This window comes from Chiloscyllium punctatum, chromosome 33 (assembly GCF_047496795.1).
Source record: "Chiloscyllium punctatum isolate Juve2018m chromosome 33, sChiPun1.3, whole genome shotgun sequence".
Taxonomy (NCBI): Eukaryota; Metazoa; Chordata; class Chondrichthyes; order Orectolobiformes; family Hemiscylliidae; genus Chiloscyllium; species Chiloscyllium punctatum.
This window is the reverse complement of record NC_092771.1, coordinates 15,890,163-16,034,341: the sequence shown is the minus strand read 5'-3', so window position 1 is coordinate 16,034,341 and position 144,179 is coordinate 15,890,163. Positions and strand designations below refer to the sequence as shown.

The 144,179-nt window shown below is 42.7% G+C and overlaps 1 protein-coding gene and 1 non-coding gene across 5 annotated transcripts; one reads left to right on the top strand and one right to left on the bottom strand.

Moving 5' to 3' along the window:
- The first annotated feature begins 47,741 nt into the window (after positions 1-47,741).
- On the top strand, positions 47,742-47,838 carry trnai-uau (transfer RNA isoleucine (anticodon UAU)). Its single transcript has 2 exons — positions 47,742-47,779; positions 47,803-47,838. It is a non-coding gene; the product is annotated as a tRNA-Ile (tRNA).
- Positions 47,839-66,138: 18,300 nt separating this feature from the next.
- Positions 66,139-121,153, bottom strand: pkma (pyruvate kinase M1/2a). 4 transcript variants are annotated; one of them, XM_072553057.1, is made up of 11 exons: positions 121,110-121,153; positions 88,176-88,354; positions 87,509-87,600; positions 80,733-80,864; positions 79,604-79,790; positions 78,089-78,359; positions 76,455-76,605; positions 75,334-75,486; positions 70,127-70,293; positions 66,905-67,086; positions 66,139-66,764 (listed from the first exon to the last, which is right to left on the bottom strand). In XM_072553057.1, the coding sequence occupies exons 1-11, from the start codon at positions 121,136-121,138 to the stop codon at positions 66,658-66,660; spliced, it is 1,650 nt and encodes a 549-aa protein (XP_072409158.1). In that variant the 5' UTR covers positions 121,139-121,153; the 3' UTR covers positions 66,139-66,657. The 4 variants fall into 4 exon arrangements, with proteins under 4 accessions (XP_072409158.1, XP_072409156.1, XP_072409160.1 ...); XM_072553055.1 differs by lacking the exon at positions 70,127-70,293 and adding an exon at positions 69,554-69,720; XM_072553059.1 differs by lacking the exons at positions 70,127-70,293; positions 121,110-121,153 and adding exons at positions 69,554-69,720; positions 95,460-95,622.
- Positions 121,154-144,179: the final 23,026 nt, after the last annotated feature.

Genomic DNA, 144,179 nt, shown 5'->3' with positions numbered 1-144,179 from the left:
ATGGAATATTATTGATTTTCTATCTCCGTTGTCTTTTAGGGTTGATTGGTTTTCAAATGATCAGATTTATTCGAACATATCAGCTAAGTAAGCTGTTAAGGGAGTCCAAAGAAACTAGCGCTAAGATGTGAAACATTCCTTTTTCTCTGCAAACATTGCCGGATTTATTGAATGGCTTCAGCGTTCCCTCACTTTTTTAATGGAAGAGTAAACATTTCAGTCTCAATTGTTCACTTCAGTATGCTAACACAAGCTGGAAAAATTCACTTCCCAAGCCACAGAAAATCCCCAGGAGTGAGGGATTTTCCTCATAGTGTCTGTTCTGGATCAGGCCAGACCCCCTCAAAATATTTTCAGAAGGTAGCCTAGGCCTGAAATTTTTCATTATTTCAAAGGCAAATGTAAACAGTCGGTCCCAGATGCAATGTGACTGGTCAATTTACTTGACATTAAGCAAAACACAATTTACTTAAGCACTGTAGTTAAACTACAACCAAAGAAAGAGGAATTTATAATAACTTAACTCTATTGGAAAACAATAATACAGTAACTATTACTAATTAACTGTCCTAGTATAGCAACATCCCTTGGCATAAAAGCAAAATTCAGACACAGATTCTCACATGCAGCTTTTAGATTAGATTCCTACAGTATGGAAACAGGCCATTTGGCCCAACAAGTTTACACCGACCCTCTGAAGAGTAACCCACCCAGACCCATTTCCCTACGTTTACCCCTGACTAATGTACCTAACACTATTTAGCATGGCCGATTCACCTGACCTGCACATCTTTGGACTGTGGGAGGAATCCAGAGCACCTGGAGGAAACCCCCACCGACACTGGGAGAATGTGCAAACTCCACACAGACAGTCGTCCAAGGCAGGAATCAAACCCGGCTCGCTAGCACTGTGAGGCAGCAGTGCTAATCACTGAGCCACTGTGCCCCTCCCTGAACCACTGTGCCACCCCTATTTCTCAGATCCAGGAGGACAAAAAGATAGCGAAAATTTAGAGAAAGTAACAGCGAGGAAACATTCACTGAAGCTTCTGACTCTTTTGCATTAAGAGAAAATTCAGAGTATAGAAGCCACAAGATATTCACTTAAGCTTTGGACTCTGTCTCATAAGTCAGACAGATGAGTGATTTTTATTTGAAAATTTGAGGAGAAGCCCAATCTCACAAATGATCACACAGCATTTAACGCTGTCAATTTATATAGTTACAGCTGCCTTGTTTAATTAGATTTTTCATCAGACTCTCAGCCTTACAAGATATTATATAAAGGCAAGCTTTCTGGAACTATTACCAGCTTTAGTTTTACACCATGATTTTCAACAGCATCTCCTTATAGTCAGCAAGTGAACTCTCAGTGTTAGAAGTGATGGAGAATGTACAGGTTGATGATGACTGATAGGTAACTGCCAAATTTGACAAAGTTTAAACCAGATGAGGTTTTGACCAGAGGAATGGACCAGAGAATGGTTATCACCTCTTTTGTAAAGTTGAAACCGGTTTAATGTGTATACATGTTCTTTTGTCTGCAAAAACAGAGCCAAGTGAACTTACGGATGTAACTTCCAGTACACAAAAGTGCACCACACTGCATGCCTGGCTGACTATCTTAAATTGGTTGTCAGAGAAATTTTTAATTTATTTGGGATTATTAAGTAAATGTTATCCAATAATGGAATCACATCTGAAAACTCAAAACATGATGTCAACATTAGAGTCAGAGAATCATACAGCACAGAAACAGACCCTTTGGTCCAACCAGTCCATGCTGACCATATTCCCAAACTAAACCAATCCCACCTGCCTGCTCCTGGCACATATCACAGACCTTACATATTTTATCGAAGTGTCTTTTAAATATTGTAATTGTTCCTCAGGAAGTTCATTCCACAAATGAACCACCCTCTGTGTAAAGGATTTGCCCCTCGTGTCTTTTTTTAAATTAGATTAGATTAGATACCCTACAGTGTAGAAACAGACCTTTCGGCCCAATCAGTCCACACCGACCCTCCAAAGAGTAACCCACTGAGACCCATTTCCCTCTGACTAATGCACCTAGCACTATGGGCAATTTAGCACGGCCAATTCACCTGACCTGCACATTTTTGGATTGTGGGAGGAAACCGGAGCACCCGGAGGAAGCCCACACAGACACGGGGAGAATGTGCAAACTCCACACAGCTAATTTTCTCTCCTCTCACCTTAAAAATGTGCCCCCTACACTTGAAGTCCCCCATTCCAGGAACAAGACACCTACCATTAACTCTATCTATATCCCTCATGATTTTATAAAGGGAATCAATTCCTGCATGCTTGTTTGACTGTAACCTGGGTTCCACTGTGTATGATTCTAACATTGAGATCAATGTCAGTTTCCAATAGAGATTAGTGAAAAACAGTGAGTGGCAAGAATCTATCCTCAGTCGTGAGGTAAGGCAGAAAGGGAAATTAGGTAAACATGAACAGTATTTAAGAAGCATCTTACTACCGGCTTCATTTTGCTACATCACTGGCCTTTTGAATTCCTGAATAGTTTTGGCATGTTGTCCATCAGCATCTTGAGGTACATTTTGCAAAATGTAGCTTTAAAAAAGCACAAATTTGCTGTGCAATGCTCACTCTCCTGTATGTTTCAAATGCTTCTACTCTATGTTCATAGAATCAATGAGGTTTGTTTGTCATTACCAGCCAGCATTATTTAGTGAGATCATGTAAACCTTTTGCAGCTTTAGAAATGAACAATAATTTATTGAGCTATCAGAATATATTGTCCACTATGACTTTAGCAATTAGTATAGTCAATATATGCAATGTATTAAATGAAATGTGCTTGTCTTATTGGTAAAACCGGTGACACTGTGTATGAAGAAGGGAAATGTGTACAGATCCTCAATATATGTGCATATGAATCAAAAGCTGTATTAGCAGTGAACAAATATGGATTCAGTTAGCTAGTGCATGAATTCAAAATAAGTATTTCATGTTCAGGCCAAGAAATGGAATACAGTAGGCAATTGTGTTCCTCCTCCAATCTCATATACGTTTTGAAGTAAATTCATGACTTCAGCCGTGGTTGTGGACAGTTCTGCATCCTGAATCAGTTCGGTCTGTCCCTGCACAGTCACCCCAATAGGATGTATGGGGACTGTTTACCGTTAAACCTCCCACATAACCCTTTTCTTTCCCATCCCCAATTATTTCCCTGTTTTATATATTGAGTTCCGTCCCAACCCCACTTCAAGTATTGTCATTCTTCCTGCATCCAGGCATTCTGCCCCCATTCATAGAACATAGAACATAGAACATAGAACAATACAGCGCAGAACAGGCCCTTCGGCCCTCAATGTTGCACCAACCTGTGGACTATTCTCAGCTCATCCCCCTACACTATCCCAAAATCATTCATGAGCTTATCTAAAGATTGTTTAAATCTCCCTAAAGTGGCTGAGTTGACTACCTTAGCAGGTAGGGCATTCCATGCCCTTACCATTCTCTGCATAAAGAACCTGCCTCTGACATCTGTCTTAAATCCATTACCCCTCAATTTGTAGTTGTGACCTCTCGTACAAGCTGACATCATCATCCTAGGAAAAAGTCTTTCACTGTCTACCCTATCTAATCCTCTGCTCATCTTGTATGTCTCTATCAATTCCCCCCGTAACCTTCTTCTTTCCAATGAGAACAGACCCAAGTCTCTCAGCCTTTCCTCGTAAGATCTTCCCTCCAGACCAGGCAACGTCCTGGTAAATGTCCTCTGCACCTTTTCCAATGCTTCCACATCCTTTTTGTAATGGGGCAAGCAGAATAGTACACAATATTCCAAGTGTGGCTGCACCAGCGTTTTGTATAGTTCCCCATCATTAATCCCTAGTATCCATTCTGCAGCACTGCACCATGATAACCCTCTTTCACGATGCCCCCAGATGGACTGAGCCACCGTTTTGAGCAATTTTGAGTGGCACGGTGGCTCAGTGCCGAGCACTACTTGCCTCACTGCACCAGGGACCCAGGTTCGATTCCACCCTCAGGCAGCTGTCTGTGTGGAGTTTGCACATTCTCCCTGTGCCTGTGTGGGTTTCCTCCGGGTGCTCCGGTTCCTCCCACAGTCCACAGATGTGCAGGTTAGAGGGATTGGCCATGCTAAATTGCCTCATAGTGTGCAGGCTGGGTGGATTGGCCATGAGAAATGCAAGGATTGGTGAGGGGTCATGGGTCTAAGTGGGATGCTCTTAGGAGGGTCAGTGTGGACTCAATGGGTTGAATGGCCTGCTTCCACACTGAAGAGATTCTATGAATTTAGCCAGACAGCCTTGAATAATGAGTGACCAGACTGGTATGTGTACAACTCCCCAAATGTGTTCCTGTGAATGTGCCGACAGGCAGTATTGTGCCCACAGTAACCCATTGCCCAGTCTGTAGAGGTACAGACCCTCCAGCACGGCAGTCCCAACTGAACACCAAACCATGCTCATGTCCCTGAACTGAATCTGGAAGCTGCCCTTGACTTATAGCATCAGGACACCCTGACTGAAGGTTGTCACAGTGAACTTGGCTGGGGAATACTACCCTTGTACTTTGATGCCATGGCTGTGGGATTGCTGCATAATCTGTTGGCACATGGTGCAAGAGTGGTGTTGACATAGCCATACGGCAGCATGTCCTCCCTCTTGCCTGATCACTGTTGACCACCATGACAAGCTGTCTGGCATTGTGTCTTGACAAAGCGGAGGAATTGCTCTGACTGAGGGAGCAAAGGGCAAAAATTCAAGGCACGGTTGAGCATCTAGGTAGGTGCTAAGGGAATGCACACTAAGGGAGCACACGAGCAGCCCTGAGATGCAGCCTGGTCCAGTCAATGAGCTAGGTGCAAAGCATCCTTTCAAAGAGAGGTGTTAGTGTGCTCCAAACAAGGGCAGCCTCAGAATGTAAGTGCATCGGTCATGTCCTGTGGTTGTATGGAGAGGCCAGTACATGTCATATGCCAGTATGCATGGACATGAGATGCATGCAGCCTCTTCCAATGGAGGGTATCCTGAGGTGCCAAGTATTCAAGATGGAGGCTGGGATGAAAGTTGGGTACCACTTTGACTTTAATATTGGGAATTCTTGGCATCTTGTTTCTATCTGAGAGGTTATAGAATTGGAACCAGTGTATTAATGAGGCAAGGTTAGGTAGTATAGGGCGGTGATATTGATCTGGGTGGAATACTCTTTGGAAGGTCAGTGTGGACACAATGGAGCAGGCCATTCAGCCATTTGGCCCATCATTAGGCCCCTGACTATTCATGAGCGAGAATCTCCTTCTGCCATCCAGAACTTTGTTGGAAGATGTGACTTCTTTGCTCCCAGTGTTGAGAAAGGCCTCACTCAACTTCTTACATGATTCTGCCAAATTTCTCATCATAGCATACATCATTCAGGGCCCAGGAAAGTTTTGTCCCATGAATCTGCAGCTTATGATTCTGAAAAAGTCAGTCTACCATCTACAAGGCACAAATCAAGAGTGTGATGGAATACTGCCCACTTGCCTGTATAGGTGCAGCTCCAACAACACTCAAGAAGCTCAACACCATCCAGCACAAAACAGCTTGCTCAATTGAGACCACATCCAGAAACATTCATTCTCTCCACCATTGATGCTCAGTAGCAGCGGTATGCACCATTTACAAGATGCACTGCAGAAAGTAGCCAAAAATTGTTAGGCAGCACCTTCCAAACCCACAACCACACCACCTACCTGTATCTTCAAGATATAGCTGACTATAATTAATCAATTATTGAATCATTTGTTCATTCATTCATTCATCTCTCCTGGCAAAGGTAGCTGATAAATGGAAACAGCACACCCTGCATGTTCCCCTCCAAGCTACTCACAATCTCGACTTGAAAACTTATCTCCATTCTCTGTGTTGCTGGGTCAAAATCCCTGAACTCCCTCCCTCATGGCTTTGTGGGTGTACCTACACTGAATGGAGTGCAGTGTTTCAAGAAACAATTCACTACCACTTTCTGAAAGGCAACCCGGGACATATCATCCAGTAACGCCTTCATCCAATGACTCAATTCTTAACCAAGCTAAGGCCAATCAACATTCTGGATAGACTGAGGATAATATCCTGTCAGAAGTTTGAAGTCAGATCCTAACTACCAATCAGATGTGCAACAGCGACAGGGCGTGATAATATGGAACAAAACCAGGGAGTGCTGGAGAAACTCAGTCGATCTGGTAGCATCTGCAGAGAGAGAAAAACAGAGTTAACATTTTGAGTCCTTTGATATGGAGTGAAAATAGCTGGGAAATTATGGCTAATGAAGGATTGGGGGAATGAATAAAGTATGCAGAAATAAAACATATTATATTTGTGAAAACAAAAATACCCTGTGCAATACCTAAATCAAAATCTTTGAGTATTATGAAGCTATTTATTCGGTGCTATTTCTACACAAAGTTCATGATGTGTGATAATTTACTGCAGAGTGTGTTATAATGTTAACTGTAGTCATAACCTATAATAGCCTGAATCATGTTTTACAAACTGCCTTCTCTAATTATTACAATTATACAAATGCAAATGGATGTTGGAGACTAATTAATAGAGATTGATTGCTCTGAATAGTCAACAATTCCATTGTTGCTGTGTATCAGAATGGAAGAAGGTAAATTCGATGGCCTTGTTCTTTTTATGTTGTCTCGCAATTCCTATGTTTCTCTCGGATGGGACAGAATACGTGGCATCTTGTATTGCCAACTGTAAATAGACAGAAATATTGAAGTAGTCTGCTTGGACTGGAATTTGGAATTCATGACCATAGAAAGCTTTTGAGGTAAAAAAATTGAATGGTTTCAAGAAGTTAGATGTAGTTCTTAGAGTTAAAGTGTTCAAAGGGTATGGGAAGAAAGTGGGAATAAGGTTCTGAGTTGGATGTTCAGTCATAATCACATTTAATGGCAGAACAGGCTCAAAGAGCTGAAGGCCTACATTGCTCTTATTTTGTATGTTTCTGTGTTTCCAAGTTAAATGCTGCGCACATGTTATATTGTTCAGTACACACTTTTACACTGATGGGCTTTTCCCCACTCTGTGTACGAGTTTGCATGGAGTCTACTGCACGGAATCAGGCCATTCAGACCATCAGCTTAACTCAATACTCCACCCAAGCCAATGGACTGAGGGAAGATCAGTTGGATCACTGAGATGACTCCTCCTCAGGCCCCACTCAAGTATCTCGCATTGTGGTCTCTTTACCAGCTATTTAAGCAGTGTGAAGAGATGCCCACATCTGAAGCGTGAATTTTTAAAAAAAACTTCACAAAATTGACACTAAGCAATGTAAAATTCAGCCCAGAGTGACATACCAAGAATGGGGAACAAAGGTTTCCTTCTTGTTTCTATTTTCACTAAAGACATTTAGATTTTCAATTGCCAGGCTTGAATCACCAAGTTTAGCAATGCATATTCTGCATATCATTCCTATTGAAGGGCTTATGCCCGAAACATCGATTCTCCTGCTCCTCAGATGCTGCATGGCTTGCTGTGCTTTTCCAGATCCATACTTTTCTTATATTTAGATTAGATTACTTACAGTGTGGAAACAGACCCCTCGGCCCAAGAAGTCCACACCGAACCTCTGAAGAGCAACCCACCCAGACCCATTCCCCTACATTGACCCCTTCACCGAACACTACGGGCAATTTGGCATGGCCAATTCACCTGACCTGCACATTTTTGGACTGTGGGAGGAAACCGGTGCACCTAGAGGAAACCCACACAGACACTGGAAGAATATGCAAACGCCACACACAGTTGTCTGAGGTGGGAATTGAACTCTGGTCTCCGGCGCTGTGAGGCAGCACTGTGTCACTGTGCCGCCCAACCGACTGCATGTTATTTCAGTATACCAAATGCTATGTCCAGAAATACTTCTTGGCATATTTATAATTACTATGTACACAAATACATTTTATTTTTACATTTGCAATTAACCTAAGCAAATTCCTGCCTCCTCAAAATGTACAAAATGTTAAATTTCTAATAATTCTGGTTAGCACTATCTTTGATGTTTATGGTCCTTTATTTTAGCTTTTCAAAAGGCAGCAATCAATGGTGTGAAATTCTGATTTGTTATGTATTCATTGCTGTAAAATTGTAAATCCTGTTACTCACTTGTGAAAGTAGCATCCACTGTGCTACAAAACATTGTGGTCCACGTATGCCTTGGCTGACAAAGCTACCTTCCCCAGAGATGGCAGCAACTATAACTTGCAAAGTGCAATCTTAGCAAAACCAAAAGAGGATTACATCAGCTGGAAACTTTTCCTTAAATCCATCACTCATGCAGGATGCAATTCAAAGGGGCAGCAAAGTGGCTCACAACACCAGGGGACCTGGGTTTGATTTCAACCTTGGGCTGTGTGGAGTTTTTGTGTTAAAATCGTAAGACCATAAGACATAGGAGCAGAAATTAGGCCATTCAGCCCATTCAGCTCCACCACTCAATCATAGCTGATATGTTTCTCAACCCCATTCTCCCCCTTTCCCCTTGATCCCCTTCCCCATGTTGGCATGGGTTTCCTCCCACAGTCTAAAGATGTGCAGGTTAGGTGGATTGGCCATAGGAAATAGCTCATAGATTCCAGGGATGTGCAGACTAGGTGGATTAACCATGGGAAACATGGGGTGTGGGGTTTAAGGAGTGGGTCAAGATGGGATGCTTTTGAGAGGGTCGGTGTGGATTTGACAGGCTGAATGGCCTGCTTCCTCACTGTAGGGGTTCCATGAAAAAAAAAGGATGCAATATGAACATAGAGACAACCCAAAGCAACTACTCCTAGATGGGTGACAAAACACTCAGTTATGCTAACATTAATAAGATACAAAGCTTACCTTTTCCCACATCTCCACTCCAAGTTTAGATTGTGAATATGTCACAGAGTAACACAAACCCACCCTGAGTTTTGAAGTATACACAATTTTTACAGGGCACAACAAGGTAAATGTAGGGCAGATGTTTCTGCTGTCTGGGGGATCTTGAACCAAGGGTATGGTCTCAGAATAAGAGATAGGCCATTGTAGAATGAGATTAGGAAGAATTCCATCACTCTGAAGGAGGTTAGTCTTTGGAATCCTGTACCTCAGAGGGCTGTTGAGGCTCTGTCATTGGGTCTATTCAGGACAGAGATCTATAGATCACTAAGTGTTGGAGAATTCAATGGATACAGGGATTGTACAGAGGAGATCAGTCATGATCTAGCTGAATGGTGAAGCAGGCTTAATTAGCTTACCCCTGCTCCTGTGTTTACCTCACTGATGGAAAGCACTCGTGATATAGGTCAAATAGTGACACTTGTTCAATTTCCTTCATGCATTTCCTGGAGAGAAATTATACGCTCCTGAAAGGAAATACACCTCTTTGATCTTCTCCATAGTCCCCTTGTCATCTTGCTAACGACAGAGGGAAACTGAAATTGATGAACACTTAGATTGCATTAAATAATATTCCAGTTTAAATGATAGGACCTTTGGGTAATTAAGCTGCAATCTTCAATACCAATTTAATTAAACATTTTTCCTGATTTCATTTGATTCTGCTGTTTTGTAAATTCCTTTTAAAGGGCTTAATGAATGGATAAACCTGATGGGAATATTTATGGCTTATTACAATGTTCTGTCGGCTCGCACATTGTTCGTGCAGATGTACTTAGTGTGATGTGTAGATCTCAGGAATTAATATCAGAAATTTATGGCTGAGGCCTTGGGTGTTTTAGGATAAATAGGATGGGAACATAGAAACATGGGAACTTAGGAAATAGTAACATTGTGCCCCTCCACCTTTCTCCGCTGTTCAGCTAGATCATCCATCTTAATGCCATTTTCCATTTTGTTCTCAATTTAGCAGCATCAGTATGTGTCATAGTGTGGCACACTTGCACGCACTAGAAGCTACAAGTATTAGTTAAGGGACCCTCATCTTAGCCAACAGAAAGAACAAGTACACACTATGCCTGTTTCACCTCAACAAAACAGGCGATTGTCATTAGCAAGTTGGCCAAGTGGACCTATTGGCTCAGCGGTGTTATCACGAGACTATTAATCCAGAAACTCAACTTATAGAACATAAGAACTAGGAGCAGGAGTGGGCCATCTGGCCCATTGAGCCTGCTCCACCATTCAATAAGATCATGGTTGATCTTTTCATGGACTCAGCTCTACTTAGCTTCTCTCTCATTATAACCCTTAATTCCTTTACTGTTCAAAAATTATCTATTTTAGCTTCAAAAACATTTATTGAAGTAATGCCAACTGGGCAAGGGAATTCCACAGATTCACAACCCTCTGGGTGAAGAAGTTCCTACTCAATTCAGTCCTAAATATGCTCCCATTTAATTTTGAGGCTATGCCCTCTTGTTCTAGTTTCACCTGCCAGTGGGAACATCCTCTCTACTTCTATCTTACCTATTCCCTTCATCATTTTATATTTTTCTACAATATCCCCCCCTCATTCTTCTAAATTCCAATGAATATAATCCTAATCTACTCAGTCTCTCCTCATAAGCCAACCCCCTCAACTCCAGAAACAACCTAGTGAACCTCTTCTGCACCCCCACCAGTGCCAGTACATCCTTTCTCAAGTAATGATGCCAAAACTGCATGCAGTACTCCAGGTGTAACCTCACCAGCACCTTGTACAGCTGTAACATTAACTTCCTGCTTTTAAGTTCAATCCCTTTAGCAATGAAGGACAAAATTCCATTTGCCTTCTTAATTACCTGTGGTACTTGCAGACCAACCTTCTGTGATTCATGCATAAGGGCACCAGGTCCATCTGCACAGCAACATGCTGCAATTTTGGTACAGTATATTATCCATTTATTTTGTCATTGCTTGCAGATGGTTCTGGGGATCTGGGCTCAAATCCCAACATGGCAGATGGTAGAATTTAAATTCAATGAAAGAATCCAGAATTAAGAATCAACTGATGACCACGAAGCCATTGTCAGTTACCGGGAAAAGCCTACCTGGTTCACTAATGTCCTTTAGGGAAGGAATTCTGCCAATCTTACCTGGTCTGGACCATATATGACTCCAGACCCACAGAAATGTGGTTGACTCTTAACTTCCCAATGGAAATAAGTACTAGCCTAGCCAGAGATACCCACATCCCATGAGTGAACTAGAAAAAGCTAATTTAGTTGGACAATGCATTGACCAATCAGAGTCCACCTGTCTGGTTTAAAACTTGAAACAAAGTTTGGCAGTTAACTGTCAGTCATCGGCATCAATTGATGCATTCTCAATGGTAATGTCTCAAAGAGCCAGAGTTTACTTAATAATTATTCAGCACTTTCTTCTTGTTTGGTATTTCAGCCATTTGTTTTGGTATTGCTTGCAGATTGTACTGATGAGTACAAGACAAAATGTTTCCACAAAATGTGCCTTTTTTCAGCAATACTGTACCCTTATCCCTTGACATTTTTACCGTCAGGAAATCTATTCATCTCTGTCTTGATTGAACTCAGAAACTGAAATCCCGCAAACCACTGGGGACTCTTGGCATAGCAGGTAGTCTAAAATTAAGATCAAGACCATCCAAGTTTAAACTGAGGAAACAATTGTCAATTTTAAAACCAAGACTGGTGGATTTTTGGTGTTAAAGAATATGGAGCAAAGGGGTGAACATGGAGTTAGGGCATAGGAAAGATGCTACAGGAAAGATGTTGTGAAACTTGAAAGTGTTGAGAAGAGATTTACAAGGATGTTGCCAGGGTTAGCGGGTTTGAGCTATAGGGAGAGGCTGAATAGGCTGGGGCTGTTTTCCCTGAAATGTTGGAGGCTGAAAGGTGACCTTATAGAGGTCAAGGTCTAAATTAGAGTGGTGCTGGAAAAGCACAGCAGGATTCCTGATGAAGGGCTTTTGCCCGAAACGTCGATTTTCCTGCTCCTTGGATGCTGCCTGATCTGCTGTGCTTTTTCAGTACCACTCTAATCTAGACTCTGGTTTCCAGCATCTGCAGTCCTTGTTTTTATCTTTCAATAGCCAAGGTACTTTCTCTAGGAGAAGGAAATCCACAACTAGAGGTCATAGGTTTAAGGTGAGAGGGGCAAGATTTAAAAGGGGCAGCTTTTTCATGCAGAGGGTGGTGCGTGTATGAAATGAGCTGCCAGAGGACATGGTGGAGGCTGGTACAATTACAACATTTAAAAGGCTTCAGGATGGGTACATGAACGGGAAAAGTTTAGAGAGATCTGGGCCAAATGCAGGTAAATGGGATTAGATTAATTTAGGATATTTGGTGAGCATGGACGAGTTAGACTGAGGGGTCTGTTTTCAAGCTGTACATCTCTATGACTATATGTAGATCAGCGCTGGTCTGATTGAATGGTAGTACACATTTATGGAGTGAAATAATCTCCTCCTGTTCCTATAAATAAGAGCTGCAGACAGTGGATGAAGGTGAACTATTCATTCACATGAGCTGTAAAGATAAAGTTTATCTTACACATTCAAGGTCACTTCCTGTACTATTTTAGTTTCATATTTATATAGCACATAATCATGTGCTTTGAACATCCCACTGGATTCTTGTCTTCCAGCTATCCCAGCCCACATAATGAGGAAAGAACAAGCCATTGTGGGACCATTCTCAGATATTAGTCTCTACCACATTCATCTGCACAGCGACAATGTCAAGAGTAGGAAATGGTGCATCAAAGGGAAGAGATACCAATTTTCTAATATAAGAGACACATGCTGAACTGTGCCAGAAAAGAACTTCCATAAGATGTGTGCAATCTGGGAGGTTAATATTAATATTTATGCAGTCTGTGGAGCATAAGTACTGTGAAAGGCATTACGTAGAGCAAACGTGTTTACCACACAGTCCCCACCATTCACCCCATTTATTTTTACCATAGGCAGCTCCTAATGTTGTGCAAATGCTGCATAGCCATTAAACTTATTTTCTAAATTATACTACAAACAACTGTAAGGTAATGTAACTTTATTTTTCTGTATTCCTCTGTTTTGTCTCTAAGATTTGTACCTGGGAACTTTGTACATAAGATGGCACTGTGAGGGACAATGTTGTAAATTTTTTTCTGTACTCCTGTAATTGAGTACATGTGACAATAAACCTAATTCAATTCATCCTAAGGCCCAACTAGAAAGGGCTTGGTTTATAAGGTTGATTATTACTAAAGAGAAATAAATGCTGGTCTTTTCAGTGATGCTCACATCCCACAAATTAATGAAGAAAGGTATTAAGCACACCAGCTATTATGGTGAGCTTTCTAACTCCTTTTATTGCTGTACAATATTTGCCAATGGGAAATATTCAATGTTCTTCTGCAACAGGTTTCCAGGAAAGGGCTGTTTCTGTTTTGCAAATACTAGCATGGCCAGGCCTGCTCATACTGTGTGCATCTGTGAAAAAACACTGAATGCCATCTAGTGACAAAATACATAATAATTCAAACTGAAGAACTATAGCACATGTATTCACCCTTGCCAAAGACTCTCCTGTGTCATTTTGATGTTATTGTAAATTCACTTGCAATGTTCACACTGAAGACAACAGCTCTCATGTGCTATAACATTAATTACAAATTACAAGTCCTGGAACAGCGCAACTTACCTTGGTCTGGCTGAGTGCTGGTGCAGAGTGGACTTGAGGCTTGGAGAGGAGGGGGGCAGTTATTGGACTGGAGTCCAGTGCGAGCAGTGTCATGGAAGTTAAATCGACTTGACTCAACGATTAACAATAGCAAAGAAAGGAGCTTTATTTAAATTCAGCAGAATTGACCCCAGTACATTCAGCTCGATGCCTCAATGTAAGGGGTACCTGAGCATTGTTCAGATACTTGCTTTATACTGTTTCTTATCACACTCTCAAGGGCAAAGACTGGGAAAACTCAAGTTGTTATTCTCTCATCCCCTGGTCTTGGACATAACAACAGTCCTTCAGCTTTCGCTGAGTTCGACTATCTCAAGGTCAAGTTGAATGTTTACAAAATTCAAACAGAGACAAGGTGGCTGCAGACCTCATCAAAGTATTGTTTACAAAGCTCAGCACAGCATTAAATTTTAGAAGGGCTTTCTCTTTCAAATTTCACAGTAAATGTAAAATTTCTTAATTTTCCATTACAGGGTCAGACCACATGCCGAGTTGCTGCTACTTGAAATTCTTGACCAGACTATAATGTCAATTCTTTAACTACATTTAACTATCTTTCTCCTAACTTTGTTTTTAGACATTGCAAGTAATGCTTCTACTTTTCCTTTTATTCCTCTTTTGTATTCAAGGTTTGTACCTCTGTACTTGTACCTAAGATGACACCATTAGAGGCAGCCATTGTAAAAACTTTTCACTGTGCTCCCATACTTCTGTGCTGGAGGACACATGACAATAAAGGATATTCTATTCTATTCTAAAATTCTATCAACAGGACTTTCAGTATTTCTAGTGTTAGCAGCTTTCCAAGATGACTCTTGAGTTTCAGGGAATTAAAGATTAATTTGTAGAACAATGCAGTGAGCATCTTGGGAGAATCAGAATCAGAGCAGTATTAAAAACAATTACTTACCTTTCCAGTTCATTTGACAACTTTTTTAAAAAATTAGGTCTAAAGGTTTGACTGACAAGAATTATTCAATGGCATAATCATAGAATCCATACAGTGTGGAAACTGGCCATTTGGCCCATCAAGTCCAAATCGACCCTCCAAAGAGCATCCCACCCTCACCTCCTACTCCTGCATTCCTCATGGCTAGCCCACCCGGTCTGCACAATATGGTCAATTTAGCATGGCCAATCCACCCTAACCTGCACATCTTTGGACAGTGGGAGGGAAACCGGAGCACCTGGAGGAAACCCACCAGACACGGGGAGAATGTGCAAACTCCACACAGACACTCACCCATGGCTAGAATTGAACTTGGAACTGTGAGGCAGCAGTGCTAACCACTGAGCTACTGAGACCCCCTAAAGTTCTGAAGAGTTTGACTCCTGATAGGTCGGAACTTCAGGCAAGCAATTGGAGGTGGGAAGTCATACAATGAAACAGCTCAGAATATATTCAGTCATTGTCTAATAGAATGATGAAACAGGCTTGAATAGCCTACTCCTGCTCCTATGCTTATCTCATTGATGGAAAGCACTGTTTTATGGTCATGATGCAAGTCCAATTGTGCCAACACAAGAGCTGACAATCCTAATGCCTTATGCTATTGGACAGTGAAGCTACTTTTGTAGGGTATAGTGTTTCCAACAGTTTTCTGAATGGGTTTGGCAAGTTACTCCATTGTTTCAAATAAGTGAAGATAATTGGCCAAATGCAATAAATGCCAGTCTTACCAGCAATACTTTGGAGTTAACTTGGTCTGATGCTGGATATAACATGTAACAGACGGACAAATGGGAGCTTAATTTCTTGTTTATATGCATAATTCATTCGCACATGGACATTTGGATTAGTTTTTTTTGTAATATATTTATTTTATACAAATACTTCAGACAAAGGTTTTCTCTGAATTATCAACATTGTGACACACTAACATTTATAAAATATTTGAAATGCTTGTCTTTAAAAATTGATATTCTGAAGATGAAGTGTGGGAGAAGTATATGTCAATAAAACCCAGGAAATGACTAACGAAAGTGTCCGTTTCTTCAATTATTATTCTAACTTGAATGCCTGTTGATTATCCTGCTTAATGACTTAAGGAACAGTATTGTTGACTAATGGGCATTTTTTGCAACTGTGATACCAATTGTCAGTATCAACGCTCATAAAATAAGGCGCAGAGTGTATGTGCCAGGATAACGTGCCTTCTAACCAGCCCCAACGTATCTTCCAAGGGCAACTAAGTAATATACAGTGAAACTGGGAAACTTCCAGGAAGGTAAGGTAGAGTAAGGGACATTTGGTGGAGTTGAATTGGCTGAACAAAGGTGAAAGATTAATAAAGTGCACAGTTGCTGTTGTGAATCACATGTCTTATGGACCAGACCAAACCCCTTCAAGATAAATGAAGATAGTCGAGACCCTAACTTTTTCTTATTTTTAAGGTAAGTGCAAGGTGTTGACTTCCAGATGTAATTTGATTGGCCAAACTAGTCAACTTTATGCAAACACACTATTTTTACACTACAATTAAAATACAGACAAAATAAAAAGAGAAAGCAAAGAATTGGCTTTATTGCTGACCGAAACATCGATTTTCCTACTGCTCAGATGATGCCTGACCTGCTTTCCCAGCACTACACTCTCAACTCTAATCTCCAGCATCTGCAGTCCTCACTTTTGCTTAATTGCACCTCTAGCGAAATGCTTAACACAGTAATATATAGGGTGCTACTAATTAATTGTTCCAACACAGCAAGATCGCATAAACACACCCTTGGCAGAGGCAAATTCAGTAAAACAGATTGTCTCATGTGCAATTCTAGCAGCAGGAAGAGAACCTCAGCTTTTAGCTGGAACAGAGAGAGGAATAAGAGCTTCCACATCCAGCTTCAAGAATCCTGCAACTGCTGAAAGCTAGAACTAAAAATCTTGGTTCTGTGAGAGCTTGACTCCACCCATTCAGGCAACTTCTATGCTTTCAACTTTTTAAAAAAAACCCAAGGCCTCACAAGCTGCTTAATTAATTGGCTTTGAGCAGACTGCTCGGTACCTCTGCCTAAACGTTTCCTCATTGAAAAACCAGGACAAATTACATCTCTTAAAGCTGCAGTATCATCACATATGTCCAGTCAGTATATTATGGAGGTTGGTTAGCTGCGTTTGTGCTCCTACTATTGCAGGTTCAAATCCTGCTGAAGTTACCATGAAGATCCTGCCTTCTCAACCCGGCTCCTCAACTGAGGTAAGGTGACCCTCAGGTAAAACTCACCACTCACTGTTCCTCTTGTTCTAAAGAGAAAGTGGAACTGTGGTGACCACTGCATTCAATGTTGCTTTATCCTTGCAAAACAAAGGTGCTTATAATACCAGTGATATATGAAAGAAATAAACTTATCTTTATCCATTCATAGGCTGTAAAGTCAGCACGAATTGTCAATCCCTATTTGCCCAGAGGGCAGTTACGAGTCCACCACATTGCCATTTACCCAGAGTCACATGTGGGCCAGACCTGGCAAGAACAGCAGATTTCCTGCCCTGAAGGGCGTTTGTGAATTTGGTGGGTTTTTGCAAAAATTGACAGTCTAGCTTTTTAATTCCAGATACTCTTTGAATGCAAATTTCACCATTTATCATGGTGAGATTTGAGACACTGTCCTCAGAACATTAGCTCAGGGTTCTGGACCCATTGACATTGGTGATCAGTGACATTACCACCACGACACCTCATTACCATACAACAGACTCAAAACACGTTCAAATAAAACCACACGTTTTGACTCCTACCAGCCATGAACTATATTTCAAACCACTTCATTTTCTCCTTACAATCAAAAATGAGCAAATGAGAAATATCAGACTTGTTATTGGCATATCAACTGTAAAATAATCCGTGTATGTAGACTTGTTCTATAAATTGGACTAGTCAGTTTAGAAACAACATAGGCAGAAAGAGTATATTTGCCCCATCAAGTATTTGTATGTGACAGTCCTTAGAATTCCTACAGTGTGGATACAGGCCACTTAGCCCAAAAAGTCCACACCAAAACTCCGAAGAGGAACGTTCCATCCTATCCCACATCTCCCATGGCTCATGCATCCAACCTACATATCTATAGCTAACCCAAACACAATGGGCAATTTAACATAGCCAATCTACCTACCTTGCATATCTTTGGAGTGTAGGAGGAGACCCAAGAAGACACTGGGAGAACGTGCAAACTTCACACAGTCACCTAAGGGTGGAATTGAACCCAGGTCCTTGGTGTTGTGAGGGAGCAGTGCTAACCACTGAGCCACCATACCACTCAGTCATTTGTATCTGCTAACTATGTTGGTTCTTTAGGATTTATGTGGTCTCATGTTTGCAAGAGTATCTATCTTCTGGTCTAATGAAAAGAGTCTTGTACAGCAAACATTTTATGATCTGGCAAATAAGGGACCAGGAGTAGGCCAACTGATCAAATATTCTGGATAATCAAGAGGTCCACATAATAAATGTAAAACCACACATTAAATTATAGAAATTGTAATGCAGGGTGTACACATCACTGTTATATTTTATTTACACATACATCACTGAAATAATAATGCAACTTTGCCTTAAATAAAACTTACCAGTAGATAGCCTCTCACTCACACCATGAACTGAATACTTTGACATTGTGGTATTTGAGCAGAAATTGACATGAAATTGAATAAACTGTTGATTATTTCATGCGACCATTTGATTGAACAGGAAGTATATTTAATTTGAAGAAAATTAGCAAGCTATAATAATTAGACAGAACAATACAGTAAACATCACAGTATTTGACGTATGTAATTTTTGCCAGTTTTTAGAGAGGGCTGGTTCATAAGGTGCTGGTTAAAACAAAATTTGCTGCACTTCAAACAAGTTGAATTTTATTTCATCTAGCGTCATAAAGTCATAGGGATGTAAAGCACTGACACAGACCCTTCGGTCCAACTCGTCCATGCCGACTAGATATCCCACCCTAATCTCCTGCCACTTGCCAGCACCTGGACCATATCCCTCCAAACCCGTCCTATTCACATACCCATCCAGATGCCTTTTAAATGTTGCAATTGTACTAGCTTCCATCACTCTCTCTAGCAGCTCATTACATACACATACCACCCTCTGTATGAAAAAGTTGCCCTTAGGTCCCTTTTATATCATTCCCCTCACACCCTAAACCTATGCTCTCGAGTTCTCGACTCACACCCCCCAGGGAAAAGACTTTGTCTATTTATCTTATCCATGCCCCTCATGATTTTATAAACCTCTATAAGGTCGCCTCTCAGCCTCCGACGCTCCAGGAAAAATAGCCCCAGCCTGTTCAGCCTCTCCCTTTGGCTCAAATCCTCCAACCCTGGCAATATCCTTGTAAATTTTCTCTGAACACTTTCAAGTTTCACAACATCCTTCCGATAGGAAGGAGACCAGAATTGCACGCAATATTCCAACAGTGGCCTAACCAATGTCCTGTACAGCCGCAACATGACCTACCAACTCCTGTACTCAATACTCTGACCAACAAAGGAAAGCATACCAAATGCCGCCTTCACTATCCTATCTACCTGCGATTCCACTTTCAAGGAGCTATGAACCTGCACTCCAAGGTCTCTTTGTTCAGCAACATTCCCTAGGACCTTACCATAAAGTATATAAGTCCTGCTATGATTTGCTTTCCCAAAATGCAGCATCTTGCATTTATTTAAATTAAACTCCATCTGCCACTTCTCAACCCATTGGCCCATCTGGTCAAGATTCTCTGCAACTATTTACAGGTTATAAGCATAGGCTCCACATTACCTCAAAGCTTGTTGGGAGGATTTAACCCTGGGTCTATCTCCCACAAGATTCGACTGCACTTTCCCAACAAGTCCTCATGATATCATCACAGCAGTTAGTGCTCATTGCACTGAAATCATGTATTAACCCTTTCAGACCCATATGGACCAATCCAGTCAGTCTCATTTATGCTGCTCTGTTCCCATCTCCCTGCAACTTAACTTTCCATCCAGTTGCCTTTTGAAATCTTTGGTCACCTTTGGTTCGACCCAACTTCTATGTGATCAAATAAAATAATTTTTACTTGTGGGATATAACCATACAGCCCTTTCCAAAATTTTTTGGGGCTCAGGATTTGCCTTTTTTGGATCACTGCCTTAATGTTAGTGTTTGATAAGAACTGAAGTCAGCCAGAAAACTAGTATTAACCAGAGCAAGAGGACAATCTTAAAGAAAAAGAAAACTTTATTAATGTAAAATGCAGACCAATCATGACCAGCATTGCATTTACATTGGAGCTACTAACTTGTTGCAGTTTATGTTCAAACCTGGCCCTAACTGGGCAGCACAGTGGCTCAGTAGTTAGCACTCCTGCCTCTCAGTGCCAGGGACCTGAGTTCAATTCTAGCCTCGGACGACTGTCTGTGTGAAGTTTGCACATTCTCCCCATGTCTGTGTGGGTTTCCTCCCGGTGCTCTGGCTTCCTCCCACAGTCCAAAGATGTGCAGGTTAGGTGTGTTAGTCACATTTAAAAACCCCATGCAGGGTTGTGGGAGTGGGGCTGGACAAAATGTCCTTTAGACGATTGGTGCAGAATCAATGGGCCCCTTTCTCCAGTGTAAGCATTCGATGAGCTCTGATCACCACCCACTTCAGAGGATGGGTAGTGCAGTGTTGACCAAGTTATCAGAGACCTGAGCTAGAGTTCTGAGGAAGTGGTATCAATTCCCACTGTGGCAGCTGATGGAATTTAAATTCAATCTTAAAATCAGCAATTGAAAACCATTCTCAGGAAGTAAAGCTGTTGTAGTGCTACCAGGCTGTAGGGATGCTCTCTCTCATAAGAGAGAATAGTTTAACCTCAGGGTCACCATGCCTCAGGTCAGGGGAGAGTTTGAGAAGGAGAATCCATTTTTGTAACCATGGCTGATGTGAAAAATTAACCTGTGCTGTTAACATCACTCTGCATTGTAAACCAGCCCTCCAACCAACTGAGCTAACCAATCACTTCATAACCAGGGAATATTAAGCTATTATTTAATTAGTGAAAACTGCACACACTGGAAATCTGAAATAAAACCACAAAGTATTGGACAATATCACAAGTTTCACAGCATCTGTGAAGAGAGAGAGAAAAAGAGTTAATAGTTTCAGTCCAATGTGACTCTTCATGAGAAAGGATTGTATTTACACGAGAGCTATTGGTCCTCAACTAATTTTTCATTGCTCACTCCAGTTTAGTTTCAAATACAGTGTAACAGGATGGCACAGTGACTCAGTGTTTAGCACTGCTGCCTCACAGCACCAGGGACCTGGGTTCGGTTTCAGCCGTGGGCAACTGTCTGTGTGGAGTTTGCACATTCTTCCTGTGTCTCCATGGGTTTCTACTGGATGTTGTGGTTTCAAAAAGAACTTATCTGGTTCCCTAAAGTTTTCCTTTTCGGGAAGGAAACTGCCATCCTTACCTGGTCTAACTTACATGCCAATCTAAACCCACACAATGCGATTGACTTCAAACTGCCCCCTGGACAATGAGGAATGGGCAATAAATACTGACCTAGCCAGTGATGCCCCGATCCCAAGAACAAATAAAATACTTTAGTGCCAGCTGTTGTTGCATATTTTTGGGAAATTGTGTCACACTAACTCAACGCCTCCAGTGTAACCACTGGGTGAATGTTGCTGTTTTAAATCTGTTCTGGTTTGTACTTTAACCTCACATTCTTTGTAAATGTTGGAGTGAATCTGTTATCAAGACACCTCACCGTTTCACAAAGATGCTGAGCTGATCAGTTAAAGCTTGGTATGGCTGTATCTACAGCCAAGCGCTGTGTTTGATTATCTTGTCGGTGAAGCCCTTGAACTTTGTTCGCAATGTAAAAGGGGCTAAGATCATTCCTACCTCCTGCTAAATTGAATCAGCGACAAATTCATCCGGATCAGTGAAATGTCCTTTCACTGAGCTGAGGGCATCCCCAGTCTCAGGAAAACCTGTCCCATGTTATATCAGTCTGATGCTTGCTCGTAATCCTGTTGCCTTTCTGAGTGGGATTAGGGAAGGATTTCAAGCTCATACTCAGGGTGGCCCTCTGGACAGGGAGAACCTCAAATACAGCTTGGAAAGCTGACCCCATTGTTCTTCTGTTGGGGGGAGTGGTCTTCCTGTCTGTATTCGGAACAAGTCCATACACCCACAGAGTAAATTCTAGGCAGCCTCTGTCTGCAAATTGCTGGTTAAATTAGATTAAATTTATTGTAAAATCATTCCAGAGGCAGGTGCTGAATAGTGATGATGATACAAATAAAATGAACAATCATAATTCACAATACAGTTATAGTCAATCATTAAAATAAGGCATAAAGAAAGAGGATTATAAAATTATGAACACTTCATATCAATTAATTATAATACATTGTGAAGTGAAAGTCTCTTTGGTTTGCAGAATGAAATTGAAAGATTTACAGCCCCCTGCATTTTCTCTTCAAGTACATAGATCTTATGTTGTCAGGTTCAGTTCATTAAATTCTCAATCATTTATAAGGAGCTTTATTAATGCAGGAATTGGGCTGCATTGTTGGCAATTCATGATTGACTAACCCTTCCACTCTCCATCATGACACCAGGGGCAAAAGATGCGACGTGGAAACAAAAAGTCTAACTGGAGAAATGAATTTTCAAAACTGCCTGTTTTCCCAACAATTTGCCCACTGCAAAGAACCAGTGTTTTAGTACTGACATGGATGTGGTATTATGTTATAGTCTAATGCTTAAAGGAGCCAATCCACCCAAAATCAAGACATGTAGAACACCCATAGGATACCTAACTAATCTCAGCCCACCTCTAAAGTTGAAAAAAACAACATTAACCCCAAAACAAGCCCCACCCTGTGCTTTGAATGATTTGTAGTGGTTGTTAATCTTGGTTTAAATCTTTAGGACTATGGTCTGATGCTACAGGTTATGCTACAGTGAGTTTTATTTTTAAAAAGCCACATTGAATGATTTGGCAGAAAATTGGATCTCAGCGATGAGTAGCTGGCTTGGAACCAAATGCTTGACTGACATGCTCAACTCATATCAGCAGTGCATTATCTACAAAGAAATGAAGGACTGATCACTGGAATAGAAGCTGTTATAAACTAAAAGGATTCATAGTAACAGGTGCGCCCAAGGTCAATTACTCTGAAGGAACCTGACAGTCTCTTGTTTCAGAATGTGAAGAGGCCCCACTTAGCAGGGAAAAATCAAAGTCAAGGATTGCAGAGAAATTCAAAGGGTTAGTGTCACACACTTAGCGGAAGGCCATTATTAAGCAGTAGGGATTGTAATGCAAGAACCACATCTGTTACCAGGAAGAGACCTACTGAGCAGAAATCTATTGCATTATAGCAGTCCCTTACATAAATAATGCTATAACCGATAGCTGTTAATTGATTAGGAAATGTGCTTAATCAACTCATACAAAGCTGTAAAAGGCATTAAAGCGCAACATTGTCAGAATTCCCCTTTTGGCACAGAACTGGCAGTGATTAGTATTCGTAAGGGAGCATGTAAACATTGCATCCTGTTTGCCTGTGGTCACAATTCACTTGCAAATGCTGACCGCTAGATGGCCCTGCAGAGTGAGTTTCTAAAAAGTCGGCCAAATCCAATTTATTCAGGCCTCTGAACACACCAGTGATTTTGATTGAGACCAATCTGGAGGAAGCTGAGTTTCGTTGCTTATTGAACGTTTCTATTTGCAGCGCCTGTTTAGAGAGTTGCCTTTACATTCCCGGCTGCACTTCAGCCCCAGGCACTCTGTGTTGAGGGGGTCAGGCAGAACAGACAGCCTCAGAGCAGACCCTGTTTCTGGGCTTCGTCAAGCTGGTCATGAGCAGACAGAGAGAGCAGGCCAGGAGGGAACTGCAGGCCCAACAGCCTATCCTTCTCCCACTGATATGTCCGCACTCAGATGTCCATTGAGAGAGAGCAAGCGAGATCCACGAGCACAATAGAGGCCTTTAGAGATCAATAAGCAACACAGAGGCTGGGGTTTATCATTACTCTAGACAGTGTTATTTTCATTTGATTTTGATAAGTTTCTTCCAGTTCTATAAATTTCTATTGACCTTTCGATTTATTTTTGTTACAGTGCCCACCAGGGGCTGTCTAACCTACAAAATGTTTTGTTTGAAGGAGTGGAGTAGGCAGCCTTTCACCACTGTTATGGCATAGAAACAGACCAGTTAGCCCATTGGTGATTTTATTCAACTGGAATGCCTCTTTAAATCTAGTATTCCAGTTCTCTTCCCATACATGCAGCAGATACATGGGAACACCACCAACTTCAAGTTCCCCTCCGAGCCACTCACTGTCCTGACTTGGAAATATTTCATTATTCCTTCATTGTCAATTGGACAAAATCCTGGAATTCCCAACCCAATGGTATTGTGGATCAACCCATAGCAAGTGTTCTGCAATAGTTCATGAAAGCAGCTCACTACCACCTTCTCAGGGGCAAACAAGATGGGCAATAAATACTGGCCAACTAGCAACACCTACCTTCCACAAATGAATAAAAAGTACTCTTTAATATTCTCCCTTTTAATAGCAACTATGTATTTATCTTTGAAATGAACCGAGTTTCCAAAATGTTTCACATTTTTTCTATCTTTTCTTAAATTTGTGCATCTTAATGTCATCTTGTTGACCAATGAAAAATGATCCTTTACTGAATTATACACCAGAGGTAGCATAAAACCTACTGGAAATGTTCGATTCCATGCCTGTATACTCACGAATTTCCATGTGAAATAGACTAGAACTTTATAAAATTCCTAATTCTACAAATTAGAACACAATTCTGGGTAAAACAAGAATGAAAAAGCAAAGATCATGTGTAAGCATATTTTGCTTGTTGGGAATATAAGGATATATCACTTGGAAGAGGTTAGATATACAGTCTGTGATAAGTATACAGAATTTACTGCCACAAACTATCATTCATATAGAGTACGTGAATTCTTTTCAAAGGGAATTAAGTGGTTGCTTTACAAAGAAAATGAATATTATAAAATATTGAATATTAAGGAGATCAGATGAAGTGTTTCATGTGGTGTGAAATACCAGCATTGACCTAATGGGGCAAGTTATAATCATAGAATCCCTCCAGTGTGGAAACAGGCCATTTGGCCAAACAAGCCCACACTGACCCTCTGAAGAGTATCCCACCCAAACCCATTCCCCTATCATTTTATGTTTCTCCTGACTAATGCACCTCATCCACACATCCCTGAACATTACGGTCAATCTAGCATGGCCAATTCACCTAACCTGCACATCTTCGGACTTTGGGAGGAAATCCACGCAGACACCAGGAGAATGTGCAAACTCCACACAGCCAGTCACCTGAGGCTGGGATCGAACCCGGGTCCTTGGCACTGTGAAGCATAGTGCTGACCACTGTGCTGCCCAACGCATTTACGTATTTATAGATTTACCAATCTTTATTGGTTTCAATGTTGAATTCGTTCCACGTAGTGACTCATCAAAAGGTCTGATTGAATATGAAGCATGGTTTCATCAGTGAAATTGTTTGATATTAGTGGCCCTGTTAAAATATGGTTAGTGAACCATTGGTACGTGAGTTGGCATGATCAAAAAAATTGACTTGCATATGTATGGCTTTATTGCAGAACAAGAAGGCACCCTGTAAAGATATGGAGACCATAGAGATTAGAACAGATGATCAGTATTTACTTACAACTGTGTTTGGCACAGAAATATCTGATTCTGTCTTTTGGCTAAGATATGAAACTACGGTCCCTTCTGCAAGTGGACATGAAAGATCTCTGGACGTAACTTCAAAGACGAGCAGCACAGTTCTCCCCAAGGTCTTGGACGATATATGTACTTTTCAATCAAAATTACAAAGGCAGATTATCTGGCTGTAAGAGCAAGCTGCATGAAAAATGGCTGTTGTGCTTCCTACATCACAAGTGACTACACCAAAAGGTACTTTATTCTCTGGTTGTAAAGCTCTTTGGACATACTGTGGCCATGAAAGGTGGTCTATAGTTGAAAATCTTGTTTTCTTTCTTATTCCTAAACAAGGGAGCAAGACCGTGACCTTAAAAATTGCTATTAGCCATTGGATAGTAGCCTAAATAATATTGTTTCTGTAGGGAAAACCGAAATGTATTGGAATTACATGCTCCTGTCCTCTGCCTTAACAGATGTATTAACTAGCTTCATATGAAGTTATTGCTGAAATAAACAAAGCTGCATTTGCAAAAGTGTAGACAGCAAAAGTGGACAAAACCTGCTAAATAATCTTGATTGCGCTAAGAATTACACTGATGATCAATTTAGGAATATAAGTGGAGTTTGCACTGTATCGCATGTGCATACTGGAAATTACATACGTTAAGACACTGGGTTCTATTATTTGCAGACAGAAAGATTCGCGCACATGTTCTGTCTGTTTCAACTAAATAAAGTAGTCAATGCCCATTCTGTTTCATTACTCACAGCAATGCCTTGAACATTCAGAGTTAATCTGCCCTGTTTAAATTTGAACAAATCTTGGCAGTTAACTGTCAGTCATCAATGAACTAGTACATTCTCCATGGCCGACCAATCAGATTCAACTTGCCAACTAATCAACACTCTCTGCTCCCCTTTACATTAATATTTCTTGTGAATTGTCCTCGCGAGTGCAAGATAAAAAACAATTCTGTTTCATTAGCAATAGTCTAGTTCTGCACTGACAACCTAGGTCAAATACACTAAAAGAAAACTAAGCAACAGTTCACAAACACCCACCAGTCTTTTATGGGTTACTGCTTGCATCTGACAGTCTTCCCAATTCAAGATTATAAAGTTACCTTTTTTGCAGCAGCAGCAGCAGCTATGGGAAGGAATCATATGCTCAAGGGCCAGCACTTGCCTGGGTATTAAAGGGAAAAAAAATGCTCAGTGGCTTGAATATTGTATTCATGTATTCTGTTCTTTTGTCCATGATGTATTTTTAGCCTTTGCAATGCTTTTCATTTCTCTATTGAAGGCTGTGACTGAAATGTCAGTTTCTTTAAAGCTTGCCACACAGTTACTTATTGTAGACCGTCTTATTTACATAAGTGCAGCAGCAAATAAATATTCATCCATTCCTTATGGAGTGTAGCCATCAAATCGTTTGGACATTCCAAGTGAATAACAATAGTAACTGCAGACATATTGTGCCCACAAACAAAGCTGAGACACAAAAAGAAACAGCGCGAGATCCAACAAGTTGCACATTCATGTAAAGGGCATTAGTACTTCCGATAATAATGGAAGGCACTTCTGCGTAAAAAGAGAACAAGTAAAACTTGAAATTCAGCAACTCTTTTGGCATGACTGAATTTGATTTGGGGCATCCATGTAACCATATGTAAAAATGCATAAAAACTTAGTTCAGATTCAACTAGAGAAATCTCCGACTGGCTTGAAAAGATATTGGAGCAGGAGGGGGAAGGATCCAGTTGTTGTGGTCCATGTTGGGACTAACAACACAGGCAAAGCTTGGGTAGAGGACCTGTTTAAGGATTAACAAACACTGGAAAGGGAATTGAAGTGTAGGTTCTTAAGGGTCATAATCTCCAGATTACTGCCTGAGCCACGCGCCAATTGGTATAGGGATAAGTAAGTTAGGGAGGTAGACACATGGCTAAGGGATTGGTGTGGGAAAGAGGGATTCTATTTCATAGGGCATTGACATCAGCTTTGGAACTGGGGGGATCTGTACCGTTGGGATGGTCTTCACCTGAACCGATCTAGAACCAGTGTTCTAGTGAAAAGGATGGTCACGAGGACTTTAAACTTTTGAGGCGGGGGAAAGGGAAAGCAAATGCGACAGGAAGTATGGAGTTGAATGGAAAGATAAGCAGCAGGATAGCAGGGGTGCAGGTAGGTTTCAGCCCAAGGCAGACTAGGAATGCAGCAAAAAGGAAGGATAACTTCAGACATCTTATGATTTCCAATATGTCTAATAGTGGTTAAAAAGTTAGCATTAAGGCACTTTACTTGAATGCTCATAGTATTCATAATAAAATAGATGAATTAACAGCACCAATCATCGTGAAGGATTATGATGCGGTAGACATCACAGAGACGTGGTTGTAAGGGACTGGCAGTTAAACATTCAAGGATTCACAACTTATCGAAAAGACAGGGAGGTGGGCAGAAGGGGGCGGGGATGCCTTGTTAGTTAAGAATGAAATTAAATCTTTGGCACTGAATGACATAGGGTCGGATGATGTGGAGTCTGTGTGGGTGGAGTTGAGGAACCACAAAGACAAAAAAACCATAATGGGAGTCATGTACAGACATCCCAGCAGTGGTCGGGACCAGGGGCGCAAGACGTACTGGGAAATAGAGAGGGCATGTCAGAAATGCAGGGTTATAGTGATCATGGGGCACTTATATGCAGGTGGACTGGGAAAATAATGTTGCCAGTGGATTCAAAGAAAGGGAATTCATGGAATGCTCACAGGATAGATTTTTGGAATAACTTGTGATGGAGCCCACAAGGGAGCAGGCGATTCTGGACTTAGTGCTATGTCATGAGCCAGACTTTATAAAAGATTTTAAAGTAAGGGAACACTTAGGAGACAGCGATCATAATATGGTAGAGTTCAGTCTGCAATTTGAAAGAGAGAAGGCAAAATCGGATACAATGGTGTTCCAGTTAAATAAAGGTAATTACAGGGGCATGAGAGAGGAACTGATGAAAGTCGACAGGAAGCAGAGCCTAGCAGGGAAGACAGTACAGTAACAATGGCAGGAGTTTCTAAGTGTAATTGAGGACACAGTACAGAGGCTCATCCCAAAGAAAAGATAGATTATCTGGGGTGGTGGGGGGAGGGAGGGGATGGGGTTTGGGGTGGTGGGGAGGTGGGAGCAGTGGTGGGTGGTTGTGGGGGGGTGGGGGGTGGGTGCGTTAGTGGTGGAATTAGACAGCCATGGCTGACAAAGGAAGTCAGGAAATGTATCAAAGAAAAAGAGAGAGCCTAGAAAATGGCCAAGAGCATTGGGAAACCAGAAGATTGAGAAGGCTACGAAAACAGACAGAGGATAATAAAGAGAGAAATCAGGAAGGAGAGGATCAAATATGAAGGGAGGCGAGCCAGTAATATTACAAATGATTGTAAAAGTTTGTTTCAATACATAAGAAACAAATGGGAGGCAAAAGTAGACATTGGGTGGCTTCAAATTGATACAGGAAGGCTAGTGATAGGAGATAAGGAAATAGCTGAAGTACTTAATAAGTACTTTGCATCAGTCTTCACAGTGGAAGACATGAGTAATATCCCAACAATTATGGAGAGTCAGGGGGCAGAATTGAGGATGGTGGGCATTACAAAAGAGAAAGTGCTAGAAAAGCTAAAAGGTCTAAAAAATTAATAATTCTCCTGGGCTCGATGTTCTGAGGGAGGTGGCTGAGGAAATAGCGAAGACATTGGATGTGATCTTTCAAAAGTCATTGGAGTCAGGGAAAGTCCCAGGTGATTGGAAAATCACTGTTACAACCCCCTTGTTTAAGTAAGGATCAAGACAAAAGATGGAAAATTATAGGCCAATTAGCCTAACCTCGGTTTAATTAAATTGAATTGAATTTATTGTCACGTGTATCGAGGCACAGTGAAAAGCTTTGTCTTGTGAACAATACAGGCAGATCACAGAGTTAAGTAGCATAGATATGTAAATAATAGGTAAATAGCAGCAAAAACAAAAACACAGGAGAATGTTAAGAGTTTGTGAGTTCTTTCAGTATTCTAACAGTAGGAAAGAAACTAGGTAACCTCACCATCAAGCCAGCAGATAAAAGGGGCGCAGTGGTGGTCTGGCGCACTGACGTCTACACCGCTGAAGCCAGACGACAACTCAAGGACACCTCCTCCTACTGCCCCCTTGACCATGACCCCACCCCTCATCACCAAACTATCATCTCCCAGACCATACAGAACCTCATCATCTCAGGAGACCTCACACCCACAGCTTCCAACCTCATAGCCCGGGAACCCCGCACTGCCCGGTTCTACCTCCTTCCCAAGATCCACAAGCCTGACCACCCTGGCCAACCCATTGTCTCAGCATGCTCCTGCCCCACTGAACTCATCTCTACCTACCTCGACACTGTCCTATCCCCCCCTAGTCCAGGTACTCCCTACATACGTTCGAGACACCACCCATGCCCTCCACCTCCTCCAAGACTTCCATTTCCCCGACCCCCAACGTCGCATCTTCACCATGGAAGTGCGCCAGACTACCACTGCGCCCCTTTTATCTGCTGGCTTGATGGTGAGGTTACCTAGTTTCTTTCCTACTGTTAGAATACTGAAAGAACTCACAAACTCTTAACATTCTCCTGTGTTTTTGTTTTTGCTGCTATTTACCTATTATTTACATATCTATGCTACTTAACTCTGTGATCTGCCTGTATTGTTCACAAGACAAAGCTTTTCACTGTGCCTCGATACACGTGACAATAAATTCAATTCAATTTAATTAAACTGAGGTTAGGCTAATTGGCCCCTCTACACCCCCATCCGCCATGACCAGGGCCTCCAAGCCCTCCGTTTTTTCCTATCCCGATGTCCCCAACAGTACCCTTCCACCAACTCTCTCATGCGTTTGGCCGAACTGGTCCTCACCCTTAACAATTTCTCCTTCGAATCCTCCCGCTTCCTCCAGACCAAAAGGGTAGCCATGGGCACCTCTATGGGCCACAGCTATGCCTGTCTCTTTGTTGGCTATGTAGAACAGTCCACCTTCCATAATTACACTGGCACCACTCCCCACCTCTTCCTCCGCTATATTGATGACTGCATTGGTGCCACCTCGTGCTCCCGCAAGGAGGTTGAGCAATTCAGCAACTTCACCAATACATTCCACCCTGACCTTAAATTTACCTGGACCATCTCTGACACCTCCCTTCCCTTCCTGGACCTCTCCATCTCCATTAATGACGACCAATTTGACACCGACATTTTTTACAAACCCACCGACTCCCACAGCTACCTGGATTACACCTCTTCCCACCCTACCTCCTGCAAAAATGCCATTCAGTATTCCCAACTCATCCGCCTCTGCCGTATCTGCTCCCAGGATTACCAATTCCACCACAGATGGCTTCCTTCTTTAGAGACTGTAATTTCCCTCCCCACATGGTTAAAAATGCCCCCCGACACATCTCATCTACCTCCCACACCTCCGCCCTCAGACCCCACCCCTCCAACCATAACAAGGACAGAACGCCCCTGGTGTTCACCTTCCACCCTACCAACCTTCGCATAAACCAAATCATCTGCCGACATTTCCGCCACCTCCAAACGGACCCCACCACCAGGGATATAATTCCCTCCCCACTCCTTTCCACCTTCCGCAAAGACCGCTCCCTCCATGACTACCTGGTCAGGTCCACGCCCCCCAACAACCCACCCTCCCGTCCTGGTACCTTCCCCTGCCACTGCAGGAATTGCAAAACCTGTGCCCACACCTCCTCCCTCACCTCCATCCAAGGCCCTAAAGGAGCCTTCCACATTCATCAAAGTTTTACCTGCACATCCACTAATATCATTTATTGTATCCATTGCTCCCGATGCGGTCTCCTCTACATTGGGGAGACTGGACGCCTCCTAGCAGAGTGTTTCAGGGAACATCTCTGGGACCCCCGCACCAATCAACCACACCGCCCTGTGGTCCAACATTTCAACTCTCCCTCTCACCCTGCCGAGGACATGGAGGTCCTGGGCCTCCTTCACCGCCGCTCCCTTACCACCCAATGCCTGGAGGAAGAACGCCTCATCTTCTGCCTCGGAACACTTCAACCCCAGGGCATCAATGTGGACTTCAACAGTTTCCTCATTTCCCATTCCCCCACCTCACCCCAGTTCCAAACTTCCAGCTCAGCACTATCCCCATGACCTGTCCGACCTGCCTATCTTCTTTTCCACCTATCCACTCCACCCTCCTCCCTGACCTATCACCTTCATCCCACCCCCATCCACCCATTGCACTCTTTGCTACCTTCCCCCACCCTCCTCCCTGACCTATCACCTTCATCCCTCACCCCCACTCACCTATTGTACTCTATGCTACTTTCTCCCCACCCCCAATACTCTCATTTATCTCTCCACCCTTCAGGCACTCTGCCTGTTTTCCTGATGAAGGGCTTTTGCCTGAAACGTCGATTTTACTGCTCCTCAGATGCTGCCTGAACTGCTGTGCTTTTCCAGCACCACTAATCCAGAGTAGGATAGAAACTGTTTTGAAACCGGTTGGTGCATATGTTCAGGCTTCTGTACCTTCTCCCCGATGGTTGAGTTGTAGAAAAACATTGCCAGGGTGGGATGGATCTTTGAGAATGCTGGCGGCCTTTCCTTGACAGCGGGCCTGGTAGATGGGTTCTATAGATGGGAGGTTGGCCTTTGTGATTGTCCAGGCTGAGTTTGCCACTCTCTGTAACCGTCTCCAATCTTGAATGGTACATTTGCCATACCAGGTAGTAATACATCCAGACAAAATGCTCTCAATGGTGCACATATAAAAATTGGCAAGGGTGTTTGCCATCATGCCAAATGTCCTCAGCTGCCTGAGGAAGAAGAGATATTGTTGGCCCTTTGTAACCAGTGCATCCACATGAAGAGTCCAAGAAAGTTTTTGTGGATAACCACTCCTAGGAGCTTGACACTGTCTACTCGTTCCACCTCTGTGCTGTTAATGTGTGTGGTGGGGGGGGGGCATGAGTAACATCCTGCTGAAAGTCAATAATGAGTTCCTTGGTTTTGCTGGCATTGAGAGGTAGGTTGTTCTCAGTGCACCATTTTTCCAAGTCTTCCACGTCCCGTCTGTAGTCTTTTTCATCACCATCTGAGACTCAGCTGACTATGGTGGTGTCATCAGTGAACTTGTAAATGGCATTAGTCTGGTATTTAGTGACACAGTCATGGGTATACAGTGAGTACAGTAGGGGGCTGAGTAAGCACCCCTGGGAAGCTGCAGTGTTGAGTGTTAGTGAGGATGAAATATTGTCCCCAGTCTTCACTGATTGTGGCCTGTGGGTCAGGAAACTGAGGATCCAATTGCGGAGAGTGGGACTTAGTCTGAGATCACTAAGATTAGTAATCAGTCTCGAGGGGATAATAGTGCTGAAGGCTGAACTGTAGTCAATGAGTAGGATTCTTACATAGCTACCTTGGTGCCAAGATGTTCATGGGTGGAGTGAAGAGCAAGTGATATGTTATCTGACGTGGATCTACTGGTCCGATATTCAAATTGAAGTGGGTCAAGGGTTGTGGGGAGGCTGGAGTTAATTAATGTCATGACCAGCCTTTCAAAGCACTTCATGAGCACTGAAGTTAGGGCCACTGGTGGGGGGTAGTCATTGAGACATGCTGCATGAGCCTTCTTAGGTACAGGGAGGATGTTGGCCCTCTTCAAACAGGCAGGGACAGTGGCCTGCTGCAGGGAGAGGTTGAAGATGTCCAAGAAGACCTCTGCCAATTGATCTGCACATGCTCTGAGTGCATGGCCTGGTACTCCATCTGGTCCCATCACTTTTCTTGGATTCACACGAAAGAAAACTGATCTGACCTCTGATGCAGTGACTGTTGGAATAGGTTCGTCATGACTTGTCGGAATAGGTGTTACTCTCCACCAAAATTCTGCTCAAAACAAGCACAGAAGGCATTAAGACAATATGGGAGGGATGTGTCATTGTCTGCTATCTTGCACTCTCTTTTTAGAACCGGTGAGGTCATTCAGTCTTTACCATAGTCGCCAGGTGTCTGTCTCGGTCTCTAGTTTGGATCGGTATTGGTTCTTGGCTGTCTTAATGGCTCTGCAAAGATCATACTTGGATTTCTTATATTCAAGTGGGTCTCCTGATGTGAAGGCCTCATGCCTGGTTTTTAGCAGGTTCTGTATGTCCTTATTCATCCAGGGTTTCCTTTTGAGAAACACCCAGACTGACTTCCTCAGTATGCAGTCCTCCACACACATGCTGATAAAGTCTGTGATGGTGGTGTACTCATCCAAGGCACCTGCGGCCTGTTTCAACACGGCCCAATCAGCCAATTCCAGAGAGTACTGGAACTAATCCTCTGCCTCCTCCGACCAGCACTGGACTTGTATCCGTGGGGAGGTCTCGTGCTTGAGCTTTTGCCTGGAAGCTGGGAGAAGAAACACGGCATTGTGGTCGGAGTTCCCGAAATGAGGGCAGGGATGGAGCAGTAGGCTCTTTTCACAGTGGTGTAGCAGTGGTCTAAAATGTTCGGGTGGAGCAGGTAATGTTCTGGTGGCACTTGGGCAACACTTACCTTCGATTGGCTTGGTTGAAGTCATCAGTCACAATAAACAGGACCGCGGGGTGTTCAGTCTCGAGGGTGTTAGCAGTGGCGTACATCACACCCAGAGCTTCCTCAACTTTTGCTTGTGGTGCTATGTACACAGCAGTTAATATAGCAGTGGTAAATTCTCATGGTAGATATAAGGGTGGCATTTGATGGTGACGAATTCAGGTTTGGGGAGCAATGGCTGCCCACGGTTGCAATGTCCATGCACCACAAGTTGTTGATTAAGAAGTTGATACAATTACAGAATCCATCATTTAGGATGAGATTTCTAAATTCTCGGAAGTGCAGGGTCAGATTAGAACAAGTCAGCATGGATTTAATAAAGGAAGGTCTTGCCTGACAAACCTGTTAGAATTCCATGAACAGCTCACAAGTAGGTTAGACCAGGGAAACCCAGTGGATGTGGTCTATCTAGATTTCCAAAAGGCTTTGATAAGGTGCCACGGGAGGCTGCTGAGTAAGGTGATGGCCCATGATATTCGAGGTGAGCTACTGGCATGGATTGAGGATTGGCTGTCTGACAGAAGGCAGAGAGTTGGGATAAGAGGTTCTTTTTTGGAATGGCTGTCGGTGACAAGTGGGGTCCCGCAGTGTTCAGAGTTGGGGGCCGCAGATGTTCACTTTATATATTAATGATCTGAATGAAGAGACTGGGGACTGACATTTGCTGATGATACAAAGTTAGGTGGACAGGGCAGGTAGTACTGAGGAAGTGGCGAGTCTGCAGAAAGATGTAGACAGTTTAGGAGAAATTCAACATGAGCAAATGCAACGTCTTGCACTTTGGAAAAAATAATTCAGGGCATGAACTATTTTCTAAATGATGAGAAAATTCATAAAGCCGAAGTAAAAAAGGGATCTGGGAGTGCTAGTCCAGGATTCTCTAAAGGTTAACTTGCAGGTTGAGTCCGTGATTATGAAAGCGAATATAATGTTACCATTTATCTCAAGAGGGTTGGAATATAAAAGCAGTGATGTGTTTCTGAGACTTTACAAAGCTCTAGTTAGGCCCCATTTAGAATACTGTGTCCAATTTTGGGCCCCATACCTCAGGGAGGACATACTGGCACTGGAGCATGTCCAGCAGAGATTCACATGGATGATCGCTTGAATGATAGGCCTAACATGCACTGAATGGCTGAGGATTCTGGGAATGTATTCATTAGAGTTAGAAGGTTGAGGGAAGATCTAATAGAAACTTACAAGGTAATGCATAGCTTAGAAAGGGTGAAAGTTAGGAAGTTGTTTCCGTTAGACGGGGAGACTAGGACCCATAGGCATAGCCTTAGAATTAGAGGGGGTCAATTTAAAATGGAAATAAGGAGACATTTCTTCAGCCAGAGAGTGGTGGGCCTGTGGAATTCACTGCTGTGGATTGCAATGGAGGCTGGGACATTAAATATCTTCAAGGCAGAGATTGATAAAGTCTTGATGTCACAAGGAATTAAGGACTACAGGGAGAGTGTGGGTAGTTGAAGTTGAAATGCCAATCAGCCATGATTAAATGGTGGAGTGCACTCAATGGGCTGAATAGCCGTACTTCCACTCCTATGTCTTATGGTCTTATGGTCTTATAAGTTCAGTTCTGGACCCCACATCATAGGAAGGGTGTGATTGTACTTGAGAGGGGGCAGAGTAGAGTTAAGATTGTGAGAAAAAGGAACAGGAGTAGGCCATTTGATCCCTCAAGCCTTCTCCAACATTCAATTAGATCATGGCTGATCTGACATTCCTCACATCCACTTTCCTGCCGTTTCCTCGTAACTCTCGATTCCCCGACTGATCAAGAATCTATCTGTCTCAGCCTTAAATATACACAAGGACTCTGCCCCACAGCTCTCTGTGGCAAGGAGTTCCAAAGACACTCAATCCTTCTCTCAGAGAGGAAGTTCCTCCTCATCTCAGTCTTAGATTGGCACCTTTTTATTCTGAGACTATGTCCTCAGGCCCTAGACGCTCCCATGAGGGGAAAGCCCCTCTCAGCATTGACCCTTAAGAATCCTGTATGTTTTAATGAGATCACCTCTGATTCTTCATTTATACGGATTTTGTCTGAACTGGAGTGTTTCAGTTATGAAGAGAGACGAAATAGGCTGGGATTGGTTTCCTTAGAATAGAGAAGGCTAAGGCCGAAAACCTGGTTGAGTTGTCCATAGTTCTGAGCAGCAGATGGGGAGAAACCTTTCTCCTTAGTAGAGGGATCAATAACCAGGGGACAAAGTTTTAAGGTTGAGGACCAGGTGGTTTGAGAAATAAATGCTTCCACTCAGAGGGTTATGGGTATCAGAAACTCACTGCCTGAAAGGGTAGTAAGGATGAGAATCTTCAAGGCATTTATTGTATTGTGTCACCATAGTTTTACCAGACCATAGGGGCTGCTCTCTTATTAGAGAGAAGCAACTGGTAGTGACTTAACCTGAGGGCCACCAGACCTCAGGTAAGGGAAGAGGTTGAGAAGCAGAGCCCTTCATGGTAACCTCAAACCAGTGATGGGAATTGAACTCATGCTGTTGGCATCGTACTGCTCTGTAAAACAACAACCCAGCCAACGGTGCTAAACCAATTCCCCAAGACAATTCTGATGGACTTAGATGAAACGCCTTAATGTACAAGTTGCTGGAAATAGGATTCAAATAGATGGATGTCTGTTGACTGGTGTGGAACAACGGGCCAAAGGGCTGCTTTTCCACACTGTAAAAACTCTGTGATCCCAAAGTGCAGAAAATGTCCAAGAGAATGATTCAAGTTTGAAAGAAGATTCGATAGAGGCATTCAAATCATGAAGGCCCTCAGCAGAATGTGAGGGAGAACCTGTTTCCATCAGTGGAAGAAACAAAAACAAAAGCACGCAGATTTAAGGTACTCAGCAAAAGAAGTAATGGAGGAAAGTGAGACAGTGGAATGTGCTCCCTGAGAATGCAGTGGAGACAGGTTCAGTTGAGGTATTGAAGAATAAATTGGATTATTACCCTAAAGAAAACATGTGTGCAGGGTTAAAGCTGGGTGAGTGGCACAAAGTGCATTCTCACTTGGGTAACCAGCACAGGCATAATGGGCGAAACGACCTCCACCTGCGCTGTAACAATCCTCGAATGCTATTAAAGTCTTTCACTTCCGGAACGTGTATATCCATGACACTCAGCAAGGTTTGATAATTATAATGTCACAACATCAACCATCAACGTGAGGATAATGTCAACAGTACAATAAAGGACATGGGGAACTCGACTTCAGTCAGTGAGTTCTGATGACAAAAGAGACAATTATTGCAATCTGTCGGAAACTTAGATAAAAGCATGTTACTACAAACTGCGAGATCAAACATTTATGCAGGATTTTACAAATGCTTTCTGACCTGCAAAGTAGAAGACATCTGTTTATGCAGGTTCAATTTGGACAGGCAATTTAATGAAACTTTACACAAATTGTGAACAGGTAACTTGCCCACTTCAGATCAATGAAAATTAAAACAACACAATTTTTCACCAAAAATCCATTTATTTAAGCATTCAGAGCAATAGAGAAGGTGGGAGAGGTGGCAAGGGAGGCTAGTTAACTCAGTTAGCTGGACAACTAGCTTGTAATGTAGAGTGATCCCAACAGTGTGGGTTCATTTCCTGCATAGTCTGAGGTGACCATGAAGGACTCTTCCTTCAAACCTCTCCCCTTGCCTGAGGTGTGGTGACCCTCAAGCTAAACCACCACCAGGTGAAAGTGAGTACTGCAGATTAGAGTGGTGCTGGAAAAGCACAGCAGGTCAGGCAGCATCTGAGGAACAGGAAGATCACATTTTGGGCAAAAGTCCTAGAATAGGATTATGGCGACTTTGTCTAAAAGTGACATTATGCATTAGAAATCTGAACACCATACATTGGCCCATAACTAATGAAAACCTTTGCTTCATGATAAGTTATCGATCTCAGATTTAAAATTAACAACTGATCCAGCATCCGCTGCAATTTGCAGAAGAGAGTTCCAAACTCTTTGGTTTGTAAGAAGGGCCGTGGGGAGACTACAATCTAGGTTTACAAGAATGATATCTGGATTTCAGGGTTACGTTATGAGGAGATATTATACAAATTAGGCCTGTTTTCTCCAGAATTTAGAAGGCTAAGGGGTGATCTGATTAAAGTCTTCAAAAGATTAGCAGGAAAAGACAGGGTAGATAAAGATTAACTATTTTTATTAGTTGGGGATTCTAGAACTAGGGGTCACAGTCTGAGAACTAAGGCCAGACTGTTCAGGAGAGATGCGAGAAATCACTTCTTTATCCAAAGAGACCTCACACCTTCAATGCATTATCTGGGCCGACATGGCATCTATTGTTAAAGTTCACTTGAGAATGTAATTTTAAGAAAGTTCTGGAATTTACATATGAAAGAACTGAAACCAACATGGTTATTCTAAAAGATGAGAGATTTTACAAACAATCCAAATCTTTTTCAATATATAATTTCAGTTACACCACACTGTAAACATTTGCTATAAATTCTGTATCCTACGATCTTCTGCTCAACAACCAACTGATGAAGGAGCAGTGCTCCGAAAGCTAGTGCTTCCAAATAAACCTGTTGGACTATCACCTGGCGTTGTGTGATTTTTAACTTTGTAGAGATTTGGAACTGTCTTCTATGAACTGCAGTGGATGGTGGATCAACTGTTAATTTTAAATATGAAGTAGATATATTATTTTTAAGCCAAGGTATTAAGGTATATGGGCCAAACACAGGTAGATGGAGTTAGGCTACAGATCAGCCATTATATCATTGAATGGTGGAACAGGTTGGAGGGACTGATGGGTTCTGTGTGTCAAAACCTGTACTATTGCATTTTCCATTAGATAAGGAATGCATTTTTCAAATGAATACCTGACGATGGTTAATTTCAAACCACATCCTAAAATATTTCTCTCCAGTCCTGCTGTTTCTGTGCTTTGACGCATTGCAAAGCGATTATCAAAATGTTACTGAATAATTTACTGTTAGTTAGCATTCCAGCATTCAGTTCCCTTTGATGTGGACTACAGAAAGCTCACATGCTGGAGGCAATGACAGCCACTGGTAGCGAAACTCCACTCTTCTGATATAAAGGTAATAAAGTCACTGACCTTGAAATGATACAGTGTGAATATTAACACTTGAAAACTTAAATGCGTTTTGTGAGAAATATCTTGCTTTGGAAACACGGTTGTTAATTTGCTTATAATAAATTAGCTAATGCTCCTTTGAACTAGTGCAAGAGAATTTGCTGCCGGGGATGGAGGATCTGAGCTACGAAGGAAGATTGGACAGGCTGGGATTGTTTTACCTGAGAGCAACAAAGGCTGAGAGGGGACCTGACAGATGTCATAGAGTCATAGAGATGTACAGCAAAGAAACTGACTCTTCAGTCCAACTCGTCCATGCTGACCAGATATCCAAATCTAATCTAGTCTTATTCGCCAGTATTTGGCCCATTTCCCTCTAAACCCTTCCTATTCATATAGCCATCGAGCTGCCTTTTAAGTGTTGTCATTGCACCAGCCTCCACCACTTCCTCTGGCAGCCCATCCCACACACGCACCACCCTCTGCATGAGAAAGCTGCCCCCTCAGGTCCCTTTTAAATTTTTCCCCACTCACTTTAAACCTATTCCCTCTAGTTTTGGACTCCCCTACTCTGGAGAAAAGATATTGACTTATTCACCCTATCCACATCCTTCATAATTTTATAAACCTCTATAAGGTCACCCCTCAGCCTCCGAGTGTCTAGGTAAAATTGCTCCAACCTTTGCAGCATCTCCCCGTAGCTCAAACCCTCCAGCTCTGGCAACATCCTTGTAAATCATTCCTGAACCCTTTCAAGTTTCACAGCATTCTTCCTATAGCAGGGAGACCGGAATTGCATGCAGTTTTCCTAAAGTGTATAAAACTATGAGGGTCATAAATAGGGTGTAGGGGAAGGCTCTTTCTTCCATTAGTAGAGAAGCATTCCATAATTAAGTGAGTATTTTTTACCCGGGGGATGGAGGGAGTCTGGAACTGCCTGAAATAATGGTTGAAATAGAAACTCACCACTCATAGTTGTGTTTAGATATTCACTTGTTTCTGTAGCATGCAGGAGTATGGACCAACAGCTGGAAAATGGGAGTTGTGTAGTCAACCTTTTTGGACTAGCATGGGTTGCTGGGGCTGATTGGCCTTCCTCCATGCTGTAAACAGCTGTGAGTCTAAACCTTACAATTTTAGCTGTATCATTGGGTTTCGCAAAGGGTCTCTCTTCACAAGACCCAGCAATATCTCTCATTGCAAGCTCACCTCATCAACTATCTACCCCACCCCTGTGAGGCTCCTTGCATCCAATTCCAGATGCATTTTACCATTTATGAGTGGCACTGTGGCTCAGTGGCTAGCACTGCTGCCTCACAGTGGCAGGGACCCAGGTTCAATTCCAGTCTCGGGTAACTGTCTGTGTGGAGTTTGCACATTCTCCCTGTGTCTGCGTGGGTTTCCTCCAGGTGCTCCAGTTTTCTCCCACAGCCCACAGATGTGCAGTTTAGGTGATTTGGCCATGCTAAATTGTCCAAGGGATGTGTAGGTTAGGTGCATTAGTCAGGGGTAAATATCGGATAGGAGTGTGGGTCACTCTTTGGAGGGTCAATGTGGACCTTTTGGGCCAAAGGGCCTGTTTCTACACTGTAAGGATTCTATAAAAATTTGTTGTTTGCATAACAACTTGCCACTCAGCAGATATCTACTGAAAGATAGGGATCCTTGGATCTTTAAAAGGTCATAGTGCACCCAGAATTGTTGGTAATCTAGTGTCACCATCTCACCTGCAACATAACAACACAGCAGTCACCAAAGCTATGCTGTTCACCTCAAATGACTGATATTCTCTCACACATATCACCCCTTTCTGTCACCCCAGTCACTGTTTAACCACCAGGCCACATGTTTTACCTCCCCTTAGCTACATCCCATCTAAATACTCTCTATAAGCCACCAGTACTCTGTTCCCACTGTCCTCTGAAGATCTGAATCTTGTCATTGTCCAGTAGGAGAACATCAAATTCAGTCAAGCATTTTTAAAATTTCAAAAGTGAGCTATTATTGTCAGCAAGGGGAGGGGCAATGTAGGTGTATTTTTAATTTTGTTCTACATTTTCAGCAAAAAAGACATTTTCAATTCAAACTGAGTTTGACAGAAGGGGACTGCAGAGGCTAGGAGATGGTATATTATCATATCTTCTTCATCTCGACTAAGATCTGGCAAAACCTGGAGTGTTACATTCTCCACTTATTTTGAGTTAGATAAGGGGCATATTCTTCAGCTGAGTGAATGACAATGGTTCTCATTCCAGACCCATATCAACCATGAAATTTATCATTGCATTCAGTGCAGTCCACCCTAAGATATTTTCAAAACAACACGTTCAGAAATGTCATCACACATGTCTGGGGGAAGTGGGACTTAAACCTGGCAATTAGCGTTCCGTACAAGTTCCAAGTGAGGCGAAACAATTAGGTGTTACTCGCTATTTAGCAGCTGAAATCTGAACATTATCCCTTCTGCATTTGAACATGGACTACTTTTGTATCTGAGAAGGTTCTGAAGAACACTGAATGTTGTGCTTATCAATGAACATCCCCGTTTCCAACCAATTCTCCAAGCTCTCTTCCAGTGAGCAGAGAAGAGCCCAGTTAGAGTTGAAGGCTAGATGTTGTCTTGGCTGAGTTGCAAGTCCAAAAACAAAGATTCAAAAGGGATGATTTTGAAGCCCATGTACTTGAATTGTCCTCACAATTAAAGGAGATGATTGCAGATGCATACTAACAGTTTTAAAATAGACAAATGCAGCTATGAATGCTGTCTTGATGCATTACAAGAAATGCAGCCTATACTGTGAGAACAATAGGCAATGTTTCCCTTCCTATGGCAACCTAACTAAGGATATAAGTTGGAACAATTATCTGCAGCCACACTAACCAGGGAGATAAAGGAAAACTGAATGTTGAGTTGTTATGGAAACCAGAGTCAGAAAGTGTGGTGCTGGGAAAGGACAGCCAGTCAAGCAGCATCTGAGGGGTAGGAGAGTCAACGTTTCAAGTATGAGCTCTTCACCAGGAATGAGCTTATGCCCGAAATATTGTTTCTCCTGCTCCTCAGATGCTGCCTGGCCTGCTGTGCTTTTCCAGCACCACACTTTCCGACTCTGATCTTCAGCATCTGCAGGCCTCACTTTTTCCTTGCTATAGAAATTAAGAGTTTGAGATAAAAGGTCATGTTGGTTATGGGGCAAGTGTGGATTAAGTTAAAAATAATACATGAGGTCTAACCTTTGTATTTTAACAGAAACTATCCCTGAGTGACCGGAAGAAATATGCTTCAATAAATCATTGCTTGCTGAACCTAAGACTCAAAGTGGCTGATTTCAATGAGTCAATGACCATTCCCAACAAGAGAGAATTAAATCACCCCTTCCTTTGATATGGAATGGCATTACTAAATTCCCCCACCATCAACCTCTGAGAGGTTACCATTGACAAGAAGTAAAATTGGATCACCCATATCAATACTATGGCTACAGAGAAGGTTAAAAATTGGCAAATCTGTGGTGTGCAACTCATTTGTTTCTCTGAAGTCTGTCCGCTATATACAAGGCACAAGTCAGGAGTGAAATGGAATAGTCTCCACTTACATTGATGAGTGCAGCTCTAACAACACTAAAGAAGCTCAATTCCATCCGTGGGAGAGAAGATTGCTTGATCAGAATCTCATCCATTTGACGTTCTATCCTTCCGTGACTGGTCCATAGTAGCAGTTTGTACCAGGTATATGATACACTGGAGTTACTTATCAGGCTTCATCCTTCCAAACCCATGACCTCTCCCATCTAGAGTAACAAGGGCATGTCAACACCACCATCAGTAACCTGTCTGCCAAGACACACAGCATCCTGTCTTGAAACTATATTAAAGTTCTTTCACTGTTGCTGCCACTTGCTTCTCACAGCACTTGTGCATCTACCCCACAGAGATGATAGCAATTCTTGAAGGGCAGTCAGCCCCATCTCTTCCAGGGCAATTAGGGCTGGCTAATAAATGCTAAAAATGTGACTGACACACAGCTCAGGTGGGTTTGGCAGAAGTGTCATGGCAATACAGAGCCCAGGCTAATGTCCTGGGCCATGGGCTAAAATCCCACCATCACAGATGGTCCAAGATAATCCAAACATGGAAATAAAAAGCTAGCCTAATGATGACCATGCAACCATTGTCTTACCAGGTTGATTTTGGAGTTGAGGCGTTGGCCTGTGAGGAGAGATTGCGTAGACTGGGACTATACTCATTGGAATTTAGAAGAATGAAGGGGAAATCATATAGAAACATATAAAATTATGAAAGTCATAGATAACATAGAAGCAGGGAGGTTGTTTCCACTGGCAGGGGAAACTAGAGTTAGGGGCATAGCCTCAAAATAAGATTTTGGACTGAGTTGAGGAGGAATTTCTTAATCCAAAGGGTTGTGAATCTGTGGAATTCTCTGTCAGTGAAACAGTGGAGGCTACCTCATTGAATGTTTTTAAGATAAAGATAGATTTTTGAAAAGTAAAGGAATTAAGGATTATGGTGAGAGGGCAGGTAAGTGAAGCTGAGGTCACAAAAAGATCAGCCATGATCTTATTGAATGGCGGAGCAGGCTCGAGAGGCCAGATGGCCTACTCCTGCTCCTAGTTCTTACATCCTTACCTAATGGAAGGAAACAAAACTGCTTGTTTACTGTCTAAATTCTTTACTTAAACTAATAGACTCACTATTAAATTAATAGTCATCAAAAATCTGTTAAAAATAAGTGCTTCTTTGGCTATGCTTCTAACGGTCTGCACCAATTCCTTCATGTTTCTTGTTGAAGTCCTCCTACTTGTGAAGGGCTTGGTGACAAGTGGGAAAGACTTAATAATATGACAAGTTGCAGTTGACACAATGATGAGCACCATTGTTACTCTGCAGCATCTACAATTTTTGTCACTTTTCTTGTTAGATTCTGTAGAATCTCTTCTGTAGAAGCTCAGTGAGTAGATCAGGGAAAGTATAATCATGTTCAAGGACACTGATTAGTCTGCCAACGATCACATCTCAAAGCTGCAGCGCTAAAACCATCAGATGCGCGGTCTTGAAGGAAGATGACACATGGATTCTCATCTTTTATGAATAAGCAAGTGCATTTAAAAAGCTTTGTGATGTGACTGTGGATCACTGATAATTGATTGATGGGGCAAATGAGAGAACAGGAGAGTACAAGGACACAAACTTTCAGGGGAGGGTTTGTATTAAGAAAAATTGTTGCATAGTTTGCTGATAATGAATTCTATGTCAAACAATTTACTGAGGAGGAAAAAGGACACTTGAGGGCAGTTTTCCTCTGATTGTGATATAAAGAGGTGAGTATTCATCTCAGTGTTTCGTACAAAATCAGAACCAGTTTTTCTTTGATAATGTCAACACTGTTTTTCAATGTAAGAAAATTTTAATGCCTTAAAATCCTGGATTAAGGAATTATGTCCTTCAATAGTGATGAGTGGCTACTAATTAGGAGTACAATCATATTTTGCTCTACGTTTCTTGGGAAACCAAATCGTTAGATGATGCAAAATTACTCAAAAATGCCTATAAAGAGCAGGGCACAGTCATTGAATTTAATTCTTTGTCCATTCGTTCACACAGTCAAAAATGATCCAAGAACCCAACAGTATGGTCACATATTCACACACAATAATTGGACCACAGCACAAATTTGCATGTGTTAATAGTGTGGGTGTCAGTTTAGCTCAGTGGACTTTTGAAGCAGTGTGACGCCAACAGCATGGGTTCAATTCCCATCAGCAGCTAAGGTTATCATGAAGGACTCTCCTTCTCCACTTCTCCCCTCATCTGAGGCACGGCGACCCATAGTTTAAATCACCAGCCGTCCTTTCTCTCTCTCTAATGAGAGCTCCTAATAAGGAGCAGCATGGTGGCTCAGTGCTGAGCACTGCTGCCTCACAGTGCCAGTGACCCGGGTTCAATTCCACACTTGGGCAACTGCGCGGAGTTTGCACGTTCCCCCCACATCTGTGTGTGTGTTTCCGCCTGGTGCTCCAGTTTCCTCCCACAATCCAAAGATGTACGCGTTACGTGAATTGGCCATGCTAAATTGCCCATAGTGCTCTGGGATTTGTAAGTTAGGTGCATTAGTCAGGGGTAAAGTTTAGAGTAATAAGGAATGGGTCTGGGTGGGATAGTCTTTGGAGAATCGATGTGGACTTGTTGGGCCGAAGGGCCTGTTTCCGCACTGTAGGGATTGTCTATGAAAGGTACCGGAACGATCATTGTGAATCATCACTAAGCTCGGATAGTGACAGCAGAGTTCTGAAATTTCAAATAAATCTAAAAGAATTTAGCACACAAAAGTGTAGAGAGATAGAAAATGGGAACAGGAGTAGGCCATTTGGTACTTTGGGCCGGCTGCACCATGCAAGATTATGATGACTCCAACTCCGTAACCTGTTCGCACTTTCGCCAGATACCCTTTGATCCCTTTAGCCCTTAGAACTAAATCTATCTCCTTCTTGAAAATATTCAATGCTTTTGCCTCAACCACTTTCTGTGACAGAAAATTCCACAGGGTCACCACTCTCTGGATGAAGAAACTTCTCCTGATCTCAGTCCTAAACGGCCTCCCCCATATCCTTAGAAGGATAGCCAGGCAGACCATTCAACCCATCTAGTCTATGCTACATAAGCCTCCTTTTCCCCATCATCTCACTCAAATAGGATGCTGGAGATCTGATTCAATGTAGCTATTTTTCTCATCTTTTCTGCTTACCTTCTCCTTAAATAAATCTATTTTATCCACTTCAACCACTCCATTTGGCCTTGAACTTGAAGCTTTAACCACCCTCAGGTGAACCACGCTTCAGAATTTCTTGACTTACTCAGTAAGGATGAGTTGATAAAGTGTGGCGTTGGAAAGTAGCAGCTGAGGAGTAAGAGAGTCAATGTTTCAGGCTTGACCCTTCACCAGTCTTGCTGAAGGTTTGCGCCCAAAATGTCGATTCTCCTGCTCCTCAGATGCTGCCTGACCTGCTGTACGTTTTCCAATGCCACACTTTATCAACTCTGACTTCTCCAGCAGCTGCAGCCCTCACTCTCTCCTACCATCTGGAAAGCTATCACATCCGTACCTTTCAAGATAGTGACTTAAATGGACATTCTGAAATTTCAAAGGCGAACAAAAGGCTATCCAAGATGGCTGCCAAGGGTCAGGTGACCTTGCTTCTTTGGCAAACGAATGATTAACTCACATCCGAGTTTGAGTTTGGAAAGTTTTTGAAATGTAAATTACCATGCCTTCCCTTCAAGTAGGCGCACCAAGTCAGAGGTGTTCGTAGAATTCAGTCCTTGCATTGTCTGTGGACTTACACATAAAATCTAAGTCCAAACATCATGTTTCTGAATTCATAACTTGACAAAGCAATGCAGAAACCAGCCCATTGGAAGTAAGCAGAAATAACATCCAGTTCCCCAATGCATAACGATACCTTCAGATTTCCAAATTGTTCTGTGCGGACAATACAAGCATCACCCTTGCCCCCAAAGCTGTGTTTAGATAACAACTCAATTACTCCAACCACCAGGGAGGAAAAAGATGGCTTCCAAATTAACAAGAAAAAGCATAAGACACAAAATAGTCTCTGATAAATCCAATGAGAAATGCAGGAAGAAAATAGTAATTTAAATGCCATCACAAAGAACAGCTAAGGCAGAAACACAGGTGGAAAAAGAAGCTAGGTGAGTACATGAAGAGAAGTGAAGGGAAATGAAATATATGAAGGGAAGAGAAAGTTATGCGGACATGGCTATCGACTGGCAGGAAAATGTTATAAGGTTTAAATATTGGTATGACTCAGTTAAAGTTATAGCATTGCACAGCACAGAAACAGACTCTTTGGTCTAGCTCATCTATCCTGACTAGATATCCTAAATTAATCTAGACTCATTTGCCAGCATTTGGCCCATACCCCTCCAAACCCTTCCTATTCATATACCCACCCAAATGCCCTTTATATATTATAATTGTACCAGCCTCCACCACTTCCTCTGGCAGCTCATTCCATACACGCACCACCCTCTATATAAAAAAGTTGTCCCTTAGGTCTCTCTTAAATCTTTCCCCTCTCACCATAAGCCTATGCTCTCTAGTTTTGGACTCCCCTACCCTGGGGTAAAGATCTTGGTTGTTATTCACCCGATGCATGCCCCTCATAATTTTATAATCCTCCATAACCTGAGAAAAAAGCCCCAGCCTATTTAGCCTCTCCCTATAGCTCATACCCTCCAATTCTGGAAACATCCTTGTCAACGTTTTCTGCACTCTTTCAAGTTTCACAACATCTTTTCTATAGCCCGGTGGACCAGAAATGAGTGCAGTATTCCAGAAATTACCGAACCAATGTCCTGTACAGCCACAACATGATATCCCAACTCCTATACTCAACGCACTGACCATTAAAGGCAAGGGTACCAAACGCCTTCATCACTACTCTGTCTACCAATGACACCACCTTCAAGAAACTGTGAATCTGCATCTCCAAAGTCTCATTGTTCGGCAACACTCCACAGGACCCGACTAGATTCTGCCCTGGTTTGCCTCAACAAAATGCAGCAGTAGCTCCTGTGATACAGTGTAGCTCCTGTGGCACAATTGGTCAGCGCATGGTACTTATAATGTCAGTATGGAGGCGTGTGCAATGCCGAGGTTATGAGTTCGAGCCTCACCTGGAGCAGGTTTATCTTCTCATGGCCAAAATAGCAATGTTGAGCAAATCAGAGTTTAAAGTAGGCGGCACAGTGGTTAGCACTGCTGCCTCACAGCGCCAGAGACCTGGGTTCAATTCCCGCCTCAGGCGACTCTCTCTGTGGAGTTTGCACATTCTCCCCGTGTCTGCGTGGGTTTCCTCCGGGTGCTCCGGTTTCCTCCCACAATCCAAAAATGTGCAGGTTAGGTGAATTGGCCATGCTAAGTTGCCCGTAGTGTTAGGTGAAGGGGTAAATGTAGGGGAATGGGTCTGGGTGGGTTGCACTTTGGTGGGTCAGTGTGGACTTGTTGGGCCGAAGGGCCTGTTTCCACACTGTAAGTAATCTAATCTAAAAAAAACCTCACATTTATCCAAATTAAAATCCAACTGCCACTCCTCAGCTCATTGGCCCATCTGATCAAGGTCCCCCTGTACTCTGAAATAACCTTCCTCGCAGTACACCACACCATCAATTTTGATGTCATCTGCAAACATACAAGCCATTCCTCCTATATTCAAATCCAAATAATTTATATAAATGACAGTTGTTCTGAACGAACTGTTTCTGTAGTTGTAATATTTTTGTACACTTGCAGGAGTACATGTTCTTTCAGGTATGGTGTTAGTGATTTAGGATGAACAAGAGGGTGGCATGATGGTTCAGTGGTTAGCACTGCTGCCTCACAACACTAGTGACCTGCGTTCGATGCCCACCTCGGGCAACTGCGTGGAGTTTGCACATTCTCCCTATGTCTGTGCGGGTTTGCTCTGGAGCTCTGGTTTCCTCCCACAGTCCAAAAATGTGCAGGTCAGGTGAATTGGCCATGCTAAATTGCCCAGGTGTTAGGTGCATTAGTCAGGGGTAAATATAGGGTAGGGGAATGGGTCTGGGTGGGTTACCCTTCGAAGGGTCGGTGTGGACTTGTTGGGCCGAAGGGCCTGTTTCCACACTGTAGGGATTCTAATCTAATAAAAAAAAACTATGCAGAAGTGGGTACTGCAGATGCTCAAGATTAGAGTGGTGCTGGAAAAGCAAAGCAGGTCAGGCGAGCATCCAAGGAGCAGGAAAATTGACGTTTCAGGAAAAAGATTCCTGATGAAGGGCTTTTGCCCGAAACATTGATTTTCCTGCTCCTTGGATGCTGCCTGACCTGCTGTACTTTTCCAAAACAACAACGATGGCAGGACAAGCTAAACTGGATCAATCTAACAGAAATTATGCCAATAATCATAGAACATTCACAGCTAAAACTGGAGGGCAAACATCATACCCGGCAACAGGTGGAAGAAACAACTTTCAGGTTGTATTAAATATTGTTGAGCAATGCCTGACTAATCACTGTTCTGATGTTGAGTATTTCAGACAGGTACTGAAGAGACCTGTTGATTGTACACGTGGAATAGTAACAGTCAGCATTGCTGTTTGACATTGCGATTTGTTGAACAACCTGTAAAGTTGCAGGCAGAAGTGCAGAACAAGATGAATGCTGTCATCTCAAAAACACTTTTAAATCTGGCATGCTAATTGTTTCTCACTTCACTGCACAGACTGTCAGTGCACTGACATACAGTATACTTTAAATTGATTTTTTTGAAATCCAAAAGTGTCAGAAACAGACACTTGTGCAAATCACGGCATCGATTAGACAAAGAAATAGTCAGATCAGCAAATTTTTGAAATTTCTGTACATAATCCTGCCTGCCACAGTGAGTTATAAAATGTCATGAGAGCTGATGGCTATTAAATATTGAAGATTTTGAATAGGCAAATTAGTAACCCAGCTCTGAGAGGTACAGTTCTGTTTTCATATTTATAGTGCGTCGAATTCATGGAGATTTTGTCCAGTGAGAGACTGCCATCTGCTGCCCAGAATTATGTAGTTGCAAAGAAATATTCAAGCTGAACATGACCTTCAAAGCGTAGTTAGGGGCTGTTAGGCCAGACAAGTATAAGTAGCTTCCAAGTCAGCTGTTGAGACAGAAATCAAGTCACAAAGCTTCTCTTCATAGACAGAGTTTATCAATTAGCTCACTCTCATTACTCTCATCCCACACCCAGTGTCTTAGATGTCTCTTCTTTATATGTGCTAAAGACAAGGATATCCACTACCTGACTCTCTTAATCTGACACAGACAAACCATAAGAATGTGATCAACAAGATATTAACAAGCAATCTCTATCAGAATTCCAACTATCTCCCAAGTTGTATTGGTGTCCTCCTACATATGGATACTTGTGCTAAAGTTTAACTCAAAAGCTAACATCCTGTAATGCATTTCTATTAACTCCCTTTACAGTGTCCTTCAGGGTATCTTATGGCACAGTGGTAGTATCTCAAACTCTGAACCAGAAACTCTGGGTATGAGGTTTGTGCCAGAACTCGTTAACTATGTACCTGTAAGGTGGTCAGCCCGTAAACCCTGCCATTATGGCAAGTGGGAGAGTTTCCTGGTCAGCCATCCTGCAGAACCACTGTAAGTACCGTTTCTATCAATGAAAGCTGATGCAATGGAAACCCAGTGTCCAGTCCTTGGAGACAAAACAGGGGAAAAGACAAAAAGTGCGATTTATGCCAACCTCAAGCAAGGTGAAAAGTCTACCATTAAGGCAACACATCAGATCGTCCTCATCCAAAGAGTTTAGACATAGTCACCATTAATCAGAAGATGGATTGGTCTTATGAACAGTGATGGAAGATGGAATGGTCTTGTGAACAGTGATATTTTAGTGCCTTTATCCCTTACTACAAACCAGCTATTGATTTTTGACTTTTTTTTTGCTATTTTGTCTGTATTTTTGATTGAGTTAGAGAGAGATGTTCGGATCACAGGATGAGTGGGAGACTAGCAAACTCATGGATGTTTTCCCTAGAGCTTCACCCGATCTGTAGTTAAAGGATGCTGTGATGGATGCCTTAAATTTTCTTCATTATATGGATTAAGGAAGTGGAAAGGCCAGTGTTGGACTGAGGTGGATGAAATCAGGAGTTACACGACACCAGGTTACAGTCCAAAAGGTTTATTTAAAATCAGAAGCTTATGGAGTGCTGCTCCTTCATCACGTTAAGATGGGAGCAGCACTCCAAAAGCTTGTGATTTTAAATAAACCTGTTGGACTATAACCTGGTATTGTGTGATTCCTGATTTTAGACAGGGACATATCCTCGAGGTAAAAACAATGACTGCAGATGCTGGAAACCAGATTCTGGATTAGTGGTGCTGGAAGAGCACAGCAGTTCAGGCAGCATCCAAGGAGCTTCGAAATCGACGTTTCGGGGAAGTTTCCTGATGAAGGGCTTTTGCCCGAAACGTCGATTTCGAAGCTCCTTGGATGCTGCCTGAACTGCTGTGCTCTTCCAGCACCACTAATCCAGGGACATATCCTCCCATACACTTCAGAATCTATTTGAAACTATATATTTGTAGCTTCCATGAAATTCCGTTGCAAATCCAATCCGTGTTTCTCAATTTTGAAGGGAAGATTATAAAATTGGCCTTGGCTGGCTTTAAACTGTACATTTTTGTTCTCCAAATGTTGTAGTTCAGTCACAGCTGGAAATTAATTAAATGGGGGATAAAACCCAGGACTAACAATATTTACAAACCTGACCTTCTATTCAGAAATTAATTATTAACAGTAATGATGGCACATTGAAATGGTTGGCTCTAAGTGAAGTGGGTGGTTCTCAAATCATTGCAACTGTATGGAAATTCCCTGAACTCAGTGCTTTCCTCCACCAATCTGGGCTTTTTCCAGCCCAAACTCCTTAAAAGTCATGACCAAGTCTGGCTTAGCTAGGCTGGGTTTCCCCAAGCTGATTTTATAGCAGGCAGGCCATTCACTGACTCCAAGCAAGACCAGATTTGGAAGGATGCTTTGCTTCCAAGAATTGCCCACCTTCTGCATAAAGTAGCCAGCAACCCTCTAGACTCACCGGTGCCACTGTTCATGGTGGCCACTGCTGGAACTGCAGGCAGCCCCCAATACTGAGGAGATAAGGAGCCAGATCAGGGGGTCAGTTTCACCAAGGTTAACATGGCGGAACACAGAGGACCAGGGCATCGTGACGAGTCATGGAGGGAGCACGGCGTTAGACACAAGCATTCCAACCTCTCCAGGAGGATCCCCTATATAGTGGCCCACACGAGATGCCCTGATTTTCGATCAGGGCTGTTCGGAGCTAACATGATGTAGAGGTGCCGATGTTGGCAAGGTCAGAAATCACATGACACCAGGTTATAGCCCAACAGGTTTACTTAAAAGCAGAAACTTTCGGAGCACTGCTCCCACTCCAGACATATCATAACACACCTTTGGGGCAAGTGACACTTCAACCTTGGCCTTTTGGCCTCGAGATAGAGGCAATGTCACTGTGCCACAAGAGCCACAACACACTGAAATTTTACATTGCCTCCCCATGTGGACTGTGAACTTGTAATAATTGGCCACTTACAGATCTTAATTTACCAAAGGGTTGGACCTCTCCCATCCATGTAGCCAGGGCACTGCTACCACCATAGCAACCAATTATCCTCCTCCCTTTACCCGACCACCGTCTCCCAAATGATGGGAAGGGGGACATAAGCTTCAATCCTGATATTCCTTTCTTGGAATTGGATCTGTTCTCTAAGGGATCTTTCCAGGGTTATGGGAAATAGACAGAGGAATGGAGTGAATCGAGATGTTGCACAAGCTTGACAGGCTGAACAGATAATGATATTAATACAATTCCTTCAAAATTTAGGTTGATGTAATGGTTTTGTGCAACTTCAAACTTTAATTATTCTGAATGTGCATGTTTGAAGCAAACTGAACAGCAAAATGTAACCAGAATTCACAGAGAACATTTCTCATACATGACAACAGTTAATGTCTTTCTTTTTTATTTCAGATATCACAGCTGGTGATGGTAGGAGGTGAGACACGACTAGTCATCGTCAGCTGTCCCCCGACTGGAGAATGATGTCTGCTCAGGGATGAGAGTTTCTGCCATGGACGCTCCCGTCATAGAGTAATAGAGGTTTACAGCATGGAAACAGGCCCTTCGGCCTAACCGGTCCATTCAGCCCAACTTTCACAATTAATTCACTCTCATTTGCCTGTGTTTGGTCCCTGTCCCATCCACATGCTTATCCAAATGTTTCTTAAATGACCAAATTGTACTCGACTCCACCATTACCTCTAGTAGACAGTTCCAGACACACTGAGTGACAAAATTGAGACTCTGGATCCTTTTGCATCTCTCCCAATAATCTCTCACCTTAAACCTATGGTGTTTAGTTATAGACTCCTCCAGCAGGAGGAAGCTGTTAGCTATCTACCTTATCTTTGCCTTTCGTGATTTTAGAGACTTCTATAAGATCACCCCTCAGGCTTCAATGCTCCAGGAAGAAAAGGCCCAGCCTTATAAGGAGCCTCTTATATAACTCCTTATAGGGAGTTATAAGCCTCTCCTTATACCTCAAACCTTTCGTAGTTCAGGACTTCATCTGTGTGTGTGACTTTAGGTAGTCCATAGAATCTGGAGGTGTTGTTGCTTTCAGGCTTCATTCTTTGTAAGTCAAACCTTTGAGCTGTGGACAAAGCAGACTACATCCAAAAAGCGCAACAACTACGTGCAGATACCAACACCTACCAAAAGAGGGAGTTTGACCCCACCCCATAGCTCACCAACAGGATAAACAACACACTGAGGAACCTACAAAAAAACGGACAGATAACCAGGTTTGACTTACAAAGAATGAAGCCTGAAAGCAACAACAGCCCCAGATTCTATGGACTACCTAAAGTGTACAAACCAGACATCCCACTCAGACCCATCATATCGCTACCAGGATCACCATCACACAAACTGGCCAAAGACCTACAGCAGAAACTGAAACACCTGATTAGCAGATCCATACAGTCTGTACAATCAACACAGGAATTCTTGGACATCATCAGAAATATACACATAGACAAGAAAGAAACCATGGTCTCATTCGATGTAATGGCACTGTTCACCTCTATCGACAAAACCCTATCCAACCTGCTGGACATACAGAACCGACAACAGGACGTTGAACCTATCAACAAAGACTGCATACTCAAACTACTGGACCTGTGCCTCACAACACACTTCACATTCAACAACCAAATAAATGAACAAATCAACGGCACACCCATGGGCTCACCCATCTGTGGACTCATAGCAGAAGCGGTAATACAAAGATTAGAACAAACAGTCTTACCGCAAATTCAACCCAAACTCTGGGTCAGATATGTGGATGACACCTTTGTAATCATTAAAAACACAGAAATAGAGAACACACACCGGATCATCAACGCCACACTCACAGGAATCCGATTCACTAGAGAGGAAGAAAAGGACAACCATCTCCCATTCCTAGACGTGATGGTACAGAGAACACCGAACGGAGAATTCACCACAAAGGGACACAGGAAAGCCACACACACAGACCAAGTCCTGAACTACGAAAGCAACCACCCCAACACGCACAAAAGAAGTTGCATCAAGACACTATTCAAAAGGGCCACAACACACTGCAGCACACCAGAACTGCAAAAAGAGGAAGAAGAACACCTATACAATGTATTCGCCAAAAACGGATACCCCCGCAATTTCATCAACAGATGCCTAAGGGAAAGACAATGAAACGAGGACATGCTGCAACCCAAAGGACTAGCCATGTTACCATACATCAAGAGCATTTCCGAACTGACAGCCAGACTACTGCGATCACTAGGACTCATAACAGCACACAGACCAACAGCCACTCTCAGACAACAACTCACCAGAACGAAGGACCCAATACCCAGCATGAGCAAAACCAATGTAGTGTACAAAATCCCATGCAAGGACTGCACAAAACACTACACAGGACAAACAGGAAGACAGCTAACGATCCTCATCCATGAACACCAACTAGTCACGAAATGACACAACCAGCTATCCTTAGTAGCCACACACTCAGATGACAAGCAACATGAATTTGACTGGGACAACACTACTATTATAGGACAAGCCAAACAGAGAACAGTCAAGGAATTCCTAGAGGCATGGCACTCATCCACAGATTCAATCTATAAGCACATCGACCTGGACCCAAAATACTGACCACTGCAACGGACAGTTGGAACTGACAACCGGAAGCAGCAGATTCAAACCACTACAAATGCCAGAGGAAAGATCACAGAAGCGCTTCACAGGAGGCTCCCAAGCACTGAGGACAGGGGACGAAACGTCTGCAACACTAATTCCCAGCTCGGCGAACAGAACCACAACAACGAGCACCCGAGCTACAAATCTTCTCACAAATTTTGAATTCCTATAGTAGAGCTACCAGAACTGCACACTGTACTCCAAATGTAGGCTTACCAACATCTTGTACAGCTGCACCAAGACATCCCAACTCCTCGTCAAAAAGTGTGGCATTGGAAACGCACAGCCTGTCAGGCAGCATCCGGCGAGCAGGACAATCGACGTTTCGGGCATAAGCCCTTCATCAGGTATGTGGAGGGGGAATGGGGCTGAGAGATAAATAGGTGGATGCTGGGGGCAAGGCGGGTGGGAAGGTGGATGCAGGTAGGGAGGGTGGAACGGATACGTGGGAGGGGAGATGGACAGATAGGACAGGTCAAGAGGGCGGTACCAAGTTGGATTCCAACTCCTATACTCAGCACTCTGACCAATGAGCAGCATGATGACCAGGATGATTCTTGGCCAACAGGATCATTGAGTACAACAGGCACTCAGGATGGGATTCCTCTTCTGTTCATCTGTACCACTGCCAGACCTGAGTTTGGACTCAAAGGGTGATGCAGCTCAATGGACAGGTCATCACAATTTTTAATGACTAATGTCAAGCTCTACCCAGTCATTAATGTCAATGCTGCCATCCTTTAAGAAGAGCTTTAAAGTGTCTTTGGAGCATGTATTTGCTATAGCTAGTGAAGTTCATAGCTTTAATACCAAATAAACCTGATAAATAATGCTTTCAAATGTTCCTTACAGCTATATTCAGTGAACACTCATGGCTGGATGGCTGGTTTGTCATTCATAGAGATGCCAATAGCACAGCTGCACCAACTGAGGTTACCATTCTCAATCTCCCCTTTTGTCTAAACACTGCACCACAGGGATCAATGAGGCAGGCTATGGCATGCATTGGGTGGTTAACAAGTCATAATCCTCCTTAATTGACAAAGTTACCAGTACCAAGCAAGAAATTCACCTTGCCACTGAGCAAGTAGGAAGAAAGGTTCAGTGCGAGATGTTAACAAAGTCAAGAATAAGGTTCATGGATTTCTTGTCAGATTCTGCCACAAACTCATATCCTCTTAATCTTCCCGCCCAATATTTTCGAAACCAGATTCCAAATCTCGCAAAACGGACGGTCCTGTTGATTTCAGTACTTACCAACACTTCTCCTCAAATGAGGTAAATGAATGCCACAAATCCATGTCCTCCAGACAAACCCTTTTTTTAAAAATCACTGCAAAAATATGTTATACATAAAAAATCTTTATCTGCAATTGCAGGTACTAAAGCAATTCTGCGCAGTCTGCGCCTATCAACAGTCATTGGAATTTGACACTCCCTGCAGTTGCAAAAAACTAAGTGCATTTCTTACTTATGCAACAGAATATTTACATACATTGAACAGACGAAAGGGCCTGATAACTGAACAGATCTTTTTAAACTTTGGCAGAAAGACCTTAGATGGTACTTTTTCCTCACCATGCCTTGGCAGCACCTGCCCCAGGCTTTCGTGCGTCCCTCAGCACGTGGCCCTGGACCTTGGAATGTGCCAGTCTCCAACACTCAGTCGAAGTCAACTCTTTACAAACCACTTCTGCTCAAGATCAACTCTGTCATTTGAAGTTTACGTCAGGCCACCACAAGCTCTCTGAAGTTCGGAAATGCTATTTCACGTGTGGTATTCTGATACCCAAAGCAAATTAAATATTTACTTCACAAATTACAAAACTTATGCCACCTCCACGAAGTCTGACTCGAAGCGAAGATATACTCTTTTCAATAACTACCTGTTGAAACAAATCCAAATCAAAGGATAATTGGTTCATTTCCAATTTGTTGGGCTGTTTAATTGGCTTGATTCTGTCTAAAGTAGACAAAGGAATTCTGTGGAACAGTTTATTTGGATTTCAAAGAGAAAGGTCACAGGTATTTCAAATTAAAAGCTACAAGGCATTGGTGGCTCATTGGTTAGCACTGCTGCATCACACTACCAGGGACCCGGGATTGATTCCACCCTCAGGCGACTGTCTGTGTGGAGTTTGCATGCTCTGTGTCTGTCTGGGTTCCCTCTCACAGTCCAAAGATGTGCAGGTCAGGCGGATTGACTGTTTGAAATCGCGCACAGTGTCCAGGGATGTGCAGCCTAGCAGGATTAGCCATGGGAGACGCAAGGTTCCAGGGACAGGGTTGAGTCTGGGATCGCTGTGAACGCGATGGACAGAGTGGCCTGTTCCCACACTGTACAGATCCTATGACTGATCTTAGATCGAGGGACTGAATATTTTTTTAAAATGCAGACTGTGAATAGATTTTGAGCAGTGAACCAGGACTCAGAACTTCCCAAATTGTGGATTGAAACCCAACTAGGAATTTGGGGTGATGAACTCTGGGGCAGCACTGGCTCTGATCAAGTATTAGCTGTATACTTGCCTTGCAAAAGTTGTGCTTTTTTTAACATGGTGTGCCTCATCTAAGTAACTGGTTTATGAGGTTTGATTCCTGCTCCAAAAAACCCATACTAAGTTCTTAAAAAATCCTGAGAATTAAACATTTTGCCTTTTTTCTAGCCTCTCAGTTCTCACCATAGCACCATACCAATGTTCAAGCTGTGCAATGGGGAAACATTACTGTAATACACATCGATGAATTTGATAGAGACACCATTTATCGATTTTAAATCTCCAGTTGTTGTTACATAGGAAAAGCTGAGCAAAATTCGCATGATAATTAGGGACTTAGGGAAATGAGAAATCTAATCTAATCGTGGGACTGAAGAGTTCAAGTTATAAGGATAGGATGCATATACAAGGACTTGTTTCCCTGAAACTTCAGAGGCTGATGGATGACCTTAAAGAGGTTTATAAATCATGAGGGGCATGAATAGTGTGAATAGCCAAGGTCTTTTCCCCAGGGTAGGGGAGTCCAAAACTAGAGGGCACAGGTTTAAGGTGAGAGGGGCAAGATTCAAAAGGGGCCTGAGGGGCAACTTTCACATATGGATTGAGTTGTCAGAGGAAGTGTTACAATTATAACATTTAAGACATTTGGACACATATAGATAGGGAGGTTTAGAGCGATACGGGCAGGCAAATGGGGCTAGTTCAGTTTAGGAATAGCAGAGTTGGGCCAAAGGGCTTGTTTCTGTGCTGTACACCTCAATAGCTCTAATGCTGACAAAAATATTGGAAGTTGAATGAAAATGTTAGGGCACAGCTATGTGTAAGATAAACAGAAACTCTGTCAGTGCAAGAATATGGTTTCAAATTGCAATATTAGTTCTGTACTGAAGGAGAACTATGTTGAATGTGCTCTTTCTTTTACAGAGACCCCACCTACCTGTTACAGTGATTCATAAAAGACACATTCCCACAATGTGAGATTTTATTTTATTCACTCACTGTGGTCTCAGGGATCATGCTGTGTGCCAACTAGCTGCAATACTTGTCTGGAGCACTGGGTTTCAACATGTTCAAGTGTGCTGTGAAATTTTGTACAATAAAATTAAACAATATTCCATTACCAAGCAACATTCAATTCAACTAAATTTACAATGCATAAAACTGGGCCTAAAGTCAAAACCTTTTTTCTGTAGTTTTGAAACGCAAATGCATTTGATCTTTCATTCGCCTGACGAATGTAGCTCCAATTTGGCCCTTTCTTTAGCCTTATTCACTCTAAAACCTTCTACATGTTTATTACATATACATTCAATCAATAAAACATATCAGCCACCCGCAATCTGTCCTCAATAAACCTGAGAGCAATCAAAACCTCTGCTGCTAATGCCTGAAATTATATCAAAACCTGCACAATTGTCTAGTGTGGCCTGAGGAACAGGGTCAGTGAACATGAGGCTGAACAGAGGGATAAATCCCTGAGGAGTGGGGTCAGTCAGAGCGAACCAGGGGGTGAATGGGGGGGGGGGGTAAATCCCTGAGGAGTGGGGTCAGTCAGGGTGAACCTGAGACTGAAAAGAGGGGTAAATCCCTGAGGAGTGGGGTCAGTCAGAGGGATTCTGGAGGTTGGACTTCACAGCAGTAGTAGTCAGATCATTGGCACCACCAGGACAGACTGCTGTGTATCAAGGAAACTCTAACTGCAGACAGGCCGGAATTAAAGGGGACTCAAGTCAGGGGCACAGATAGGCATTTCTGTGGCCACAGAAGAGACTCCAGGACGGTGTTACCTCCCTGGTGCCAGAGTCAAAGATGTCTGAGCGGGCAAGTATATCCTGAGTGGAGAAGGGGAGCAGCCAAAGATTATGGCCCATATTGGTACTAATGATATCGGTAGGAATTTGAAAAATAGGACAACTAGGGCTGTAAACTCAGGATTGCTTCCTGTGCTGCGTGACAGTGAACTTACAAATGGAAAGGCAGTACAGTTAAATACATGGCTGGAGAGCTGGTATAGGAGGAAGGGCTTCAGGCATGTAAATCATTCGGATATCTTCCAGGTCAGGTAGAAACTGTACAAGGATGAAAGAAAGTGGAGTGAAGTTGGCTAGTACTACTGTTTTAAACTAGTGCAGCTGGTGAGGGAAAACTATGCTTGGTGGTAGGAGGAAAAAGAGGGGCATGTGTCAAAACGAGAGCAATAGTTCAGCAAGTAAATTGGATTTGACTTATTGTAATTACATGTACCTAAGTACAGAGAAAAGCCTGGTTTCATGAGCAGCAGGCACATAACATACAAGGACATACAGATCATTGGGTGTGACAGGGAACTAGGCGCACAAGGTCATAACTGCACAGGAGGCACACAAAGCAAGATCAGAACAAAATGACCAAGGAAAATCCGTACATATGGCCAGCAAGTTGAATAGGAAGAACGGAGAGGCTACTGAACATGGCATAACTGGCTGTGTGAGGTGAAGTTGTTTCAATGCAAGGCAGATGAACTTAACAGCTTGGATTAACGCAACACATCATGATGTGTTTATTACAACGATGTGGTGGAGGGGACAATGTTAACAGCTTAACTTTCTGGGATTTCCAGCTCAACACAGAAGAATGTAAAAGAGATGCCAGAGTTGTGTTATTGCTGAGAGAACATTATAACTGGACTTTGAAAGGCCCACCCAGCAAGGTCATTCGGGTAAAGCTCAGGCAGTGCAATCACTTTGATGGGATTGTACTACAGTCTTCAATAGCCAACAGGTGATACAGGAACAGATATACAGACAATCGAAGAAAACATAAAAACAAGGTTACTGTGTTAGATGATTTTTAACTGTCCCCACTATCGACTCGGACGCACTTAGGGCCAGGGGCACGTAGGGAAGTGTTTATCCAGAATGCTGTTTTTTAAATATTGTTAAGAATTGTAGGTGTGTACTGTACCTTTGAGAGACTAGAAGTTTGCATGGACTAGAGAGGCACAGAGTGTACTGAAAGTTAAAATGTAATATTTGACTCAAAGTGTAGGTGAGTTGCCATGATACAAAAACCAATTTGAATCCAGCCAGTTTAATTTATGACCCAAGACATCAAAACCAATGAAATGATCAATGTTTTGGGGTATAAAACCAGACATTTTGAACAACGAGGGGAGAATTGCCAAGCCACCAACAAATACAGACTGCTAGCTGAAAGGGTCTCTGAAATGTACTGGTCTATAAAGAGGTTTGTGCAGAACAAAGCTGACCTAGAGGAAAATCCAGAGGAAAAGCTACAAAGGAAAATTGACAAAGGTTTTGAAATGCAATTATTTTTTGTAAATCTTAATTGGGGTTTTTATTGGACCAGTAGCATGTGAGGTAAGGGGCTTAAGAGAAAGGAATTGTAAATAGTTGTTTTACTGTTCTGTTGGACTTAATAAAATTGATTAAATAGCTCTTTGCCTCTTGAAATTTAACAGATTATGACACAAGGTGAGCTTGTGTCAGTTTAAATTAGCAGACGGGTTTATCCTGTGTCATAATATGTACAAAGTCCAATTAGGGAAGGTCCATACAAGGCCTGGTGTTGGGGGATGAGGCCAACCAGCTGATCAAAGTTTCAATGGGGGAGTATTTCAGCAACAGTGGCCATAATTCCTTAAGTAAAACGAGGCAGAAGGAAGGCTTAGGAAACTGAAGACAATACAAGAACGAACAAAAAAAGGAATTAGGAGGATTAAAAGGGGGACATGAAATGTCTTTGGCAAACAAAGGAAAATCCCAAAGCATTTTATACATAGAGAGCTAAAGTCCATTTTGACAACATCACTTGCCCTGCCCTCATTGATTAATGTCACTTTATCAGAAAACTCCAGTTTGAGACACTTGACATTCCACACAAAGCGATGTTGTCTATCACTAAGTCCACATTTTTGCAAATGTGAGTAAATCCTATCCCTAAGTTTCTCCAAAAACCTCTGTATTGCTGACAGAAGGCTCTAGGGTATCTAGGGAAGTGGTGAGGTCCTGAAAGACTTTGCAGTGGTATTCACAAAGGAGGACATGGTGGATGGGGACTGTCGAGGGGGATGTTGATTGCCTGGAGCATGCTAATATTTAAAAAAAAAAGGTAGTATTGGGTATTTTAAAACTTTAGACCAGTCCCCCTCTATCCCACATCACCGAGAGAGGCAGGTAAGAAAAGTGCTAAGATTTTGTGTGAAGCCTCAGCATTCTTTTCAATCTTAAGAGAACTAGAGATTGATAGGTTCTTGTTGTCTAGAGGAATTAAGGGCTACGGGGAGAACGCTGGCAAGTGGAGCTGAAATGCGCATCAGCCATGATTGAATGGCGGAGTGGACTCGATGGGCCGAATGGCCTTACTTCCACTCCTATGTCTTATGGTCTTATGGAGGATAGCCAAATGCTGTTTTTTTTTTGGAGGGGGGCAAACAGGGATAACCTGGCAAATTACAGGCCAGTGAACCTTATATGTCAGCAATAGGGAGGCTCTTGGAGAAAATTCTTAGAGATAGGATTTACTCACATTTGCAACATGAACTTAGTGATAGACAACATTGCTTTGCGTGGAATGCCACTTCTCTCAAACTGGAGTTTTCAGATAGAGCAATGTTGTCAAAATGGACTTTAGCAAAGCTTTTGAAAAAGGTCCCCTCAAGGCTGATTCAAAAAGTGAAATCACATGAAATCCAGTGAGCTGTTAAGATGGATACAGAGCTGGTTTAGTCAGAAAACAAAACAGTGGATCCTTCTCTGACTGAAGAGGAGTGACCAGCAGTGTCCCACATGGATTGATGCTTTAGAAAATAAAGAGCATGAAAGCATGGGAAGAATTAAAGCATAAAGACCACTGGCAATTTGTGGTCTGTGGAAGGCAGGATGGGATAAGAATAGTGGAATGTTCTTACACTAATTAGAGTGAGGTTAAGGCTGAGAGGTCATTATGGCGAAATGATGCAAGTTAGTAGTGAGGTTGCTTCCATGTTAAGGGTCATTATGACAAGATTGGGACCATAAATATTTGGGACATGACATTAAATATCTAATTAATAGTTAGTAGAGTTAGCTTGGGACAAGAGACTATTGTAATAGATGGAATAGCTAAATATCTAATCATGACAGGTTAGTCTGGAATGAAAGATCAATGTAGCAGAGGTGATCATAAATATCTAATCATGACATTAGGAAAGTATCGAGTAGAGTCTGGAATGAAAGACCATCATTGCAAAAGTTAGCACTAAATATCTAACTGACATTAGAATAATGTTAAGTGGAATGTACGACTAAAGAGATAATGGGAAGTAACATGACTGGTTTATTGTGTAGCTAGAGTAAGGTACTTTGATTAATATAGATGATGATGCTGATAAGCTAACAGAAACAGGATTTTAAAAAACATGGACCCAGAGGGTCCAGGGCATTCGAGAATCTGCTTTCTCAGTGCCACGGTTTTTTGTTTGCAAATAAAAGACCTACTTCTTGAAGAACTCTGCATCTCCTGGTGATTCTCTACATTTTCTCCACGACAGTGCCAATTATTTAAATGCATGGGTATAGGTTTGCTCGCTGAGCTGGAAGGTGTGTTTTCAGAAGTTTCATCACCATACTAGATAACAGCAGTGAGCCTCTGGATGAAACATTGGTGGGCATGGCTTGCTTTCTATTATAGATTCATCCAGAGGCTCACTCATGTTACTTAGGTGGTGATGAAACGTCTGAAAATGAACCTTCCAGTTCAGCGAGCAAACCTACACCCAGAACCTCAACCTGAGCCACAACCCTTCTCAAAACTGTTTAAAGACATAAAATGGACAACGTAGGTTGCCTGATTTCTAAGTTTGCAAACAAAAAGATTTTGGGAGCTGCAGAGCAGGAGTGCCAGGGGATACAGCAGACTATAGATAAACTGGAGACTCTAGCAAAGAAATGATAGAATGTAGTTTTATCCAGCCAAATTCAAAGCTATGCATTTTGGAAGATTTAATAAGCTGCATAACTCTTAGCAAGAGGGATTTAAGTATACAGGTCCACAGCTCCTTAAAGTGGCAACACAAATTGATAAGGTGGTGAGGGTTATGGCATGCTTACCTTCTTCAGTTGGGGTAGAATGAAATTGCCAACTTATATTACAGGTATATAGAACTTTAGTTAGCCCAAATTTGGAATATGATACTTCTGGTCACAAGACTACAAGGCAAAATGTGGCGGCTTTGGAGGGTCAGAAACAGTTTACCACGATGTTGCCTGGTCTGTAGGGTATTAGTTAAGAGATTGAACTCTTTTCACTTGAATAAATGGGGTGACTTGATAAATAACAGAATTGAGGCATGCATGGAATGGTCAGTTCTTTACCCCTGGGGGTAGGAATGTTAATTACTAGTGGTAATTTTATTTTTAAAAAGGTAATATATGTTTGGAATCCATTGCCAGAGATGGCAGTGCCAGATAAAATAGCAGAGGCATTTTTATAGATCTAGAAATAGGCAGGGAAGAGATATGAACTACACAATAAAATTAATTGAGGAAAGCACCATGCTGGTGTAGTTTTGATGGTGTGAAGGGCCTTTTCCTTTCCTGTACTGTGCTTGGTTCTGTCGCACATCCTTTAACAATGCATAATGATAATCTATCAACACATTAGCTTTCTATTTTGAAGCTGTACAAGAACTTGTGCGTGGTTAAGTTGATGAGTGCCTCCCTGTACTTCTGACAGGCCAATATGGAAAAAACAAACAAAACTCAGGTCTGGCAGCTTAGATTCCCTACAGTGTGGAAACAGGCCTTTTGGCCCAACCAGTCCACACCAACCCTCCGATGAGTAACCCACCCAGACCCATCTCCCTCTATCTAATGCACCTAACACTATGGGCAATTTAGCATGGCCAATTCACCTAACCTGCACATCTTTGGTCTGTGGGAGGAAACTGGAGCACCCAGAAGAAACCCATGCAGACACAGGGAGAACTGTGGAAAGAAATCAGTTAATGTTTTGGGTCCAGTGAATCATCAGTTCTGAAGGATGGGGAAGGAGTAAAATGTTAAGTTGAAATGAAGCTCAAAAGAGAACAGCTGGACAAAAGGAATAGAAGGTCGTCAGCCTGGGGGCCAATTTGATACAAGAGAATGATCTGGTGAAATCACAATTAAAGAACATGTTGCTATTTAAGCAAATGGTATCATGAAATCTTAAATCTCTCATTCATTTGGTCATCAAACAACTAGTTGGTAAGTTCATTCAGACTGGATAAAAAAACCAAAAGAACTGCAGATGCTAGAAATCCAGAAGACAAATTGCTAGGCAATTTCTGCATTCTGAGGGGACCGTCACTGGACCAAAAACATTTAACTGCTTTCTCTGACACATGCTGCCAGACCTGCTTAGTTTTTCCAGCTATTAGTTTTTGTTTCACTTAGTTTGTAGTTTGCACAGTTGCCTGTCAAGCATTTTGGCCTAGTCAGAGCCATGTGTTTTGATCTTCCTTCACAGGACCTGAATTACCCGGTGGTTCAGGTTGCGAAGTCCTTCATTTCTCAAGGATGCAGGGGTCAAAAATAATCAGTTACTGCCCCCATTTCACACAATAATCACTATTGTTTGATAAGATTCATTTACCAGCAAAATAGTATTTCATTGCTTGCATTTGCTCATTCTGAAATGAGCTTTCACTTGCTGAACGCAACCAAAACATTTCCAAGATACTCTTTGATCCTGGGGTGAAACTCATTGCATTGCTGCAAAGTTCATTGTGCTTCCTGACAATTGTCAAAAGCTAACCAAACTACCCACAGACCCCACCATACACTAGATAGTGGCTGGAATTCATCTTGTACCAGCTCTTATAACCTTAATTCCTTGATATTTCAAAAAATGATCTACAACCAAATTTTTTGGAATGTCTGTCTGCAATTCTGGAGTACGGAACTCTAAGCATTCACTGGCAGAAGAAATTCCTTCACAGCTCTGTTTTAAACAAGTGTCCCCTGATTGTGTAATTATGTCCCCTGGTTTGCAGTCTTCCTGCTGGTGGCACCATTCTCCACAATTTTCCACTTTAATCATACCACACAGGGACTGAATAAAGACTGTCCACATTTACAGACAGTCAGTGACATAATGACAATGTCACTCAACTAGCAATCCAGAGTCAGACTAAAGATGTGCGATAGGATCTGAATGCCAGAAATCAAAATCAAAACCTGGAGTTAAAAAGCTAGTTACACTGTCACTACATTGCCGATTATTGTAAATATCCTTGAATGCCTTTATGGAAGGAAATCTGCAAATCAACTGCACTCCAAACTGGCCGAGCAAGCCTAACAGGTTCAACAAAAATAACAGATGGGCAATAAATGCCAAGTTAGCCAGTGACAGTCACATCCCATAAATAAAAATATTTTCAGTGCATCCCTGTAAGTGGATTTTCCTCCTTGCACAGGAGATTTAAGAATCAAGGTGCACTCATTTGAACTGAACAGTGTAGCAGACTTGGTGGATTTTCACTATTTGAAACATCTTACATGCTATTTTATATTCAGCGAAGAAACATCTGCAATATTAATATTTGATCCCAACCATGACATCAATTTAAAGTATCTAATAAGTATGAAAAAAATAGCTGGCGAAACTTTTGGGAGCTAGCTTTTATTGGTATCCACAAAATGTGCAATTAAACTGCATTTCTCCTACAATCACAAAAGCATGTTGTACCAAGTGAAACATCTGGTCTAATCTCAAACTTCAAGTTGAACATCAACAGAAGAATTGCACAGTATCTGAATAATGCACATCTAATTTAACCAAGACCGTACCTGATTAATACCAGGGCGCATTATTGGGCACTGTTTCTTTTACTGTCGGTCTCAACCACAGAAGTATAAATAAAGGTTTGTGAAGGTATAATGCACTTAGTACAATATACTACACTGACTGAAACATTTATAATAGTCTTACATCAGAAAGTCAAAGTTCAGTACAGAGCAATGTGATAAGGAGTGAATATGTTACGACTGAGAACGCTGCATTCCTTTATTTGCTGAAGTGGAGATGCTGAAAATGTTAGCAGCCGCTCTGCAGTACACAAAGCTACAGCTGCCTAAAGGGAGGTGGTGGTACTGCAGTGGACATCTAACGGTGCTCCTAACCGTTCAGGGCACTTGCAACACGCGCATGGTGTTGGTGGAACCAGATCCTGGACGCCAGCCTGTCAGCACAATCACCAGGTCACACGACTTAAAGAAACCACGAGCCTTGCCTGCAAGTTTAAGAAGAAATTAATTTATTCCATGTAATTGAAAAGTGAGGAAACCTACTTGCAAAAAGATTCATGCAGCCCAAGTATTTTGAGCGTGAGCTGTCCTGAAGACAATGCACGTACCACTGGGGTGAACTTACCAACTTCCATGGCAAAATTCACCCGGTGGTCAACATCATCAGACCACACTGCATCAGCTGGTGGTTTGAAGAGGACAGGGAAGATACCACGGTAAAGATGAGCCTGACGTGCAGTCTGAGGTTCACGAGTTACAGCGATGATTGGAGCTCGTGGACGGTATCTGGATACCAGGTGTGCAGACCTAAACAAACAACACTGTTAGTAGCTCGAAGTAGTGGGGTAAACAGTTATGGTTGCTGGCAGCAAGATTTTCCAAATCAATTCCACTAAGCCAAAACTCCAAGGTTAAGGCCTCAGAAGTAGGCTGAAGTCACGAGACACAATTTGACCAACATTAAACTATCAGGTTTGCACACTGGACCTGAAGACAGTCAAAAGATTAGCGTTCATTTCACTGAACTCTCCCAAGATACTAATTAATGTTTATGCTACAGGGTAAGCAGCTCCCATTGCCTCACCAAGCTTTTAAGTGAAAGCCAGAACACAGCATTAGCAGACTAGTCAACACCATTATAGATGTCAAACTCAGTCAGGTTGACCCAACAGTGCAGAACCAGAAGTGACAATTTCCTTTATGTTCTGCAAAACAGGAAATCTTTAGTATCTGAGTCAAACAGAATTCCAACTGTAAAGCTAGCTTGGCACAAAATAGTCAAATCTACTCTGCACAAGCTTAGCAAGTACACATTCCCCCATTTCATGAAGTGCAATGTGTTAAACACAGCCAAATCAACCTCCAGTTCTAAAAAATGATTTCAATCTGTGCAATCTTATTTCAAAAATTAAACAATATGTAAATCTACACTACTCCTGTTCTCATTCAATACCTACTAGATTCTTGATTTTACATTGTTAACTCACTTCACTTTGTTCTGCAAGTTGTTTATCTCACCCCGAAATGGATTTATTACAGAAAGCTTTGTTTTTAATCAAATCCCAGATGAATGACTGCTCTCTGATCATTGGCAGCTCATGTTTAGCATGAACTACACAATTAGAAAAATCTTAACTCGCAAGGCAAGTTTAAATCTTCGAAAAAGCAATTTCTGGTTCCAAAATGGAGTTCAATTGCAGGCAGAGGAATCAACTGACTACTTCTGTGACATCAAAAGTCTGGATGATACAAAGGAAGCTAGGAGTTTAGGTAAAGGATCTTCCCTGCCAATTTACAACCAAGAATCTTTATTTCTAAGAAAGTGTAAGGCAGGTTTTTGATAAACGTACACTAGTAATTCTACCCATTTACCAATATACTTTGGACTAGCTCCACATAATTAAACATAATTGATCATGAATTTGGGTGCATTTGTCATTGCATAGTTGGACTCCAGCTTCATTCAATTTACCAGAGGACAACCCATTTTTATCCAATTGCTCACCAAACATGATCTGCATGCAGTTCAACATTTGATATTTGCTAACTCAGCAAACTACAAGATTGATTAGTGAGGATTTTAAATTTAACTTAATTTGAGACATGGAAATGCTGCACTTAGATTTAGGTTACATGATAAACCCAACTCTTAAAACTGATCACAGCCACATGGGGAGTACAGCATAATGACAATGAGATTGGACTAGCAAACCAAAAGTCCAGGCCAGTGTTGTAGGGTTATCAGTTTTAATTCTATTGCATCAGATAAAATTTGAATTCAACAAAAATCTGGACAAAGTGACCTAATGACAGCTGTGAAACAATTGTAGATTGTCATCTGGTTCACTAATGTCCTTTAAGGAACAGAAATCTGCCACTCTTGCCTACGTATGTCTCCAGACCCACAGTAATGAGATTGCCTCTTAACTGCACTCTGGACAATAAATTCTAGCCAAGTGACACCCAGATTCAACTAATGAAATAAAAAAAATCTCAGGTCAAGGTTTTACATCTCATCCCAGCTCATGCCCAATATACCTGGATTGCAACTTGAAATTCTTTTTAAATTTAGTCATAGTTGACTCAGGCAGTGACACCTGAAGTAGCCACACTGATGGCAGCAGCTGCATTGATTCCAAGGATCTCCATGATGCTTGTTTAAAAGGATATATTGTGCAGTGCTGCCCAATGTAATCAGGGCTGCGAATTACACCTTGAAAATTGAGGAAGCAACATGGAAAAACATATTTACTACATGCTGTGCGCTAAAATTGGAAGTGACAAAACTCTTAATTGTCTCCAAACGTTGCACAGAAAATACTATTCTGGTGTAGCTGATCAAACCATTGACACTTAACTGCCCAACACAAACCAAGTTAGTGATGGTATAGCAACATGTGGCACTTCCATTCCAATGCACACAAAATGGAAAGTGTAAACAACTGGCCACATTAATCAGATGCAATCCAAGGAAAGACTTACTGGGCATGGAATAACACACTTGTGTTCACTGCTTTTAGACAACCATAAAACAAGGACCACAAAGCCCAACTTCAAATTAGACTTCAAAAAAAACAGAATTTAATGCAACACTAAGGTGCACAGAATTTGGCCTTCACTTGAATAAAAGGAGAGATAGCTACAGCTTAAATTTGGAGTGACATTTGCAGTTCAGCCCGCCTATGTACCCTGTAAGGAAAAGGATAACCAGCTGATTGACGAAAATAGACCAGTGAAATGTCAGTAGTTCAGGGAGCAATGGAATCATTCCTACCTTCCAGACTTAGTCAGCACTATCACAGCTGCAGCACAGCACTTGAAAGAGGCCTCCACGGCACCAATGGCTGCTACTTCTGATGGATCTCGGGAGAGGGGTGCTAGGCGACGCAGCTCTTCAAATAGCTGCCTGTGGTACATGGCAGCCTCAGCCTCACGAGCAATCTGCAGATGCCACATAAAACAGCACCAGGGAAGGGAACATTCCGGTCAGTCACCGCTACTTCTGTTCCACTCATCCTGCCTACACCTTGTGCACTGGGTTTCAGGCTACCTTCACCTACCTTTAGTCGACATGCTCCCTTAATCGGGCATGGTCAAATAGCTGGCAACATGATAAAAGTCAATTAATTAGGTGGACTCCTTCTGGATCAATGAAAGACACTTGGGTCAGTTCATACATCCAGTTCACTTTTCATGTCCCCAGTGCAAGTGTGAAAAGGTTTAAATCACTGAATAAAAAAAACTTTTGGCTCTGTGGCCGCCAGGCCACTTGAACAACCCAACAGCCTGCAAGGAGAAATGGTTAATTCTAAACCTTCTGCACAGTAAGACTCCTTTGCTACTCTACCTGCCAGATTTGGTCAAGACTATAATACCAGCAGCAAGGCATTTAAAAGAGGCCTGCACAGCGCCAATGGCAGCAGTCTCCGTAGGATCTACCGTAGGAGGCGCAAGGTGAGCGATCTCAGAATACATCTGTCGGTGATACATTGCAGCCTCTGCCTCACGAGCTATCTGTAGGCCACAAAATAAGACAGGAACAGAGAAAGATGCAAAAGAGTCAGCGATACGTGATACATTAGTGAAAGATAGATTCAGGTAGTTGTGCAACATTCACATGGCAGGAGTACAAGGGGAGTGAAAATCAATCTCACTTTTTTGTGCCTGTGGGGTAGCAGATAAACCAAATGATTAGGTTCGAAGGACGTTACTCCTTAAAAATCAACCTGCACTTAGCACTTGAAACTACAACTTTTAATTTTGAATTGTACACTAAGTCAATGCGCACAGACTGACTAACTGGGTAGTGTTTTACTGTTATATGTATATTGCACAACTGCCATCTAAACATGCCAATGCTCCAGACCATGCAAAAAGAACAACATGCAAATTTAGTACTCGATTGAAAAATTAGAATGCAAGGCAAATCACAGTAGCAATTGGCAGAATTAGTCAGGCTACAGATTTCCTCGGACTGAATGGTTCCTTAGACAATGACTATTTTGAGATAAGATTATGAAAAAGTAGTAAGTGGGGAAAATATTAATACTGAGGAATTCCACAGGTAAGAAGAAGAAACATCCCATTAATTCATCTTTCTCCAGTGGATTTGATTTGTTCTTATCAAGCCAAAAGATTTTACAAAGGTCTCCGGTCCTGTGACAAAAATTTCCAAAAGTTACTGTAGCTTGTTTCTACACAAATAGTCAAACACCTCCCATACTATTGGGAATAACCTCCAGGTAAAGTTAAGTAGGACCTTTTAAAAAAAAATGCACAGGTGCATGATTTCATCGAATATACATTCATTCTCACTGTGCAATGTTAATATTAAGGACGGGACAACGAATTTGAATCCAAATTAGGAGGGAAAACCATTAGACTAAATGATTGGCTACGAAGGTTGTAATGTGTGATTGGCATGATCAAGTTAAACCAAACTGAAAAATTCTGAAGATGAAGACATCTATTGTAAAATTATTATTCCAAAGCTAACCTACAAGGCACACATTTAGTAAACACCCTCAGCATGGAGGCTGACAACAACCAGATAATTTTCATTACATGTACTGGAGCCAAGCAAAGACCATTCTTCCAGTAAGTGTCAATTCTTGAAAGAACAGGTCACCTGGTGGCATCTAGGCTGCTGCCCGCTCCCCACCCTCAGTCACTGGTGGGCTTTCCCAACTGCAAGCAGGACAGTATGATGCCAATTTTACTTTCCTTGGGGAAAACCTATAAACATGTTTACATGAGCAGAATGGCATCAATGCAACCTGGAGTAGCTGTTTGTGCCTGCTTCAGGTGACTATGGGTACCTATGATTTCAAAGTCTCACCTGGAAGAGAACCTTTGACCAAAGGCCATTAGTGAACTCCTACTCATGGCTCCAATTAGAGAGTTGGACCATGACAAACATGTGGACTTTTCCAGTGACATTAGTTTAAAGGCAGAAATTAGAGAGCGTGTAAATACACAGGAATATTCCAGGTCATTAGCATTACCAATGAATGTTAATGCTCGCAGTGAATATTGATGCACTTAAATCTAGATGGATAGAGCAAAAGAGCCAAATGCAGCTTGATGACTTTTGCTGGTTACTATTGGTTCTTCAAAAGGTAGTGCACCCCTCCATAGATCCACAGTAGCCAGAACAAACACTTCCAAACAACTTCACCTTTCTAGTTTACAGATTAATTCAGGGTGAGGCTTACATAAAGGTTAAATGCAAATTTTTAAACTTTCATGCATCAAGACTTTATATGGCAACATAACTCACATCTTCCAAATCCTAGAGAATGTTCTGTTCAGAGAGATCTACTGCTACTGTTTTAGTCGAAACAATGTCAACTTCTTGTAACTGAATGTGTGGGAGCAACAAAATTAAGCTGCACAACTGAAGGCAAGATTAGTAAGGCAAACCACCAGTTAGGACCCTACCATTAAGCCACAAAGTCAAAAATCAGTCAATGCAATACAGTTTTGCAAAGATTGATTACCGTATGATGCCTTGCCCTCAAGCAAATGGGGCAGAAATTAATACAAGTGACCGGGATTTCATCTGCTAACTGGATACGGAACCCTAAGTCACGCCCTTTTAGGAACAATCACTGCATCAGGTGTCAATTTGACACTTTATTGGACAGACGGAGATCCCACCTACAGATATTCAGCAGCACTAACTGAAAAGCAGCGGCTGCTGCTACTACTGCATGCACCTAAGACCAAGGATTGCCTAGGGACCCATGCCCACAGGATAAGGGATCATACGGTGGGGAGTGAATACACCAAATGCCTTTGAATAAGGGGCATCAATCCAATTCCTTGACAAAATTCTGATCCATTTGACAAGTGAATCTCAAAATTTCTGTTCTATATGGGCAGACAACCAACCACTTTCTTCCGATACACAGATCACAGTCTTGTGGTACTCCCTTGTCCAGTGGGCTGCACTCATTTATTAGTCAGGCATTAGTTTGGGCCTGTGCCAATGAGGTTCACTCTGCAAACTGAAAATGAAGCACTGAAGGCTGCTGGAGGAGGAAGATCTCCAGGTTAGGTCAAGGTTTAAACAAAAATCAGGTTAACTACACATTACACTGTCCCCATCTCAGTCAAGGAAAGCATGTCACATTGCTGATTAAATGAAGGCCCACACTAATTTCAGAATCCTGTGCAAAAATGGGACAACTGCATACCCAGCTCAACAAAATGCCATTTTAAAGCAGTTGTCTACATTCAATGCTTGGCCTCTTACTGACTAAATGCAACTTCCTTGCACTGTGGGGAGAGAGAAGATTTGTTTCAGGAGTGCAGCACTTAGGCAATGCTATTGCAGGGTGATAGAACATTGACTGCTGTGCCTAGACAAATGAATTCAGAATAAAACTGCAAGAGATTAATTTTCAACTTAAGCAACATATAGAATCTTTGTCTACATTTTAAGCATCAAATTCCCAATTACTACATGGATTAACTTCCTAAACCACACCAATGGAAATGTAACATTTTGCCAGAAATGCTGCAGTATTTGGATCTTTTACACCACCTGTAGATGACAAGTTTAAACACTGGTATATAATGAATTACATTTTGCCTTCTCCAGTTTGCATGGAGTATTGGGGGTCTGTGACAGCTACTGAAATGTTTCAGATTTGAAGTTTTAAACTTTGCCAATTTTAAAGCTTTAATTGCAACAAAATTAAGACTGCTGTAACGAATTTCCCAGCTTCAAATCTAATGGAATGATTAATAAATGTGAGAACATTTTCTGTCCAATTCGCCCAACCATCTAAGATGGTATTTCTCTGCTGCAGCATGGCAAAAGTTGGCCTTATTTTCAGTTCATCCTTGCATGCACCAAATTTAAAAGCCAAATTAAAGCCAAATACAGATCACTTTAAGGATAATGTTTAGACCATTAAAAATGGGACATGGTGTTTTAGCTTGCAACAGTTAAACACAATTGTGAAAGTAATATTAGAAACTCAAAACAGCTTTTGGAAATGAGCATGACACTTTGACATTAGGTGGCGATACAAGTAACTCAGTTGCAAGAGAAAAGTTCAATTAAGGAAAACTGGACAATAACTACTTTAATGGCTGTACTAGGAATTAGCCAATTTTGTTGTAAAATGTGCAATGAATTTGTTACATTCTTACAGACAAGAGTGTCTCAAATGACTCTGCATCAGGAGCAATTGTTAGGAATGATGCAACTTACTCTTCAAGTGATTTAGCTGAAAGTGCAGTGGACATGGTAAGAAACTGTGGGTCTTTTGACATTAGTGAGCAAAATAGATTAGATGTAAATGAAGGAAAGTAAAGTTTACATCCAGTCATTTAACAGAAAATGCATGCCTGCACACATGCTTGGAGGCTGAGCATCTGTACGTCATGCAGTGTTTCAAACTCTAGGACTTAGGTGGGAGTCTTGGTGTCAATACATCTCTCCCAGTGCTTGTAACTGCTTTTATATGCAATGTTTCCAGAATGTAAGTAATAAGAACTTAAGATTCCTTATGCCGAGTGACAGACTTAGAAGAATGCTACTGGCTTAAAAAAACATACCACAATAAGGCAAGGGCATTGTGGTTTAATACCTAGGAGAAACAAAATATACTGATATTCAATGAGAGCACAATGGTTATATTTGGTCCTAATGAATAAACTTAGGGGTTGGTGGATCAAGGACATCAATAAAAACTAAGCCAGCATCGAAACAGAGTGCATACTGTTGAGACAAGTCCAAAGTTGGACAGACTCCAAACAGATTGATTTTACTGTGTTTAAAAACAAATACATAGGGTCACACCACAGGGATGGCTACCAATGGGATCTTGGACCACATACTTTCATTTTCAGGTGTCATATGAATCAAGTGTTTCACCCTCTTCACCCCAAAGTTAGCTTATGATCTTATTTTCATGTCCCCAGGAGATAATGCGGGAGAGTCATGCTGCTCATCATGAAGAATTGTAAACTGCATGTTGTACAGGACTGGTGAACCAGCTAGTCTGCTCCATCAATCATATTTGCATCCTACAGCAGAAGTGTCCACTGCATAGAAAGATTTCATTATTCAGAATCCAACTCAAATCTTGAGTAGCACATTTCAACACTCATTTCAGCAAGCCAGTAACATTTTTCAAAGTATTGCAAGGAAAACAGATTCCACAAAATCAATTACATTCATCTGAGATTAACAGATAATTAGTTAGATTAAAAAAGGTGAACTTGCTTTGAGGTCTAAAATGATACCAATCAAATATCTAATAACCCCAAAGCAGGAAATAAAACATTAGGTGCTATTAGTCTAACATCTAATGAGACAGCTCAACAGCCCAGGAAAATGGAGATTGCATTTATTATTGCAAAATCACCACATTACTACCATATTTCCCCAAATAGTTTCTTGGCTCTTTAGCAGGAACTGGAAGTAGGAGTCTTACACCACATTCATTAGTTCAGAGACCAAATTCATACCTCTACTCTTGTAAGTACTAACAGCTTCCAAAATGAGTGGTTGACACGCCACTACTGTTAATTACCTACCAGATGCTGCATTTTTACAGCCTCGAGGGGGTAGTCTCCTTTGGCAGTCTCTCCAGACAACATGATACAGTCCGCACCATCTAATACAGCATTAGCTACATCACTGCCTTCAGCTCGAGTGGGTCTGGGTTTCTTGATCATGCTTTCCAACATCTGAAAGGAAAGCAAAATGAGAGAGCATCTAAGATCCATTTCACAAACAGGTCCATCTCGCTACTATACAATTGCTGCATGGTCTGAAATAATTACCGACATTAATCATGAACAATGATCAATATGAACATAATCTGTAATGTTAAAATCTGAATCTATGCCAAAGCACACAAATCTTGCATACTGCTGAATTTAGGTCAGATTAGATTAGATTACTTAACAGTGTGGAAACAGGCTCTTCAGCCAAACAAATCCACACCAACCCACAACCCACGCATACCCCTACATTTACCCCATACCTAACTACGGACAATTTAGCATGGCCAATTCACCTGACCTGCACATCTTTGGACTGTGGGAGGAAACCGGAGCACCCGGAGGAAACCCACGCAGACACGGGGAGAATGTGCAAACTCCACAGTCAGTCGCCTGAGGCGGGAATTGAACCCGGGTCTCTGGCGCGGTGAGGCAGCAGTGCTAACCACTGTGCCACCGTGCCGTCTGCTGCTAAAGATTTTAGTTTGCCCTCATCAGGACAAGCACAAGAATGCCAAATTTCAGAATTTCTGAAAAAAAAGTGCTGATTACATAAATGGTCAATTTTAGAAATTTAGCATTTTTTTCTTTGTTATTTCAGCAACACTTATATGGCATTCTAAGCTGCAACATGTCTGAAAAAAGTTAAAATTTCACTTGCACTTCAATTCAGCATATTAGTGAAGATCTTCTGCATTCCCTAACCAATAGAAACAAATACCTGTAACTTTATTATAGTTTCTTCAAGTATAAACCAAATACCAACTGAGCTGTCTGCTCAAAAATGTGAACGAGGCTAACTCAAGATGATTAATCTCAGACACCAATTTACAATTAACTGCAGTGCCAAGAATGCAGGAACTGGCAAACCTCACCCAGCAGGCAAATTCTTATTAACCACAATACCACTTGAGAAGAAACCAACTACACACCTGAGTAGCACAGATGACAGGTTTGCCAGCCCTGTTGCAGCGCCCAATCATCATCTTCTGAGCAAGGAAAACTTTCTCGCCAGGAATTTCAATACCCAGGTCACCACGAGCAACCATAATGCCATCACTAGCCTCCAGAACCTCATCAAATCTGAAATGGAGAAACAGTTTGAAAAGCTCATCAATGGTCATGGTTTTCTCCAATTACAAGTGGCGATGAGAGCCACTGCTGAATTAGACTACAGGACATCCATTTCACAGAGGTTAGAGAGAAATTACTGTTGGTCAATTAGCGTTCACCTCAATGGTTAAAATACCTTGAACCAGATTATATACACTTTCCAAGTCAATACTGAATTAACATTTCTATTCAGAGATGTACATGCATTAAACTTTTAGAGTTGCAGGATTGAAGGTGATTTGGCAGTTTGGATCAGAAATTGGCTAGGTGAAGAGAGATGGTGGCGATTGATGGGAAGTGTTCATCCCAGAGCTCAGTTATCATTGGTGTGCTGCAAGGATCTGTTTTGGGGCCACTGCTGTTTGTCATTTTTACAAATGATCTGGATGTGGGTGTAGAAGGATGGGTTAGCAAATTTGCAGATGACACTAAGGTAGGCAGAGTTGTGGATACTGCTGAAGGATGTTGTGGGTTACAGAGGGACATCGATAAAGATGCAGAGCTGGGCTGAGAAGTGGCAAATGGAGTTTAATGTGGAAAAGAGACAGAGTTCACTTTGGAAGTATAAACAGGAATGCAGAGTATGCGCTAACGGTAAAATTACTGGCACTGCAGATGAACAGAGATCTTGGTGCCCTGGTGCACAAGTCCCTGAAAGTTACCACTCAAGTTGATAGGGTTATTAAGAAGGCATATGGTGCATTGGCATTTATTGGTAAGGGGATTGAATTTCAGAGCCACAAGGTCATGCTTCAGTTGTACAAGACACTGGCCGCACCTGAAGTATTGCAGGCAGTTCTGGTCACCGCAATATAAAGCTTCCACCTCCTTCCTATAAAGTGTTCAGAGGGGATTTACTAGGATGTTGCCTGGTAAGGAAGGTAGGTCTTACAAGGAAAGTGGAGGAACTCAAGGCTGTTTTCGCTAGACAGAAGGTTAAGAGATGACTTAGAAACATATAAGGTAGAGGGTTAGATAAGGTGGGCAGAGATAGCCCTTTTTCCTCAAATGGTGAAGGCTAACACGAGGGGACACAGCTTCAAATTGAGGGGTGATAGATTTAGGACAGATATTAGGGGTAGTTTCTTCACTCTGTGGTAGGGGCTTGGAATAGTCTGCCTGCAACAGACTCCCCGACATTAAGGACATTTAAATGAGCATTGGACGTACATATGGATAATAATAGAACTGTGAAGGTTAGATGGGCAGATTATTTTCATATGTCAGTGCAACACTGAAGACCGAAGAGCCTGTACAATGCTGTAATGTTTTATAAACTGTATACTAGTCTTTCCAATTTTGCTTTAAATACCAGACAACAAACTGGGGGGTCTACACGTGACAAAATGTACACCAGCCAAAGTTTACATAGTTGGAATTTCCAATGGCATTATGTTACTTATCCCATTACACTGATTAGATAATTGCCTCGAGATCATAACTAGCCACTCACCGACGAACTCCCTCGTGGTTCTCAATTTTGCTAATAATTTTGATGCGTTTTCCTTTTTCACCAAGCACTTCTCGAACAGCATGGACATCAGCAGCCTTGCGTATGAATGAGGCAAATACCATGTCTACACCCTGCTCCACGCCAAATTTCAAATCAGCGATATCTTTCTCTGATACTGCTGGAAGGTCAACAGCTGCTCCAGGCAGGTTTACACCTTTCTTACTACCCAGGAAACCTCCGTTCTCAATCTCAGTGTTACAATAGTCCGCACCTGTAATTAACCAGACAAGCAGTCAGGTTGTAAATAGGAAATGTGAAATTGATCAAATACATGGGCTCTTGTGGACATGCACATAGGCACGGAGTCCTAACTGCTGAGCCAGGAAGCCTAGGTTCTCAAGTCCCGCATGCACTGGAAGAGAGATAACATCTTAACAGTTGATTAGAACATAGCCAAAAGTCAAGTAGACAATTTGGACAAAGTAACTGAATACAGATCACATCAAGGAAGGAGAGGAAAGAATGACACTTCTGACCACATAGAAAACATGATATTGACCAATTCACATCAAGATTCTTTGACAGATGACAATGCCATATTGCTACATTTATGCAGTGCTGTTGCTTGGCACATGCACTATGAATTTCACATTGAAAGGATGGAAACATCATGCCCTGTACAGGACATATGAATGCTGTTACCAGGAAGCAATCACTGATTTATCAAAAAAATCACTTGGCTAGATATCAAACAAAATTTGTTTAACCAGAGTCTGGCCCAGTAAAGGCAAGCTTGCAGTATAAAGCACAACTGTAGTAAGGGTGTGCTTTGGCAGGGTGGTGGGGATATGGATCAGACAGGTGAGATCACTGGTCTACTAATTCATAGAAACAAACAATAAGAGGCAGGCATTCAGCCCTTTGAGCCTACAGTCAATCACGATCATTTGTGATCAAATGGCCAGGTCCCACTTGCTCCTAATATCCTTTGGACCCTTTATTCAAAGCTCAGGTCAATGCTGAGGACATGAATTCAATTCCTACCATAAAAGCAGATGAGTTTAAACTCAATTAACAAATTAACTGAAAGCTTATTTTAATGACAATGAAAATGAAACCACTGATTGTTGCGATTATTCAAAGACCACTGTTTGGAAATCTGCCATTTTTAACCTGGCCTGGATGACACGGGACTCCAGACCTACAAACATGGCTAGACTTAGTTGCCCTGAAACAGCTCAGTAAGCCACTCACTTAGGGACAGCATACAAATGTTGGGCTTGCCGGTGACACCCACATTCCATGAAATAAGCAAACATCTTGCTGTTTGATACTGGCGATTCTTGCAGTATCACTAGTAAAGGGAGATCAAAAACAGTACTTCAAAGCTGGTTTTGAAGGGGAAAATAACAGTTAATGGCTGAACTTGAGCACTCAGCATGTGATGACTGCCACAAAGCAAACTAACTTGACAAATGTCTAGAGAAGTCAAATACATGCTGATACAACACCAACCTTTTTCCAGCACACGGAGAGAAATCAAACCATCATCCACGTAGATTCTGCTATCTTTGTCAACGACTTTTATCAGATTCTTGTAATCTAACCACAGTATATTTTCATCACACTTCTCTTTATATGCATCATCCAATGTGATTTTAAGTTTTGCTCCTTTCTTCAGCTCAACCTCAGCAGTGCCACTCTAGTAAAAGGAGATAGATACTAAGCTTTAATGTCAGTTACTCTTTGAAACAGAGAGACCATGACATGTTAGAGAATTGCTGACTAGGTAAAGAAATACAAATATAACAGAAAACAATCCATCTTGGCTTGAAATAGCTACATATTCAAATCGTATGTAATATACATTTGATATACAAAATGGGGCGGAAATGAAACAGACATCTGGAAGTTCCTCAAAAGCTGCTCTCCAATGAGTAATTTGATAAAATTTACTTTTAAGAAATGTCACAGTATTATGTAATTTGCAAATAAACTGGGCAATTACTAACAAATGATTGTCCCATTTCAAAATACCCATACTAAGAGAAGTTCTTCGCTGCTCCTAACAAAATTCCAAAATAATTCAGGTACCAGAAACTTGCATACATTCAAAACATTCACTTAAGGTGGTGCTATTTGCTATGGCATTTGCAAATTCTTCTAAACTGCATCACAACTCTCCAGTTGAGAGAGTGCATGTGTAATATCCACACTGAAGTGCATTTAATGAACCTTGCAACTGCACTTAGTAAGATTCAGTTGAAACTGGGAAGTTTTGCTGATTGCAAGTATTTTAAATCAACTGTGGCATTATTTAGCTCAAAAGGGTGTTACATACATAAAATGAAATTCTATGTAAAACACTCCACAAAATTTGAATTCATACAGGACGTGCTCCATAAAATCGAACAGCTCAAACAAACACAGACTCTTGCCCTTTTTCCAATTAAAGTACCAAACACACAAATTAAGCAGCTCTCCTTTGGTTTGCCAGTTCTAGTACCAGAATGATCAAATGATCAAAACTAGTACAGATAACCAACTCCACAATGCCACACCGGAGAATGCTGTCACCCCTACAAATTTAATTTCAAGTAGCACAGGATTGGGCTGAGGTAAAGCATTACACAAAAGTACATACTCCCTTAATAAGTCCAGTGCGGATTTCAGGTCCCTTTGTGTCCAGAGCAACAGCAACTGGTCTATAGCTGATGGGATTCCCAGCAAAACTCTCTGTAGCCTCACGGACATTCTTGATGGTCTCTGCATGGTACTACAAAGAAGAAGTAAGTTTAACATTCTGCTAATATCAATGCTTAATGTACTTTATGAAAGCATTAGCCTAGTGTTCGAATGTCTTTTCAAGTGACAGGCTTGTGTCATTCATGATTGACTAAGGCAGAACCAACATGAACTGAGACCATTTTTGAGACTGCCTTTACAATTGGCATGCTGCCTGGCTTTCTAAAAACGTCTTTAAGTATACAGGTAACTTAGTAATTGCAGAATAACTTGAGCAGATAAGCCTAAGTCTAAAAAAGGTAAAACAACTTGATTGTATGCTTCTCCAACATAACAAAAGCACTGCCCCATCCTGATATTACCAGGTGTCAATGATTACCAAGACAAATTGTATTTGGTTCAAAGCTCAACATTCCATGCAATGGACAAGTACAATGGAATCGCATTTGTAGCTTCAGTCTAACAATCACATAAGCACCCCACCTTCCAAACCCTTAATTGGGCCTCAAAAGACAAGAACTGAAAGATGACACTGAGTATTCAAAGTTAGTGTATCTCAATTTGGAATAGGTTGGCTCAACAAATGCTGGAATGTGACCCAGTTACTCATTCAGGTAAACCAAACTTTTAAATTATCAAGCTTTAATTTGAATGACAGTCATTTAGAAAACAGTGCAAGCCCACAGGAAGTAGTTAGCAACATTTGTATAGAACATTTTCGAACACAATGGTACAGCACAGGAATAGATCCTTCAGCCCTCAATCTAATCTAATCCCATCTACATATACATGGCCCATACCCTCTATTCCCTGCCTGTTCATACGTCTGTACAAACATCACTATCATATCTGCTTCTACCACTTCCTGAAATACCTATATCCTCAAACAAAAACTGCTTCAGCTCCTTTAACTTACCTAATCTGACCTTAAATCTATACATCCTAGAAGTTGAAACTTCCACCCTGGGAGAAGGAATGACTATCCACCCTATTCATGCCTTAATTTTATACACTTTATCAGGTCACCCCTCAGCCTCCAACACTCTAGCAAAAACAATCCAAGTTTGCCCTACCATTATAGCTAAACTACTTTTGCACCTTCTCTAAAGCCTCAAAATCCTCCCTAGTGTGACGACCAGAACTGTACACCATACTCCAAGCATGGCCTAAGGTTTTACACAACTGCAGCACAGCTTGCTAACTTTCATACTCAATGCCCCAACTGAAAGCAAGCAGTATATCATCTTTACAACCTTACTCACTTGTTTAGTACATTTTGAAAGCAATACTGAAGCTAAAAAAAATCCATGACTGGTGCAAACTCTGCTCTTTAACAAATCAATTACAACTTTCACTTCTAGTTAAAGCAAAAATTCCACTAGCTGTTTTAATTCCTCCCATGACAACAGGGACACTATGTAGACACAAACTGCAATCTTCAGAGAACTGACATATTCCTTAATATTAGATAAGATGGCTCTCCTATTCAACAACTAGTAGCTTTATAGCACTGAGCATTTTTTATCAATTATTTAATCTCAAATGTGTTTAATCTGAAAACCATGAAATAATGCAAGCTATAACTGCATTTTAGGCCATTAAAGCCTTATAACAATGGAAGCTCAATAGATGAATATGACAACCCTACCAAGCAACTTCTGGCTGAAACAAACTATTGCTTCATTTCCAGACAGGTCTAGGGTTCAGTAGAGCCTTGCAGTGCCTGTAAACTGTACAGAAAATTTGAATTGCTTTAAAAACTTGTACATCTCTGCCAATTTGTATATGCTTCTTCGCCAGTAGGACTTTAATATTAAGCACTCAAAGGGAGTTGTCAAGGTTTTGAAAGGGACTCTGGACACCAACATTTTGTTCATCTAGCAACTGAACAGTTTGGCTACATTGCAGATCCACTAAATGGATACAAGAAAGCACAAAATACCTCAACTGTCAGAAATTTGCCCTCAGACAAACCAAGCAATCCCCAATTGTGGTCTTGTTTATGAAACACTATTTTAAGGTTCATCCAACTGTACTATTAACAAAAGCCTGCACCTGATTGCAAGATATGACAAGTTTGAAGATCATGGGAGGCTGGGAGGTTCCCCACAATCAGTCAATCTCCAACATTTTCATCTTCTATTTGCAGGGAAGAGAAGCTAGCTAGTTCAGAGGGCCACTGGAGGATATTGTCCAAAATAAGCAAAACAGTACATAGAAATATTTTAGATTAGGATTCAAAACAAGTCTTTTCAATTCCCTAACAGCTCTATCACTGCTGATGTTATCCATGGTAAGGGCTTTTAAAGCAGCTTTAGAAAGAGCAATGGAGTGTCACATTAAATATGGACTAATGAATAAAGTTAAAAAGTGAACACCACTCAGTATGGTCCAAGGAGATTCGCTAACTGCTTTCCCCAAAACTGGAAAGTCATATTTGACCTCAATTAAGAACTAGTCTTTCGGCAGATATCCCTTACTTATGCACTAGCTAAACTCAAGTTACATTAGTAAACAGACAGGGAAGCAGTGCAGACAAACTGCTGGAAAAACTCTGGTCTGATAGCATCTGTGGAGAATAAGCAGACTTAATGTTCTGGATCCACTACAAACTTAACTCCCACAGCCACCTTGACTATGCATCCTCACATACTGCTTCCTGGAAAGATTATTCCATTCTCCCAGTTCCACCATCTCATGTGTTCCAATAACACCAAATCCAACAAGGAGGAATCCAAAATAACCAATTTCTTCCTCAACCAAAGAAAGATACACCACCATCATGGTTGACAGGACCCTCAGATGTGTCTAACCCATCAACCACACTTTAGCCCTCACCCCTCCCTTCCCTCCCACAACAGCAATAAGGTCCCCTTTTCCTCACCTATCATCCCACCAGCGTCACATCCAGAAGGATCATTAGCTGCTATTTCCACCACTTCAGGCAGGATCCCACCACCAGATATTCCCATTCCCTCCCTTGTCAGCCTTCCACCTGGACTGTTCCCTCCAGGATGCAGTGTTCGACGACTCCATTCCCAACACCACCCCTTACCATTTAAGGACCACAGACATCTTCCAGGTAAAGCAGCACTTTACAATAGAGTAGACAGAGTGAAATGCAGGTACTCACCATTCAAATGCTCACCTCTACAAGGGGGAGAGGAAATGGGGATTGGGCAAAGGCTTTGTGGAACACTTGCACTGTCTACAAAAATGACAGTTTCCAGTTCCCTATCATTTCAACACACCATAATGTTCCCAGGCCAACATCAGTCCTGCTTGCTTCAGTGCTCCAGCCTAGTTCAATGCAAACTGGAAGAACACCACCTCATTTCACCACTTGGGAATCTGTAGCCTTGGAATCTAGAATCCCTACAGTGTTGCTGCAGGCCATTCGGCCCATCAAGTCCACACTAAGCTTCTGAAGACCCAACCCATCACCCCATTTCTGTAACTCTCCATTCCCCATGGCCAATCCACCGAAACCTGCACAACTTTGGATTGTGGGATGAAACCGCACACACTGAGAATGCGCAAACTCCACAGAGTCACCCAAGGCTGGAATTGAATTCTGATCTCTGAAACTTTGAGGAAGCAGTGCTAATCACTGAGTCATTAAGCTACTCCATGTGGACACACATCAAGTTGGAGTTCAATAATTTTAAGTCATGAGCACCTTCTTCCATGTCTTTACTCCAATACACACTAGACCTCACCACATGGGCTGCTACCACTAACAACCCATTGTCAACTGCTAATGGTTCCTATTGGCAGCTACCGATTCTCCCAGGCTGACCTTTACCCATTCCTTTGTCTGTCTGCCTGACTCTCTCTCTGGGCTCCATCCCTATCACTGACTTGCTCCTCTTCACTCACCCCATCTTTAGCAAATATACTTGCCTCTTCCTAGTTACAATCCGTTCTAAAGATAGATCACTGGAGCAAAACATTAACTCACTTCCTCACCATAAATGCTGCTACACCTGAGTTTTCCAGCAGTTTCTGAATTCCAGCACTTGGAAGTTTTCTTGGGACAAGAACTTCACTAGGCTAAATGTCATGAATTTCCACAACAGGCTCAGTTTGCCTGGTTTCCATCCTGTGCAATAATATAAAAACCAGGACTGTTGGAGACATCTGCTATTTGAAACAAACTGAATAAGTGACCTTTTGGTTTCCTAGGCCTCCCTCTATGCTTCTCTTCCTGAGTGTAGACAGTAGTTAGTTACACAGCACAGCCGGAGATCCTATAAATAGACAAGTTGATCAATGGAACATATCCCATTTCAGTTGACCTCTACTATATGGAGATGTATACCAGTGCAATACGTTCTAGTCTCAACTGCTGAAAAGGTCGAGCAGACAGAAAGACAGACAGACAGACAGCTGCGTTCACAAACCAGCCTGCATTTGATAGGGCAACACGTGAAAGCCTGATCAGCGATAGCCCCAAAATTATGCTTATGGTCTGAACTGCCATTTAGCAGCTCATACTACAGCATTAACTGGAGTGTTATAATAACTGTTCCAACTCTAGCATAGAAATTAAAAGTGGTTCATGAGTTCACACATTAAACTTGAATATTTGCTGTCTCAGTCATAAATTGCTACCCACTTTTCAAATCAAATGCTGAAAAACATTGTATACTAGAAATTTGAGATAACAAAAAGCCTCCAATTGGGGCCAGGAATATTGCTTGACAAAGTGTTCATGATCCAAACTGAGGACTTCAGAGCTGGTCCAGACGAAGCATCATCCCGGTCTGAAATGTTGTGTTTTGCCTCAGATTCTCTTGACCTGCCGAGTGTTTCCAACACTTTAGTGCCAAGAAAACAAGGCTTTTCTTTTAGCACTGCATGAGTTTACACTTTGCAGTGAATCCATGCAGAAAAATCCTCCAATGTTTAACTGGCATCAGTTCCTTAACCAAAGAGCATGGATGTAAGTTTGATATAGAGGGTAAAATCTAACTCATGTTTCAGTGAAACAGCAGCCATTTGTGATTAAATCTCAAAGTATTACAGCAGGCAAATAATGCCCACTTCTGCATTCTTTACAAGCAGTAATATCAGAATTTCTATTACCACCTAATCACCAGAGATCACGGTAGCACAGTGGTTAGTACTGCTGCCTCACAGCGCCAGAGACCTGGGTTCAATTCCCACCTCAGGCAACCGACTGTGTGGAGTTTGCACACTCAGTGTCTGCGTGGGTTTCCTCCAGGTGCTCCGGTTTCCTCCCACAGTCCAAATATGTACAGGTTAGGTGAACTGGCCATGCTAAATTGCCCGTAGCGTTAGGTGAAGGGGTAAATGTAGGGGAATGGATCTGGGTGGGTCGCGCTTTGGTGGGTCGGTGTGGACTTGTTGGGCCGAAGGGCCTGTTTCCACACTGTAAAGTAATCTAACCTAATCACTCCAACCAGGCAGGCAAACGGAATTTACTTCTGGAGTACCTATACGTGCAGAGACTCCTGTAGATATTTGATCTACCCAACAAAATAAAAAGTTAAATCACTGTTAAAGTAAAGTTCACCACTGCAGAACATTCAATGCACTACTGGCCATCATTTTGCTTCAAAATAAAAAAGAAATGTTGCTCAAACACCATGGTGAAATTAGTCATAGAAGCTTGGTTGAATGGACAAGACTTAAGTACAAACTGTTGCAAGGCTAAAAGAAAAGCCCGGTTTTCTTGATACCTAAAAATGTTGGAAATGCCTCGCAGGTCAAGAGAATCTGGGGCAAAACAACATTTCAGACCAGGATGATGTTTCATCTGGACCAGCTCTGAAGTCTTGTTTGGGTTGTTGAAAAACATTTACAATGCTCCAATGTTACTCAAGATATTTATTAGGGTGGCACAGTGGCTAGCACTGCTGCTGACAGTGCCAGGGACCCAGATTCTATTCCAGCCTCAGGTGACTGTGTGGAGTTTGCACATTCTCCCCATGTCCGCGTGGGTTTGCTCCAGGTGCTCCAGTTTCCTCCCACAGTCCAAAGATATGCAGGTTAAGTGAATTGGCCATGCTAAATTGCCCATAGTGTGTAGTAATGTATAGGTTAGGTGCATTAGTCAGGGGTAAATGTAGGATAATAGGATAGGGCAATAAGTTTGAACAGGATACTCGCAGGGCCAGTGTGGACTTGTCGGGCCTAAGGACCTGTGTCTACACTGTAGGGATTCTATTCTAAATGCTGCATCAAGCAATTTCACTGAAATTTACTCCTCGGCAACTGCTGACTCAAAGAAACCCCAGTGCAATCACCTATATCGGTGGAATTGCCTCAGGGCAAGAAACAGACACTGAATGATGCCATTTTCTTAAAAAACCAAACTCCAAGCCTAACCCCTAACGGATCTTTAGTACATGACTAACATCCACTTATTTTTAAAATCACTGCTTATCAATGAACAGACAGCATTATAAAACAAATGCTTGTCTAACGTCCACATGTTGAAAGGAAACATCGAAAAGCAGAATGAACCCTGCCTTCATTCCAGAATTCTACCCAAAAGAATCAGACTCAATTCATATTTCAGATGGTTATCCTAGTTGAACCAGCCAACTGTACAGGTGAATCAAAGCAGAAGCTTCAAACTGACTTCCATGGCTTAGCGCTACAGAGTGGTTTGACAATGTTCCAGCTTGGAGTTCAATAAGGCTATACCTCATGTGTCCCATGTGAGAAATTCATCCGTGCCACATTCATCCCAGCTTTGATCATCTCCTTCAGCATTTCCACAGATCTGGAAGCAGGCCCTGGAATTAACCAGCATAATTACATCAGTTCCTTTCAAGTTGATTAATATTTTGATGGTCCCTCATGAGTGATGCAATGCAATACAACTAAGCATTGAAATTCTCAGGTAAAACAGAGGTTTGTGTCTAATCCTTCTGGAGGATTCAATGCATCATAACAGCTTTGGAATCCAATAAATAGATACGGTAAGGAGATGCAACAATCAGGGGAATACAATTATCAAAACAGAGGAATGGATCAGAGGGAAATGTTTCTAATAAAGGTTTTATTTTGCTCCAGATCAGCAACCACTAGAATGTTTTGCTCAAGCAAAGTATGTTAAGTATTCAACATAAACTAAGGAAAGCTTCAAGTTTGTACAGAAGAAATGGTATAATTTCTAATCAGCACATACAGATGTAATTAAATGGAAGCCTCAGCAGGCATACAGGCTGAAACACCATGATTGTGATGCAAGGGTTTACAACAGCATTTCAAAGCAGCCAACTCAATCTGCAGAAGAGCAAAGATTAAACCGACTCCGCAGCAACAATCTTTCACATGAGGATGCACTTGTGACTTGTACAATACTTACCAATGGTACAGACAATGCCAGTGTTCCTTGCAATTGTTGTTTCGGAGTCAATATCTAGCAGACAAAGGTGTTCCAGGAAAGTGTCAGCCATGGCAGCACTCAGCTGCTGGCGCTGAACAAAGGCTGTGCCCATTTCGTGCGCAGCGTCTTTTGTGGTTGGCATAGCTGTTGATTCTACCCTGATGGAGAGAATATAAATAACCTTTAGTCTGTTATGGTATTTTGCCCAACAGTATCTTCCTCAGATTTGATATTAATTTTTATACACTGCAAGGTTGAGACATTACTTTTGGATATTTCCCTTCACTGTGACCCCACTTAGACACAAAAGGTTGTCAGGGTCTCAGAACTCAGACCAAAGTAAGCAGAAACCTATGAGAACAGGGGTTCTGCGGTGTGTATGTGGGGCAGAACACCCAAGACCCAGGTTGGAGAGGGAGTAAAGAGAGAGAACTACAGTGTCTGTTATTGCCTGAGCTAGTGACCCAAAAGTTCTACACATTTAAGAGTCAATCTAGGTTTCAATTAAGATCAACCACATACCATCAAGCTGTTTAAACCAACAGCACTTGAGTTATTTTCAAAGATATTATAACACACCTCTCTGCTCCTCCGGAAATGCAGAGCCACATACAAATGTAGTTCTCAAAAGTATTGCACTGTTTGCATACTGACCTTCAAATTCAAAGATTCCAGGCTAACTGACTGCTTAGGAAAAAGCTAAGATCTGTGGCATAGAAAGTAAACTTGATTTTCTTCCCTAACTATCAAACCACCTGATTACCAAGATAATCGCTTGGCTGCTGCATTGAAAAGGTGAATTCACCACACGTGACACAGCAGATTACTATACAATGACCTCACGAAATTCAGCAAGGGCAAACTGGACTGCTCCTGGCTCTGCCAGAATCATGCTTCAGGAGGCAATTTTATTACAAACACATTAAGGATGGGTTGTAAACATATCTGAATAGATCAAGTTTGCTAAAAGTTTGTTAATGCATTCTATTCTCTGTTGATAATATTAGACTTGCAGCTTAAGCACACAACTTAAGACAGCAATTATAAGCATAAAGGTCACAAGAGATCTACAATGTAGTGGAATTCATTAAGCGGCTAACTTATAAGAGCTGCACTTAGGATAATCTTCACCAAGGACATACTGACTTTTTATACCATGTCTTGTTTAAAGGGCCTTACTGCTTTAGTTAGCAATGCACATTGGTTACCAAGACTAGCAGCTTCCTGAAGGCAAGATTTAAGCTCCCATCTCTGTCTTGCATCTATTGTTGGCAATCATTAGTCAAGCTTATACAAGGAGGATATGATTCACCCACAGTAGAATAAATCAAATAGCTCCTGGTGGCCAAAAGTGAATTGGAGGAAAGTCTAATAACATGTTCATAGGAAAACTTTAATGTGATGGATGACTCATTTTAACCAAGTGAATGGAAAGCAAGGAAGGAGAAATTCAGTTAGCCAATTCGGAGTTGAATTGAGCACATGCCTTTCAAAGCTTTGAAATTGAAAGGAATTTGGGAAAATAATTCTGACAGGAGGATTCAAATCAATACAAAGTATATACAATAACTGGTAGGGGCTTTTGTGACAGTGTTAGTGTCACTGGTCATGCCTCACCTTTCCAGAGGTGCATCATAACATTTCAGTAGGTTGATTAGAAAAATATCCAAATAATTGGTGACAAGGAGAAATGGGAAAAGTCGAGGAGGGAAAAATGCACAGGAGAAAGTGAGGACTGCAGATGCTGGAGCCCTGAGTTGAAAAAATGTGGTGCTGGAAAAACACAGCAGGACAGGCAGCATCCGAGGAGCAGGAGAATCGACGTTTCGGGCATAAGTCCTTCTTCAGGAAAATGCACAGGCCAAGATCAGGTCAGTTTAGATTGGAATGGGATGGGCAGAGTGGGTTAAAGGTAAAACCTAAATATAAGCACACTGACTCCACTGAGGGATTAAGTAAAGAGTTTTGACTGAGGCTTGGAATTTGGAGCAAAGGCAACAAAGACAAGTGTGTGGGAAAGTGGAATATGATGTGGGCAGGATTCTGACAGGAAGCACACAAGCAGTCAGCTTTGGAGGGAAAGACATTATCCTCAAAGATAGGTCAGACAAGAGTAACATGCTTTTGTAAAAAGATGCGAAGCATCCATTTCAGTAGGGTTGAGTAGAACTCACCATCGCAAAGGAGAACTCAGCAAGGCTATGGACAAGGGAGAAATAAAGAGCAAAGTGAGGGAAGCTGAAGATAATAGCTTTGGTCTTTCCCAGGCTGAACAGGAGCGCTGCAAGGTTCAACCAAGGTACACTCTTACCGAGCAAACTCAAAGGTTAAGAGGTAAGAATCCAAAAAAGGAAGCTGAATCTACAGAGGACAGAAAACAGTTCCATTATTTCAGTATTTGAACATGTAAGCTGCTTCAGATTTGCTGTATGGATTTCCAGATTTCTGACCGGCACCAATGGAGGAGAGACTGCATTTTCTTTAATGCAAACCTGTTTCATATCTTTCCCCTAATAAAAAATCCTGTGTAAGTTTCCTATGCTCACTTTTGTCCACAATGAAGAGAGAAGTATTTTTGCTGTAAAGTCTTCACATTATCTGCTTTATTTTGTGTAGATAAATGCAATCTGATTTACTTTGATTCCAATTTACAATGACTTTAATTAAGAGAAAAGCCTTGATCAAAATATTCCGTCCTACCTGACTGCTGAAGGTGTGCTAACATATTGACTATCTAGGTTCAATCAATACTGGAGGCTCACCTTCCTCTGCACCAGTGACCGTACCTTAGCTCAGCAGCAGAATGGAAGGCTGAGGTTATGAAAGGTGTAATAAAAACAAGTTCACCTTCTCTTCTGCTGTAGCTTTCTGCCAAACAGGGACCTGTTATCCTGCCCAGTTCACAAAGTCAGAAAGGGAATCCAGGCCATTGCAACTGCACACATTCCTTGTAACATTAATATTCTTTAAACCAGAAAAAAGTAATTTAGAAGCTAGACATCAGTCAGGACGCTCTATAAGGAGCTCCAACTAAAGCTGTTATCAAGTTTAAGGCAGATGTAACAATTGAGCAAGCCAACTAATAGCCAACATGGCAATTAAGAGAAGGTTGTGGATTTTAAAAAACTTGAATTTAAAGTTCCAGATGTGTAAACTAAACATTAAAAGGCAGTGAAAGTTTTGCTCAAGCATAGCCAATATACCCCAAGAGCTGTAAACTATTATGACACTGCAATCAGTCGCAACCAAGATGACTGATTATCATTAGAAACTGAAGAGATAACATGCACTGTATCATGATGACAATCAATTAAGAAGAAATTGAAATTCTTTAGTAAGAGGTAGCCATCCCAGAGAACAAGTATATCATAGGATTAAGGGACCTTTAGAGACAAAATGCAAAAAGGTCTGCACTCAATCTCAGTTATACTGCAGAGACTCCTGTATTGATTGAACCTAAACAAACATTGAATAGGTGGTGATGTGAAGGACTTATGCCAGGAACTTCAATTTTCCTGCTCCTCGGATGCTGCCTGACCTGCTGTGCTTTTCCAGACTGTACTCTCGAAACAAACAATGGAATACCTGTTTAACATTGTCACAGATAAATTTTATTACAAGACAAAATCTGTGTTGTAAGTGAACTAAGCTCAAGATTTCACTTGTTAAATACAAGACTGATCCAAAAAATTATTTCTATTAGCAAACACAGATGAACCAGATAAAAGATAACAGGCTAAGACTGCGGGCTTCTTCACAGGGAAAAATGGAGGAAGTGCCTGAGAACATTTTGCGTGGCTTCTGTCACTGTAGACATTAATCTAAAATGAATTCTGTTTCAAACATTTGATGCAGAATTTTGTCTTAGGGTATAGAGGGAGAGGACAGAGAGATTGGAAAAGGACATGGAGGGTGGAAGAGAGTGTTAGAGATGGCAAAGATGACAAATGAAACTGGATCACCAGGACTTTGAATTTTGACCAGCAAAGAGATCCTCTATATAGTATAGCAATGACGCATCAATTTTGGACCAAACACTGCTGGAAAACACAATATCATGGAGTTGAAATGCTGATGCTCATCAATTGAGTACTACTTGCAGTATTTTCAACTTCAGGTTTCCAGTATCCACGGCATTTTGTTCCTATTGCAACATTAAATTCAAAAATGGAAATCAAAGAAAATAGAGCCTGCACATTAACCTTCTACACAAACAAGGGCAAGAAAAAAAGGTTTTTAATGAGGACACGCTCGCTCTGCAGCACCAATCTGGGCGCTGTGGTAGTCACGTCCATATGGCGCTGGGTGTACGTGCAGTCTGCCTCGCGTCCACTGACTCAGAGAAGGAAGGCGGAAAAAAAAAGTGACAAAATTCCATACATGAGTAACGAGAAAAAGGCTAATTTGTGTCGAAATATTGCTCATAAAAAAAGCGAAAAACGCGAAGGCAACCCGAAACCGCAACTGATGCACCCAAGGGCAAGCATTCATTCCAGGATGTAACGCGGTGCGGTCTTTAAAGATGAACATTAAAACTGAACAGCGTCTCCAAACCAGTCGAACGGAACTGATATGAGAGGGTGGGTGGGGGGGGGTGCACCAGAACGTGTGGAGTTGACCGCATGGCATAGGGAGCACAAGCAGCTTTTCATTTCGTTTTCACGCGAAAAAAAAAAGCATTTACAGTACATGCCTGACTTTTTTCCCCCACCGCCCAAAAAAAACACTTTAACCTGCACCAATCTGTGGTGGTTCCCAGGTCAGATTATGAGATATCTGGACCAAAAGTTCGTCTAGACGACGCCACATTTGTGAACTCCCTCTGCCGGCTAACAATACCTTCAGGAAGGCGCAAAGAAAAACCTCAATTGAGATACAGCTAGCTGAGAAATATCCTTCAGGAGAGAGAACACGATTTGCTGGGAATACAGGCAGTATAACCTTTAACGAAATTGTAGAGGCAGGTTCAATCGTACCTTTCAAACGGGGAATTGGGTATGCAACTTTAGAGAAATAAGTGGCATGGGGATTTGCTGATTTCTTGCAGAACCATGCTGCGGTATAATTAATCTCTGCTGAGGTAGGGCTCAGTATGCGACATTCCTGCAGGTTTCCGCCCCCAAGTTTTATATAAAGTGGCCGCTTGAGGCTATATTAAAAAAATGCTCGCTACTTTATTAAAGCGCATCCGATAAATCACCAGATATTTGAGAGGTGAACACATCCCCATGGTAAATGGAGTCACCAAGGACGAATACCTGGCCATGAGTGCCAGGTATCTCATTGCTGCAGGAGGAATCATTACAAACTCCTTCAGCCAAGGATAGGTCACATAAAAGTACTCTAGTTACCAAGGATTAAAATTAGCTCAAGCACTATTCTGGCAAAACCTAAAATTTCGGGAACGAGTTAGTCACAATATAAATGAGCGAAGTGGGATAAAACAGCACAATTTTTTTAAAAAATCTGGATAAAAGATCAACTTGAAGTGAATAAATGAGTACACATGAAATAAAATAATAGGAATGCACCTATTGCAACGGCACAACCCATAAGAGGATGCAACAAACGGTTCAAAGCCCGTTAGGAAGAGCAGATGGAGAACGAAAATAAAACAAATGCATGCATTACCCAAAATTAACATTTAAAGCTCCTTATAATTTCCAGTCTTAAAGAGTGCGGTAGGACGCAGAGCAGACTCGCCTACGTGCGGGCATCACGCCGCTTGATGAGTGGCAGCGATGGAGGAACCGACCTTCAGAGGGGAAAGAGAGGGCATCTTTACCTTCAGAGGGGAAAGAGAATAAGGAGAAGCGATTTGAGACGAGCAAAGAATGGAGCTCAAGGCAACTGTAACCAGTAGAGACGGCGAAACAAGGGAATTGCATGGCGAAGGGGAAAGGAGCATCTCAGGGCAATTCCTTCTGGGATATGGGAGCAGCTGAGAGCAGTTTTTTAGGGGGGGGGGGGGGGAAAGAGGAGAAGAGAGAGTTGAAGAGGAGCCCAGGGTAATTTTAAAGTGGGGGGGTTGAAGAAAGGGAGCCCAGGGTAATTTAAAGTGGGGGGGGGGGGGGTTGAAGAAAGGGAGCCCAGGGTAATTTAAAGTGGGGGGGGGGGGTTGAAGAAAGGGAGCCCAGGGTAATTTAAAGTGGGGGGGGGGGTTGAAGAAAGGGAGCCCAGGGTAATTTAAAGTGGGGGGGGGGTTGAAGAGGAGCCCAGGGTAATTTAAAGTGGGGGGGGGGTTGAAGAAAGGGAGCCCAGGGTAATTTAAAGTGGGGGGGGGGGGTTGAAGAAAGGGAGCCCAGGGTAATTTAAAGTGGGGGGGGGGGGTTGAAGAAAGGGAGCCCAGGGTAATTTAAAGTGGGGGGGGGGGTTGAAGAGGAGCTCAGGGTAATTTAAAGTGGGGGGGGGGGGGGGGTTGAAGAGGAGCTCAGGGTAATTTAAAGTGGGGGGGGGGGGGGTTGAAGAGGAGCTCAGGGTAATTTAAAGTGGGGGGGGGGGGTTGAAGAAAGGGAGCCCAGGGTAATTTAAAGTGGGGGGGGGGGGGGTTGAAGAGGAGCCCAGGGTAATTTAAAGTGGGGGGGGGGTTGAAGAGGAGCTCAGGGTAATTTAAAGTGGGGGGGGGGGGGGTTGAAGAGGAGCTCAGGGTAATTTAAAGTGGGGGGGGGGGTTGAAGAGGAGCTCAGGGTAATTTAAAGTGGGGGGGGGGGGGGGGTTGAAGAGGAGCCCAGGGTAATTTAAAGTGGGGGGGGGGGGGGGTTGAAGAGGAGCTCAGGGTAATTTAAAGTGGGGGGGGGGGGGTTGAAGAGGAGCTCAGGGTAATTTTAAGCTGGGGGTGGGGTGAAGAGAAGGAGCTCAGTTTATTTTGGGGTGGGGGGGGGGGAAGAAGGTGTCGAGCTCGGCCATTTTAAAACGGGCAGGGGGTGAGATGGAAAGGGGAAGCATCAGTCGTTTTAATCGGGGGGGGGGGGGGGGTTGATGGAGAGATGGGGCTCAGGGTCATTTATAACCGGGAGGGGGTGAAGTCAGGGCTTTTTTTTGGGGGGGGGGGGGGAAAGAGTAAAGTGAGAAGGGGGGGGGGGGTCTAACGTACAATCAGGGGCCGGGTGAAGGTGAGGGGTGGAGGGAGCCGCCGCCTCCTGCTGCTCACCGCAGCCCCCCCCCCCCCCCCCCCGGCCTAGGCCCAGCGGCTTCACCCCGGGAGCCGCTCCCTCACCATCTCTCTCCTCAGCCCCATGCCCATTCCTCCCGTGAAACACAAACCTGTCCGAGATTAGACCAGATCCTCCGACAGAACGCACGCGTCCGGCTGATGGCGCCGCCTGCCCTTTATATAACCTACCGCCGCCGCCCGCCCGCACTAGGCCGGGTCGCGCTCCGCCTCTGGAGGACCGACCGCATCACTTTCGGAGGACCAACCGCTACGTACCCGTCCGCCGCCGCCCGGCAGTAGTCCTCCGGCAAGCGCCGTGTGCCGCTCCGCTGGAGGACCGACCGCATCACTCTGGGAGGACCGGACGCACCCATACCTACTTCCCGCTGCCCCAAAACTCGCTGATTACCTGTCAATCGCTTAAGAGGCTGAGCGCCATTCTCCCTCGAACCCCTCGCCCGGCTTCGGTGTGCAAACGAGCGGGCAAGATATCAAATAAGGGAGAACTATTTTCTTTCTTGACCTGGTGGACGGATTTCACCACTGGGCCGCGAAGTGTCAGGGCACCACGTGACCAAGTTCAGCCCTCAGGAGCAAAGGCAGTGCATCTGAACAATACAAGACCCTCACAAATAAACCTTAAATCGTACGTTTGGAATAAAACTGTGACGTTTGGGTGTGTTAATTCTCACTTACTAAATAAAATGCACCAACTTAAGCTGAAACATTACGAAACAAAAACAAGTTGCCAGAAAAACTCAGTAGGTTTGGCAATATCTGTGGAGAGAAAGCAGAGTTAACCATTTTGAAGCCTCTTCACCAGAGCTATCAGGCATTGGACTCAAAATGTTAGCTCTGCATTCTCCCCACAGATATTGCCAAACCTGCTGAGTTTTGCAAGCAATTTCTATTTTTATTGTCGGTTATGCTATTGCATTTTGTCCTAAATGGTATGACCTCACCCACATTGACCATAAGACATAGAAACAGGAGCTCATAATTTGTCTCTCAATTCCCCAATTCACAAGCCTCATTCCTGATGTAGGGCCAATGCCTGAAACATCGATTCTCCTGCTCCTCGGATGCTGCCTGACCCGCTGTGCTTTTCCAGCAACACATTCTCGACTCTGATCTCCAGCATCTGCAGTCCTCACTTTCTCCATTCAGCTCATCATGTCAGCACTGCTGCCTCACAGACTCATGGACCCAGGTTCGATTCCATGTTGGGTGACTGTCCTGAGTTTGCACGTTCTCCCCATATCTGCATGGGTTTCCTCCGGGTGAACTGTTTTTCTCCTGCGGTTCAAAGGCATGCAGCTTAGGTAGATAAGACTTGGGAATTGCAGGATTACAGAGATGGAATGGGGTGGGGCTTTGTCTGGGTGGAATGCTCTTTGGAGAGTCAGTGTGGTCTCAATGGGCTCAATGGCCTGCTTCCACACTGCAGGAGCACTATGATTCAATGAGATCATGACTGATCTGATAATCCTCACCTTCACTTTCCTGCCTTCATAATCTTTGATTCTCTTATTCATTCAAAATCTATCTATCTCATCTTTGAATATACTTAATCACCCAGCCTTTACAATTCTCTGTGTTAAAGAGTTTCATAGATTGTCACAAGTAGACAGGATGGTTAAGAAGGCATTTAGCATGTTTGTCTTCATTGCTCAGACCTTTGAGTATAGAAATTGGCATGTCATGTTGAGATTTTACAGGATGTTCATGAGGCTTCTTGTGGAGAACTGTGTGTAGTCTGGTTGCCGTGCTATCAGAAAGTTATGATTAAACTGGAAATGGTTCAGAAAAGATTTACCAGGATGTTTCTGGTAATGGAGAGCTTGAGTAATAAAGAGAGGCTGGATAGACTGGGAGTTTTTCACTGGAGTGTAGGAGGTTAAGGGGTGACCTTATAGACATTTATAAAATCATGATGACATAGGTAAGGTGAATGAAAGGGCTTTTTCCCTAGTTTGGAAGAATTGAAAACTAGGGGGCATATTTTTAAGGTGAGAGGAGAAAGATTTGAAAAGGACATGAGGGGCAACTTTTTTACACTTTAATATAGTAGCTCCTTAGTAAAGGAATATATATTTTTAATGCTCATTCATTGTGGGTGTCCCTGGTCAGGCTGTCATTTTCTCCCCAACCTTAAGTTAACACAACCAATAATTTGATATAAAAACAAAGTGCCAGAGATTCATATTGGACTCTCAACATTAACTGTTTTTCCCTCTCCGCAACTGCTGTTAGACCTGCTGACTTTCTCCCAACACCTATGTTTTTGTTCTTCTTTTAGATTTCCAACTTCCACAGTATTCTGCTTTTACCTATTAAAAAAGTGATTCGCAGGAATGGCACAGTGAGAGGTGACCTTACTGAAGTGCACTATTGTCTTCGCAGACTTGACAAGGTAGATGTAGAAAGGTTGTTTGTTGTAGCAGATCCCAGGACATTGTCTCAAAATAAGGCGTCACCCATTTAAGACAAAGATGAGGAGGGATTTCTTCTTTCTGAGCCATGGAGTCGTACAACGTGGAAACAGAGCCTTCAGTCCAACCAGTCCATGCTGAAAATGTTCCCAAACTAAACTATTCCCACCTGCTTGCATTTGACCCATGTCTCCCCCAAACCTTAAAAACCAAAACAACTGAAAATGCTGAAAATCAGAAACAAAAACAAAAATTGCTGGAAAAGCACACAGGGTCTGACAGCATCTGTGGAAAAAAAGTAGAGTTAATGATTTGGGTCCAGTGGACCCGAAACATTAACTCTGATTTCTCTCCATAGATGCCACCAGTCCTGCTGAGCATTTTCAAGCAATTTCTGTTTTTGTTTTTGTTCCCCCCAAATATTTCCTATTTATGAACTTATCCAAATACTTTTTGAATGTTATAGCTGTAGCTCCATCTCCGGCAGTTCATTCTACACGCGAACTACTCTCAGTAGGCAGGAAGATGCCCAAGAACTACCATGATCATATTGAATGACACAGCAAACTTGAGAGGCCATAGTGCACACACCTGGTCCATTTCTTGAGAAATGAATGCCCTCAATGCTGGAATGTAAATTAGGTGCAGTTGATAGATTTTTGCTCGGCAAAGGGTGGGAACAGCGAAAGCCAGATGAAGTTAAAGATCTTTATCGTGATCTAATTGAGTGGTAAAACAAACGAAAGAGTTTGACTCAAACAAAGAGAATGATGGAGAAACGCAGCAGGCCTGGCAGCATCTATGGAGAGAGAAAGCATAGTCAGTGTTTCAGTATTACCTTTCTTCAGAAGTGGAGAAGGGCTAACAAAACACAACAAACAGCGGAATTTGAGAGGTGGAAGAAATGCATGTACACAGTCCGGTGTAGGTGGTAGGACAGGTGGATAAGAGTGCAAAAAGGTTTATGGGAAACTCTCCTTTACTGGGTGAGGTGTTAAACACAGAAACAGGGTTTTAATGGTAGAACTATATAATAACATAGAACATTACAGCACAGTACAAGCCCTTCGGCCCTCAATGTTGTGTCGACCTGTGGAACCAATTTGTAGCCCATCTAACCTACACTATTCCATTCTCGTCCATATACCTATCTGATGACCATTTTCATGCCTGTAAAGTTTGCGAGTCTACTACAGTTGCAGGCAGTGCATTCCACACCCCTCCTACTCTCTGAGTAAAGAAACTCCCTCTGACATCTGTCCTATATCTATCACCTCTCAATTTAAAGCTATGTCCCCTCATGCTAGCTTAACCATCTGATAAAAAAGGTTATCACTGTCCACCCTATCAAACCCTCTGATTATCTTATATGTCTCAATCAAGTCACATTTCAATTCTTCTTCTCTCTGACGAAAACAGCCTCAAGTCCCTCAGCTTTTCCTTGTAATACCTTCCCTCCGTACCAGGCAACATCCTAGTAAATCTCTTCTGAGCCCTTTCCAAAGCTTCCACATCCTTCCCATAATGCAGTGACCAGCTGCAGCATGACCTCATGGTTCCGAAACCCAATTCCTCTCCTAATAAAAGTTAACAGTCCGTGTGCCTTCTTCACAACCCTATCAACTTGGGTGGCAATTTTCAAGATAACAGATTGTTTAGACCACAGCTGGAGTTTCGTGTGCAGTCCTGGTCACCAGAAGGATATAATTGTTCTGGAAAAAGTACAAAAGAGATTTGCAAGAATGTACAAGTCTTGAAAACTGCAGATTGAGGAAAGGTTGGATAGACGAGGGCTGCTTTCCTCAGCACAGAGGAGGCTGAGGAGTTATTTGATTGAGGTGTACAAAATAAGAGGAGCCTGGATAGGTTGGTCAGGGAAGGCCTGTTACCCCCTAGTGGGGAGATCAATTACCAGCAGGCACAGATTGACAGTGATCGGCTGAAAAGTTAGAGAGGACATAAGAGGAAAAACTTTTTCACCGAGAGGGTGGTGGATGTCTGGAATTCCTAGTCCAGTTGGTGATTGAGGCAAAAACCCCCAACTCATTTAAAAAGAATCTGAATCCGCCCCTGCAGCTCTGGAACATTCCAGGCTACAGACCAGGTGCTAGATGGTGGGATTAGAATGGGTGGCTAGTTTATTCAGCTGTGCACCACAATGGACTGAATGGATTTTCCTTGTTGTATTTCTTTTATGGTTTCTGTGGTAACATATCTTTCCTTTTTCAAAACCTGATGTGCATAACCTGATTGGCCAGTGCATGTGTTTATCACTACATTTAGTTTGCATTTTTTCTCTTAGCTTTTCAGACTTACTAACGCTTGTCATTAAATCCAACATTATATCACACACAAGTTCTCAGGTTTGAGGGTGGCTCTGAGACCTAAGGGGCAACTTTTTCACACAGAGGGTGGTACGTGTATGGAATGAGCTGCCAGAGGAAGTGGTGGAGACTGGTACAATTGCAATATTAAGAAGCATTTGGATGGGTATATGAATAGGAAGTGTTTGGAGGGATATGGGCCGGGTGCTGGCAGGTGGGACTAGATTGGGTTGGAATATCTGGTCGGCATGGACGGGTTGGAAGGGAAATAGACAAACCTTTCCAATTCCAAATGAGAGAGGGAAGCTGCACCGATGATGTCATCAATGTACTGGAGAAAGAGTTGTTGGTGGGGGCTGGAGTAGGATGGAACAAGGAATATTCCACACATCCCACTAAGAGCTGGGCAGAACTGGGGCCCATGCGGGAACCCACGGCCACATCTTCGACCTGAACAAAGTGAGACGAGTCAAAAGAGAAGTAGCGCAAAGCGAGGGCAGGCTTGGCCAAGTGGCGGAGAGTTTAGATTAGATTAGATTACAGATTAGATTACATTACAGTGTGGAAACAGGCCCTTTGGCCCAACAAGTTCAGACCAACCCACCGAAGCGCAACCCACCCATACCCCTACATTTACCCCTTACCTAACACGACAGGCAATTTAGCATGGCCAATTCACCTGACCTGCACATCTTTGGACTGTGGGAGGAAACTGGAGCACCCGGAGGAAACCCACGCAGACACGGGGAGAACGTGCAAACTCAACACAGAGTGTTGGTAGGTAGGGATGGTTGAGGCCTTTTTTTCCAGGAGGAGGAGGAGAGCCCTGAGACCATCCTGGGGGGGAATGGACGTGGAAAGGGATCGGACATCCATGGTAAAGAGGAAGCAAATGGAGCCTGCAAACTGGAAATTCTGAAACTGACGTTATAGCATTAGAGGAATAGCGGAAGTAAGTGGGAAGGGACTGTACAGGTGGAGAAAGAAAATTGCATTGAGGTAGGAAGAGATGAGGTCTGTGGGTCAGGAGCAGGCAGAAACAATGGGTCTGCCCGGGCAGTCATGTTTGTGGCGTTTGGGAAGGAGCTCAGGCTTGGGAGACTATAAACTTGGAAGCAGTGGAGCAGAGGTCACCAGACGAAACAAGATTAGCGGCTGTTGTGGATGTAGTCTGGTGTTCATGTCTGGGGTCATGATCCAGGGGAAACAGAAGGAGGTATCTGAGAGCTGGCACTCAGCCTCAGCAATGTTGAGGTCGGTCTGCCAGACAACAGCACCACCCTTATCGGCACCCTTAATAACAAAGTCACAGTTGGATCTGAGATCAGAAGAAGATAGGTTCAAATAGTTAGGCAGCAGAGAAAGTGCGGTAAGCAACATCAGCTCTCGATGAACAGATTGAGACCAGGTAAAAGGCTAGATGGAGGGGTCCAGGTGGAGGGAGAGTGTTGGAGCTGGGTAGAGGAATCTGTGGGATGGACTCTTGTCCAAAGAAATGCTCACGAAGGCTGAGGTGACAGAAGGAATGTCCAACATCATGTCATACCAGAAATTCAGTGAGATGGGTGAGCAGAGGGACAAAACTAAGACCATTGCTAAGTAGAGAACATTCAGCATCAGAGAGCAGAAGGTCAGAAGGAATAGTAAATATACAATGGGAGATGGGGCTCAGAGAGGGGATGGAATTAAAATGAAGAGATGGAGAGGGTGGTTTCAGAGGAGCACGTGTATCTCTGATTTGTTACATTTTGTGTTCCTAAATGCCTGAAAGGAAAAGAAAACAAGTTTCTTGTTAGAACATGGAATGGGCCGGAAGATGAAGTGGAACTGGGAGGCAGGGCAGGCCTGAGCCAGTGTGAGGCATAGCTGATGGAGAGAGGGGCCCAGAGCGTACATATAGCAATGCACAGCACTGAGTGTGAATCTCAGGATGCAGTGAGAACAGCTCTCTGAGGAACATTGAACATCACGGAGATGCCAGTGATCCTGGACAGATTCAAAACACGAAGGATGAAACTTTAGTTGGAATACACGTGGGTGTGAGTCTGAGCTCAGGCAGTCATTGAGAAATGAGATGTGGCTGTGAAAGTGAGTTTTGGCAAATGCCTCATCAAAGACCAGAAGCAAAATGTAAGTAAGGACTGCGAACAAGATTGGAACATAAATCCTGCTGGACAGAGGAATAGAACTTCTTCAAGTTGAATTCACCTGGAAGAGACGTGGCAGTGAGGTAAACACTAAATAAAACAAACCAAAGAACTATAGATACTGGAAATCAGAAACATGAGCAGAAATTGCTGGAGAGTCTCTACATCTGTAGAGAGAAAGTATAGCAATTTAGCAATCAAATTGTTTGAGCAATGCACAAGAAATTGCAATGCAATAGCTGAAGCAACATAGATTTTCCTGGTCTATAATCGTCCATTTCATGAAAGGGTAGGAGATGAAAAGAGAATAACATTTTGAGAAGGTTACAGGTTGTTTATTTCAGCCTTTCAAGATGTTAATCAGGTCAGACAGTCTCTCTCCACTTACTCTATTCCTGTTCTTTGAAAGACTAGGGGTGCTTAGAAAATAGACCAGATCTTTCATCACGGAAATTAGGAAACATTTCAACACGCAAAGGATGGGACGTGTCTCGAACTCTTTTGCAAAGGCAGTCAATACTGGAATACAAAAAAAACTGCTGGATAGGTTCAGCTTTTTGGGTGACATCTGTGCAGAGAAAAGCAGAGAGCAAGCTTGTTATTTTTTGCCAAAGTGACAAATGTGTTGAGGGTTACTTTCAGGATTTTTTTCTGCCACAAGGCCGAGCAAGATGTCTCACCATGTCTTACTGAATCCACCTCATTAACTACCTACCTGCCCCTCTCACCCAATTCTAGCCCTATGCCATACCTGGATCACGCTCACTGGATCTCAAGGTCTTATATTGTTTCAAATGATGACTGCTCATTCTTCTGAACTCTTAACAATTACATTCCTAACCTGTTCAATTCCCCCTCATAAGATAGGCCCAATTTTAGATATTTTCTAATCAACATACTAAGAGATGTTATTCTGGGGCAAGTAGGATTTGAGCCCAGTTTTAACTCTGTGTCAATTTTTGATCTGTAATATATAAATGGTGGGAGGGGCAGCACTGCTGTCAAATATCATCAGGAACCCAGGTTCGATTCCAGCCTTGAGTGACTGCGTGTAGAGTTGCACATTCTCCCAGCGTCTGCTAGAGTTTCCTCCGGGTGCTCCGGTTTCCTCCCACAGTCTAAAGATGTGCAGGTTGGGTGGATTGGCCATGGCAAAATACAGGATTACAGAAATAGGGCATGTGGGTGGATGATTCTGGGTGGGATGATCTTCAGAGAGTCAATGCAGACTCAATGGGCCAAATGGCCTGTTTCTGCACTGTAGGGATTCCATAATTCTAGAAAGGAGGGAGGATTGAGATTCCATAGAATGTCACATAGTATGTGTTCTTTAACCTTACTGTGAACACTGTATTGTTGTAACTTTAACCAAGCACTGAAGATTGCATCAATTTTATAGGCAGGCATATTCTTGAGTCATTAGACTACTTTAATAGCTGAGCAAAATTGGGTACTGCAGATACTGGAGATCAGAGTCAAGATTAGAATGGTGCTGGAAAAGCAGGTCAGGCAGAATCCGAGAAGCAGGAAAATGGATGTTTCGGGCAAAAGCCCTTCATCAGGAATCCTGATGAAGGCCTTTTGCCTGAAACGTCGATTTTCCTGCTCCTCGGATGCTGCCTGACCTACTGTGTTTTTCCAGCATCACACTCATCGACTTCAATAGCTGAGTCAGTCTCATTCATATTTATATGACAGGAAATATTCCAGTGCTCCAAATACCAATATTCAAATAAAGGAATGTCAAGGCCCTTCCCATAGTTTCATCATCACCTCCACCTCATAATAAATAGACTCACATATAAGTTTAGTTCATTGGAAAATTATGGATCATTTTGTTAATGTTACGTTTTGGGTCTGCTGCCTCAAGATGTATTTTAGTGTGAATATCTTACAGATCTACAGATAGCAAGCTCGCCATAATCCCAGAGGCTGGTAGTGGTTTAACCCAAGGGTCACCACGTGTCAGGTGAGGGGAGATTCTGGATTAGTGGTGCTGGAAGAGCACAGCAGTTCAGGCAGCATCCAAGGAGCTTCGAAATGGATGTTGAGAAGGAGTGACCTTCATTGTAACCTTAGTAGGTTTGGAAACTGAACTTAGACTGTTGCCATCACTATGCTTTGCAAACCAGCTGTTCAAGCTAACTGATCTACTCACGACACAGATAGGTGTCAGATTATAAACATGTATTGACATTGCTATTGTAAAGGACACTAATTCAAACTAGCACTAAGTCACCAAGGACAGTTGACTGAAATATAGTATTAGGAAAGTACTGGAAGCCATTCTTACAACCTTTTACTTTTTCAAGTCTCTGTGTCACTCAGGAAACAATGTAGCTATTGCATTTACAAAATCAGGAAGTGGGTAAAGGAAGCACAGAATGATTGCCTAAGAGACTGAAAGATAATCTCTCTTCAAAACAGCTTAGTTTTAGGAGTCTATATTGTCATAGCACAGAATGGCAGGATATGTGTTGCTGAAACACAGGCACAGTAGTAAGTAATTCAACTCCTTCAGCTAGATTGTAGACAATATGTATCTTGTCTTTATTGCTCTACCTTGTTTTCATAAAGCTGAAAACACCTTTCCCGACAAATGTCTACTGATTTTGGTTTTGACATGTTCACTTGACACCTGCCAACACTCCCCTACTTGCTTTTTTTGGAACAGAGAGAATTGAAGCTTGCAATTTAAAACAAAATCTCAAAGTTACCCAGTGCAGGTGTTGAAAAGAGCTTTTCACAGAGGGAAAGGATTGCGTCCTAACTTCTAGCAGCTGCTCCAGGGTATATGACTAAAGTAACTGACAGAAGCATCTGTGGAGGAGGGGAGAAATACTGTCCAACATGCGTGCACACACATACACACTCATCTGGAGAAAGGTGAGTGCTTTATTGGATTAGATTACTTACAGTGTGGAAACAGGCCCTTCGGCCCAACAAGTCCACACTGCCCCGCCGAAGCGCAACCCACCCATACCCCTAACCTACACAAACGGGCAATTTAGGATGGTCAATTCACCTGACCATCCTAAATTGCACATCTTTGGATTGTGGGAGGAAACCGGAGCACCCGGAGGAAACCCACGCAGACACGGGGAGAACGTGCAAACTCCACACAGCCAGTCGCCTGAGGCGGGAATTGAACCCGAGTCTCTGGTGCTGTGAGGCAGCAGTGCTAACCACTGTGCCACCGTGCCACCCACTAATTCTTTTGTGGGGATGTGAATGCTGGAGATCTGAAGTAAAAACAGAAAGCACAGAAGAAACTCAGCAGGTTTGGCAGTTTCTGTAGCGAGAGAAAAACAGTTGACATTTCAAGTCCAGTATATGACCCCTTTTCAGAATTGAAAGTTAAAAATCTATCTGACAAAGAGTCACTGGACTCGAAACACTAACTCTGCTTTTTCCACCCCACCCCCCCAGCACAGGAAGGGTTAAGCCCAAAACATCAACTCTCTTGCTCCTCAGATGCTGTCTAACCTGTTGTGCTTTTTCCAGTGCCACACTTCAGCGACTCTGACTTCTCCCCTACAGATACTGCCAGACCTCCTGAATTTCATGAGCAATTTCTGTTTTTATTAAAAACCTATCCTTTGGTAAACACTCAAAGTTATAAAGCATGGAAACAGTCCAACCAGTCCATGCTGAACATAATCCCAATCTAAACTAGTCCTACCTGACTGCTCCTGGCCCATATCCCTCCAAACGTTTCCAATTCACGTACTTATCCAATGTCTTCTAAACGTTGTAATTATACCGTCATCCACCACTTCCTCAGGAAGTTCATTCCATACACAAACCATCCTCTGTGTAAAATATTTACTCCTCAAGTCTTTTTAAAATCTCTCTCAGCTTAAAAATGTATCACCTAGTCTTGAAATCCCCTAATGTAGGGAAAAGAGAACCACCATTACCCCCACTTATACCCCTCATCTTAAGATAAAAGTCAGAATTTAGGTTTATTTGAGTTCCAGCAATACTTTATGCCAAATTATGTTTGTTGTATGTGTCACGTATGTGTGGTTTAGCTTTTTTGACTAAAGGAATTTTCAGTCTTGGCAATATGCATCATAACTCACTTGGAATCGCAATTTAGATTTTGTCGACTGTGAGAGAATTGTGCTGACTCAGAAACAGCACCAACCCCCATTCTGACCATGTGGAAAACCTTTCAAGTAACATAGCATGGTTAACTTTAAAAAGTTGGCTTTTGCTATTTAAATGGTTGAATGGGGGCCTGTTACAAAAAACAAAGTAATTCTAAGAAAGCCCTGCAATTGAAACACTCTGCAAAATACAATTTTTAAAATGTGCATTTGTAAACTAGTGGCATAAGGAATGGCTGTGCATACAATGAGCAGGACTAAGTGACCACTGTGTATGCCCAATCCCATGAGGAAGAGTCGCAGTGTCAGATGGACTGTATTTCAGATTAAGATGCTGAACTGAAATCCTGGCCATAAACTGCTTGTCCAAAATGCTGGATGCTGATTAAGAAAATGAAGGGAGCTGCTCCTGGCCAACATTTGTCTCCCGAAGAAAAGATGATCTGAAAATCGTGCAGTACAGGCTATCTGGTCCATCATTCTCTGGACAGCTCTTTGCTCTTCACATTTCACCTTTTTAAGTCAAAATCTGATTCTCTTTTTGAAAAAGATTCTGCTTCTACCAGTTATTCATTTGCACGTTCCAGATCCCAACAGGCCATTCACTCACTAATAATCATTTATCTGATTTACCATCTGTTGAACCGTTATTTTGTTGGTAAAATTTAACTGTGACGGTAACACAAATCTAAATCATTCCTTTGAAAAAAATCTGATACACAAACCAAGTTCTCCTTCTTACCTTGTTGTCAATTGCAAATGTTTATCTAGGCTTTGTGCAAATTGTCAAAGGCAAGAGATCCTGAAATTCTGGTCTCCTTCCTATTGGAAAGATGTTGTGAAACTTGAAAGGGTTCAGAAAAGATTTACAAGGATGCTGCCAGGATTGGAGGATTTGAGCTATAGGGAGAGGTTGAAGAGGCTAGGGCTGTTTTCCCTGGAGCATTGGAGGCTGAGGGGTGACCTGATAGAGGTTTATAAAATTATGAGGGGCATGGATAGGATAAATAGACAAAGTCTTTTCCCTGGGGTGGGGGACTCCAGGACTTGAGGGCACAGGTTTAGGGTGAGAGGAGAAAGATATAAAAGAGACCTACGGGGCAACGTTTTCACGCAGAGGGTGGTACATATATGGAATGAGCAGCCAGCAGATGTGGTAGAGGTTGGTACAGTTGCAACTTTTCAAAGGCATCTCGATGGGTAAATGAATAGGAAGGGTTGGGAGGGATATGGACCAGGTGCTGGCAGGTGGAACTAGATTGGGTTGGGATATCTGCTCAGCATGGACGGGTTGGACTGAAGAGTCTTTTTCCGTGCTGTACACCACTATGACTCCATGACTCTATTAGGAAATATGCAGCATTATAATTTACTAATACGTCCAAATCCTACCAATGTACGTTTTAGAGTTGGTGTTTCACACCACGGCTTTTTAATGTCTTATAAAAGGGCATCAACCTGAAAATTCCAAATTTCTTTCTTTCCCAATGAATTGAACACAAAGATTTTGCTGGCACTTCAGTGCAGTGCTGAGGGAGAGTCATACTATTGGAAGGGAGTATGGGGAGGTGATGGTCTGTCAATCCAGACAACATCTGAGAGACATTGGTTTAAATCCCATCATAGCAGATGGTGGAATTTTAATTCAATAAAAATACCTGGAATTAGGAGTCGAATAATGACCATGAATCGATTGTCAGGGAAAAGCTCACCTGGTTCACTAATGTCCTTTAGGGAAGGAAACCGCCATCTTTCCCTGCTCTGGCCTATGTGTGACTCCAGCCCACAGCAATGTGGTTGACTCTTAACTGCCCACTGGACAATAAATGCTGCCTGGTCAGAGCCACCCTCATCCTGTGAATGAGTAAGCAAAAAAAGGAGATGCTTCCTTTTGTATGAAATGTGAAGTTGAGAGCCTGTCAGTTCTATTAGAACATAGAACAATACAGCGCAGTACAGGCCCTTTTGCCCTCGATGTTGCGCCGATCCAAGCCCACCTAACCTACACTAGCCCACTATCCTCCATATGCCTATCCAATGCCTGTTTAAATGCCCATAAAGAGGGAGAGTCCACCACTGCTACTGGCAGGGCATTCCATGAACTCACGACTCGCTGAGTAAAGAATCTACTCCTAACATCTGTCTTATACCTACTACCCCTTAATTTAAAGCTATGCCCCCTCGTAATAGCTGACTCCATACGTGGAAAAAGGTTCTCATGGTCAACCCTATCTAAACCCCTAATCATCTTGTACACCTCTATCAAGTCACCCCTAAACCTTCTTTTCTCCAATGAAAACAACCCCAAGTGCCTCAGCCTTTCCTCATACGATCTTCCTACCATACCAGGCAACATCCTGGTAAACCTCCTCTGCACCCGTTTCAGTGCCTCCACATCCTTACTATAGTATGGCGACCAAAACTGTACACAATACTCCAGATGCGGCTGCACCAGAGTCTTATACAACTGCAACATGACCTCAGGACTCCGGAACTCAATTCCTCTACCAATAAAATCCAGTACACCATATGCCTTCTTCACAGCACTATTTACCTGGGTGGCAACTTTCAGAGATCTGTGAACATGGACACCAAGATCCCTCTGCTCATCCACACTACCAAATATCCGACCATTAGCCCAGTATCCCATCTTTTTGTTACTCATACCAAAGTGAATCACCTCACACTTACCCACATTGAACTCCATTTGCCATCTTTCTGCCCAGCTCTGCAGCTTATCTATATCCCGCTGTAACCTGCCACATCCTTCCTCACTGTCAACAACTCCACCAACTTTCGTATCATCCGCAAACTTGCTCACCCAACCTTCTAGCCCCTCCTCCAGGTCATTTATAAAAATGACAAACAGCAATGGTCCCAAAACAGATCCTTGCAGAACACCGCTAGTAACTGCACTCCAAGATGAACCTTTACCATCAACTACTACCCTCTGTCTTCTTCCAGCCAGCCAATTCCTAATACAAACCTCCAACTCACCCTCAATGCCATACCTCCGTAATTTTTGCAGTAGCCTACCATGGGGAATCTTATCAAACGTCTTACTAAAATCCATATACACCACACCTACTGCTTTACCCTCATCCACTTCCTTAGTCACCTTCTCAAAGAATTCAATAAGGTTTGTGAGGCAAGTGTGAAAGATTTTATTGCATTTATTGGACATGGTTAGAAGTTACATGACAAGAGGTTATAGTCCAACAGGTTTATTTAAAATCACAAGTTTTTGGAATGCTGCTCCTTCAATAGAATAAACTTATTGGACTATAACCTGGCGTGACTTCGGAATTTGTCCACCCCATGTCCAACACCAGCACCAGTAGTTACCTGGTCAGTCAAGACAAAAATAAAAGCAACAGATGATACAATTATAGAACCAGACAGTGCAAAAAATGCTCTTCAGCCCATCAAGTCTGTACTATCATAAATACAGTACTAACTACAGCAGCCCCACTTTCCCACATCAGGCTCATCGCCTTGAACACTTTATGTTTATTCAAGTACTTTAAGGTTGTGATTTTCTCATCAGTATCACATTTCTGTTCTGAATAAAGGTCACTGAACTTGAAATGTAAACTCTGCTTTCCCTGCATAGATGCTGCCAGACATGCTGAGTATCTCCAGCATTTTATGTTTTTGTTTCAGATTTACAGCAGTTCTTGGTTTTATTTTATTTCACACGTCTGTTCCTGGGATCTTGCTGTGCACAAATTGGCTGCCACGATTCCCAAAGCATGACTGCATGTCAAAAGCGCATCATCAGCCACAAAATGCTTTGCGAGGTTTTGAGGGTGTGACAGGGGCTGTACAAATGCACATCTTTGTCCCTCCACAGATGCTGCCGGAGCCGGCTACGACTCTTCCCTCGAGGAGGGGGGTGTTTCCAATCGTGCAGCCAATCTGAAATGTTCTGCACATTAAGATAAGCAGGTTCCCCATGAGATCCCCAGCGTGTCAGCAGAATTTCCAGTGTGGTGCAGAGTCCTGGCTTTTAAAGTGTAAGCTGCCCAAGCTAACATAAATCTCAGAGGAATTCACAGTCCACCCAGTATTCTAAAAATTTAGCTGAAACTTTACTGCCAGGATGCTGTGCAAGTATTCGGCAATTCCAGTGCATTTATGCCCATCGATTTCAGCAAGTGTTCAGAAGAACAAAAGGTTATCTTTGGAAATGAACGCTTGGAAAAGCACTTTGACATGCAAGCAGCTTAATTATTTCTCAGTCCCCTTATTCACACAAACCAATCTGGCATGAATAAGATGGAATCAATTCACATTGTTTGCCTCTCCTCACTCATTCCAGCCCCAAAGCATTGTCATTCCAAGGTCACCAAGGTCATCTTCAGGCTTCAAAGGAATCAATCCTCAGCTCGTGAGAACTGTGCGGCATCCATTGTTCTGTGTGCAAACATTGTGCATCAATTGGTGAAGGGAAACCCCTAACTTGAGGAAGACAGATCGATTCTAATTTGAAAGGCCACCATCTTGTGCTTGGGGGAGGTGGCTGTGAGTGTGGGGACAGCAAACTATTCTCACAAAGGGTTACAGAAAGCGAGGAGAAAGTGAGGAGTGCGGACGCTGGGGGTGACGGGAGAGTCAGCGTTGAAAGTGTGGCGCTGGAAAAGCACAACAGGCCTGGCAGCATCTGAGGAGCAGGAGAGCTGAAGTAAAGCTAGTAGTGATGCAGCAGGTAATAAAGAAAGGAAATTGAATTTTGTTGTTTATTGGTAAAATAATAGAATACCAGTGTAGGGAAATGTTATTGCAACTATACAACCACACCCAAGTATTGCATACAGTTTGGATCCCAGACTTGAGGAGCAATGTAGTTGCGTTGGAGCCAGTTCAGAAGAGTCACTTGATTAACTCCAGAAAATGAGAGGCTTGTCTTATGAAGAGAGACAGAACAGTGTAGGCTTATATTCTCTGGGAATTTAGAAGAAGTTAGGATGTCTTTGAGTCCTAATTGACCAGCAGGCTGAGAATTGACTTAACATTCCCACAGGCAGGTATAGAGTCATACAGATGTCCAGCACAGAAGCAGACCCTTCAGTCCAACTTATCCATGCTGACCAGATATCCTAAATTAATCAAGTCCCATTTGCCAGCATTTGGCCCATATCCCTCTAAACCCTCCCTATTCATATACCAATCCAGATGCTTTTTAAATGTTGTAATTGTACTAGCTTCCACCACTTCCTCTGACAGCTTATTCCATATACGTACCACCCTTTCCATGAAAAAGTTGCCTCTTAGGTCCCTTTTAAATCTTTCCCCTCTCACCTTGAACTTATGCCCTCTAGTTTTAGACTCCCCTTACCTACCCTGTGGAAAAGACCTTGTCTGTTTAGAATCAAGAGTGTGGTGCTGGAAAAGCACAGCAGGTCAGGCAACATCTGGGGTGCAGGAGAGTTGATGTTTCGGGCAGAAGCCCTTTCACCTTGTCTCTTTACCCTATCCATGCTGCTCATTATTTTATAAACCTCTAAAAGGTGAGCCCTCAACCTCTGATGATCCAGGAAAAACAACTCCAGCCTATTCAGCCTCTCCCTATAGTTCAAACCCTCCAACTCTGGCAACATCCTTGTAAATCTTTTCTGCACCCTCTCAAGTTTCACAACATCCTCCCTGTAACAGAGAGACCAAAATTGAATGCAGTATACCAAAAATGTCACCAATGTCCTGTACAGCCAAAACATGACTATATTTTCTTTTCCAATAACTGCACACGCGCAGTCCTACTGATCAGAACTAAATTCTGTTTTTCCTTCTTTAATGGGATGTGTACATCCCTGGCAATGCCAGCTTTTGATGTCCACTTGTAAATGCCTTCTGAGGGCGATTAAGAGTCAACCACATTGCTGTATGTTCTGGCATCATATAGAACCAGACCTGGTTAGGATGGCAGATTTCCTTCTAGTTGGGTTTTTCCTGACAACTTATGGCATTTTAATGGTCATTATTATTGAGACAATCTTTCATTTCAGTTTCTTTTGAAAAAAAATAAGATTACATTTGACTTCTAGTCCAGTGACATTACCACCACCTCTCCCTACTGTGCATTTCACCAGTGCTCAGAAGGTAGAGATAAAAATTTTAATAAGTCAAGGCCACACTTGAATTGATATGATGCTTTGTTTCACAGACAGGAAGTGAATGCACAAAGTATCATCCAAGATCAAATCTTACCTTGGAACTTCTTCAAGAACAAACAATACATTATCTCTATTATCAGGCTTACTTAGTCCTTCTTGCTCAATGTTGCTGCTTCTCACCTCAAGCTGGACATGTTTTCTGAAATTGTGCTAAGCTTCCAACCAAGAATGAGCTGTTGTGTTTGAATTGAATTGAACTGATTTGAAATGAATTAGCTTAATTCTCACATGTACACAAATGAGTGAAATGTTTACAGTCGCCACATTATAGCACCATCTGAGGTAGAAAGATATCCTAGTACAGATACTTAAGACCAAATTCTTAGGAAACAAAAAAATTATAAAAGTAAAGAAATAAATATAGGACGACCCCTGTGTCCGCGGAATTGTTTTCCGTGGTGTCACTTACCCACGGTGTCACTTACCCGCGGTTTACCATGGCTGGATCATATAAAAGGGAATGTTCTGGAATCAGAGAGCAGGAGGCTGCTGGGAAGGTATGTTTCCCATTGAACTCAGTGGGTTCACTCCTATCCGTCGTCTCGGGCTTCCATGGTGGGTCTTGGAACGTAACCGCTGTGGGTACAGGGAGCTACTGTAGTCAAGCATTATAGGTCATAGGAATAAATTAGAAAAATAACGAAGTAAAAAAGTTCAAAATATCAGTCTTTCTGACCCAAGTCCATGCCACCACGTAGTCTCTGTGCTGGAGACTGCCATCTGTGCGGGACCCACCAATGTAGGAGTTGCCCCTCTTCAGGCGCCATCGCTTCAGCGCTGGGCCCACACTCGCCCCACAAACACGAGTCTCTGGCTCCGCTGCCGGGCTAGGCCACTGCTGGGTCACGAGTCCCATTTCAGCTGCAGATGTGCCTTGCCAGCGCCGCCATCTTGAAGATTCCATTGCCACCATCGCTGCCATCCCCAAACGTCGGGAGAATGACCTCGCTGCCACTGCCACAAACATACACATGAACCTTTACCCATTCCTTCAGCCAATGAGAGAGCTGTCCTTCAGATTCTTGTCCAATGAACAATTCAATAGTTTGCCTTTCAAAGAAATGAACATCTTCTTCACTGGTTCTTGGAATGCAGATGTAAATCAAACCGTTCCACTTTCTGATGTTGAGTAAAGCAGACCATAGCCAATGCACCAGTTTGAGATAGACTGGTGAACTGCTGCAATGCTGATTTTTTTCTAACATTTTCAATACACCTACCATTTTAAAAAGTGCGTAATCATTATTTTAAAATTAATTCTTCAATGTAACTCAGTCTAGATATTGTCTATGAAAACAGAAATGCAAACCAATCCATGAGACATTAATACCCATTATCACGTGGAATTGTGCCCAGATCATAACTCTGAAGGGAAGGGGACATAAAGCACATTGTAAATCCCCACCATGAATACTGTGGGCTCATATTTCTCATTCGACAAAGTTGTAAACTGCAGAATTGGACCCAATAGAACTTCCTGTATGGAACCATGATAGAACAGCAAAAATAAAGTATCAATTCTTCCAACGTTCCCAAGGATGGAAGGAGACTGGAATAGAGAGGTGGTTAATGGGAGATGGAGTTGAGTCTCAGGCAGCAAAGTGAAATTGCCCACCTGGTTAATTTAAAATGTGTAGGAAGGACTCAACAGGTCTGGCAGCATCTAGAGAGAGAGAAATACAGTTAACCTGTGAAGTCTGATATCATTCTTCTGACTTCTTTCAAAGATTTTCACAGGGTGGGTGAGGTTAAGAGCTCGCTGGAGTTGACCAGACGTAACATGGTTAGATTAGGGGCAGCAGGGTTGAAACAGTTGTAGTCAATGCAAAAAAAGTGAAAGTTGGACCAAAATGAAAGCAACTGGACAAAATCTTTTCAATCAGTCTTTCCTGGGTCAGCCACATTACTGTGGATCTGACGTCACGTGTACAACAGATGAATTTATGCAATGGGGAGGCGATGTCCTTGTGGTATTATATCCAGGCTGCTAATCCAGAGACCCAGATAATGGTTTGGGAAAACTGGTTTGAATCTGACCATGGCAGGTAGAGGCATAGAGTCATAGAGATGTACAGCATGGAAACAGACCCTTCGGTCCAACCCGTCCATGCCGACCAGATATCCCAACCCAATCTAGTCCCACCTGCCAGCATCCGGCCCATATCCCTCCAAACCCTTCCTATTCATATACCCATCCAAATGCCTCTTAATTGTACCAGCCTCCACCACTTCCTCTGGCAGCTCATTCCATACACGTACCACTCTCTGTGTGAAATATTTGTCCCGTAGTGAATTCAGTTTAAAAAGAAATCTGGAATTAAGAGTCGCATGATGATCATGAATTGATTGTTGGAAAAACTCTGCTGGTCACTAACGTCCTTGAGGATAGGTAAGAATGGCCTACATGTGACTCCAGACCTACAGCAATATGATTGACTCTTTACTGGGCAAGATGGCCCAGCCAGTGATGGCCTCATCCCCTGAGTGAATTAAAAAAAAAGCAAGCTCCCACCAACAACAACGTGGTAATAGCAAGATAATCTGTTTCTGTGATATTGATTGAAGGTTAAATATCAATTTAATTATGAGTGCCAATGTTGCACAAGGTAATAGTACGGAAGGATTTACTCTTAAGCTATATGGAGTTAGGTCCAATCTGACAATGTCACACAGTCATTGGGTGGTGAAAAAGTCTTACACAAAACCTTGATGGAAACAGACATGACAGACCTGACTCCTCATAGTTGGAATTATGCCTAACTTGTGAATATTAATTTGTATCTTTCCTGCTATAAACTATACATTGATAAGTAAGAAAAGTTCCTCTTCTTGTTCAGGCTTTATACTAGTCTAACCTCTACCATTGATAATTAGATTCAGCATGGAAAGGTATATTGGACTGGTAGGTGTAGTAATTGAAACAAGGTAAGCCAGGTGGACCTCATATAATATGAGGTGGCCTGATAGGGGGTTTAATCTGGTCCAATCAGGGAGCCTGGGTGAACAGATAGAAGCAGGAGGGGCCTCCTCGTGGGTCTGCTCCTGGGCCTGGCCAAACTGGCCATCAACAGGTCCAGGCAGCGGGCCGTGGAGGGGGTCGTTAGGGCCGACTGCCTGCCCCTCTTCCGGGGTTACGTTAGAGCCCGGGTGTCCTTGGAGAAGGAGCACGCGGTGTCCACCGACACCCTGGAGTCGTTCAGGGAGAGGTGGGCGCCGCAGGGAGTGGAGTGCATCATTTCTCCCTCCAACTCTATTTTGATTTAGTCCCTACCCTCCCCTTCACTGTTTTGCTCACACAACATTGCCCTGTGGTTTGAAGGGCAGTGCTTGTCACTGGCCACCCGGGTGTTTTTCCTATCTTCCTGGTGGTGGAAATTGAATAAAGATTTGTGCACTTTGTGTCTTTCACTGTGTCTCACACCTGCACACACACACCATGGGTGCTGGGGAAAAAAATAAGCACTACCGCACTTAGGCGGTAGTGTGGGGGTTAATTTTAATAAAAAAAAAGAAAAAAAAAAAAAAAATATAAACAGGAGATTCAGAGTCTCTTCAGTTTAGGGGAAAGAAAAAAAAAGGAAAAAGAAGCAGGAGGGGCCTCCTCGTGGGTCTGCTCCTGGGCCTGGCCAAACTGGCCATCAACAGGTCCAGGCAGCGGGCCGTGGAGGGGGTCGTTAGGGCCGACTGCCTGCCCCTCTTCCGGGGTTACGTTAGAGCCCGGGTGTCCTTGGAGAAGGAGCACGCGGTGTCCACCGACACCCTGGAGTCGTTCAGGGAGAGGTAGGCGCCGCAGGGAGTGGAGTGCATCATTTCTCCCTCCAACTCTATTTTGATTTAGTCCCTACCCTCCCCTTCACTGTTTTGATCACACAGCATTGCCCTGTGGTTTGAAGGGCAGTGCTTGTCACTGGCCACGCGGGTATTTTTCATATCTTCCTGGTGGTGGAAATTGAATAAAGATTCGTACACTTTGTGTCTTTCACTGTGTCTCACACCTGCACACGCCATGGGTGCTGGGGAATAAAAATAAGCACTACCGCACTTAGGCGGTAGTGTGGGGGTTAATAAAAAAAAAGAAAAAAAAAAGAAAAAGAAAAAAAAATAAAATAAACAGAGGATGCTGAGTCCCCTTAGTTTAGAAAAAAAAAAGAAGCAGGAGGGGCCTCCTCGTGGGTCTGCTCCTGGGCCTGGCCAAACTGGCCATCAACAGGTCCAGGCAGCGGGCCGTGGAGGGGGTCGTTAGGGCCGACTGCCTGCCCCTCTTCCGGGGTTACGTTAGAGCCCGGGTGTCCTTGGAGAAGGAGCACGCAGTGTCCACCGACACCCTGGAGTCGTTCAGGGAGAGGTGGGCGCCGCAGGGAGTGGAGTGTATTATTTCCCCGTCCAACTCTATTTTGATTTAGTCCCTACCCTTCCTTTCACTGTTTTGCTCACACAGCATTGCCCTGTGGTTTGAAGGGCAGTGCTTGTCACTGGCCACTCGGGTGTTTTTCCTATCTTCCTGGTGGTGGAAAATTGAATAAAGATTTGTGCACTTTGTGTCTTTTCACTGTGTCTCACACCTGCACACACACACACTATGGGTGCTGGGGAATAAAAATAAGCACTACCGCACTTAGGCGGTAGTGTGGGGGTTAAATATAAAAAAAACAAAAAAAAAAGAAAAATAAAAAGAAAAAAAACAGAAAAAAAAAAACAGGAAAAAAAAATAAACAGGCTTCTTGCACTTTGTGTCTTTCACTGTGTCTCACACCTGCGCACACACACCATGGGTGCTGGGGAAAAAAATAAACACTACCGCACTTAGGTGGTAGTGTGGGGGTTAGATATATAAAATAAAAGAAAAAAAGAAAAAAAAGAAAAAGGAAAAAATAAAAAAAAGAAAAAGGAAAAAAAAAATTAACAGAGCATTTAGAGCCTGGGTCTCTCTGGGGAAGGAGCACGCAGGTGTCCACTGACACCCTGGAGTAGAAGAAAAAAAGAAGAAAAAAAAAAAAAAATGAAGCAGGAGGGGCCTCCTCGTGGGTCTGCTCCTGGGCCTGGCCAAACTGGCCATCAACAGGTCCAGGCAGCGGGCCGTGGAGGGGGTCGTTAGGGCCGACTGCCTGCCCCTCTTCCGGGGTTACGTTAGAGCCCGGGTGTCCTTGGAGAAGGAGCACGCGGTATCCACCGACACCCTGGAGTCGTTCAGGGAGAGGTGGGCGCCGCAGGGAGTGGAGTGCATCATTTCTCCCTCCAACTCTATTTTGATTTAGTCCCTACCCTCCCCTTCACTGTTTTGCTCACACAGCATTGCCCTGTGGGCAGTGCTCGTCACTGGCCACTCGGGTGTCTTTCCTATCTTCCTGGTGGTGGAAATTGAATAAAGATTCGTGCACTTTGTGTCTTTTCACTGTGTCTCACACCTGCACACACACACCATGGGTGCTGGGGAAAAAATAAGCTCTACCGCAGTTAGGCGGTAGTGTGGGGGTTAAAAAAAAAAGAAGCAGGAGTATGAAGGAGCACGCGGTGTCCACCGACACCCTGGAGTTGTGACTGGCCACTTGAGTGTTTCCTTCCCTTTGGAGATTGGATCATTTTGTGACTGTGACCGTGCGAGGACTGTTCCTGTTGCTGCTTGGGGCCTGCCTCCCTGCTGGTGCCTGGGGCTTGGGAGAGGCCTGCCTCCACTGCTAAAAAAAAAAGAAGCAGGAGGGGAAAAAAAAATTACCAGAGCTATCCCTAACCTCAAGAAAAAAGAAAGAAAAAAGAAAAAAAGAAAAAAGAGGAAAAAAAAGAAGCAGCAGGGTTGGGGAAAAATAAGCACTACCGCAGTTAGGCGGTAGTGTGGGGGTTTTAAAAAAATCTAAAAACTGATCACACAAAGAAAAAAGAAAAAAAGCAAAAAAAAAGAAGCAGGAGGGTTCCTGGTGGTGGAAATTGAATAAAGATTCATGCACTTTGTGTCTCTCACTGTGTCTCACACCTACACACACACCATGGGTGCTGGGGAAAAATAAGTACTACCGCAGTTAGGCGGTAGTGTGGGGGTTAAATAAAAAAAAGAAGCAGGAGGGTGAGAGGTTCTGCTCACATTAGGAGCCAGTTCTGAGCTAGCTGGGTCAGTGTCATATAGTATGTAAGTGTAAATAAAGGATTATTTGGTGACGGGATACTGGCCTCTGTGGAGTTATTGCACTTGGCACTGCAGGGGATGGGCTGCATCATCACCCTGGACAATGACATTTTGATTTAGTAAGCTGCTGCTTCCTTATAAGTTCCTATTAACCATTCATTTGTATTTGCATTCCAGTGCCCCATCGGGGTTTTTTTAACCCAATATTAGGAAGAAGGATTGGTGGTAGCAGACTACCCGAGCAGCAAACTGCAAGTATATGTGAACCAGAAGATAGGATGTGGTGGCTGCAACAGATATGATAGACAACTCTCCCCCTCATTCCCAAAATAGTGACATGGAATTTTTTACATCTGCCCAAGAAGGCAAATCATAGAATCCCTATAGTGTCGCAACAGGCCATTTGGCCCAACAAGTCCACACCAAGATGAAGCTTTAGTTTTACCATCTGAAAGATAGCACCTCTGACAGTACTGTATCTCCTCAGTACATTAGTGTATTCGGGTGTCAGCGTTGACTTTTGCTGAAGTCCGAGTTGTGAACCTACAATATTCTGATACAAGGGAAGAGTGCTATTAGTTAAGCCACAGTGTATAGTTCTCAAGTGGCATTCTGAGCCAGACGATTGTGGAATCAAGCCCCAATTCAGAGGATTGGACCCTTGAAATAGGCCTATGTCTCAGCACAGTTCTGGAGGATGGTGAAGCATTCAGAGGAGCTGAGTTCTGATGAGACATTAGTAAAAGGACCTGCCTACCCTCTTAAGTCGTAACAAAGCATTCTGCCACCGCATTCTAAGGTAAGGGTGCTCCACCCAATTTTCATCCTTCAATCGACATCAATAACAAATCCCACCATCTTGTCATAATAACTAAGTTGTTTGTGCGATCTTGCTATGCCTAGGGTTGGAAGGTTTGAGCTATAGGGAAAAGCCAAACAGGCTGGGCCTATTTTCACTAGAATGTCGGAGGCTGAGGCGGCGACTTTATAGAGGTTTATAAAATCACGAGGGGCATGGATAGGGTGAAAGGTCTTGTTCTTGGGGTGAGGGAGTCCAAAACTAGAGGGCATAGCTTAAAGGTGAGAGGGAAAGGGTTTAAAAGAGACCTAAGGGACAGGTTTTTCACACAGAAGGTGCTGCACATATAGAATGAGTTGCCAGCAGAAGTGGTGGAGGCTGGTACAATTACAACATTTAAAGCATATCTAGATGGATACATGAATGGAAGGGTTTAGAGGGATGTGGCAAATGGAATTAGAATAATTTAGGATCTCTGGTCTGCATGGATGAGTTGGATCAAAGGGTCTATTTCCATGCCATACGTCTCTATGACTCTACATTGATTGCCAACAGAGAGTGCACTTCAAAAGTACCTACCATAAAGTAATTGAGATGTACAGCATGGAATCAGATCCTTCAGTCCAACTCGTCCATGCCGACCAGATGTCACAACCCAATCTAGTCCCACTTGCCAGCGCCCTGCCCATATCCCTCCAAACCCTTCCTATTCATCTACCCATCCAGATGCCTTTCAAATGTTACAGTTTCACTAGCGTCCACCACTTCCTCTGGCATCTCATTCTTCACTGGTCTTAAAATGCATTGGGATATCCTGCAGTTAAAGGCAGCACCACACAAATGCAAGTCTTTCTTCTCCACCCTTTGCTTTCAGCTATTGGCTTTACCCTGTGGTGCAAGAATTACTGACTTGTTAAAAACTGCTGCACAAATGACAACATCTCTGGCTAGCTGTTAGCTGTTTAACCACTTCACTCTTTGTGTTTTCTCTGACACAGAACCTGAGGACTCAAAACTGTAATGAACACGTGGGAAAATATGCATTTATAAAATCCACCTGATCCTTGTAAGAGGATAATGGCTTAACATTTAAATGGACACCATTATCCAAATGAAATGAATCCATGCTTGTAATAATTTCCTAAACTTGAACAGTAATCATCAGATACATGTTGAAAATATTTTTAAAATATGTTTACTTGTCTAAATGTAATAATAAAACATGACATTTCATAAGAATGAGCTATAAGGTCTGAATGTTTACTCATTAGAATTTATGTTGAAACAAGCCTTTAAAGGGAATAAAAATTTATCTATATTTTCTTTATAGAATATAGAACATAGAACAATGCAGTGCAGAACAGGCCCTTCGGCCCTCGATGTTGCGCTGACCTGTGAACTATTCTCTGCTCGTTCCCCAACACTATCCCAAAATCATTCATGTGCTTATCTAACAATTGTTTAAATCTCCCTAATGTGGATGAGTTGACTACATTAGCAGGTAGGGCATTCCACACCCTTACCACTCTCTGCGTAAAGACAGAGACATACAGTACAAAATCTGCTCTTGAATTGTCCCACATTAACACAGTATGGATTATTTTGAAAAGGCTACTCATACATAGTCATGCTTATTGCTTTAGATCTATACTTACACTTTGGTATTACTTGCAGCATTGCCCATCACAGACCACCGGTTACAGTAACTCTGCAACTTTTAAAACATTTGAAGTATTAGTCACTTTCGTACAGAAGAAACACTCAAGATTCAGATTACTCTAGCACCAATTAGATCTGCATGAGGGCAGGGAGGAACATTTGATTGACACACCTGGCCAGCCAATAAAAGTTGAAATCTTCAAGAATCTTGATTGACATTTTAAACCACCAATAGTGGACACAACCAAGACAACCAATAAACAGGGTTAGAAACAGAAACAGCTGGAAAGGTTCAGCAGGTCTGGCAGCAGAGAAGTCAGAGTTAACTTTTCAGGACAAGTGACTGCCTCAGAGCTCAATAAACAACGTAACTTGTCAGATGCTTAGACATCATCTAGACTCGAAAAGTTAGCCAGCTCTTTCTCTATAGATGCTCTTTGATCCGCTGCAAGTTCCACCATTTGTTGTCTTCAGTACAGATTCCAGCATCTGAAGTAATTTGTTCCTCTACAGGGTTTTAAACCAATTGGAATTTTGCTGACATGAAACCAGAAATTGCTAGAGAAACTCAGTAGTCAGGCAGCATCTGTGGAGAGAAAGCAGAGTCAACGTTTCAGATCCAGTTATCCTGCTTCAGAACATTCTGGGATTGTGCTGAACAGACTTTAAATAATGAATGCAGGAGTGAGTCAGTCCTGGTTCTGTAGTTGAGAAAGGAAATAACTGCAGGCTGACAGATGTTACAATGATGTCAAGCCCCTTCATTGCTTCTGCTGGCAACCCGGACTTTCGTTTTTTTGTTGAAAATATGTTGATGGCATGTGCGCGCGGGTATTTGTTACCCAAGAAATGAGTGAGCCATTTCAGAGGACGGTTCAGAGTCAATTGCAGTTTCATAGGTCTGTAGTAACATGGATAGGCAAAAGTGAGGATTGCAGATGCTGGAAACCAGAGTCTAGGTCAGAGTGGAGCTGGAAAAGCACAGCAGGTCAGGCAGCATTGGAAGAGCAGGAAAATCAACGTTTCAGGCAAAAGCCCTTCATCAGGAATCCAAAGCTTGCTGTGCTTTTCCAGCACCACTCTGATCTGGACACTGGAGTAACATGGATGCCAGACAAGGTAAAAGTCGCGGATTTCTTTCCTGAAAAAAATCAGATGGGTTTTGTTTTTAACAACAATGGGTGGTTGTTGCAATTGTCACCATTACTGACAATCGTTCAATTGCAGGTATTAATAATTTAATTTAGTGAAATAACTAACTCTGCCATCAGCATTGTGGGATTTGAGCCCATGACTTCAGAACATTCACCTCAGTCTCTGGCTTGATACTTCACTGATATAATCATTACATTCACTTCAGGTGGAAATTGGTAGTACTCTGTTTTCATTTCCCCACTCACACGCAAACTCGATCTACCATCAGGAGTCTGAGCATTGTGTGTGATTTCTGATTATATTTTCCATTCTTTTACTTTTATATTTTGTATATTAATCTGAATGGGTTGTCACATTTGCCACTTGCCCACCAGCCTTCAACAAACTGTGATGTCGATGAAGCGGATTTGGGTTAATCACATTCTCAACATTTGAACCCATCAGAGAACTCAGATGGGTGACATTTGTTTGACATGGTACAGGGGTGTCAACCTTCCAGCTGTCTGAGTGAACGATGATGAGGCTTTCAGGTCAAAACTCTCTAGAGCTAAAGGTAGTTAAAATGAGTCAAAAGGAAGACTTGACCAACTTTCATGCTCTTAGGACACCCTAAATAAGTATACAAAAAATGATGAATCTTTGAAGTGCTGTCCCAATCGTAGAGATGTAGCAGCCAGTTTACACACAGGCACCTCCACATGTAGCAATTGATAATGGGCTGGGTGGGGATTAAGACTGATAAAGTCATAGAATCCCTACAGTGCAGAAGCAGGCCATTTAGTCATTTGGGTCCACACTGACCCTCCGATAAGCATCCCATCCAGACCCCAACCCCTTTTCCTATCCCTGTATCCCTGCATTCCCATAGCCAATCCACCTGACCTGCACATCCCTGGACAGTGCGGGACAATTTCACATGGCCAATCCACCTAGCCTGCACATCCCTGGACACCTCGGGACAATTTCTCATGGCCAATCCATCTAGTCTGCACATCCCTGGACATCGCAGGACAATTTCTCACGGCCAATCCACCATGCCTGCACATCCCTGGACACTACGGGCAATTTAGCATGGCCAATCCACCCTCACCTGCACATCTTTGGATGGGGAGAATCTCTATGCTTATCTTCAAAACAATAGAGTGTGATCTTTTAAATCTAACTGAGAAGTTAGGCTTGTTTAAATTTATAGTAAAGATAAATGGCACTTCCAACAGTGCAGTGATCTCTCAACGCGATCTTAAAGCATCGGCTGAAATGACTTGCTCATATTCCTAGACTGGGGCATAACCCTAAAATTTGAGTATCACTGAAAAGAGAGACATATGTTTTTCATTTTATACTCATCAAGATAGAAGAAAGCAATGCAAAAATGTCAAATTCTACACCAAGTAGAGGTGCCAGTGTTGGATTGAGGTGGACAAAGTTAAAAATCATGCAGCACCAGGTTATAGTGTAGCAGGTTTCAGAGCTAGTGATTCCAAACTAGCACTCAGCAGTGCTTCAAAAACTAGTGCTCCCAAATAAACCTGTTGGGCTATAATCTGGTGTTGTGCGATTTTTAAAATTCTCCACAAAAAAAGGGAAATGTTCAAGCCTTCCAATTTTTACTGATTTTCTCTGTTGCTTGGGGAACGGACAATTTCCCTGTTGTTTGCCCAATGGCAACATTTTGGCTATTCCGAGTCAAGTTGCTGATTAATCAGCACTGTTTTCTCGGGAAATCATGTCTCACAAACTTGATTGAGTTTTTTGAGGAAGTAATAAAGATGAGGGCAGAGCGGTAGATGTGATCTATATGGACTTCAATAAGGCATTTGACAAAGTTCCCCATAGGAGACTGGTGAGCAGGGTTAGATCTCATGGAATACAGGGGGAACCCACCATTTGGATACAGAACTGGCTCAAAGGTAGAAGATGGAGAGTAGTGGTGGAGGGTTGTTTTTCAGACTGGAGGCCTGTGACCAGTGGAGTGCTACAAGGATCGGTGCTGGGTCCACTACTTTTCATCATTTATATAAATGATTTGGGTGTGAGCATAAGAGGTATAGTTAATAAGTTTGCTAATGACACCAGAATTGGACAGCGAAGAAGGTTATCTCAGATTACAACGGGATCTTGATCAGATGGGCCAATGGGCTGAGAAGTGGCAGATGGAGTTTAATTTAGACAAATGTGAGGTGCTGCATTTTGGGAAAGCAAATCTGAGCATGACTTACGCACTTAATGATAAGGTCCTGGGGAGTGTTGCTGAAGAAAGAGACCTTGGAGTGCAGGTTCATGGCTCCTTGAAAGTGGAGTTTCAGGTAGATAGGATAGTGAAGAAGGTGTTTGGTATGCTTTCCTTTATCGGTCAGAGTATTGAGTACAGGAGTTGAGAGGTCAGATTGCGGCTCTACAGGACTTTGGTTAGACCACTGTTGGAACATTGCATGCAGTTCTGGTCTCCTTCCTATCAGAAAGGTGTTGTGAACTTTGAAAGGATTCAGAAAAGATTTACAAGGATTATGCCAGGGTTTGAGAGTTTGAGCTATAGAGAGAGGTTGAATAGGCTGGGGCTGTTTTCCCTGGAGCGTTGGAGGCTGAGGGGTGACTTTGTAGAGATTTACAAAATCATGAGGGACAAGGATAGGATAAATAGACAAAGTCTTTTCCCTGGGGTGGGGGAGTCCAGAACTAGAGGGCATAGGTTTAGGGTGAGAGGGGAAAGATATAAAAGTGACCTAAGGGGCAACGTTTTCACTCAGAGGGTGGTATGTGTATGGAATGAGCTGCCAGTGGAAGTGGTGGAGGCTAATAAAATTGCTACATTTAAAAGGCATCTGGATGTGTATATGAATAGGATGCGTTTGGAGGGATATGGGCCGGGTGCTGAGAGGTGGGACTAGATTGGGTTGGGATATCTGGTCGGCATGGACAAGTTGGACCAAAGGGTCTGTTTCCGTGCTGGACATCTCTATGACTCTTAAAGTATTATTTGTAGCAATAAATTGAAATTTGGCATTCTTGCATTTGTCCTGATGGGTTTAAGATGAAAAGTAATGGTAACCAAATTCTCTTTTCAGCCAAATTTAAGTTCGCTGCTGGCAAGAAACTCTTTGTGACTTGAAGGTCTTCTCACTCAAGGTGCAATGCTCCCATTGAGCCAGCCTGACACTTAGCTCCCATGTACAGTAGATACATAGCCTAAATGTGGGGACAGGTGCCTTCAGAGTCAAGTGACTCTCTCCAAATTCACCAATGAGAGAGAATGTTGGATCAAGCTCCAATTAGTCACTGCAGAACTGACCAGTGAGGTTCTTGTGAATCACAAGCCTCAATACTGAAGCCCCCACCCCTCCACCGTCAGATTAAGCCAGACAATCAGAATCTGACAGCTTCTGGGTCCTAAAGAGCATCTCTCAAGAGTTATGCTTTAGAGTCATAGAATCACAGAGAGCACGGAAACAAACCCTTCAGTCCAACTCGTCCATGACGACCAGATATCTGAACGTAATATAATCCCATTTCATGGAGTTATACAGGACAGAAACAGACCCTTTGGTCCAACCAGTCCAAGCCGACCATAATCCCAAACTAAACTAGTCCCATGTGCCTGCTCCTGGCCCAGATCCCTCCAAACATTTCCTAATCATGGATTTATCCAAATGTCTTTTATAAAATTGCAAATTGTTTTTGTTTTTCCTGCATGTCAATAAAACAAAGTGGAAAAAAAATCTTAAATTAATAAGCTATAATGACTATAATAACAGTTAAAAAAAAGCCAAAACAAATCTTTAACTAAACCTGTAATCCCTGGAGCAGCTGCAAGATCCACGCTGCTAATGTGGATTAGCCAAGAAGTTGTGGGTAGCACAGTGGTTAGCACTGCTGCCTCACAGCGCCAGAGACCCGGGTTCAATTCCCGCCTCAGGCGACTCTCTGTGTGGAGTTTGTACATTCTCCCCATGTCTGCGTGAGTTTGCTCTGGTTTCCTCCCACACTCCAAAGATGTCCATGCTAAATTGCCCATAGTGTTAGGGTAGGGGTATGGGTGGGTTGCACTTCGGCGGGGCGGTGTGGACTTGTTGGGCCAAAGGGCCTGTTTCCACACTGTAAGTAATCTAATCTTAAATGTTTTATTTTCAGATCTTGTGGAGTATGGTTTACCCATACTCTCCATCCCTTGTCCCCACCCTCTCAGATTGGGGCAAGTGGAGGCTCCCCAGCCCAACCCAGAAGTTAGGCCAGACAGAAAATCAGTCACTGTTCTAGCCTGTTGGACAGGCTTTCAGTGTAGTGGTGAGTTGAAGATGTTAGGTGACTGTTAATTGATCACGTAAGGGCCTTTATTGGTGGCAAGCTGAGAAGTGTACACATGGAAATTCTCACCCAGCAGTTAATTGCTGAGGCAAGATGGGGGCAGGAGATGGACAAGTATTTCTCTGGGAACCAATCATTTGCCCTCGTGCCACCTCCATGGAGGGCATAATGTTGCACATAGTGCTCAAAGGGTTATAAAATGCAATTGTGATAGAAAATGAAAGTTGAACGGGGCAATGCTGGGTGAACACTATTATGTGACCAACCAAGTTCCTGCTTTGGGATGTAATGGTTATATGGCAAGGAATTTGGAAGGTAGACAGGTTATGAATTGTAGAAACATCACAGCCTTGAAAGAGGCCCATTCAGCCCATTGTGTCTGTGCTAGCTGAGTGAAAGAGCCTCTCATTCTAATTTCACTTGCCAACCCCTGGTCCATAGCAGGTTAGACCACCTCACAGATAGATCCAGGTTCCCTTTAAATGATTTGAGGGTTCCTGCCTCGGCCACCAAACTGGACAGTGAATTACGGACACCCAGCATTCTCCATGGGGAAAATGTTTTTACCTCATACACCCTCTATTCCTTCCAACACTTACCATGATATACCTCTCTACTTGAGAAAACATGCCTTTCCCATTCACTCTCTCCATGTACCTCATTATTTTGTCCACCCCAAGTTAGACAGTCCTCAACCTCCTCAAGAAAACAAGCCTAGCCTGTCCAATCCTTCCTCAAGGTCATGCAACATTGCTGTCAATCTCCTCTCTCTCGAGTAATTAAGACCTTCCTATAAGGTGATGGTTGGAACTGTACATAAAACCTCAGTTGTGGCCTAACCTGTGTCTTGTGTAGCTCCAGCATTATATTCCTGCTTCTGTGTTGAGTACCTTGCCTAGTAAAGAAGGTGGTTCTTCAACTCGATGGTTGCATTATTGTGCAACCCCACACTATAGAAAAATTGCGCTTTAGAAATAGCACTTAAAGTGTTGGCGATGTAATTGCATTACAGCCAACACAAGTTTTAAAAGTTTGCGCTTTAGAAATTGTCCCCAATTCGTCAATCACGTTACAGCGAATTTGCGTTAACGAAACACGCTTTATAGCAGAATGACCTGCATCTTGAAACATCTTTGAGAAAGCATCTGTCTCCATTAATCTACCTCTGCAGATAGATTTGGGGAGTGAGTGCTTTCTTTGAATGGAAAGACGACACTGTAGGACTAATTGCCTGGAATGTGAGCTATCACATCACTAGGTTAAGAAGAGGTTTAGCATTCTTACCTAAATTGCTCAGACCATTGAGTCTAGGAGTTGGGACATCATAGGTTTGCTCGCTGAGCTGGAAGGTTCGTTTATTTTGAAGTGTGAACACAGTCCGCCAATTTCTGAGCAACAAACCTCAACAAGCAGACAAAACACGTCCAGAAACCCTAGCCAATCTCCCCTACATCAAAGACATCTCGGAAATGATCACCAGACTACTCAGACCCCTTGGCATCATGGTAGCCCACAAACCCACCAACATACTAAAACAGCAGCTAATGAACTTGAAAGATGCTATACAGACAATAAGCAATACTAACGTAATTTACAAAATCCCTTGCAAGAACTGTAATGAAGACTACATTGGACAAACAGGCAGAAAACTAGCCACCAGGGTTCATGAACATCAACTAGCCACAAAATGACATGACTAACTCTCACTAGAATCCCTACATACAGATGAGGAAGGACACCACTTCGACTGGGACAACACATCCTTCCTAGGACAAGCCAAACAAAGACATGCACGAAAATTCCTAGAAGCATGTCATCCCAACTGGAACTCTATCAACAAACACATTGGCTTGGATCCCATTTACCACCCTGTGAGAAAAAGAAAAGGAAATTACATCACCATAGGAAATTATGTCACCACAGGAAATTGCATCACCAACCCTAGGAATCTCAAACGTATAAATAGAAAATGGACTACACCACCAGTGCATCATTCGAAGGTTCATTGAAGATGTTACCTAGCATGGTGACGAAACATCTGAAAACAAACCTTACAGCTCAGTGAGTAAACCTGCATCCAAAACCTCAACCTGACATACAAATCTTCTCAAAACTCATTGGGACATCATGTTGAGGTTGCACAGAACATTGATGAGGACACTTTTGGAGTACTGCGTACAGTTCTGGTTGCCCTGACATAGGAAGTGTTATGAAGATGTGGTGGTACTTCACCTTTAACAGAGTTAAAAGCTAGCAGAACTACCTGACAGCACCAAGTGTTCTGAACAAGGTAACAATGTAACACTTGATCGAAAACTAGATTAGCTGGTTGTCTGGAAATGACAAAACAGGTTCGAATAGAGGCCAATCAGGTTAAATTATACCCCAAAAGTACCATATTCCAATCAAGTTTGAACTTAGTATTTTTTAATCTTAAAAGCCAATGACACAATCCGATTCTTTGGGGGAGGGGTATAAGACTGGGGAAAATTGAACAGTTGGAAGGAGAACTGCCAAAGCAATTACATCTGCAGACTGCCCAGAGAATAGCTCTCTTAAAGTTACCTTTATCAATAGAACACTTGACAGCTGGCTGGTTTTGAAAACTTGAATTTTTTGGGAAATCTTAATTGGGGGTTTTGTCAGACTAGTATTATAGACAGGGAGGTAAAAGATAAGTCAGAGGAAGGAGTTGTAAATAGTTGTTAGTTAATTATTCTCTGTTATACTTTAAGAAATAAAATGGTTATTGTTCCGTTTAAATAGAACTGGCCTTGCGAATTTTCATAGATTACTGTACAGGATAAATCTTTTCTGTGTTGCTGGTTTAAATTAAACAGGAGGGTTTATCCCCTGTCATAACAGAAGGATATTATTGAGTTGGAGAGGGTTCAGAAAAGATTTACCAGGATGTTGCTAGAAATGTAGCAGGTAAAGGGGTGTAGCAGGTTAAGGGGTGACCTTGTTGAGGTTTATAAAATCACGAGGGGCATAGATAAGGTAAATAGCAAAGGTGTTTTTCCTAGGCTGGAGAGTTCAAATCTAGAGGCATATTTTTAACTGAAAACAATCAATACTGGAGATCAGACAGTATCCATGGATACTGTTTCATTGATATTTCTTCATCAGAATGCTGAAGCCTTTTTTAAGGTGAGAGGAGAAAGATTTAAAAGAGACCTGAGGGGAAGCTTTTTTCACAAGACAGTGGTTTATGTATACCAGAAGCAGTGGTAGATGCAGGTACAGTAACAACATTTAAAAGACATTTGGACACATACATGAATAGGAAAGGATTTAGAGGGATATGGGACTTATGCAGGAAAGTGGGACTAGTTTTGTTTGGGAAACTTGGTTGGCATGGATTGAAGGCACTGTCTCTGTGCCATATGGCTCTGACTCTACAATTTACCCTCTTATTTAGCTCCAACAACTTTCAGGGACCTGTGGACAGACACTCCAATGTCCCTCACTACCTCTATCTCTTTCAATACCCTCTTGTCTATTGTGTATTCCATTGTAGCGTTTGCTTATCCAAATGCAGTAGAAACGCCATATTCACAGATTTGGTTTCCACAGTTTCAGTTATCTGTGATTTACTGTGGCCCAAAAGTATTACATGGAACATTCCAGAAATAATTCCAGAGGTAACTTTTCCATTTAAATGATAGGGTTCGCTACTATCCGCGGTTTTGGGCATCCGTGGTAGGTCTTGGAATGAATCACCTGTGGATGGGGGGAGACTACTTTACATAAACTCACACTTGTCAATTGCTACATTTCTACCCATTCAACTAAACAACATATCTCATCGTGCTGATGATAGCCATTCTCTTCACTATCAATTACCCAGCCAATTGTTAGCTTTTCCAGCAAGAGGATTTAAGTACAGGAGCAAAAGTATTGCTTGACTTGTATATAACACCATTGAGAACGTACCTGGAGAATTGTGTGCAGGTCTGGTCTCCTTGTCAAAGGAAGGATATACTTGCTCAAGGGGGAGATTGAGGTGACAGTGCCTGTATTCTCTGGAGTTATAAGAATGAGAGATGATCTGACAGAAATGTTCAAAGGCATAGTCAGAGTAGATGCAGAAAGGACATTTCCCTTGGCCGTTAAGCCTCGAACCAGGGGTCATCGTGTCATGGGTTGGCCATTGAGGGTTGAGGTGAGGAAGAACCTCTTCACTCAGGGGGTACTGAATCTTCAGAATTCTCTACCTGAGAAGACCATGGAAGCTCAACACTGAACTAAATTCAGAAAAAGGTTTGATAGATTCTAATAACTGAAGGCATCAAGGGATATGGGGATAGTACCAAGAAATAACACTGTGGTTAATGGTCAAACATGATCTAGGCCGCAGTGATTCTTGACCGTTTTTTGGCCATGGACCCCCTAGGAGCTCCTTTCCGGTTCCAGGGCTTCCCTTTGAAACAGGGATGCAACACCAAAGGATAGACAGAAAATCATTTATTATTGAACACCAAGAAAATTTGAACATTCTGATATACTGCACAAAACTTTAAAAAAACAACTGTATGAAATTAAACATCTATCAGGCCTAATGCTATCCTTGAGCTTGGTGCTTTTCCATAAGACAAGATAGTCATGCAGTTCAAACACATGGGCAAAGACGGGTTTTGCAGATGAGCGATGAAACCATACCATAAGTGTTCCACTGACCACGGCTGACACTTCTTTTTGGCCAAAGAAGCCATGGGTAGAATTGTATCTGAAAACAATAAAAATAATCATGAGGCACTTCTTACAAGGAAAATACTGAACAAATGAACTCGGATAAAAAAAGGTCTCGCAAGCCAGGCTGATCTTTGGATAATGAAGTATGGCAATAATTGGTGCGCGAACCCTTGATTGAATACATTGATCTGGTGCAGTCTGATTTGTGACTGACTCTGAAGTGAGGCTGTGTGGGAGGCATGGTGGCACAGTGGTTAGCACTGCTGCCTCGCAGCGCCAGAGATCCGGGTTCAATTCCCGCCTCATGCGACTGACTGTGTGGAGTTTGCACATTCTCCCCGTGTCTGCGTGGGTTTCCTCCGGGTGCTCCGGTTTCCTCCCACAGTCCAAAGATGTGCAGGTTAGGTGAATTGGCCATGCTAAATTGCCCGTAGTGTTAGGTGCAGGTGTAAATGTAGGGGAATGGGTCTGGGTGGGTTGCGCTTTGGCGGGTCGGCGTGGACTTGTTGGGCTGAAGGGCCTGTTTCCACACTGTAAGTAATCTAATCTAATCTAGGAGCTAAGCAACTGGGTGTGCCAAATTCAAATGGTGTGTTGGAAAGATATTATATAATAGGAGGGAAACTATTAACTCCAATGAAGGTTGTTGCTTGGATATTTCATCAGTTCATTTACCAAGGCCCCCATAAATCCTTGGGGCTTTCCTTCTCAAGGTTTTTCAGTCTGTGGCCCCCTTCAAGTGTGCCAGGGCCCTTAAGGGGGCCATATAGCCCCTGTTGGGAATGGCTGATCTGGACTGATAGAGCAGGCTCAAAGGGGCTGAATGGCCTACATTTGCTCCTACTCCAATATTCCAATGAAATGAACTGATCCCTCTTTTCAGTCTTTTGTACAGAATGTCAATGCAATCTGAGCATCTCCCCCTCCCCCATCATCATCAGGGGAGGCAGTTGGTGAGTGGTATTATCATTGGACTGTAAATCCAGAGACATGGGTTCAAATCCCACAACCACATATGGTGGAATTTGAATTCTATTTAAAAATCTGGAAATAAGAGATAAATGACAATTGTGAATCCATTGTCATGGAAAAAAAACACCTGGTTGACTACTGTCCCTTAGGGAAGGAAATCTGCCATCCTTTCCTGGTCTGGCACGGACTTGACTCAAGACCCACAGCAACCGTATTGTCTCTTAACTGTCTTCTGGGTAATTATGAATGGGCAATAAATGCTGGCCCAGCTAGTGATGCCCTCATCCTATGAATGAATAAAAAAACTACTCACATTATCCAAGGAGTGGTGTCTAGGGTCAGGTTGGCTCTGTTCACAAACAGCTGTGACTTTTAAACAAAGGAGTCATCTGACAGTGATGGATGGTTAACTGCTGAAACTCAATCAATGATGTTGAATGACCACGGCACCAAATAACCTCAGCAACAGCTCTCCTCCAGGAACAAAGCACAGGCCCGGGAGACATCAAACCTAGTGGCAGGAGTTGATGAGGCCACAAATGAGAAAAGTAAAGCTTGCTGTTTCCTTATCCTCCTAATTTTCTTTCCTTAAAGTACTGACAAGGGCTGACAGTCCCAGGACTGTCAAAAACCAAATTCAGAAGTTGCTGGAAAAGCTCAGCGGTCCCCAGCAGTATCTGTGGAGAGAAATCAGAGTCAACGTTTTGGGTTGAGTGACCCTTCTTCAGAAGTAAGTTCCTTTCATTGCCTGGTCTCATAGACAGAAAGGAAAGGAGAAGAAGATGAACAAAGGAAGAGAGAGGGAGTTACAGAACAAGCGAACACAGTAAGCTAAGAGCTGATGGCCTTGTGTGTGTGTGTATCTGAGTGGGTGAGTGAAGATCACATCATCAGATGATGATATTTGAATTAAATAAATATCTGGAATTAAGGACCTAATGGTGTCGACAAGTCAATTGTCAGGGGGCAAAGCCCATCTGGTTCATTAATGTCCATTATGGAAGGAAACTGCCTTCCTTACCTGATCCGGCCTACATGTGACTCCAGACCCACAGCAACGTGCTTGACTCTTAACTGCCCTCTGAGCAATCAGGGATGGGCAGTAAATTCTACCTGACCAGTGATGCCCTCATCTTGGTGAATGAATGAAAAAAAGAAGAGAAAGCCTGACCTGCATTTGTATAGCAGACATCCCAAAGGACTTTATGGTCAATTGGATGAAGGGATTGAGCATTCATAGATAAGCTAGCACTTCTAATTGCTCTTGAGAAAGAGGTGGTGCGTTGTTGCCTTGGGGTAAAAGGACACTCACTGCACCATTAGGAAGATGTTTCCAGGGTTTTGACCCACAATAATGACATATTTCCAAGTTGGAACAGTGTGTGGTTTGGAAGGGAACTTACAATTCCCACCCACCTGTTGCCTTTGTGTTTCTCGATGGTAGAATATTGCAGGATCCCGAGTGAGCCTGACATAACCTTTGGGATGGACCCTGAGGAATTTTGATGGCCCTGCACATTCCAATGGCTGACACTGGATAATGATCAAAAGTAGTGGGTCCTGCTCTGACCAACATGTGTTGCAGTGAATTATAGCCCTCAGCTGTTGCTACTTAAACTGAGCCCTGGATCTTCATTGAGTTATACATCGGCCCCTCGGAACTGTTTTAATTTGCCTGCTTATCAAAACAAGAGGTGGTGGCTTCTTATTAGTCCCCTTGCTCCTGCCTTGGAAACTGTATGTTCAAATCTCACTTCAGATGATTGAACACAAACCTTGGCTGCCGCTCATACTCTGTGCTCAGTTATGTCTGACAGTGGGAGGTGTTAAACTGAAGCCCTGTCTGCTGTCTCAGGCAGTGAGAATAATGACAGCGCATGATTTTGAGCAGGAAAGTCCTTCCAATATTTGCCCTTCAACCCAATGCCACAAAAGCAGATTATCCAATCATTCTGTGGAGGTTCCGGTGTTGGATTGGGGTGGTTGAGGTCAAAGGTTATACGCCACCAGATTATAGTCCAACAGGTTCACCATTTCTGCAAAGCTGGACTTTTTATTTCTCTATTTTCTAAGATTTTGTAACTGAAGAAACTGCACTGAGGTCCTTTGTCCTAAGATGGCGCTGTAACTGGCGACGTATAAACTTTTCACTGTACTCATTTGAGTACATGTGACAATAAAGATAATTCAATTCAATTCATTTCCATTTTTGACTTTTACAATAGCCTACTTTGTCAGGTTGTAATCAGCTATAGGACAGACCAAATAGAAACTACAGGTTTGTTTTTCACCCAAGTACACTCAAGAATATTAATGATTTGGAGATGCCTGTGTTGGACTGGGGTGTACAAAATTAAAAATCACACAACACCAGGTTATAGTCCAACAGGTTTAATTGAAAGCTAGTGTGCTTCCAATTAAACCTGTTGGACTATAATCTGGTGTTGTGTGATTTTTAACGAAGAATATTAAGTGAGTGAAAGGAAGAAAAAAGTAATTTGACAAGAACATAAGCAATGTAACAAGACTTTCTTATCTCAATAAATGGGACAAACAATTTAGAAATTACTTTTCTCTTTATTCATTTTTTTTACTTCAAAAATGTACTTTATTTATAAATACTTTGATGATCTATACAACTGGACATGCCATACATATATAAACATTCCATTTCTTTGCGTACCAAAACAGAGTAATCATTCCTATTTACAGGTCTGTACGATTACATTTTTAGCTGAGGCGCCAGCAGAGCCCAAATGACTGCGTGGACTCCCTGTTCTTCTGAGGCAGGCAGATGTTATACGGTGGTCTTTCCCCACCGCGCCTTGGCGGCAACTGCCCCAAGCTTCAGCACATCACTCAACACGTAGTCCTGGACCTTGGAATGTGCCAGTCTGCAACACTCAGTCGGGGTCAACTCCTTCAGCTGGAAGATCAACAGGTTTCGGACCACCCAGAGAGCGTCCTTCATCGAGTTGATGATCCTCCAGGCGCAGTTGATGTTCATCTTGGTGTGCGTCCTGGGGAACAGGCCGTAGAGCATGGAGTCCCACATCACAGTGCTGTTCGGGATGAACCTCAACAAACACCACTCCTCTCCAGACTTCCACTGCATAGGCACATTCCAGAAGGAGGTGTGTAACAGTCTCGGTCTCCCCGCAGCCGCTTCGAGGATAGCGTGCGGTGCGGCAGAGAGTCCGGGCGTGCATAAAGGATTTCACAGGCAGAGCCCTTCTCACCAGCAGCCAAGCCATGTCTTGGTACTTTTCTCTTTATTCATTCACAGGATGTAGGCATCACTGGTCAGGCAGAATTTATTGCCCATCCCTAATTGCCCAGAGGGCAATTAAGGGTCAACTACATCACTGTGATCTGGAGTCACATGTAGGCCAGACCAGATAAGGATGGTGATTTCCTTCCCTAAAGGACATTTGTGTCCCAAATGCATTTTTCTGACAATCGAGAATGGGCTCATGGTCATCATTGGACTCTTAATGCTAGATTTTCATTGAATTCAAATTCCATCATTTGCTGTGGTGGGATTCGAACCTGGGCCCCCAGAACATCTTCTGGATCTCTGGACTAACAGTTCATCCATAATACTACTAGGAGAAAAATGAAGCTCTATCCAACTGCGTTCTAACCCGAGCTACCAGTTCACATTAAGAACAACCAGAAAAACTGCTAAATCTAACCAGAAATAACTTTTCAACTGAGTACATTAGTAAACCTCAGCTATAAATTTGTAAGGTGCTTTTTAAGTGCCTTTGTGTAATTGTGTTCCCCAGCTCGATCATGTTTACCCTGAGATGGTTCCTCAGGAGAAAATCTTGGGGATGCTGTGACTAGTCCTGTGGGATACATGATCTGCTCAGTCTGGAGGGTGGGCTGTGCTGGAACTCTTGGTTCATTTCCTCCTTGTAAAAGATACGAATTCTGGCATTTTTATTTAAACATCAGATTTAAGAATGAGCAAGGCTCCATAAACAATGCCCTTCCAACCCACCTCGAAGGACAAAGGCAGCAGATAACACTACCCACACGTTTCCCTGTGAGTCACTCACCATCCTGACTTGGAAGTCCGTTGGTCATCTCCTCCTTCATGGCACTGTGGGTGCCCCTCCTGCAACTGCAACCCGTCTTGTCCATGACATTTAGAGATGGACGGTCAATGTTGGCACAACCAGTGACACTTATGTGCTGTAAAGGGGTGGCATGTTGGTACAGCAGTGCCACCTTACAGCACCAGGGACCCAGGTTCAATTCAACCCTCGGATGACTGTGGGGTTAGCACATTCTCCCCGTGTCTGCTTGGGTTTCCTCCCACAGTCCAAAGATGTGCAGGCTAGGTAGATTGGACATACCAAATTGGCCATAGAGACCAGGGATGTGCAGTTTAGGTGGAATAAGCATGAGAAATGCAGGGATAGGGTTGGGATTGTGGGTGGGGGTGCTCTTTGAAAGTGGCAGTCAAACTTTTGCAATAAATTTGTTAGATGAGGAGTCACAATGAATAAGAATTATTAGAAAGTAGTTGGGTGAATTTGGTGAAGAGCTCCCTCTTCTGGTGGGCTCTTCCTGCGAACCATAGACTGGTTTAAATCTTATTTGTTTAAGCCCTTAGGGAACTTGTGATTTGTTTTTTGCCTGCTTGCGGTCATCCATCAAAAGACAAATACCACAGATGTCATGGGGAAGAATTGTTTGTTGTAAGCACTTGTCAGCTGCAGCTCAGTCAGGAGCTGTCTTGCCTCTGAGTGAAAATGTTGAATCATCGTCCCACTCTGCGGTTTCAGCAAAAGTATCCAGGCTAGAAATTCAGTGCCTTCTCTCGGATGAGATACTCTTTTTTTCCCTTTTTTCTTTTCTTAACTCCCACACTACCGCCTAACTGCGATAGTGCTTATTTTTTCCCCAGCACCCATGGTGTGTGCAGGTGTGAGACACAGTGAGAGACACAGGTACATGAATCTTTATTCAATTTCCACCACCAGGAAGATAGGAAAACACCCGAGTCGCCAGTGACAAGCAGTGCCCTTCACAAAAGGGCAATGCCGGATGAGATATTAAAGTGGAATCCCACCTGCCCTCTCAGCTGAAATGACACTGTTAGGTGAAGTACAGAGAGATTTTCCTTGCTGTCACTCATTATCACTAAAACAGACTGAGCTGGTTATGGTCATGTTGCTGTTTGTGTAATCTTGCTGTGTTTCCTACATGACCACCACGTTTCAAAACTAAGCATGCAATTGGCTGTAGGGCAACTTGGAATGCCAGGGGCTATATAAATTCAGGTCTCTCAATCTTATACAGCCAACTTTTTCATGAAAATAGCACTTTGTTCTCCCGGTCTCTGACGACTTCTGGCGTCAGTGCGGGCATGATGAGGGGTCCTCTCAGCCTGGTGTAGTGGCCTCCCATGGGAGCCCCCCCTTGTGGTGACTGCCAGCCTGGCATGGTGGCGTTCCAACCTTGGATGGCCTCAGCATGATCTCCATGGGGATTCTAGAGCGATCTCCCAGACTCATGAACCTCAGCACGGTCTGGAGCCAAGGCCCAGTGCAGACTGGAGGCGAGGTGCCAGCGTGGGGTTGGAAGACCATTGTTCTGAATGTTTATTTCTGAGACATGGGACTTTTTAATTTCTCTATGGTTCAAAGATACTTTTTATTTCAAAAATATGCTTTATTCATAGAAAATAAATGTTGCTACATGGACAGTTAATGAACCCAGTCAGATCTATACTCTTTTTAATTACAGATGACAAATGTAGTCTTTGATGTCCACCATACTTTATATTTACAGATGACCTCTTGGCCTGTAGCTGAGGCAACAGTGGGGCCTGATTACTGAATGGGCCCTCCTTATTCTTTAGCAGAGGGACCTTACAAGATGGTGTTTCCCCTGATCTTGTAACTGAAGAAGATGTACTCAAGCACATTTGTACATAACATGGCACTGTAAGTGACAATGTTTAAACTTTTCACTGTACTCATTTGAGTACATGTGACAACAAAGCAAATTCAATTCAATTCAATTATCTTCCAACCTCCCCAATACTCACAATGCTCTCAAAGGTGGATTGATGCTGCACTGTCTTTATAATAGGTATGGGACATAGGAATCAAAGGGACTGTAAAGCGAACCCTGTTGACCCAGCAATATGTTCCTTGCTAACATCTGGGGGTTTGCATCAAATTGGGGAGAGTTGCCTACAGACTTGTCAAGCAACTGTCTGACATACTATAAACAACAAATGCTGAAGATTGCAGTGGATCAGGCAACATCCATGGAGAGGGAGCAAGCTGATGTTTCATGTCTAAACGACTTGTCACCAGCTCTGAATCATCTAGACTCAAAACATTAGCTTGCTCTCTCTCCTTGGATGCTGTCTGACCCGCTGTGATCCCCAACATTTGTTGTTTTCAGTACAGATTCCAGTTTCTGCGGGAATTTGCTCCAACATTCTGACATACTCTTTCTCCTGGAATCATACCTTGGGGGAACACGGTGGCTCAGTGGTTAGCACCTGCCGCCTCACAGCACCAGGGACCCGGGTTTGATTCCTGCCTCAGGTGACTGTCTGTATGGAGTTTGCATATTCTCCCCACGTCTGCGTGAATTTGCTCTGGTTTCCTCCCACGGACACAAATATGTGCAGGTTAGGTGAATTGGCTATGCTAGATTGCTCATAGTGTTCAGGGATGTGGAGACTAGGTGCATTAGTCAGGGGTAAATGTAGAGTAATAGGGCAGGAGAATGGATCTAGGTGGGTTACTCTTCGGAGGGTCTGTGTGGACTTGTTGGGCCAAAGGGTCTGTTTCCACACTGTGGGGATTCTATGATTCAGTTCTATGATAACTGAGTGACAACATCCTAGACAACACTATTGCCATCCCTGTCAGATTTCCTTCCCTAATATACATGGACCGTGTGCCTTTCAGAGGGATTTGTTCTGTGTCGTTTCCCCTGGAGAGAGGTGTTGCTGCAGTGGTGACAGAAACAGTGGGTAAACAACTTGGGGCTCCCAAAGCATGTTTCTGATAAATTAGACAAAAGAAACATGAGTGGTTGGAGTCCGGCTCACACAGAGCCAGGGTTTTTGTTGAAATTGTCTGTTGCAGCTGATAGATTCAGCTCTTTCTCTGCTGCAGCTAAAAGGTTGAGTTTGTTTTCTACTGCTAGACTGCTTCTTTCAGTGTTCCTTTCTCCTGGACTGGAGGGAGCAAGTGAGAAAAATCTGTTTCGCTGAATTTGTCTTTGCCAAGGGTGTGTTTATGGGATACAGTCATATTGGCACAGTTGATGAATAGTAGTTAAATAATATATTTTTTTTAGATTAGATTAGATTACTTACAGTGTGGAAACAGGCCCTTTGGCCCAACAAGTCCACACCGCCCCGCCGAAGCGCAACCCACCCATACCCCTATATCTACCCCTTACCTAACACTACGGGCAATTTAGCATGGTCAATCCACCTGACCTGCACATCTTTGGACTGTGGGAGGAAACCAGAGCACCCGGAGGAAACCCACGCAGACACAGGGAGAACGTGCAAACTCCACACAGTCAGTCGCCTGAGGCGGGAATTGAACCCAGGTCTCTGGCGCTGTGAGGCAGCAGTGCTAACTGCTGTGCCACCGTGCCGCCCATATTTATTTGTAATTATTTCAATAGAGTTAAAGTTATGCCAAATCTTTTCCTTTTTTTGTTTGTATTTTAGCTGTGTTGTAATAATAAAGTGTGTTTTGTTTAAAGCATAGTAGTTTGACCAATCGAATCACATCAGGAGAACAGTTCCTTACAATTGAATTTAAGTAAGATAAAAGTTAGGGTCTGGAATATGTCCTTGTTATGTCTTGAGAGGGTTTGGTCCATAACAAAAAGACATTAGTGATCCAGGTGGGTTTTTTACAAGAATTGTCAATGATGACATGGTCACCATTAGCTTTTCACCCATGCTTCCATTTTAAAGATTGAATTTGAAGGTTAGCATGCACTGTGATGGGAGTCAAACTCATGTCCCCAGAATATTGGCCTTGACTTCTGGATTAATAACTGATTGACATCGACTCATCCAATCCCTGTGGAAGCAGGCCATTCTGCCCATTGAGCCCACTCTGACTCTGCTATGACTTACCTACCTAACATGCACATGGGCAATTTAGCACAGTCAAGTCCCTCACACCACCATCTCCCCTAATTTTAAAAAAGTCAGGTAAAAAACTTGTTACTGCAAATCAAAGTAGCAAAGCCTTAATGATAAATTTAATCAAATCTTTATTAGTTTGACCATTTGTTTTTGACAAATAGAGATTTTAAGTTTAGCAATTATAACACTTTGTCCATTTTATTCATCAAAATACAAAATTAAGCTTAAAGAGACCATAAATGTATCACGTGGTGTCAGATTTGGTGTGAGAGCATTTCGGATGCCAAATAAAATTAGCACAGTCGACATCATTATGGCATGCATTTTCAGGAAAAAATGGAATCTTATTCATCGAATACATTTTGAGATGGTTTTACCCACAGATCTTTGGGAATCCTTCAGCCATCTTGGAAAAGGAGTACAGAGGAATCTTGATTATCCGAACGAGATGGGCGGGCACTATTCCGTTCGGATAATTGATTATTCGGTTATTTGATTCAATGCCTTTCTTCTGGGGCTCGGAGTTTTTTGTTAAGTCTGCTTCCCGTTCAGGAGACTAGGCAGCAGCACACCGCATGTGAAACACCGCCCCCGTACCCCACTGCCTGGCCTCCAACCCAGTCTAACCCCACTCCCCTCACCCTCCCCTCCAAACCCGTCCACTACTGACCCCTTCCTCCTCACTCCCACCCACCCCCCCCAACCTCATCCAACCCTACCACACATAGCCACACACACAGTCTCACACGCACACACAGTCACACACACACACATATAGCCACACACACACAGAGCCACACACACATGCCCATAGTCACACACACACACACACACACACACACAAACACACACACACAATCACAAAACCTTTTACTGCAATGTTTTGACAGGTTGCACCTTGGCCCTGTACAGGATAATGTTGGAGAGATTATCTGGGGAAGGGAGGCTTAGGGTACACCCCCTGTAGAGAATTCCAGGGAAAGGGTGAGCAGAGAGAGAGGGTTGGAGGTCAGTCATTTGGAGATGGTGCCTGGGCTCCCTTCGATATCCAGGACTGTTCTCAGCAGCATTTCAGTAAGCCGAGTTCACTTTTAACCACTGTAAACAAAAGACACTACCAGTGTTGGAATCATGTCTTTAATGTAATGTTTCTATTGGGACCTTGAGATCTCCTTCGGATAATCCGATACTTGGATAATTGATATTTGGATAATCGAGGTTCCTCTGTATTTTCATTCACAGAAAGAATTCTGGAGAAACTCAGCAGGTCTGGCAGCATCTGTGGAGAGAGAAATACAGTTAATGTTTCCAGTCATAGACATAGCCATATCCATTGAGGTGTACAGGCCCTTCATTCCAGCATATCTATACTGACCAATAAATATCAACTACACTAATCCCATTTGCAGTTGATCCATAACTTACATGCCCTGCTTTTTTAAGTGCTCATCCAGGTGCTGCTTAAGTGTTCAGAGAATACCTTCCTCCACCACCTCTTAGGCAACATAGAGGTCATAGAGATATCCAGCACAGAAACAGGCTCTTCAGCCCTACTCATCCATGCAGACCAGGTTTCCTAAACTGAACCAGTCCCAGCTGCCAGCGTTTGGCCCATATCCCTCGAAACCTTTCCTATCCATGTACCTGTCCAAATGTCTTTTAAATGTTGTAATTGTACCCACCTCTTCCTCTGCCTCTGGCAGCTCCTTCTGTACATGCACCCATGCTTTGTGTGAAAAAGTTGTCCCTCGGGTCCCTCGTAAATCTTTCCTCTCTCACCTTAAACTTGTGCTCTCGAGTTTAGACTCGCTCCCCCACATGTTCCATATTTTTACCACCTCTGGGTGAAAAGCAATTCTCATATTTTCTCTAAACCATTTGCTCTTCACCCTAAGCTTATGCCCTCTGGTCTTAAGACATGTCAGCCATGGGGAAGAGGTTCTCATGATCTACTTTATCTATGTTTCTCATAATGCTGTATGAATCAATCCATCTCCTCTGTTCCAGTCAATCAAATCCAGTCTCTCCTCATAACTGAGTATTTTCATCTCAGGCAACATCCTGGCAAATTTCCTCTCGCACTCTGTCCAATGCAATCGAGTCCTTCGGTTAGTGTGGTGACCAGAACTGCACACGACAGCCCAGTGACCCTTCCTCAGAGCTTGAACAGGCAAATTCCTGGGACGGTTAAGATTGACGTATGAAGAGAAATTGGATCAGTTAAGATTGTAGTCACTAGAGTTTAGAAGAATGAGAGGGGGATCTCACCAAAACTTGTAAAATTATGAGGAGCATGGATAGCATAGACAGGAAGAAACTTTATCCCTTGACGGGGGGATCAATATCCAGGGAATAGATTTAGGATAAGGAGCAATAGGAGCTCTGAGAATAACATTTTCACCCAGAGGGTGTGGAAATCAGCTGTAAGTGCGTTAGAGGACGAGCATTTCATAGAATCCCTACAATGTAGAAACAGATCATTCGGTCCACCCTAACCCTCTGAAGAGCATCCCACCCAGAACCATCACTTATCTTATCCCTGTAACTCTGCATTTCCCATGGCTAACCCATCTAGCCTGCACACCCCTGAACACTATGGGCAATTTAGCATGGCCAATCCACCTAAATTGCACATCTTTGAACAGTGGGAGGAAACCGGAGCACCCAAAGGAAACCCACGCAGACAGGGGTCCCGGGAACTGTGAGGCATTAGTGCTTACTACTGAGCCACCATATTTGGATGTGCACTTGTAATGTCAAGACATATAGGGCAATGGGCAAAAGTGAGGACTGCAGATGCTGGAAACCAGAGTTTTGATTAGAGTGGTGCTGGAAAAGCACAGCAGGTCAGGCAGCATCCGAGGAGCGGGAAAATCGACGTTTCGGGCAAAAACCCTTCATCAGGAATAGAGGCAGGAAGCCTCTAAATCTATCTCTGGAGTGATAAATTGGGGGGGGGGGGGGGGGGGGGGAGGGGGTGTAGGGCTGGGGAGATGGTAGCAAAGAGTACAATAGGTGAATGGGGGTGGGGATGGAGGGCATATAGGGCAATGGGCCAAGTGCTGGAAACTGGGATTGGAATATCATGTGGTTGCTTTTTGACCAGCATGGACAGGATAGGCCAGTTTTTTGTGCTGCAGATCTCAATGATTAGACAGGGATGATTTTCCCAATGACATCCAGAACCAGGCGTCACAATTTAAGGTCAAGGGATCGGCCATTTAGGACACAGATGAGGAGAACTTTCTTCACCCAGAGAGTGGGGAGCCTGTGGAAATCTTTGCCATAGAATCAGATGAGCCCAAAACACTGAACGTTTTCAAGAAGGGTTAGAGATAGATGTTAGGAAGAAAGGAATCAAAGGGCATGGGGAGAAAGCAGGAACAGCCATGATCATATTGAATGGCAGAACAGGTTTGAAGGGCTGGACAGTCTATCCTGCCTTTACTTTCTGTATTTCTGTGTTCATTTCACACTCCACTCTGGTCTTATCAGGGGTGTCCCTGGCAGAACCACTGATGGGGTACAGATTAAAAACTCAACAAGTATTGTTGATGTAATTCAGTGACGCCCATTTCATTCATTAAAACTATTGTTAGATTTATGTAGTTTTTCATGATGCCAGTTTAGATGATACCAATCTTATTAGCAACATCCAAAGCTTCATAATTTGGGGCCAGTCAGACAGATTCTGTCTTTTTGTCATCAGGCCTCGGGAGACTGTTGACTTTAGTTAGATCAATATCAAAGGATTTCTTGAGAGTCTGTTTGATCTGGTATTTGTTCACTG

What these genes read in the sequence shown, in the direction of transcription:
- pkma (XM_072553057.1), bottom strand. Translation starts at nt 121,138, where the DNA reads ATGGGCAATGCTGCAAGTAATACCAAAGT. An exon ending in AACCACGAGGGAGTTCGTCG is followed by an intron (nt 76,606 to 78,088) that starts GTGAGTGGCTAG and finishes TCTCCATTTCAG; the next exon opens with ATTTGATGAGGTTCTGGAGG. An exon ending in GTCTTGACCAAATCTGGCAG is followed by an intron (nt 67,087 to 70,126) that starts GTAGAGTAGCAA and finishes TTGTTTGTTTAG; the next exon opens with GTCTGCACACCTGGTATCCA.